This window comes from Eschrichtius robustus, chromosome 10 (genome assembly GCF_028021215.1).
Source record: "Eschrichtius robustus isolate mEscRob2 chromosome 10, mEscRob2.pri, whole genome shotgun sequence".
Classification (NCBI taxonomy): Eukaryota; Metazoa; Chordata; class Mammalia; order Artiodactyla; family Eschrichtiidae; genus Eschrichtius; species Eschrichtius robustus.
In genome coordinates, this window is record NC_090833.1 from 5,076,447 (window position 1) to 5,217,715 (window position 141,269).

General features: G+C 51.8%; 3 protein-coding genes, 2 non-coding genes and 1 pseudogene across 34 annotated transcripts; 2 read left to right on the top strand and 4 right to left on the bottom strand.

Annotated features, from left to right (window-relative positions):
- The first annotated feature begins 329 nt into the window (after positions 1 to 329).
- On the top strand, positions 330 to 6,141 carry UCK1 (uridine-cytidine kinase 1). The gene is made up of 7 exons (XM_068553175.1): positions 330 to 587; positions 959 to 1,118; positions 1,974 to 2,070; positions 2,222 to 2,364; positions 2,455 to 2,549; positions 4,311 to 4,359; positions 4,867 to 6,141. The coding sequence occupies exons 1-7, from the start codon at positions 480 to 482 to the stop codon at positions 5,046 to 5,048; spliced, it is 834 nt and encodes a 277-aa protein (XP_068409276.1). The 5' UTR covers positions 330 to 479; the 3' UTR covers positions 5,049 to 6,141.
- POMT1 (protein O-mannosyltransferase 1) lies at positions 6,132 to 22,326 on the bottom strand. 16 transcript variants are annotated; one of them, XM_068553171.1, is made up of 20 exons: positions 21,487 to 21,606; positions 20,535 to 20,686; positions 19,371 to 19,477; positions 19,147 to 19,197; positions 18,433 to 18,579; positions 17,538 to 17,649; positions 17,109 to 17,174; positions 16,930 to 17,023; positions 16,632 to 16,787; positions 15,702 to 15,832; positions 15,277 to 15,372; positions 14,085 to 14,177; positions 12,462 to 12,558; positions 10,952 to 11,044; positions 10,608 to 10,728; positions 10,184 to 10,281; positions 9,495 to 9,608; positions 8,643 to 8,769; positions 7,648 to 7,825; positions 6,132 to 6,967 (listed from the first exon to the last, which is right to left on the bottom strand). In XM_068553171.1, the coding sequence occupies exons 2-20, from the start codon at positions 20,654 to 20,656 to the stop codon at positions 6,793 to 6,795; spliced, it is 2,178 nt and encodes a 725-aa protein (XP_068409272.1). In that variant the 5' UTR covers positions 20,657 to 20,686; positions 21,487 to 21,606; the 3' UTR covers positions 6,132 to 6,792. The 16 variants fall into 16 exon arrangements, with proteins under 16 accessions (XP_068409272.1, XP_068409265.1, XP_068409274.1 ...); XM_068553164.1 differs by having other exon boundaries at positions 10,184 to 10,365; positions 20,326 to 20,686; positions 21,441 to 21,527; XM_068553173.1 differs by having other exon boundaries at positions 10,184 to 10,365; positions 20,535 to 20,638; positions 21,441 to 21,487.
- A 619-nt stretch (positions 22,327 to 22,945) lies between these two features.
- On the top strand, positions 22,946 to 25,954 carry LOC137770888 (uncharacterized; annotated as a pseudogene).
- Positions 25,126 to 111,125, bottom strand: PRRC2B (proline rich coiled-coil 2B). Of its 15 annotated transcripts, XM_068553538.1 has the most exons (33): positions 110,932 to 111,125; positions 83,225 to 83,394; positions 82,207 to 82,384; positions 79,262 to 79,364; positions 76,671 to 76,743; positions 72,670 to 72,813; positions 70,506 to 70,747; positions 69,925 to 70,046; positions 69,350 to 69,492; positions 63,971 to 64,061; positions 61,299 to 61,491; positions 57,460 to 57,763; positions 55,663 to 55,847; positions 52,993 to 53,188; positions 47,775 to 47,991; positions 45,061 to 47,148; positions 43,491 to 43,687; positions 42,788 to 42,933; positions 42,057 to 42,198; positions 40,433 to 40,518; positions 39,880 to 40,068; positions 39,537 to 39,734; positions 39,056 to 39,142; positions 38,226 to 38,330; positions 37,877 to 38,069; positions 36,994 to 37,091; positions 35,929 to 36,056; positions 35,195 to 35,435; positions 32,259 to 32,438; positions 31,565 to 31,656; positions 29,292 to 29,380; positions 28,924 to 29,005; positions 25,126 to 27,677 (listed from the first exon to the last, which is right to left on the bottom strand). In XM_068553538.1, the coding sequence occupies exons 2-33, from the start codon at positions 83,337 to 83,339 to the stop codon at positions 27,635 to 27,637; spliced, it is 6,690 nt and encodes a 2,229-aa protein (XP_068409639.1). In that variant the 5' UTR covers positions 83,340 to 83,394; positions 110,932 to 111,125; the 3' UTR covers positions 25,126 to 27,634. The 15 variants fall into 15 exon arrangements, with proteins under 15 accessions (XP_068409639.1, XP_068409635.1, XP_068409642.1 ...); XM_068553534.1 differs by lacking the exon at positions 29,292 to 29,380 and having other exon boundaries at positions 83,225 to 83,390; XM_068553541.1 differs by lacking the exon at positions 29,292 to 29,380 and having other exon boundaries at positions 32,259 to 32,435; positions 39,880 to 40,065; positions 40,433 to 40,515.
- LOC137771048 (small nucleolar RNA SNORD62) lies at positions 33,044 to 33,129 on the bottom strand. Its single transcript, XR_011075271.1, has one exon. It is a non-coding gene; the product is annotated as a small nucleolar RNA SNORD62 (small nucleolar RNA).
- LOC137771047 (small nucleolar RNA SNORD62) lies at positions 37,319 to 37,404 on the bottom strand. Its single transcript, XR_011075270.1, has one exon. It is a non-coding gene; the product is annotated as a small nucleolar RNA SNORD62 (small nucleolar RNA).
- Positions 111,126 to 141,269: the final 30,144 nt, after the last annotated feature.

Genomic DNA, 141,269 nt, shown 5'->3' on the forward strand with positions numbered 1-141,269 from the left:
TCGGGTCACAGGACTCAGTAGTCTGACTTGCCGGTGCGGGCGCTGGCCCACGTTCCCACCCCGGCCCTGCAGTCCCGGGGGATCATTCCGACGGCCCCAGGCAGCGGAGGTGTGGCTGGAGGGAACCTTCCCGGAGGCCGCCCGGCGTCTGGAGACTCCTGCAGCCAGTAGCCATATTGAGTTGCTTCTGTCCTTTGCAGCAAAAACAAAAACCGGGCGTCGCCGCAGCCGGTCCAGCTGCCTCCGCAAGCCTCCCGGAGCATCGGCCCCGCCCACGCATGCGCGGCGCCCTCGGACGCGAGGGACTACAACTCTCGCGGTGCCCCGCGCGCGCCCGCAGCCTCGCTCCCACCGCGCCGCGCGCCTCCCGGAAGTGGGGCTCCGTGGGGGGCGTCTCCGATCTTGGCGCGGGGGCGGGCTGGCAGGTTTGGGGGAGGCTGCGTGAGCTAGGAAGCCGATGCGGGCGAGCGGCGCTGGAGATGGCTTCGGCTGTAGGCGGCGACTGCGAGGGCGCCGCGCACGAGGCCGACCGTCCTCACCAGCGGCCCTTCTTGATCGGGGTGAGCGGCGGTACCGCGAGCGGCAAGGTAAGGGGCTGGGCGGCGCGGCGGGGCCTGAGTGTCAGCCCGGCCCCCTGGGCCTCCGGCCTCCGTCCAGAGAGAGACCCCGGCCTCTAGCTGCCGAGGTGCCCCCTCCCGGGCGTGGGCTGCGGCCACGGCTGGCCAAGCTTAGGCCGGGGCGCAGGCGGGGAGCGGGGCGCTGGACCTCGGGGGCCCCCCCGCAAGCCTCCCGCTGGCCTGGCCTCTCGTGGCCTCCAGGTCGGCGCTGCCCCTGCCAGTGCCCCGAGGTCTTCCCGCCAAGCGCAGCCCCACCCGTCACAGGCCGGCCTGGCAGCCCGTCGGAGCTCGTGGGTCAGGGTGAGCGTCTCCAGGCGGGGATCCTGTTTGTGTGTTTCCAGTCAACTGTGTGCGAGAAGATCATGGAGCTGCTGGGACAGAATGAAGTAGACCACCGGCAGCGGAAGTTGGTCATCCTGAGCCAGGACAGGTTCTATAAGGTTCTGACCACGGAACAGAAGGCCAAGGCCTTGAAGGGACAGTACAATTTCGACCATCCAGGTAGAGACCCTGAGGGTGGGGAGGGAGTGGGGGAGGAGGGCAGACCATGGAGACTGGGTCCAGGGTTGGACCTGGATAGGGAGAGACCTAAGCCGTTCCACGAAATCACGCAGATAACCCGCGGTGGAGCGTCTTTCTCGCGCTCTCTGGGCCCTGGGTGGCCCTGCCGGAGCTCCAGGCTCCCCTGGAGCCAGTCAGGGAGTCTGCGCCTCAGAAGGGCCTTCAGGACCACCGCTCTGCCACGACTATGGTCACGGAGAAAGCCATGCATCTTCCCACGTTAAGGGTCCTCTGCACAGACCGCATCCACTGTGGCCTTTCGTTCCGCCACCTGCCCTGGGGCAGAGTCCTCGAGAGGCCAGCAGTGGAAGCAGTGGGTAAACAAGAACCAGAGGCCTTGAAGCTCCGTTTCCTGGTCTGGTCGGGGGCCGGGGAACAGGTGGAGATGGGGTGGGTGAGGGGGAACAGCCAGGCTGCCCCTCCCTGCTGCTACGAGAAGATCCCACCCAGTGGCTGGCTCCCACCTTCATTCCTTTCCAGGGGACACATGGGAAAGGAAGAAGGTCCGAGAAGCGTCAGTCTGTGTTATTTCCCAGAAATAGAAGCAGACGCCTAGCCCACCTACCTCCCAGGGCTGGCCGATCCCTGGGTGGTGGCACTGCCCGAGGGCAGCGAGGACAGGTCCATTCTGTGGTTTGCAGAGGGCCCTGCAAACGTAAACTGTACAGCTGTTGCTTAGGGTCATTGGTAGCACCAGCACCCAGCTGTGCTGACCGCAAGGCAGAGCGAGTTCCCTGCGGTCCCCAGCACCAGGACACGCACGGGCTTGTCTTGCCTTTTGTTCCATCCCTGCAGATGCTTTTGATAACGATTTGATGCACAGGACTCTGAAAAACATTGTGGAGGGCAAAACAGTCGAGGTCCCAATCTATGATTTTGTGACCCACTCAAGGTGAGCAGGTGGCTCCTGGGAGGAGAGGGCTGTGCGCTGGGGGCTGGTGAGGACCCCCCTCCCCACCGCCGCCAGGATCTGTCCCCAGCACGGAGTCCACCCCCGGGGACTGAAGCTGACGGCAGGGCCCCTTCCTGGTCGCACCCTGCAGGTTAGCAGAGACCACGGTGGTCTACCCCGCAGATGTGGTCCTGTTCGAGGGCATCCTGGTCTTCTACAGCCAGGAGATCCGGGACATGTTCCATCTGCGACTCTTTGTGGACACCGACTCTGACGTCAGGCTGTCGCGAAGAGGTAAGGCGGACGCGGGCCTCGCTGCCCCTGGCCAGCCCGGCCCCGGGTCCCGGGGGTCTGAAGGTCCCCACCCTGCTCCTGTCGCCACAGTTCTCCGGGACGTGCACCGCGGCCGGGACCTGGAGCAGATCCTGACGCAGTACACCACCTTCGTCAAGCCGGCCTTCGAGGAGTTCTGCCTGCCGGTACCGCCTTCCGCTTGCTTGGGGACCTCCCTTTCTCCCTTTTCAGAAGGACCCCCGGTGCCCCGTTCTGTGAGAGCCAAGCCGTGGAGGGACGTGGTCTGCTGTATAAATGGAGAATTAGCTCCTTGTACCCACGTTCCCGAGGAGCCGTTCTCAGCTGTGAATGTGTCCTCTGTTCTTCCCGTCACCCCTTCCCCACTGCCTCCTCCTCCCCGGCCCCCCCCCCCCCCCCACCACCAGGCTTTTCACCCCTGGCACCGGCACCGCCTCCCTCCTGGCCTCTCTGTCTGCATTTCTCCAGGGCGCTGCTTCTCCCCTGACCCACACTGTTCATTTCCTTCCCCCGCCTTAGAACGGTGGGCTCCGCAGGGGCAGGGATTTTTGTCTGTTGGCTGCCAAAGTGGTGTCTGGCACACAGTAGGTGCTTAGAAACTTCATCCATGCCGTTGTGTTTCTCTGGGCTGCCTTTGGCTGGCACTGGAAGGTCCAGCTGGCCTATAGAGGGGGAATTCACTGTTTGTGGCCATCTGTCTCTTCCTCCATCTCACAGTCTTCACTGTCACTAGATAGGACTTGCGTAAGGATTTAAAGGGGAATTGAACAATATTTTGCTTCTTAAAGGGAAAAATAAGGCACAAAGGAATTAGAACCAGGATTCCTGCTTTAGATAAACAGGACGAAGGAGTTCTGTTTCTGCTATTTCAAGAAAACATTTTTTATTTTACATTCATGTTCTCTGAAGTCTCTGGAAAGTGATCAGAAAAGTAAATTGACTGCTTTGCAGTCTCTCTTATTTACAGAAAGACATTTGGCAAAGTAGGTCGTTTAACGGTAAAACTCTGGATTCCAAATGTGACCGGGTGCCCCTGGGTGGAAGCAGAACCGCCCTGGGCCGGAGCCTCCATCTCTCCCTCCCCTTTACCGGTAGCCACACAGCGAGTTGACTAAGCTGGCTGTGTCCCCCGCGTCCCCGAAGGGAAGACCTTTCTCAGCTCTTTGCTGGGCTCCACCCCTCCTGCCCCCCCCCCCCGTAGCCCACTGTCCACAGCCCCATGGGAGGCAGCCCTGGCCCTCTCACGCTCACGTCTCCCGTGGGTCTCCACTGCCTGCAGACACAGCTGCCCCAGGACTTGGTCCCGCCCGCCCCCGTGGCTAATCTGTGTGACAGGCCTCCTTGGCCCAAATCCACGTGCTGGCTACACTCAGCGGTCTGCAGGTCTGTCTCTCGGCCCAGACCGTTTCCTCCCTTGCCTCCCTCCGCTGCTTCGGACTCGGCCCCCTCAGCAGCATCTGGCTGGGGGTCCCTCCTCGGTGGTGCCACAGGGTGCCCCACAGGGAGTGAGTTCCTCGGCGTGGGAGCAGATGAGGGGCAGGGAAGGAAGGGGAGCAGGTCCTTGCGTGCAGCGCAGCCCTGCTGTCACTGGGTCAAGAACCCTGTGTGTAGTGGGAGGGTGCCCCACTTCACTCGGCCCAGAGAACCAGGCGGTCAGCACAGAGAACTGGCCCCTACGGCAGTGCTCATGAGAGACAAGCATCTCAGAGACGCCGGGAGACGAGCACTGTTTCTTCCTCGGCTGCCTCAGCTCACCTTCCCTCACTTCTGGGGTCACCGTCTCTCACCTGGTTTGACAAATACCTCGAATCCCTGCCCCCCCATCTTCCATGACGGGCCTGGGCTTGCTTCCCTGCATCTAGCCCCAAGCAAGCTGAAATCATCTGGGGGACAGATCCTTACGAGACGTTCCTTTTCTCGCCTTGCAGACAAAGAAGTATGCTGATGTGATAATCCCTCGAGGGGTTGACAATATGGGTAAGGACCAGGCCTGCCGGCTGACCCCACTCCTCCCAGGACCATGAAGCAGGCACTGCCCATCCTGTCGTGGTTACTGAGACACCCCCAGCGCGTGAGGCCTGTCTGTGTACATCTGTGGCACAGGTTTCAAATGCACTTAGAAAAACATTCAACACCTTGTACGCCTTAAACTGACACAATGCATTATGTCAATTATATCTCAGGGAAGCTGGTGGGAAAAAAAAAATATATGGAAAAGTGACAGGGAGTCAGTCGTTAGCAGAAGGCATCTTAACCAGGGTTAGTTAACAGAAACCCTCGCGACCGAGCCAGGTAGGTTTTACTGTGCTCAGGCCCCAGCGTGCACTTGTCTGTCTGCTGAGACTCAGCGCCACACAGATGCCTCAGGGAGGAAAACCGTGTGCTTCACCAGTAACGCCAGGTTGGCGCTGGGCGGGCAGCCCTCCCGGCGTGTTGCGATGGAGAGTGGGGCAGCTGACCCAGCTCTGTCTGTCTCTGCTGCAGTGGCCATCAACCTTATCGTGCAGCACATCCAGGACATCCTCAACGGCGACATCTGCAAGTGGCATCGCGGAGGGTCTAACGGGCGCAGCTACAAGAGGACGTTTCCTGAGCCGGGAGACCACCCCAGGGTGCTGACCTCTGGCAAACGGTCGCACCTGGAGTCCAGCAGCAGGCCCCACTGAGGAGTGGAGTGCTCAGCTCCCGGCGGGTCCGGAGATGCCCTCCCGCCCCTAAACACACAACCGTGGCCGGGGTGGTGCTGGAGTCCAGGCGTCCCTCGCTAATTCGGGAAACCTGGACGAGCTACTCAGACTGGGTCTGACAGGATGTCTGCAGGCAGCCCTGACCTTTCCACCCGCTTCCTCACATTACAGAGGCTTAAAGGTCTCTTTAGTTACTGAGAAACGCCACAGAACGTGTGGTGAGCAAGTCACGTATTTTGGGGAACGTTGAAGAAATAGCCCAGACGCTGTGATTTTGACGGTGAACCCACAGCAAGAGAGACTAGTATGATCTGGTTCACACACGTGTAACTGAGAAGTGTGAAGAGGTAACACTCTTCCTTTTTATGTGTTATAATATACAACCACGTGTTTTCTGTCGTAGTCTGTCTCCTGACACCATGCTCGTTGTGACCTAGTAACCCAATTTCATGACCCACCAGCAGGGTCGTGCTCCTGGTACACGCTGACCTGGTACACGAGGGGCCATAGAGAGGCTTCCTTCCTTCCGGCCTGTGCTCTGAAGGCAGAGCCAGGAGGGAGCCCTGGGGAGCAAGCTTTTCCGTAACCAGCACCAAACACACAGGCGGGGCCCCCACTTGCCCAGCCTGAGTCCGCCTGCTTGGGGGTCTGCCTTCTGGCGGGCACAGTGTCCTCATGCAGTCCTACTCTGGGCCCCTGAGCCCAGGCTGCTGTCTGGACAGGTCTTTCCTGGTGTCGCCCTCGGCCAGGTCAAGGGCACGTCACCTACAGTCAAGGCGTGTGTGGACCAGAGAGGCGTGAGCAGATGCCGCGGGCCAAGGGTGGCCAGTCCCCCGTGCTCAACGCAGCGTCCGCGCCTCACCAACAGTCATGGTCTTGTCCTCGTTTGTCCTCCCTCCCACGTGGCTGTTTCTGTAAAAGCCACCAGCTGTCGAGTTCTAACTGTAGTTACACAGAGACATCAGTTGAGCTCAGCTGAGCACGGTGGCTGGTTTCTGATGACTGTGAAAGTTTTGTCAAACTTACTGTGCCCTTTCAGAGAGATCCAATAAATACCAAATATGAATGTCAATTTGTCCCTTTTTAATTACATTAAGAAAAGGCAAAATCGGGACAAGGAGAGGTATGGATGACACAAACCTTGACGGTTGAAGAGGCTAGTCGCTCACGCACCTCTCAGCAGGCTCTCTGGGCAGCGGTTAAAGAGTCAGCGATGGTGAGGAGGAACGGCCAGCCTTCCACAACCTCCTCAGGCCGGCGTTCCAGTAGCTCGTGTGCCACTGAACCATGAGGGTGATTCCCCACGGCCTCGCTGGGTCAGCAGGTCAGCGGGCCGGTCAGCCAAAGCCCACCACCTGCCTCTGACAGCGAGATCGGGGCCTCGTCTGCTTCGACCCGAACCGGCCCCTCCCTGCCGTCATCCAGGCCAACGGGAGCCCCGTGCCAGCCACTGCACACTCAGCCAGCTCACGGGGCTCTCAGGAGTCAGCAGACATGGAGGGCGTTGTTCTTTACGGTCCGGGAAAGACAGACTTTGCTCAAAACGAGGTGCTCATCAGAGGACTGTTTCAACAACGAAACCAGAACAGAATCGCTGCCGAGCCTGAGTCTCCACCAAGCTCAGAGCCACTCTGCGTTGTCAGAAGTAAACATGCTCATGATAAAAGACGGTTCCACTTTGTCCTGACCCGGCCCTGCCGTCCGTCACTGTGTCCGTGTCCTGCTAGTATTTCCGGATCAGGATATCCCAGCTGTCTTTCCAGCGAAGGGCCTTGAGTTCGCTGGGTGAGAGTGACCTGTCCCCGTAGGTTAGCGGGCGCAGCGTGTTGGACACGTGACAGGCAGAGGCAAACCACGCCACGACCAGCGCGCCGAAGCAGCTCCTCTGGAGCTGGGACCTGCCGGCCCAGGGCAGAGCACGGGCGTGGGGAGGCCGGCCCCTCCCCACCACGATGTCCCCTGGGCATCCGTCGCCCACGTGGTCACCTACCCCGGCCCCTCCTTCCTCCGGGCACGCCCTGCCTGACCACCAGCCCTCACCACGTCCTGCCCGAGGCACTAAGCCCCGCCCTCCTCACTCGCTCTGCTTCCAGAATTCCACAGTTTCTGCTCCATCTAAGGTCGGGTGCCGGAGTACTGCCCCCAAGCCCCCCGTGAGCACAGTGCAGCCCTCCTGACGTACTACCAGGCTCCTGGGGACCAAAGAGAGAGGGCCGCCCTCTGCCCTGGCCTACAGAACTCGCTCCGGTTTACAAAGCTTCCTGGTTTATCTCTGCCGTGCACCACGCAATCCGCAATCCGGCCACTAACCACTGGCTGCTCCGGGACACGCCCCATGTTTCCCCTTCCTTTTCTTTGCTCCTGGTGTTCTCCAGGCCCAAAGGGCCTTCCCCATTTCCCACACACCTCAGCCACCTTCCTCTCCCACCAGCCTCAGTTAGCTTCATCCCCTGAACCCCTGTCGAGCCTCGCCTGTGCCTCTTTTGTGACCCTAACCCCATCTGCATCACACTGGAATCGCCATTCAAGACCCCCCTGGACCCGGACCCCAGGGGGCGTGGCTGCCCGGGCCCGGTACCTGCACAGGCGGCCGCTGACGTGCTCCAAGACCACAGGAAGCAGGAGGATCTGGAAGGCGAGCGCCGGCAAGTAGTGGTAGAGGAACAGCGTCTTCTCCATCAAGAAGAAGGGCACGTAGTTCACGGCCCAGCCCCCGGCGCACAGAGCCCCGGCCAGCGCCCAGCGCAGCCAGCAATCTGCGGGAAAAGGTCATCTCGAGCCAGCGCTGCCGACGGCTCCAGCTGGGAAGCTCCCAGCGGTCCCGCAGGCTGGCCTCCTCATCCGCAAAGTACACGCGAGCTCCAGCTCCTGATTTCTCTATGTCCCCTCCCAGCCTTCCCACATTTCTGGAGGAAGGACAGACCGTGTCCTAAGAACCTCCTGTAGCTTCCTGCTGGTACTACCGTCCCCCTCCTGAGAAATGCCAGCTTCCTGGGGGCCAGGCCCAGCTTATTCCCGACTCCCCGCTGGCCTTGGCTCACCCGGAGATTCCGAGCTGGGTCTCACTCCTCAGGGAGCAGTGGAGGGGCTGGACCCGTGCACCCACCCAGGAGAGCCGGGAGTCGGTGGAGAGAATGACCAGCTCGGAGCTGAGCCCAGAGAAGGCGCCTCCCTGCTCCTGATGGCCTTCGGGGCCCTGCCCTGCCCTGGGTGTTTGCTCCTTTCCTGTTTCAGGATGGTTTGAAGGGGGTCTCTGTCCTTGCAAACCACCACCCCTGACTAAGTGCCCGCTGGCGCCTCTGTCCCATCAGCCACTTCCAGAGCGTCCTGGGGTCAGGAAGCAATTCCTGCCTGACACCTGCACGTCCCCGGAGAAGCCTTGAAGGCGATGCGGGGACTGGACTGCAACATTCTGTCTCTGGGGAAGAGACAGAAGTTCCCTCGAGGCAGAAACAAAGAGGTGGCCTCAAGGCCCTGCTTGCTGGTGCGGCCGGGCTGACACCCGAAGCACAAGGAGCTCCCGTCAGAACCAGAAGGAGGGGGCGTGAGACACGTGTGGGCGGCTGCACAGACCCTCAGGGAGGTCGCAGACTCTTCTTCGGCGTCTGAGCAGGTACCAGACGAAGAGCAGGGCGTACACCAGGGTGGCAAGGCTGGCCGAGGCCCAGATCACGATGTTTCCGAGCAGGTGGATCTGTGCCTGCGGGCGCACAGAGAGACCCCGTCACCTCAGCCAAGACGCCACAGCCCAGAGCAGACACAGGCACCCACCACACCCTCCGCCCTCGCTGCCAGGACGGACGTGTGAAGGTTCTCAGCTCTGTAAGCTGAAACTGAGAACCGGGAGTAGACGGGACACTCTTCTGACAGCAGAGCTGCTCCCAGGGGGGCTGATGCAGAGTTGCAGGGCACTGAGGACCCGCTCATCTCAGACCCCGCTTCTCAGCGAGCCGTGGCCCCCCACTTCCGGGGGGGAGGAAGACGGCGAGCATCTTGAGCACATACCCGCCCCCCCCCCCCCTCAGCGGGTAATTACTGGGCACCCGCTACGTGCTGCGTTTGCTCTCCCAGGTGAAGAGAGACGATGTACAGGGAAACAGAGCACTGACCGGCCCAGACGCCAAGTGGCATGCGGGAAATCAAGCAGGGCTATTTTAAAAACCACGTCTGCCAGAGAAGGGGAGCCACGCGCTCCCACCACAGCCACCAAGCCTGGTTTCCCTCCACCTGTGGACAAGCTAGGACCCGACTCCTTGGCATCTCAGGGGAGCTCTGGCCTCGAGCTGCCAGAGCACTAAAAACAAGTCCCAGGCTTTCGTTAGGGAAGCGCAGGAAGGCTGGGACTTGGTCGGATGCAATGGCTGCTCTTAACATCACAGAACTCTCAGGCGCGGGGCAGCTCTGCCGCACAGACGCTCCGCTTACGCTGGTCCTGGGGTGCAGCCAGTAGGCGATGCTGGTGTCTAGCGTGACCCAGTCCAGCGGCGTGGAGCTGTATTTGTGTTCGGAATCATCGCTTCTCACCGTCAGCATCCGCCACTGCGGAAAGCAGAGGCCGCTGGGAGTCACACGGACAGCCAGCCGCCTTCATCGCTCAGGGATCTGCCAGGGGGCAGAGTAAACTGCTGCCCCTCTCACGTGGGCGTCCGACCTCAAGTTCATTTGGATCATGCCACAGAGGCAGCGCACCGGGCTGATGAGCCCAGGAGGCGCCTACCCCTGGGCTCCGGTCGCCTCGTCTGTTTAAGGGACGGGACTGGGCACTAAGGGTGCTTTTAGATTTGGGACCCTGAGTTCTCTGGGGCTGCACCGTGTTGACCGTGGCCTGTTCTGCCCTGACCTGTGTGCAGTGCCACTCTGCTGCGCAGTCTCCTTGGCTCCTGACTGTTCCTGCCGGCAAAGCCACAAGGCAGGACAGCCAGGAGGCAGGGGACCGACAGTGCCAGGCATGTCACTTAGAGTGGACAGAGGGAAATGCTCCCTCCCTGCCGAGTCAGGTCCCAGTTTAAAGGCCGACGGTGGGCAGGTGGGAGACCTACAGACTGCAGTGCCTTCCCTGGCGAGGAGCCAGCACCCGGTGCGCAAGGTCGCCCAGCCCTCCAGCCGCCCGTCACCTGCAGCTCTGAGAATCTGGCCATGAAGCTGAGGTTCCTGCTGGCGTCCATCTGTGCAGGGGAGCGCAGCTCCAGCTCCCTCTCCTTCTGCTCCTGGCCTGGCAGGCGTGGCAGGGTGGCCGGGCCGGAACCCAGAAGACACCAGGTCAGGGAGCTCCCAGTGGCAGCTGCCAGCTGCTTCTCTAACAACCCGCCGGGACTCAGTCAGACTGCGCCACTCCACGTGGTTTTCCCCACCGTACACGGTCCACCCACCCGCTCAGCATCTTTCGAGTCAGAAAGCTCGGCTTGCCCTGCCTTCCAGGGACACCCGGCCCCACCCCGAGTCCTATCACCGCTTCAGCTACAGGGGGAGGGGGAGGGAGAGGGTCTGCAGTGGAGCCTGGAGCGCATGCGGTCCCCTCCATCGGGGGCCGGGGCTCACTCCTGCCGTAGCGGTGCTCCTCCACGTTCCACACGGTGCTCCCGTGGTAGCCCCGGGACAGCTTCTCCCCGACCACCTCCAGCTGCCGAAAGCCCCAGTCTGGGAGGGGCGCCCCGCTCAGCTGGCGAAGCGAAGTGGGGAGGCTGTGAGGGAGGGATCAGCTCCGCCTGGCCCGGGGGGCCCCACCCCAGTCACTTGGCCAGCAGCTGACAAGGGCAGCCGGCTCTCCTCTGGGGAGCGTCACGATGGGGTTCGGTTCTGAGCGGTTACAGAGGGCCCTCACCACTCCCGCAACACTTCATCCTGTCCCACCTGGCAGGACCGTGTGAGGCGGCGTCACTGACCTTGAGGATGGCTGATGTGTTCACGTGCACGAACCGGACCTCCGACAAGATGGTCTTCCAGACGTCCGTGTCTGACTCTCTGTTCACGATGTCCTGTAAAAGCAGGTCTGGTCCGTTATTTCACTCTTTTTCAGATTTCCTTAAATGTAAAAATGAAGACCAGTCACCACGGTGAGACTGACTTGGTCTGATACGAGGGGACAGTCCCCCAAGGGGAGCCGCCGGCTGATCCCGGACGGTGCCATCAACTTTATTGCTGACGCCTGTGCAAGGTGCTGGAGGGGGGCGGTCAGGGGGAGGGGGACACTGCCCTCCTCCAGAGACTGCCCGGGGCAGCCTTCTCAGTGGGGACTTAAAGACAGATGCTCACCCTTGAGCTTCTGCAACGCCTGATGGCGCGCAAAGATGGTGCAAAGGAAGGTCAGAGACTGTCCCTGAACAGATGCCCTTAGACGGTACTCCTGACGCTGGGTAATAGAAAACTAACATCTGAAGAGCTTGGCGCTGCCGTACTTAACTTACTGGAGCCTGGCGACAACCCCGGGAGGTCACGTAGCTACTGACAAGAAAGAACCCGAGGGGCTAAGTGCGGACAGGACGAGGAGGCCGGGCCGGGCCGGGCCTCACCCTCCGGTCAGCCGCCCTCTCTGCCTGTTCCTGGAGCTTCAGTTCCTGGAAACGGGGGCGTGTGGGGCTCAAAGTGCCACCAGAGGGGCTGAGGAGCAGGAAAGGATCGGCAATGGGCCTTAGCAGCAAGGGGAGGGGGCGGGGCCTTCAGGAGAACCCTGGTGATAAGGAGCTGGTGCAACAACTCACGTCAGAGGAGCACTGGGGGAGGGGACAGAGGCAGCTGCACAGACAGCTGCGTGCAGCGCAGAGCGCCAGGCCCCGCCGTGCACAAAGACAGAGGCGGCCTCCCCGGCCCCTGGCTTCGCTGAGGGCCAGCAGCGCCTGGCCTCACACCATCGAGAACCCAGCGGGGGGGCCGGTGCTACAGGCGTGCAGCCCGTGGTGGCTGAAGGGGAGCCCGGCTCCCCCAGAGGTTAGCCCAGTGCAGCCACTGCACCGCCACTGCGCTTCTCACGCGTGTCCCTGACTTCAGACGGTCCAACGGCCCAGTGACAGAACCTTCCTCCTGCCACGTTGCCCAGGGCACTGCCTGACCACAGGCCCAGGGCCCAGGAGGGCAGTGCCAGGAATCAACCCCCAGATGGCCCTGCCTGTCCCAAGGGAAACCCTTCTTAATCCCGGGTGAGGGTTGACAAAAGAGGCTCCCAGTGTGCTCAGGGCGCTGGTTTGGAGGCCAAACAGTGGGAGGGACCTTCTGCCAGCAGTGCCACGTGAGCCCCATACGGAGTGCCCACCCATCCATCGTACCATAAGCTCCTTCCTCTGATAGAAGAACACTACCCAAGTCCCCCTTTCCGTAGAACAGGCAGTCGCTTGTCCTAAGGGGCGGCTTGGAACGGGCTGTGCTGCCGGCGCGCATGGTCGCTGGGGTTACGCTCACCAGCCTCCAGAGGTTCTGGGCGGGCATGGAGACGTTGTGGTCGATGTAGCAGGACACCTCCTGGGAGTGAGGGCTCAGGGGGGCCGCGACGTCGTGCCTGGAAAACCAAACAGCGCTGCCGAGGGGCTTCCCGAGCTCCTCTGAAAGGCGCTCACTGTGCTTTTACGGGAAAAAAACCGCTTTTCAGGAAACAAAGCCAGCTCAGCCTTCAAGCACCACGGTCGCCACTCCAAGGATGCAGCACCTAGGAGCTGGGCGGTAAATCAAAGACGACAGGGCAGAGACTCTGCAGTCATCACATCTCTGGGGGAATCTGGCAGACACCCATCTAAACCGTGGGGCCTGTCATCCCCCTTTCAGAGGACGAGCTGAGCCCGGGAGCTCACCCGGCCAGCCGGCAGCAACCTGAGGTCAGGGCTCGGAAATGGCTGGGAAATGGCGCCACGACTACTGTCGGAGGACAACACGCCCAGAAACCCCAGCTCCCCTCGCCCACGCACTAGGAAACTGCGCTTCACCAGACTCTGCGCGAGGCCCCGCAGAGGACCTGGGGACCCTGAAGCGAGCAGGAAGTCAGTCACGAGCGCAGGCCCTGTGAGTGCTACGAACGACACCCAACCAGGGCAGGCACAGCACACAGCAACGCTTTTGCTGCGGGGACATCTCAGCTGACACCTGAATAAAGTGAGTGACTGGGCCACGGGGTGGGGTGTGTGCGTGGGGGGGATCTGAGTTGAAGAACATTCCAGGCAGACGGAGCAAGTGAAGGCCTCAGGGGGGCGGCATGTGGTCATTCTGGGGGTAGTGGGGGGCCAGGGTGACTGGAGTCACGGGGCCAGGTCCCGGGGCGCCTGCAGCCAGGGGAGGGGTGGGGTGTGATTCTGAGTGTGACAGTCACACTGGGAGTCGCTGGAGGGACCTCCGCAGAGACGTGAGGTCAGTGAGTAGAGTGTGTGTTTTTCAGAGGGAGCCGTGGCCGCCGTGTGCAGAAGGGGGCAGGCAGGGGGGTTCCCAGCATCACAGGACAAAGGGAACGGGGCCTGGGCGGGGCTGGGAGTGCAGAGAGAAGGAAGCGACCTTCGTGGATTTCCCGACACAGCGACTACAGGGGTGGCGGAAGAGGATGAGGACTGAGCAACCGGCTCCTTCCCCGGGAAGCAGAAGGGGAGGCAGAGAGCCCAGGCACCCAGCGGGGAGGCCGGGGCTGGGGCGCGAGTGTGGGGTCACTGAGACCCACGAGAGGACCCGAGAGGCCGGGTGGAAGGAGAGCAGAGGCGGCCTGGGCCCGTCAATATGCGGAGGCTGCCCAGAGGTCAAGCCAGGGAGGGTTCCTGACTCCATCCCCCAGCTGAGATCCTTCCTGGACTCACTTCTCCTTTCCGCGGGTCCCCCATCTGCAAGGGCGCCCACACTTCATTCCAGGCAGGACTCTCCTCGTCACCCCGGCCCCCCCTGCAGGATGGGTGAGAGGCTGCCGTCCCACTCAGATCACTAAGGCTCTCCCCCTACCCTGCGACCACCACTAGGGGTCCCCTGCCCCCCAACATCGAGGGCAGAGCCAGGCCAGAGGCGGTGACGCACAGCAGCGGTCACGCTTTGCTCTGAACAGAGGAGGGGACTCACGTGTTGAGGAGGCGGGTGGTCATGCCGTGCACCAGCTGCACGATGTCGCCGTGCCGCACGGGCCTCGGGGGGTTGTTCACCACCAGCTGGTGCCTGGAAGAAAGCGCGGCTGCGCTCACGGGGCGGCAGGGGCCCCGGTCCTCGCTCGGGCAACGTGGAATCGCACAGCCGCCCGGTCACCGGGTTCCTTGTACGAGGTGAACGCGTGTGAAAACACAGCGCGTACGTTTTATTTAACTCTCTTCTGAGACCTCAGGTCACTTTCCAAGCTTCCTGGCGTGGCCCCACTAGTAGCCACCTTCACACTGACCGCAGCTGCGCCGTACTTGCTACGAATGCCCGCACCTGCCCCGAAATCCTTCTAACAGAGACTGTGGCTCCACGTTCGCTCAGTGAAAGTGGACCAAGGGCCTATCAGACCCTGCCCCGCGGCTGGGAGCTGAGCATCTGGCGGAGCCAGACGGACGTGGCCACCACCCTCAAGTTACTGCACTGAGTGGGAACCAGGGAGCAAACGTGTGGGCAGCCGGACAGCGGACACGCGGAAGCCAACGGGATGCTGACAGGGGGGAAGGCGGGGAGCCTGGGAGGCGGCCAGGCAGCGTCCCAGAGGAGCTGACTTTCAGGTGCTGAGTAAGAGGGGCCCGGTGGGACCCTTCCAGGCTGCGGGGACAGCGGTGCAGAGCCTGCGGCAGGAGCCTGCCTTCCTGCAGAAATGCGGGGCAGGGTGAGCGCTGCGAGGGGAGCGGGGCTGGAGCCGGAGGGCGCGGCCCTGCAGACCAGTCGGGGACTGGATCCGTTCTAAGGGCCGTGGAGCTCGGAGCTCAGGGAGGGGTTTGAGCAGGAGCCTGACCTGACACCTGGGGGGGCTGTGGGGTGTGGGGGAGGCAGGCGTGGAAAAAGACAGATGGGGGAGATGGACACCCTGACGGTAGAACCAACAGGACTGGCTGGGACTGGAGGCGGGGATGACGGCAGGGAGACGGGCGTCTGCAGGGCGGCGGCGAGTGGGGGCAGACCACGGGGTGGGGGAGAGTCGGGACACGCCTGGAAACACCCAGAGGAGATGCTGGGCCCCTAAGTCCTGGACCGCGGGCTGCCCGGCACAGAGCCGGTCCCAAGGCTTCGCGGACGGAGCATGGACAGAGAGGAGGCCGGGACCGAGGCGAGGCGTCCCCGGACCTGTACTCACCTCCCGGGGTCCTTTACAATCCACCAGTTGTTGACATCCTTGAAGGGGTAGCAGGTCACCTGCTGCTGGTGGGAGCTGCCACGGCCATTCTCGTATCTGCGAGAAGAGGGTGCGTCTGCGGGTGGGGCACCAAGGGGCCCGCGGCCTCCCCCTCCCCCCCACCAAGGTCCCTACAGATGCCAGCCAGCGAGCTGTCCAGATCCATTCGTGTCCCAGCGGGGCTGAAGATGTGAGCCCAGGCAGCACCAGTCCCTCTAGTGGTTTTACACACAGAAATAACGAGTCTCATCGATAATCAGGATCTGAGAGCTCAGTTTCTTTTTTGTCTCGCAAACTTACTCACATAAAGTGAGAGTTGGTAACAGCAAAAATGTGAAAAAACAAAACACGTCATAACCTTCGAATTAAAAAGTCACCTTCCTTACATCATGGGGTAGGTGCTCTGGTGGGAATGAAGCCAGCAGGGCACGGGTTGGCCAAAGACGTTCTTCAGAGTGACCTGGGAACCGTAGGCCACCTCCAGGGGCTGGCCTTGCGTGATCCGCGCCAGCCCCCCCTGAGACAGGAGCAAAGGGGTGGCCAGTGAGAGGGAGAGAGAAAGCGAGAGCGTGACACCTACGCCAGCCCCTCTGACAGCCCCTCCTCCAGCCGGGGTGTATTCCGGGTGGGGGCAGTTATCACTGTATCTCACAATTAGCTACGACTGCGTGTGATATAATCCTGACATGTTAACGCTGTATGACCACCGACTGGAGGCTGCCCTGGGCCAGGAGCTCACCTAGCCCCTCCCCGCTCGTCCTAGCGGCTTGCTGGATCTCGGCTCTCCGACTAGGGGTTGAACCCGGGCCCCAGCAGTGAAAGCGCCAAGTCCTAACCACTGGACCACCAGGGAATTCCCCCCATTCGTCCTTATTTATTTCTTACAGGCATCCCGTGATAAGAGCAATTATGTCCGTCTAACTCTGGGATGTGGGTGAGTGAAGAGATTTGCCCGAACACACAGAACTGGCTGTCGGCAGAGCCGGCCCTTACGAGCAGGTCTGTCCGACTTCAGGGTCTACATTGCTGACACCGCAACTGGAGCATTTTATTATTTTTGCAAAGTTACTTGAGCGAATGCCAGAGTCGCATTTGTCCTGTGCAGCCTGGCACCGGCCCAGCAGGTCACGCTGCAGACAGCGGACCCCTCGTTCCCTCCTACACCGTCAGCATGTTCAGAATTCGTGTAGTAGCAGTGAAGCGATGCCTCACGTCTCGATTTGGCTTTTCCTCTAAGGCCCACTTGGTGGTGTTTCGTAAGAAAACTCCGAGTCTAGTGTGGCCTTCTTTCTAGGATGGCTGGGCGTCACTTTTACCTCCAAGCTGGCCTGGAAAGCACTGGACATGATCTGGTCATGGGGCCCGGAGCGGCAGAGCAGCAGCAGGTGGACATAGAAGAACAGCAGGTACCCGAGGACCGGGACGACCAACAGGGCCACCGCTCGGGCGAGCAGGTGACAGAGCACGTGGACCTGCCAGAGACGGAGGGGACGTCACCCCCGCTTTGGGGAAGGCGGGCCCAGGCCTGTCCCCCTCCGAGGCCTGTCAGCAGGCGCTCCCTGCCCCCCGACCCCCCAGGGCCAGCCTCGCCCTGCCCAGGACGTCAGCACCTACGTTTGACAGCGTCTGGTCTCCTATCAGGTGCCAGGCGTGGGCAGCGGCAACCCCAAGCACCAGTAGGTACGTGAACACACCCACATACTTGGTGCTGAAGGGACACAATAGGGAGAAGGTTAAGACGAGACACACACGGAGGACATGGCTGCTGCCCCAGACCCGTGGAGCAAACACACCTGACGGCACAGGAGCAGGCCACACCCGTCAGCATCAACCAAAACCACCAGCTCGGAGAGAAGGGCCTGGAGCAAAGCACAGACAGACGCCCAGCTGGGAGATCAGAATGTCTCCCAAAGGCCAGAGAAGGTGCCCTCCTCAGAGATCTCGGGGTCAGCTCGCTGCACCGAGCTCCAGGTGCAAGGAAATGACTCCTCGTCTCCCCAGAGAGCAGCCAGTCCTGACAGAATTTTCCTTTTTAGTCAGAACATTTTTCCAGTTAGTTTGAGTTATAGAAAGGTGAGGATTATTTATAAAGTCAGCCAAGAGCCAGTCGAGGTGCCTGGGGCAGCTCCCCCGCGTGGAAAGGTATCAGACCTGCTCAGGTTGACCACCCCCCGGACGCCTCTTTCTTAGTAACGAGGAAGGGCACGTCCCATTTTCCATACCTGTGTTTCTGGGAGTTGGAGAACTTCAGGTAAGACAGCACGGCCAACAGATTGAAAAATATCAACACTGATTCCAAAAGCATCAGCCTTGACTGAGTGATCAGAGAGTTCTCTGTTGGGGAAATGACACGGGCGTCAGGTGTTGGGCAGCGAGGGCAAACGTCCACCAGAAAGGGCCCTTGTCAAACGTCCCAGAGCGTGAGGGTGGCAAGTTCGGGCTCGGGGTGGCTGGAAGGGGACACGTCCCGGAACCACGAAGGCCAACTCTGAGGTGTGAATCAAGCCTCCCGAGACCTGGGGGACTCTGGGGAAGTCACTGCCCTTCCTGAGCCTTCGTTTTCCTCGTCTGAGAAAAGAAATACAGATTCTGCAGGCCGCCTGGACGTTCTAACACTCTGTGGGCACAGGGGCCCAGTTAGGGTCGTCACTCGGCAGACGTGAATTCTTTTTATTTTCATCTGACTTAATGTCATTTGTTCATAGACCTGGGCCAAGAGATCCCTTCTGAGGAATACCCACTAATTCCTGAGTCCATCTCCACTGGTCAAGGCCTGGGAGGTGGGAGTACGGGGGAGCTTCTCATTCAAGGACAGACTTGGCTGCAGGGGGAGGTGCTCACGGCAGGCGCGCGTAGGAGTGTCGTTTGGGGCAGCCCCGCTACACACGGCGGCACCTCCATGACGTCACAGTCTGCACACACAGCTCCACAATCCCCCGGCCTGGGAGTGGGGTGACTCCCAGAGTCCAATCTGGACACACTGGATGTGTGTCCTTCCGTCCTGCGAGCAGCAGACACTGCAGGGGGCACGTCTACTAAACCCTGAGCCCTCCGGGGCCGCAGAGACACAAACAAGGGCCGGTGCTGGGATATTCCCTGCGCCCCACCAGGCCTTACCGATCAGAATCAGCAGAGCGGCCCCCACGGCGGCACAGTGAGAGAAGCCGAGCTCCCACACGATCTGGTAGGCCATGGGCACCGACAGGGCCCCTGCAAGGGCCGGCAGCAGGCGCAGGGACCACACGGGCACGTTGGTGCTGTATTCTGGAAGAGCAACCACAGCGGGGCTGAGAGCACTGTGCCCACACCATCTCCCTACACTGCAGTGTCTTTTCACACAGACTGCCGCGCTCACAGACTACAACGCAAGTCTGCAAGGCTGGGGGCCCCATCAGGGACGGAGTGTGCAGGCCACGGGCAGAGGCTTTGAAAGAAGCTCCGTGTGGTCAAGGGCCAGTTCTCAGTAAGTACGGGAGTGATGCCGAGGACTCTGAAATGAGCTAATCCTTATTTATAAGTTTACCCCATCTATGTCCAAAAACGTTGTTGTGGCAACACATAACATTTATACGTACAAAAGATAACGGCAATCAGATGCCACATGTGGCGAGCGTGCTATGCGACGCGTACCAAAAACCAGGGATAAAATGCTGACGGTAACTAAACACTAAGGAATTTACCGGACTTTTTGAAAACCTTTCCCTTGTACCCAAACACTTATCATACCTTGGATTCAGATGAATAAACCATAGTTGTTAATCCCTATGAAAGCTACGACCTCTCCATTCCAATATATGCAAGTTGACAAGGGAAACGAAAATGATATTTTACCTGCTCCAATTCTGTTCCACAAAAAGTTACCATCGAATCCTCCTAAATAACCTAAAACAGAAGATTAACCAGTAACTATCCTGTTCAGTAAATATTTCTGAAGCACCAAACCGCGGCAGTCAACAGGGGAACGACAATAAAGAAAGAATAAGACACCGCTTCTGCCCTGAAGGAATTTCACCTGTAAGTGTTAAAGGGCCACCTGTCTTACTAGTGAATCCTACCTCCCAAGGCCAGCAGCATGTGGCCAAACGGTGGTCCACTGCCATCCAAAAAGAAGATCCGCTTCATGTAAAAAGAGATGTACTGCCCATAATATACTTCATCAAAACTGCAAAGCAAACCCACGTTATAGTCAACTAGAAACCTTAACCGTACGCAAAAGGCATGAGGATAAACGTACACCTGTGTCTCCAAATGACTTTGGAGAGTGACCAGCAAAGGTCAGACTTTTGCCCCAACTACGCGGCGTCCCTGAACATGAAGACACACGTGCAGCATCACACATCCATGAGGACAGGAAGGGAAACGCCCCACGAGAGTTGGGCGTTCAGGAGGCTTTCCTGACACAGGTTCTATTTCTCTCCCTACGTTTGGGTTTAGGGTGTACCGTGAGCCAGTCTCCGAAAGGCCTCCTGAACGCAAAGCCAATCTGCCTGTCCACCAGCGTGCCTGCAGCTAAGAGTCGGAATCAGACCCGGTGACCCGACAAAACAGGTGTAAAAGGGAGGCACGCAGGCGCCGGCCGCAACAAACCTCTTTCAATCAGGGACTTTCGCTGACGTTAAGGAACCGCTGGCAACTTGTCAGGGGTGATGGTGCTACCGTGGTCACGTGATTTTTAAGAATCCTGATCGTTTAGAGATAGATACTGAATTGTTTATAAATGAGACGCAGTGTTTATGATGTGCTTCAAAAAAACCCACTGCAGGGAAGGGGTTGGCTATGAGCTGGGTGATGAATATACCATTCTCTGTATACTGGTATGTGTTTGACATTTGCCATAATAAAAAGTTAAGTGAAAAGGAACACGTGTGTTAATCAGACAATGAACAGCCCTTTAACAGTAACAGCAATCATTTCCCATTACGACAAAGAACACACTCTAGTATCAGGGAGGACTCACTTCCAAGTGCCTCAATCTTCCGCCCACCCAAGGCTACTGCACCCACTACTGACCTACGGGGCAAGACCAAACAGGTGGCCTCTGCAGGGGCTGTCCTGGGGACAAGCTGGTCTCTCCTCTAACTGCCAAAGACACCCATCACCAGGAAGCCCGGAATTTTACTCTCCCATTTACGCTGTTCAAAAAGGCACTTCCTGTCACCAACGCACGGAACAAATTACAGTTCCTTCCGATGCACCCAGAATGGAGTTGCTTGGCTTACACCACGGCCCTTGGATAGGAAAGCTGCCAGAGTCGGCTCAGCAACCCCACCGCGGTCAGAGCCACGACATTCAAGTTGATGTCAGCTGTCACCACCACAGGGCGCTGCAAAAATCCCAACATCTTGTAGAAAAGCGGGCCGGGGAGGATGCCCTGGAAACGCAGGGAAGAGTTGTCATCAGAACACAGGTGGCCCCCGACGGCTCGAAAGAGGCTGTGACGGGACCCTGCTTTCACCAGCGGTCAACCGAGGTGGGAAGCTGAGAACTGAATATTCACTCACTCCACCAACACCTGCTGGGCACTTCCGGTCAGTGAGACGGCCTCCTGGCCCCTCCCCACCTGGGCAGTGCGGCCAGCTCTCACAGCGCGGTGACCTCCACCCCTTGAGGCTCAGAGCCTCCACATCTGCGCCAAGATCCTCCCTCCCCTCCCCTCCCCTCCCCTCCCCTCCCGCCGCGAGCCAGCACCGTCCCCGGGGCGCCCGCTTTCTCACCCCGAGGGCGCATCTGCACTGGGCACCCCGTTTGCTCCCCGAAGCTCCACTTTTCTTAAGGTTGCATCTGCCCTGGGCACCGCCTTTCTCGCATCAAAGCTGCATCTGGCCTTCGGCGGTCCCCTTCTATCCTCAAGGCTACATCTACCGTGGAGGCCCGCTTCTCTCCCTGCAGCTACATCTGCCCTGAGCACCCCCTTCTCTCCAGAGACCCTGTCTGCCCTGGGAGGCCCCCACTCCTCTTCCCGGCACTCCCCTTTCTCTCCCGCAGGCCGCTATCTTTCCCGAAGGTTTCACCTGCTCCTGGGCGCCGCCCTTCTTTCCCCGGGCGCCCCCTTCCCCGGGTCAGGCAAGACCGGCCGCCCCCGGCCCCAGTGCCCCACAGACCGCGCACGCGCGTTCCACACTGACTCTCCCGCTTCCGCCTGGGCTCTGGTCCCCGGCGCCCCAAACGCACTCGCGTTTCTTCCAGTCCCCTCACAGCCGCTCCCCGTGCCGGGCCACGCCTCGGACGCCTGAGGGCCAGGGGCTGGGGCGCCGACCGTTGGGGACGAGGCCGCTCGGCACTCTTCGCCGCCCACTAGCCCGCTCGACGCTCGATTCGCCGCGCCTGCGAGGCCGCCGGGGGTGCAGCGTGCGTGCGCACTGGGCGAGAGCGGCGCGCTTGCGCACTGGGCGAGCCCAGACCCGGACGCGAAGGTTATGCAGGGGACCGTCTGCAGTCTGTGGTTCACGGCTGGGCAGTCCGGGGTTCCTGGGCACACTAGACGCACGGCTGCCTTTTTAAGACGACACAGTGGGACCGTATGGGCATTTCGCTCAGTGTGGCGCGGACCCGCGCGCAGGTGGAGGCGGGCAGGGTCCACCCCCCGCCCCGGCGGTGCCCCCCACTCTCCGGCCCGCGCGGCCCGGCCAAGCCTGCTCTGCAGCGGGACACGGCCCCCCAGGTCAAGGGAGTGACCCGGACGATTAACCGGCACGAAGGCACCTCTGCTGCCCAGCCCCACCCCTTCTTCCTCCCCTCGTCTATATGGGAGTCAATACTCCTGGACAGAAGGGTACTGCAGGTGTAATAACTGGAATTATGGTTCTTTCCTGTTTTCCCATGGCCGTCACCCAGCATTAGCGCAGTGCAGGTGACTCTGACTTACCCGGGTTGTGGAGAGGGAGGGAGCGCGGGCTCACCCGTGCCTGCGGCCGGAGGGCGTCCTGGGCCCGGGCTCTCAGCCTGTGGTCTTTCATACGAAAGCAGGGGCCGTCTGGTCTTGAGAATCCAGAGCCTCCATCCTGCGCGCCCTCGGGCTCCTTCGCGGTCAGGCCCCTGGAGGTCTGTGGATCGCCGGTCCCCGGGAGCAGGGAGTCCAGGGGGTGGGCGTGGCCCTGAGAGCTGTAGGCCGCGCCCTACCTGGGTCCCCTGCTTCCACAGTGGAGAGGCTCAGACGGAATCAGCCGGCGGGGTTTCCTTTCGGAAAGTGTTAAATTTACTCGGGCATAATTTATAAGTTTCCTACATTCTTACCTGGGACCAGGCACTGGGCTGGATGCTGCCCATGACCTCTGTGCATCCACACTACCCCACGACGTAGCTACTGTTTACAACCCACGTTTTACAATTATGGAAACTGTGACTCTGAGTGAAGTGTCCTTCCCAAGGTCACACAGCTAGTGAATTGCAGAACCGAGAACTACCGCTTGAACCCAAATCCAAGCCCTCCATGCTTCACTGCCCACGCCTGGCTTGCTCTTCTTTCCAAGCCCAAGTGCAGCAAAAGAAAAGGGACATTAGAAGTGGCAACAAAACACGACACATCAAACGCTTACCTTCTCTGACCCACCCACTTCTCATGGGGAGTTGGGGGGGCGCGGGGTGAGGGAGGGCAGGGGGCAGGCAGTGCTAACGCCCACCCACTGGGACGATGCACCTTAACCTCGGGTTTCACCCCCTCCTCGCCCTCACGTTGCCGTAGGGCACTTCAGCCCAGTCACTCCTATCTCCCACGTAAAAGGAAAACTCTTCCATCTCTAAGTCTCTGGTCAAATGACAAGAGTCGAGGGACACACAACCTGACAAAGCATGTTCAGTTTCAGTGGGTTTTGTTGTTGTTTTTTTTTTACTTTTTTTTTTTATTTAAATAAGGAGAATTCTTTCGTAAGGAAAGAGCTAGTACAATCACATATTTGAAAGGAGAAACAACAGGTACTGAACCGGAGGGAAGGGTGAAGGGTGAGTGTGCCACCACGGCCTGGTGAATCCACGGTTCCATTTCCCATCCAAGGTAAAAGCTCCCCCAAACAACGTAGAAACAAGCTGCACGTTACACCTTTAGCCATCGTCTGCCCTTTCAAATATCTGGTCTACATGAAAAGACAAAGAGAGGAAAGGCCAAAATAAGAACAAAAGGAAACAAAACACAACCCTCTCAGGAACAACAACAAAAAACCCGAACCCTTTTTACTACGCAAGGCATGAGGTCAAAAGCTTGGGAGTACAGTAACCCCTTTACACAATGGAAGAAAGTCATCCACAGAGAGCCTTAACAGAAAGTTCCACTCCGAGGCTTTGTAGCATGCTGAAGATGGGGCCCCAGGGACACTGTACCATCTTGGAGACCACCTAACTGGGATGGAGAAATGGTGAAGAGCAGGTTGTAATGTCACTAGCCAAATATGCGCTGGTGGTCCCGGTGGAGGGCACGGCTGGGGGACAGAGTGTCTGACCCCAACACTGAGCCATTCCCGTCCGGGTGATCTGTTTGTCTTAGGTCCAGTTCACTTTTCAAACAGGAAGAGCCGGCTTTCTGGAAGTCTGCATTTCCCAGTCATCACAGAACAGCACAAAGTACAAACAAGTACCCTAGTGTCCTTGGTTGCCGAAGGCCATTTCCAACAGACCTTCGAACCCAGGCTAGCTCTGCAGGAAGGGAGATGCGACAAATACAGGTTTGAGAGGCAACATGCAGCTCCTTGGCGGAGGGGAACCACACAGCAGGGAGGGGGCTTCAGCAGTTGGCCACACACTGCCTCGGCAGGCCAGTTCTGGGCGTGCCCGTGCCCTCGTGTGCACACCCTTGGCCTCCTCGGCCCTTGACCATCAGTCACCAACCTCATCAACCATCCAGAAGGCAGGTCCAGAAGACAGGAGGGCGAGAGCAGAGCTGGAGAGAACTGATGCCCGTTATTTAACGACAAGATGCCCCAATATCCCCTAGAAGTGGCTGGAATGACCACGGCTTTGGAACTGGACCGACCAGTTCTTCTGAATGTGCAATAGTCGTACTTTAGTTTTCCCCCTGAAGGAACCCAGAGCCGAAAAGTGTATGAATTCCAAGTTTGAAAACAATAATAATGTTGATTTAAAAGGGGAAGCAAAGAGAACCAGACCAAGTGCAGATGCCAAAGAAGTCTTCAGTGGGTGGACAAGGCCACAAGGATACATGAACCCATACTCTCCGATTTTACCCCACTGAGTAACCGATGTTGGACATACTGCAGGGTCACTGGTTGCTGAGCAACGGGCTGCACCATCAGTGGGCCAGGGCAGGGCAGCCAGCATGGGAAGGGAGGGTAATTTTAGCAGGCAGAGGCGCAGTGAGAAGACTCTTTGACACCCCACCCCCACCCCCAGCAGCAGAAAAGGTAAGTGCCAGTCTCCACCTGTTCCCGCCAAAGGCCCAAGGCATCCTGCCGGAGGCCTCTGCATGGACATGCGCTCTGAGGATGGGGATTTGAAGGCGAAATATGACCCTAAGTCCTATTACCTTGAGCTTGGCTCTAAAACCACATGAAAAGAGGAGAGATATTGCACCTTAAGACAACTCTGCACTAAAAACTGCATTTCATCAGACCAAGGAAGGGACGGGGGTGTTGGTTGGGCCCAAGGCCTGCCCTCTGCCTCCAGAGTTCAATTTAAAATCTGTTATCTCAGCGGGGAAGAGACTGCAGCTTGGGCACACGAAGGTGGTAAACGCACTGAACTTCACATGCAATTTCCTGGCCTTTCCTGCACAGAATAATTCAGACATTATATATAAATAGAGCAGTGAAACATTTACTTCTTTTTTCACCTAGACCTACAACATCAATACATATAAATAAATTCTAGTGTTTCCTGTTTTTATTGGGGGGTGGGGGTGGGGAAATACATGGGTAGAGAAAAGGGCTGGAGAACAGGTGACCCTTTCATTTTTATTTTTTCTCAAACAGGAAGTACCGTCACTCTGATGGCAGGTTCACCTGAAGGATACATCTTGAGAGTTTGTTAACAGCATCCAGGACTGTCCTGTTCAATTTCAAAATGAGAAAGCCTTTTTTCCTTTTGACAATGTGCACTGGAGTTAGGTGTGAGGGGTCTGGCCGTGTTTCTAAGTGTGAGTGTGTGGCCTCTGCAGGGGCGGCCGGAGCGGAGAGGAGCTCGGTCAGGGCGGCTGGGTGCGGGGACGGCAGCTAGGCACTCGCAGGGGAAGCGAGACAAGAGCAGGTGAGCCAGTGGGCAGCCCTTCAAGAAGGGCCTTCCGAGTAAAGATTCAGGGGATGAAGGAGAAAAACAACAACAAGCTAGTGAGAAGTAAGGCCTGAGGGTGGAGGCAAGGAGGGGAGTGCTGAACATTATCCATCAAGCGGTGAAGCATCCTTCAAGAAAACTGGCCTCCCCGGATGACACGGGGAGGAGCCCTGCACCCTTTGCCAGGAGGCTGTTTTGTTCCCCCACTTCCTTAAAGCAGTGAAGAGCAACAAGCGACTTCGGCGGTTCCTAAGGCGCGTCTTTCCTCGTGTTCCACACCGGACAGAGCTTAGAACCACTGCCCGAGTGACTGTCACACACCTGTGGCGACGCCGCGGGTAGACTCTGTGGGGCACGCCCCCGATCGCCTACTGCCCATTCTCCGAGCCAGGTCTTCCCTGGACCCGCCAGCAACGGCAGGTAGACGGCGGGTTAGTTACTCCCGAGAGCGTGAGCAAAACTTCAAATTTCCCCTCGCCTTTCCTTGGAATGACAGAATTTGGGATGATTTCCTTCTAATTCTTACCTTAAAAACAAACAAAAGCCTAGCATAAAACGCCTCACACAAAGACTTCGATAACGGCAGCTCTGCAGACTTACGAGGCTACCCAGGCTGTTCTGGGAATCACCATCAGCCCTGCAACCCACCCTCCCCTTGGACACTGCTCTGTCCTTGAAGAGACCCACTGCCCAGCTCGGGCCTCTCTGTCCCCACAGCCTGGGTCTGCTGATGGGAGAAAAGGAAGCCCTCCCAGAGCTCACGCCTCTGTCGCAGACCCAACCAAACCCCCGTCCACGCGCTCACTGCCACGCGGATGAACTGCACGGTCTCTAGTGACAACCGTCCACGCGTCCGTCACCACAGAGGAAGTGCGTGGCTTCCAGTGACGAGCTGTGGGAGAGGTGGAGGGACAGGAGGACCCAGAGAGACAAGAGGCAGCTCAGGAAGGACGAGGGAAAGCTCGGAGGAGAGGGAGCGCGTGGGAAAAACATCAGGCCCCGCGGGTGCTGGAGCCCCAGAAGCAGACACTGACGGGGGCTCGTGCTGCCAGTTCGCACCGTCCAGGCCAAACTGGAAAATGCCAGGGCCTTCTAGCTCCGTGATTCACCTCAGGTGCCCAGCGGTCAGTGTCCCCACCGGTTTTGAAGAGTTCAAGACAGAAATTCTGTGTAATTCTTACGCTAAAAACGTCGTCAGCTTCACTGGGCTGCCCGCTAAGTCCCTGTGGTCATCAGGCCAGGGGCTGGAAGCCGACTGAAACGCCATCCCACCTCCCCCCACCCCTCCCACCACCGCTTCCCAAGCTCAGGAGCGGTGTCTTAAGTCACCACTTCTTTTTGCAAGTAACCTCAAAGGTTAACCAACTGAGAGAGAGAGAGAGCAGGAGAGGGCACGTTCCCAAGAGTCATCTCTTAAGGTATCGCAGTGATGTATCAAATTAAACAGGAGAGACGTTAAAAGGAAACTACCGGACAGAAGAGGGGTCAGGAGAGGATGGCAAAGAACATATAAAAGTCCAGCTCTACAGACGAAGCTTGTGTTTTTCTTTTCCTTTCTCTTCTGTAAAAACCTTTAGCTGCTTTTTAAAACAAAAAGCCTCAACTAAAACGGCCCTGCTGCCAGACCACCGTGCCCGGGGACGGAAAGCGGGGAGGGAAGGAAGCTCGGTGGAGGGCGCCGTGGCTGCCAGGAGCAGGATGAGGAGGGGAGGGCGGGGTTAATCTGCACGGCATGACGGCTCGGTCACTCCACGGTCGTGGCGGAAAGGAGGCGGGGATGGAGTCATTTGCTTTTTCGTTTGTTTCGTATTGAAGCCAAGCAGGTCAATGCCACAGATCCACGGGTGCAAGCTGGTTGGACAACGGAGCTTTCAGGAGTGGAGGAGAGCAGGGAGATCTCGCAGTCCGGGCCAGGTCGGTGGACGGTGGATCCATCTGGGAGGCTCCCCAGCGTCCGGTGGCAGCGAGGTCGAGGGGCGGCAGTCCTTCCGGGCAGGCCAGGCCCAGCATCTTCAGGCCTTGCTCTCCTCCACCTTCACTGCCCGGGGCTTGATCGCTCCAGTTCGCTTCATCTGGGAAGCGGCTGAGGGGGCCTCCTGCAGCTTCACGGCTCCCAGGCTGGGCTTTTCATCCACTCGTTGTTTTGCCTTTGGACAGACGGATGGGGACAAAGAAAGTTACCCTTACGCAGACACACCTGCCGGGTTCCGCGGTCCCACCACCCGCTTCCTGCTCCTGAGTCAGAGGAAAGCCACCCTAAGAAGCCCATCCTTCGGTCGAAGGACCAAACTCAGAAGTGACTGTCCTGGGAAGGACGCTGGCATGAGGCTGCTCTGGTCCCTCCCACGGGCGCTGAGTGCAGTGATTCGGAGCGGCGGGAGGACCCCAGGTCCTCCAGGAAGCATTCTGCACTGCCCAGGGGTCTCTGCAGGCGGCACACCCAAGGCCGCTTGGAGGGACCTTTTCACATCAGTGCACCCCACGCCCCTCAGAGCTCCCGACTGTGCTGAGGGGGCGCGGGGCCTCTCGCCCAACTTGGTCTCCCAGACCTTCCACCCTCCCCGACTCCCACGGTGAGGAAACCTTTCCCCAAGCCCCTAGAGTTCGACCTCCAGAGTCGCGGTCAGGGTCCCGTTACTCTGCAGCTCTGCACAGTGAGGTGTGTCGCAGAGTGAGCAGCCTGCCTTCGGCCCCTCATACAGTGGGGGGAGCTCTGAAGAAAGCTCTAGAAGCTCAGTCCAAGCAACTCAAAGAGCGACCCTCGGTGAACCAAGTTAGGAGACGTGAAATGAACAATCAAGCTTCCACCTCCACCATCCAGGAGTGCTGTTTTACCAACATCCCCCGGCTGACGTGTCTGAGCTCTGGAGCCTGGTCACATTTTAGAGGAGTGAAGAGAATCACGCTGAAGGCAAAGACGCCGAGAGATCCGTCTCATTATAAAACGGGGAAACGTCATTCCGTCTGGATCCCACCCGGCCAAGACGAGGACGAGACACAGCACTTACGAGGCCAGCACGCGCAGGCACACACGCCAGGCACGCACGCGCACGCACGCACACCCCCGGCTTCTAGAGCTGACCCACGAGCCCCAGTGCCTTCACAGCCCAATGGCTGCGGAGGGAGAGTCCACCTTCCGGCATCACCTCCTCAGAGGAACCCGCACCCTCCCTTCTCTGCGGACAAGGAAGGACCCAGACGCCCGTCAAGAGCAGAAGTGCCTCCTCCAGGGGGGGACTCGGGCTCCCCGGCTCCCACGCCACGCTCTAAGCGCCAGGGCACGTCTCTCTCTCTAAGAGGAGCACGCAAACGGCTGGACAGTCCCTCCTCTTTTGGCACTTGGAGACGGGCCTAAGCGTCCGGGGCTGGAGGGTCTGGAAAGCCATCTTCTACCTGTTGAACGTAGTGTCCCTGCACAGAGCCCATGTTAACTGCTGATCCAGAGGGCTTCCCACTGGGGCTAGCAGAGCTAGGCCTGAAAAAACCAAAGGAGGGGGTGAGAACACACGCGTCACCACGGAAACGGAGTCAAGCCTCCAACAGAGGAAACAGACCCAGACAGCCAGAGCGCAGGGGGCGAGGGTGTCGCCACTGGGCCCTGGCACCTCCAACCCAGCTCATGGGGACACACCTGAGGGGCAGAGGCCAGGTCCCCACCACGGGCAGACACTGACCGGTCAAGACGACAGACGGACACCAACTGTCTCTCAGGTTTGGAGGGTCTAGACCAACATGATGCTCCAGACAAAAGGTCTGTTCACCTGACACATGAGGGAATTCCCTGGCGGTCCAGTGGTTACGACTTGGTGCTTTTGCTGCCGTGGACCCAGGTTCAATCCCTGGTAGGGGACTAAGATCCCGCAAGCCGTGTGGCACAGCAAAAAAAAAAAAAAAAATTAAGAAAGAAACAAAAATGAACTTTAACTCCAACAGGAGTTTAGACTTCAAAAAAAAAAAAAAAAAAGGGAATTCCCTAGCGGTCCAGAGGTTAGGTCTTGGCACTTCCACTGCGGGGGCCTAGGTTCGATCCCTGGTCGGGGAACTAAGATCCTGCAAGCCGCACAGCGCAGCCAAAAAAAAAAAAAAAAAAACCCAAACAAACAAACAAACCTGATACGTGAGTTATGCTGAGTATCTTTCCAGTCTTCACTTGCGGGGTGGAGGGTAGGGGTGGTAAAGAGAGATACCAAAAGTAACAAAAATGTAGAACATCTTTCTAAATGTGTTCCACTGACCAGACAACTAGCTCCCGGGGATGTTAATCAGGTGCTATGTGGAAAAAAGATTCTGGGGTCAAAAATCGTGAAGTAGTTATGTGTGCAAAGTTCAACAGGACTTCCCCCTGAGGGCCAGGGGGCTGCTCAGGCCCTATGCTGAGGTGCACCCCGACTCCCCAGCAAGCCCTCTTGGGCATGCACGCCCCCCAAGTATCTGACAGGGAACGCTTTTCTGACACGGCATGCCTCAGAAGCCCTGTTTCCAGAAAATTTAGGCAACACTGCACTGTAAAAATATACCAATTTTCCCAACCCCACAAAGACACCAACAATACAAAGGCTACTAATTAAGGCTTATATTTCCTAAATGCTCTCCAAAGAATAAAGCTGCTGCTGCCATTCCTACAGTGAATGGACACAGGCGACTCTTGTTATGTGAGCGTCCCTTTCTGGATTTGCCTCTGAGGAAGGCTCTGCAGCCAGATGAGGCTAAAACCTGCCTGGGGCAGCAGGGGAACGACAGCCTCTCTTTATGCTTGAAGCTTCCTTTTTCCTTCCAAATCACACTCATTGTTTGGTGCTGCTGTCCGTGTACATTTCTCACAGGTCTGTTATTTTGGCCTATGTGAAAAAAATGGTTGGAAAGCAAAACAAAAGTCAAGTCAAGCCAAGAGAGTGAAAATAAGAACAGGAAAGATAGTGACACGGGGGAAAATTCACAAAAAGCCCTCTCTCGGGAAATGCAGCTGGAGTGTGGCCTGACGTGACGGAGGAGGACTGGCCCTCAACACTCTGAGCGCGACGCGGCAGGGCGGGCGGCCGTGCGGGCGACCTTGCCCTCAGCCATGCCGGCAGCCTCACGCAGGGCACTGCGGGGCACGCACACCTGTTTCACTCGTGTGCAGACAGGAGGAATCTCCCACATGTAACAAGAGTCGACTGTGCCAACCCTCGGGCCCAGCGCCGTGTGCTGCCTCCCCAGCCGCACGCTTCTCCGCGGGTGAGAGAGCCATCAGAAGCCGACACTCCCTGGCTTTCTAACACGCTGAGTCCTGCTGACCCTTGAGCATGACGGGTTTGAACTGCATGGGTCCACTTACACGTGGATTCTTTTCAGTAAGCACGTACTACACAATCTGCAGTTGGTTGACTCCTCGGATATGGAACTGTGGACACGAAGGGCTAAATGTAAAGTTATACTTGAATTTTCAACTGCATGGAGGGTCAGCCCCCCTAACCCCTGCGTTGTTCAAGGGTCAACTGTAACTCAACATCAGGACTGATACAAAGCCCCCTCTGAATCCAGCCAAGGGACCCGGGACAGTTACTGGAGGCGGAGACAGATCCCGAGAAGGCAAAGAAGGTACAGCTCACGCCCTACGAGCCCAGCAGCAGCAAGCCCTGGTGGGGTCACAAGGCCATTCAAGGGACATGTGGCCCCAGGAAAGGAAACCCCGCCCCACCCCCCCCCCCCCAAGGGTATCTGCCCTCTCTGCCAGTGAATCTTTTTAAAAAAATCTGGTGAGAAAGCTGTCAGTAGCCAGGGTCTGTCCTGACGCTATTCATAACATTAGCCTTTCCTTTCCCTGCCTTTCCAGAAAGTTCTCCCATACCAGAACATTTTATGATGATGATTAAAAGCAAAACCACGCCCCAGAGTTCCTGAGTCTCCTGTGTCCCAGCACTGGAACTTCAGGATGACACACAGGCTGACAAAGGTGACCCAGCCTCAGTGCCCTCGCGCTGCTCTCCCTGGGCCCACGATTCCACAGCGAGGGCTGAGCTGTGAGCATCCGACCCCCAGGGCGTCTCTTTACCTGTAGGTCTGCGGTGATGGCATGGAGCCTCCTGAAGAAACATTCTGTTTACTGTCGGCAAAGTGGAAGCCCTTCATCTCCATCTGAGAAGACTAAAGACACCGGGGAGCGATGGGCTGTCACTGGAGCGCCCTGGGGACAGCTGCCCCCGCCACCAACCACCCTGGGCAGAGCCAGTGGGGGCCACGAGGGCTTCAGGACAGACAGGCATCTCGTCAAGGAGCGTGCACGCCTGGCCTTCCGGTGCAGGCTGGAGGCAGGAACGACCACGTGTGCTTGTTCCCTTTGTGCAGGTGGGAGGGCAGACTGTGCGCCACCCCTGAGCACTGGCCGCGGTGAACGTGCCCCTCTCTGCCCCGGAGGCCACCCTCTGCAGAACCCCGGGAGCTGGCAAGGACTTCGGCCCCCCAGACCTCAGCCGCAGGCACCTTCCTCCCCGCTCTGCTCACCCAGGCCTGCTCACGCTGCTAGTGACACGTGACCAGGGCTTCCTGCCACGGGACCGAGAGAACTCGGCAACGAGTGGGACACCAGTGGTCTGGCGAGGCCCGGGGCCTGCGTCCCAGACCGCCGGCACCCTCCCCCGCGATAGTGGCTCCTGACTGGCCAGAAAGGGTCCCCGAGACGGGAGCCCCGCCCCGGGAGCCCCACCCCACCCCGCCCCAGGGCCACAGCAGGACGGAGTCATCCTCACCTCTCTGCTGGTGTTAAGGACCGAAGGCTGGGACCCGGGTGGGAGCATTCTTCGGGGGGCCCCGACAGAGAGGCTCTGCCCCTGTGGCAGCTGGATGGACTGCGGCAGGAGCAGGGGCTGCTGCCCAGAGCCGTACCGAGGCAGAGGCAGCTGGGAGCCAGGCAGCGGCATCGTCAGCTGCTGGACAACAGGGACAGTCAGGGGAGGAGGCCACAAACCGCCGTTCACACACGCATCCGAGCGCAACCGCGCGCCACACTTCACGTTCTCATTCCAGATCGAAGGAAGCAAGGCCTTCACACAGTAGGACAGGTTCTGGATAGAACACAGCAGAGATCACCCTAGACTTCATACTCTCAGTGGTAGGCGGCAAGCCTTAGGTGGTGAGAAAATAACTCGGACGGCTAGAAAATGAGCAGGACAGCTACGGGTGTCAAGTGCAGAAGGCGGGCGGCAAACCCCGTGTGCGTGTTGGGGGGCGGGGGGCGGGGAGAAAGGTCAGGAAGGTCTAGAAGCCTTCTCAGGAAGCAGTGTCCAAGCGAGTCCCAAAAGATGGGAGCTAGACAAGAAGGGTATCCTTGTGCCCCTTTTTGCAGCACAAAAAGGCAAGACTACTTCATGCTCTGCCTCCGAAGGTGACAGAAAACAACTGGGGTCTGGGGTTTGGGGCTCCTGCAGTCTTGGAGCCTCCTGAAGCCTGTTACCCTGAAGTCCAGAGCGAGGTGCGAGAAGGGAAGGAGGTGGGCCAGGAGACCCTCGGGACGGGGCAGGTGGGCCACCTGTGGTCTCTCGGTCACCTTCCTCTTCATCTCCCTGCTAGTGAGTCCACAGTGGAGGATCAGAAGGACCTATTGGAAGTGCATCACTGAGACGTGGGGCAGCCAGACCTCAAGGCCCGGGCCCCTCCTTGCGCACAGCTGGGTGCGGGAAGAAGGTAAGGATGGCACAGCGTTTCTGGAGCGCCGGCTCGGGGTGCGGTGTGTGAGCTGACGTGAGTCTTAAAGAGGCACCCTCAGCTGCTGTGCTGAGAACAAACTGGCAGCCGAGAGCACGAGCTGGGCAGGGATGGGTGGAGGGGAAGGGAAAGGGCCAGAGACTCTGAATGCTTTTCAAAGGCAGGGCTGACGGGATGCGACGAATCAGCGGGGGTGTGGGGAAGCAGGGATCCAGGCATGACCCATGCCGGACATGAGCAGAGATGGCGGGCAGCCCACGGGGTCTGAGTTCAGGTCCAGGAGACAGAAATTCGGGAGAACTGGGAAGCGCTGGGTTTGGGTGAGGCTTAGAGCCGCAGGTCTAGAAAGAGGCCCGAAGACGGAGCGCCAGAAGGCACAGCGACTCACTGCCTGGGGAGGCAAGGGGGAAACAGCAAAGGAGACCGGGAAGAGGCCTCAGGGAGGTGGAAGAAAAACCAGGTGCAGTGTCCTCGGAACCCAGAGAGCGTGAGTCGGGGGAAGGAGTGACCACTGGGTCAAATGCTACTGACGGGTCAGCAGGAGGAGGGTTCAGTAACGTGGAACCTACCGGTGTCCCTAAAGAAGCGTCTGTTTCTTAAAAAACGAGGAAAGACCGGGCTGCCTGGGGATGTGGCGGAAGGGACCCTCACAGCCGGAGGGCAGCACTGCAGCACCTCTACGTGCTGATGGCGGGAAGAGGACGCTAGCTGGGGCAGCTCCCAGGTGGGTGGAGAGGACGGGCTGCCCGCTCTCACCCCAGGGCCCCTCGCAGGCTCACAGACGTGGCGCTGGGAGCTTGCAGATGTTCTCTTTTCCTTGTTACGACTCGTTTCTTTGGCGACACAGGACGCAAAATCACGGTGGGGGAGAAGGCAATGAGGAGGGTGGGGAGGTGCCCAAACGTTGGCTTTCCAGAGGGCGGCTGTATTTAACCTGAATCCAGTCTGACGGGGTCGGATTCCCCTCCAGTCTCAGGAAGCTGGGCTGAGGCGGGCCAGGGTTTAACCCAGGTCAGCACAGGGAGGGAGGGGTGGGGCGGAGCTGAGTGCAAATGACAAGGAGCGGGGGGACTTCCCTGGCGGTCCAGTGGTTAGGACTCCACGCTTCCACTGCAGGGGGCACGGGTTCAATCCCCGGTTGGGGAACTTAAGATCCTGCGTGCCACGGTGCGGTCAAAAAAACAAAAAAGACAAGGAGGGTGTCTGGGGCTCTGCTGAAGGGGGCGGGGGGCAGGGAGAATTAAAAGGTGGTTGAAGGTGGGTCACTAGAGGGAGGGAGTGAGAAAAGCCAGAGGTGTTGACCAGGTAGGACCCTTCAGCCCGAGACGACGGGAGAGGTACAGCTACTGGCAGTGACCAGTCCAGACTGGAGGCGAGCAGGCACTGGTGGTGAGGCCGTGGAACTGGGGGCAGAGACCTAGGGGTGAGAGGTCACCTACAGAGACAACAAAACCCCTGAGAACTACAACGGGAGACGTGCTGGAGACTGAGCCACGGGCCAAAGGAGGGGAGTGACCCTCAGAACCGTCTAATGCGCCCACGGGTCGGGGGGAGGAGGATGTGGAACCGGACACGGGTTCAGCAACGTGGCGCTCGCAGCACACAGGGGCCAGTGGAGGCACAGTCTACGGGGGGGGGGGGGGGGGGGGGGGGCTCCAAAGCCAGGGTGTGAGGAGCAGGCGGGGAGAGTGGCCTAGAAGCACGAGTGTGCACGCAGAGGAGACACGCAGCCACCCCCAAGGCCACAGCAGGACGGGGGGAGGCTGCAGGAGAAGCAGCGCCCTCGCTCTCGGGGAAAGCCAGGTCTCGGCACTGTTCACAAGAGGTGGAGGAGCTGGCCCTGGCCTGGCAGCCCAAGGACCAGTGGCAGTGGCTACAAGCAGCATGTAAGTCAGTGGGCATCACAGGGCAGGTAAAAGGGGAAACGATCATGAAGAAAAGAGACCTAGTGTTTTGAGGTGGGAGTGAGTGAATTCCTGACCTGTGGGAGCTGGGAGTCCAACATCTGGGAGGCGCCGAGCCCGGCGGCCTGGCCGAGCTGGCCCTCGTAGACCAGGGCTTGGTTTCCACTCATGGGCTGGTAGGGCGAGCCGGACTGGGGCTTCACCATCTCTAAGGGCTGCATGCCTGGGAACGCCGAGTAGGGGGGCTTCAAGGCTGTGCCTCCGGAGAGGATCATGGTGCTGGGCGGTGACAGGCTGGGGTGCATGTACACCTGAGATCTGCAAAAGCCAGACAGATGGTCGGGGCAGGTGCACGACTGCACCAGCTGATCTCACATGTGGGCACGCCTCAGAATCCCCCGAGGGCTCGCTCCAACACAGGCTATCGGCTCACCCCCAGGGATTCTGACTCAGAAGGTCTGGGATGGGCCCTGAGAACTTGCACTTAAACAAGCTCCTAGACGGTGCTGCTGGTCTAGGGACCACGGTTTGAGCGTCACTGGATTAAACAGACAGCACAGGACAGGAGACACTGAAAGAGTGGGCCAGAGGCAGCGAGATGCAGCGAGGAGGGAGAGCAGGCAGGGGGCCGGAGGACACGGAGAGAAAGGACAAGGCCGGGCCACAGCTCTGCCACAGCGCAGCTCACCCTCACACCCGCCCCAAAGCAGGGGAGCGCAGAGCAGCAGCCGGCAAAGGGAAAAGGCCCACAGGCTGGGAAGGCTGAAACCCCTGTTGCGAGATGCCAGCCCCCCAAGCCCTGGCATCTCACCTGAAGGGCTGTAAGGAGCTGAAGATCTCCTGAGACTGGGAGACGGGGAGCCCGCCCCTCAGTCCGAGCTGGGCTTGAGCTTGCAGAGACGTGTGAAGGGAAATTGGGATCTGCTGGGCAGCGGCAGCCTGTGGACGGGGAGCCAGGCCATCACCGCGCTGCCCTCCAGGCTGACGCTCACTCACCCCGGCCTCCCAGCCCCGCCCGCCCTTCTCCACGGGCAGCCAACACCGCCCACAATGCAAACTCATGTCCTGCCTGGGCTTCCTTCACTCTTGGGAGAAAGCAGAAAACTGGCAGCAATCCCAAACCAGGGCACATCCCTATACTGGATTCTGTACAGTGGTGGGAACACTAGCTACACGTTATCAACAGAGGTGGGTTTCAGAAACGCCAACGGTGGATGGAAAATGTGCATGAAGAATAATACGTGCAGTATGATCCAGTTACACGAAGAGCAAGATCTTGCAAAACCAAACAACATAATACTTAAGAATATGTTATGAACAGAGATCAGGACAGGCCAAGTCCTCCGTCCCCAGAACGGCACTTCGTCCTGGTCTGTGCGGGAACACAGGTCGGTGGGGCTGCAGGACGATTAGGAAGGCCCAGCACCAGCTTCAGGAGGAAGACTTCCAAAAAGCATCCCCTCGCGGCACAGAAATTATGCCAATTCTGCATAAAAACAAACACCTGCTCGCTTCTACAACTACCTCTTTCTAACGCATCCATGCCTGGGAGTCTAGGCCTTTCTTCTCTTCATCAGAAGGATACCTGATCACCAAAGAGAATTCCGTTTCAGTGAATTCCCCAGCTAGGGCACAGGAGAGCTTCGAGAAGGGAAAACTAAGCAGAGTCTGGAGCACTCAGCTCCATTCCTCCTCCTTGTCTCTCGTGTACTCATCCAATAAATACTGACTGGCTGCCATACGTGCCAGGTACTGAGCATTAACGTGAGGGGTACAAAAAATGAGACACACCACGAACAAATAATGAAGGTAATTAACGCCGTGTGCTGCACCCCTTCCCCCACCCCCGCGGGGCCACCTGGCTCGCCGTCATCACCTGTTGGTAACTCTGCTGCTGAGGTATCGTCTGAGGAACCAGCCGGGGCTGACTTGCAAACACATGGCCATCCAGGTAGAGAGGTGGCAGGTGGTTGCCTGGAAACAGAATCCGAGGGGGTGAAACGGGATCAAGTCTCACTGTTCCAGAAGGTCCTGGGAATCAGTGGGAGGGGGGGAGTGTGCACGGCTGAGCCTGTGCTCCTGCACGGCCCAGCGCCCAGGAGGAGGGGCTGGCTGCAGCCTGCCTTCCCCACCTCACCCATTCACCCACTGCCCCGCACATGGGGGCCGGGGGGGTTCATTATAAAGGAAGGCTGCCTTGGTCTCTCAGTCACCTTCCTCTTCATCTCCCTGCTATTGAGTCCACGGTGGAGGGTCAGAAGGATCTATTGGAATTACATCACTGAGACTCTGGCAGCCAGACCTCAAAATCCCCACAGGCTCCCTTGGGGCACCAACACAGTGACGAGGACGGTGACAGGACAAAATTGGGCTCAGCTGATACAAAGCACTTCCCAGACGTGAGCTCGTCTCATTGGCGTGGCGACCCCACCCAGGGCCACCATCACCCTGTGTTATGTCACGGAGGAGGGGGCACAGCTCAGAGAGCTTCTCACGCGACACGGTCTGACCCAAAGCCAAGTCTCTGATCAGTCCCCTCTCCAGGAGGCGGAAGAGCCTCACCAAAGTCGCACGGTCCTGCTTCCCAGCCTAGGAAGCAGGTGACCTGAGCACGTGGGAAGCTACGACCCCCAGCCTAGAACGCGCCCCCCTCTACACACTCCTTAAGTCAAGGCAGGGGTGGCGCTCAGGGCTGCGAATCCAGCCTTTCTCTCGAGTGAAGGGAGGAGGCTCCCCGAGCTGGCTCGCGGGGGAGGTACCTGGAAGAGACGCAGAAGGTGCGACCGAGGCCACGGGCATGGGGGGCATGGAGACCCCGCCGAAGGAGCTGTAGCTGACCCCGCTGGAGGCTGCCCCGGAGGACGGCGGCTGCAGGCCCGAGCCAGCGCCTGCTGGGGAGCTCTGCTCCGGCAAACTGGGCGAGTTTTCCCAGGCCTTGCGCGCAGACTCCATCTTCGGAAGCAAGGAGGTGGGGGAGACGAAAATCACCGTCCGGGAGGCAGCGGACGGCACAAGCTAAGCCCGGGGAGGGAGGGCGGGGCTGCCCGCTCCCGCCCCTTCACAAGCCAAGGCACCGGGCGGCCCCGCCTTGCTCGGGGCCAGTGTTACCTTCAGAGTGAGGTCGGCGGTGGGGAAGGACATCTGGGAGAGGCCGATGGCCCTCTGGATGTGATGATCGCGCCGGAGGATGGGAATACTCTGTGCCAACCCAGCCTGAAGGGGAAGGAGACCACGGAACACTGACAGGCCCAGAGAAAGCGAGACGACGTGTCCAAACACGCCTTCCGTTTTGGTCGTGTGCACTCGAGACCCCTGCAAATAGCTGCCTCCACCGATTCTCTCGAAAGAAGGCCGTGGAGAGCCACCCTCATCCCCGCACCCCGAGCCCTCCAGCGGGGCCGCCTTGTTTTGGCAACATAAACACGGCTGGCTGTCAGCACGCAGGCACCACTACACGGCATGGAGATACCAGGTCCTGTCTCAGCCCCCTCCCCCAAAACTGTGAAAAAGAGGTCCTGGTAACACATGTTCGGAAATGCAACCGCTAGGCCCTCCTCCTGCAGTGCCCAGCACCCATCAGCACGATACAGGGATTCTGAGAAACCGCAGAGTAAAGAAACCTGTTGAGCGCAGCATTCTCAAACATGTGCGACCACAGAACCTGGGAGGTTTTAAATCACAACGTGCCAAATAAACCAGACCTCAGGAGTTACACTATCCCATTTTAAGCTCACAAAACCAGAGCGTGGAACAACTTGCTCAAGGACGCGTTAAGTAGCCAGAGACAGCATCAGGACTCAAACCATGTCCGCCCAACCCCAGAGCCATGGCTGGTTCGCCCCCTCTGGTTTCGGAACACCTCACGAGGCTCTTGCTCTTTTTGCCCGGGGCCTGCTGGCACGGGGACGACAGAGCTGGAGGTGGAAGCACAGACTTACGTTACTGGCCAACGCGTCCTGAAGTTTGACAACTGGATTCCCCGCAGGACCAGAGGCAGAAGCGGGCTGCAAGCTGAAATCAGAGTCCTGGAAAAAAGGGAGCAAAGCCCACAGGAGTCACCATGGCTCACCTTCTGTCAGAGACACACGTTAACGTGATCTGCCATCTCAGCAACTCAAAAACCCACCAAGCAGCATTCACCACATGAGCAAGATGGCCAGATGTTTCCCGATGGCCCCCGAGAAAGGAGGCCCCCCGCTTCTCTCTGCCCGGCTCCCTGCTCGGCCTGAGAACCTGCCTGGTGTCAGCAGGGAGACCGAGAAAGCAGCTCACAGCACCTCTTCACCTGCAAAGCCACCCGCCACGCTCCCCTGGAGCACTGCCAGCGCCCATGTCCCCGCTCCTTCTAGGAGCCCACCCTAACAAGCATCAAAGGCGGGGGGCGGGCCACAGGTAGAAGAAAACAAATCAAAGCCTCACCTTTGGATTGACTCCAAATTCAATGGGTGGCACCGGCAGCACGGAGTCCACGTGAATCTCCACCCCATTAACAGGGGGGACCACAGCCCCTTGCAGCCGCTCAGCCCCCTCGGAGCCCTTCCTGTTTTTCAGAGACCGCTCATTGCCGATGGGTCCTGGTCTGTGCTCCTTGCTCTGTCCCGAGCCTTGTTCGGAATCCTTGATGGAAAAGCAGAGAGGCTGAGACGCACAGCCTGGAATGACCCTGATCTCCAGCTTCCAAGGCACCGGGAGTCGGGGAAGAAGACAAAAGACACCACCCTTCCGCCCAGCCCGGCCCCTGAGAGCCAGACTCCCAGGTTACCTTCGGCTCCGACTGCTTCTGAGTCTGCTCCTTGTGGCCATCGGCCTTGGGCTCCAGGCCGGGCCCGCTCACCTCCTCGGGTTTCAGAGTGCCGTACGGGGAGCTGCGCTGCGAGGAGGTCGCTGAGGACTCCCGAGACTCGGCGCTCAGGTCAACGCCGCTGTCTCCCTGGCTGCTCTTAAAGCCCTGCTGTGCAGGACACAGGAGGGTCAGAGCCCATCCCCTCTCCGCCTGCCTGCCTGCAGAGTGAGACTGGGCGGCACGACACGTCCCCGGCCCAAGCCCATCATCACAGGTACGCGTGGGCCCTGCACGGAGACCACAAACCCGCTGCGCTTGTGACCACCGCCCGATGCCGAGGAGAGGCCCTCACGCCGCCTACCCAGGGTGGGGGCTCCCTGGCCATCCCCGCTCTTCCTCCCTCCCACACACCCAAAAGCAAGACTGGAGACCAGTGACGAGCCAGGCTCGCTGCCCGGCCAGGGAGAGCACGGGCGAGCCTCTGGGACGGCGGCGGACGTGAGCACACGCCTGGCGCCCGGCGGCCACCCACCTCGGCAGAGCCGGGCTCGGTGCCGGCAAAGGCGGTGGCGGCTTTGGCCCAGGAGTCGCCGGTCGAGGCCTGAATGGGGAGGGCTGCTAGGGAGGAAGACAGAGAGTCAGGACGTCGAAGAGGACCCACCAAGCCAGGAAAGCACAGGCGCAGCTCACACAAACCCAAGTCTCTGAACCGCCCCCACTCCCACCGCAATCGACCCGTTAGCGAAAGAGGATCTGGTCTGATACCTTCACCCGACTTTTCAACATCCTCAGGCAGATCTCCGTGAACATGCTTCCCGTGATTGCACTGACTATGTGCTCTACTGAACACACCAGCAACTTTCCACTCACACCGGTTAGAGTGCTCTACCACTACACCTCTGCTGTGGTGAAGCTTTTTGCACATAAACCATTTATTTCTACAAGTTGGCACCTCTACAAGTCTCTGAAAAATTCAAGCTGATGTTAACTGAACTTTTATTAGCCCTCAGACCACCCTGAGAACCCAACAAAAGCCATGGACCCTGTGTGCGCACATGAAATCTCACATGCTCCTTTTAAGATCCAGGGGCCCTGTGAAGTCACCCACAGACCCCTGGCCTGAGCAGCCAACGAGATGCTGCAGAATCCTGGAGGGAGAGCGCGACTCCTGAGTTAGCCCACTCTGCTTGACCAATACGGTGGGTAAGTATTTTTGGACATTTGTACCATGACACCCGCCACTCTCACAACCAAACTGACTGATCAAAATTTTATTAAAAATTATCGTACTTTCAGTCAGAGTTGACTATTTCCCAATGTTATTTTGCAATGTGTTGGAACCAAGGTTTTAACCAGGAACGTGAAGATAGGCCATGAGGTAAAACTGAAAGAATCAGGTCCAGAACCTAGGCTCTTGGGTGTTTGTCACGTGGCTCTGGGGTTGTCACTTCACTCTGGAAGCCTCGGCTGCTTGGAATAAAAGAGTTGGAAATGGATGATTTCTCCAAGCTCCCCCAGTATACCCTGCAGGGCCCTGCCGAAAGCAGGCGTTCAAGAAGAATCTGCTCAATTAAAATGGTTTTGTATTTTAAAATGAAAAATTACCAGAAAAAAAGCACTGGGTAAGACATTTTTTCAGGGAAAACAAATTTTCTAAAAGGTAAGGGCCACCCTAGCCTGGTTTCAAACCTAAGACAGCATTTGGGGAGGAGCTGACAGAAACTTCCTTCCGTCGAGGAAAGAGCACACAGCACAGACAGGAAGGAAAGCTTCTGGACTCCTGCTCTCCTGAGCAGTCGTCTGCTGCTCTTCCTCAAGGGAAGAAGAAAGGATAACCGGTGTGGGCAGAGTCAAGCCAACTCCCCGAGTGACCTCAGCTGGGCGGGGGTGGGGGCCATCCTTTTCCATCACTGGATACGGAATGCTCTCCTCTCCACCAAATTTCAGGCAGGGAAAATCCGACATCTGTTCAGAGGCTGCAGCAGCACGTGGTGCTAACGTGGCATCCAACGCCCTGACCCAGCAGAGGAAGCCAGGGAACAGGTAACGCTCCGTCTGCGTTCACGGCCCCAAAGCAGGACGCTCCCTCATGAGAGGCCCCGAGCCCGTGAGGCGGCCGTGGGCCGCGCGGCTGAGCCCAGACCCCGAGCTCTTACCCTGGCCGCTGCTCTCCCAGATCTCGGTGCCCAGGCTACTGCCAGGCACAGTTCCATCACCTTGCTCCAGGCACAGGTGGTTCTGCTTTTTCGCAAACCGAGGAGGAATACGAGAGGAAAGACTTCGGCCTTTGACAGGTACCTAAAGGAGAAGAAAGGTGATGCGGTCCGGCCTTGACCTCAGACACGAAGGGTAACAAGCTCTCCCCAGGAAGACTATCCCAGGCGCCAGAACCACACCCCCGGAAACTGCTCCAGTGACGCTACAGCCAGCAGCGCTACAGCACTCGTCAGCCAAGACCTCAACCACGTAGGAACTGCAGTGCCGACCAAACCGCCCCCGGAAGCGACCAGTGGGCTGTGACCTGGGACTGCGGGGCAAGGGAGCAGTGCTCGGCCCCGACTCCGTTTCGAGTACAGAGTCGCCAACCCTCGTGACTCCCAGGGTGACGAGTCTCGTCCCACTCAGGCCGGAGCACAGTGGAAGGAGGGTGGACTTCGGGGCTGATGGGAGGCCTGCGTCCTGCTCGGCCCTGTTTCAGCGGGCGTCACCCTGGACCAGTCCCCCTCTCGGAGAGCAGGGATAACACCATCTACTGCCAGGGAGCCACAGGGATAGCGGGCCCTGGGACGCAGCGCATGTTTAATAAACACGCCTTCTTCCTCTCCTGCCTTGGGCCTAATTCAGAAGCCCCGTCTGCCCCGGCCCCGCCCACGCCTCGCGCCCCGACCTGCACGGCTGGCTCCTTCCTTCTCCTCTCTTCCTCCAGCACACGGCGCTGCTTCTTGGTCAGGACTTCGATGAAGCCTTCCCCCACCACAGAGCCCACCTCAGTCTCCTCTCCGGGGCTGGATCCGCAGTTTTCAACGATGGCATCTGAACCAAGATTCACAAGGGAAGACAGTGAGTGGTTCCATTTACTGGGAGCCAAGAATAACCCAACCCTACAGGCACCTGATATCTAAGGACCGGCTCAGCTCAGAGGCCAGGCTCTTAGCTGGCTTGGGCCCCAGCATACTCACCAGGGTCTAGGAAACCCAGCTATGATTTCTACACCCTTCTCAGAGCCCCTCTAACACAGTGTTTCCTCAAATCAAAGAGGCTACGGTTAAGAAAACAGTCTTCGGAGACAGACACACCTAAGTCCCAGCTCCACTCCTAACCAGCTGTGTGACCTTGCACAAACCACTCAACTTCTCTGGGCCTCAGCTTCCCCATCTTTAAAACTGGGACACCGCAGGGCTGTTACGCGGGTTCAGCAAGGTTGTGAGCGACACGAAGGCAGGAATCCTTTCTGTTTTGCTCTTAACCCAGTACGTGCCCAGAAGCTAAGATATTCAGTGAAAGGGCAAACTCAGCAACCCACAGAGGTGGCCACGGCTCCCCATTTTGCCCGGATTCTTCTCTCCCTGAAGATGTGAGGTGACACTCACTTCCATAGTTCAGGTCAAACGGTTTCATGGTCTCTCCCTGTTCGCCTGCCCTCTGGGCAGCCAGCTGGGCCTCCTTCTCTGCCTTCTCACAGGAGGCTTCGGGGATGTCAGAGGTGGCATGGGCTGCCCGCTCCAGCGTGTAGTGGCCGCTCCCACTGCTGCAGCCAAGACCTCCAGGCAAGGTGTCATCCGGGGACCTATAAAGGAAGGAGGACCTCGTTAGCTCAGAAGGAACCAGCGGCTGGGGAAGGAGAGAGAAGGAAAAACCGCACATGCACGCAGAGCACGCACACAAGCGCAGCGCCCTGATCTTTGTCACTTCCTCTCAGCGTCCCCTCCGTTCAGCAGAGGCCGCGTGCTGGCGGCAGCGCGCTCTGCAAGCCCGTGTGGAGGCTGCCCCAGCAGCACTGCTACGGCAGAGCCCACGGGAACACCGCTCTCTCTCCAACCCCTTCCCAGGGCTGACACTTCTGTTCTTTCCCACTGTGTGCCAAACCCAGTAGGGCTACAGAAAGGAGAGAGAGAAGGGGGAATGCTTAGAACGGGGCTGCAGAACTTTCTGCTCCTCTCGTAAGACTGACCAGAGAGGAGCCCAGGCCCCGCCCTACTGCCAGCCCAGTTACTGGGGTAGAAATCAGAAGCAAAGCCAAGTCTTGGCATCTGGGGCCTAGAAAGCTAGTCTAGATGGACACCTAAAAGAACCCGCATTCTTCTGTGGTTCCTTCTTCAGGGGTACGGATTAATTACAGGCCAGGCTTCGGTGCCCTGAATTCTAAGGAGGCTGGGAGGCGGGAAGCCGTCTTCCTCAGCACGCTGGGGCATGGCCTGTGCACGATGAGGAATGCAGGCTGCACAGCGTCTGCCCTTGCCCTGATTCCGGGCCAGGCTCGGGCACTGAGCCGACACTGAGCACCGATCATCCCCCCCGACCAAAGCCTCTAATTCCAAATGAGAGGTGCTCACCAGGCCTTGGGCAGCTCACTCCCTTTGCTTACTGCCTGGCTCTCACCAGGCCGAGGTGGCAATCCCAAGCGGCGCTGCTTCTCTTGACTGTCGAGAAGCAACGCCACTCAGGGAAGAGCCATCTCCGCGGGGCCAGGAGGCCAGCCGATGCCCCACGTGTTCCTGGAGGACGCAGCCCGGAGCCAAGGGGTCCGGTGGACTGACCGGTACTCACGAGGCGCCGTGAACAGGGAGCGCCCCTCTGTGGCGGGGGCCCCTCGGCTGGACTCCGAGGAGACACACGGGGGCTGAAGTCATGAGACAGGGACGGGGGCGGGCACCACAGGGGGGCCAGCGGGGCGGGGACTCTAGTCTTAGTTCTGAAGCCGCAACAGCAGCAGCAGCAACAGCACGCCACGAGAGAAGCAGACAGCAGCGCGAGAGCCAGCGACGGAGACGCTCACGTACAATGGCCTCGGCGGGCCGGCGCCCTCCTGGAGCGCAACGAGGGGGAAGGAGTCGGGGCCCTGACACACGGCGGGACACGCATGCATGAAGTGCCGCTGGGACAACCGGCTAACGGAACGACAGCAACAAAAAAGAACCCGGGACTCTGTTTCCGGTTTACCTTTTGGCTTTCAAAGGCGTCCCACTCTGATGGCTCTCATAACGGGGAGAAGTTTCACCGCCACCTGGCCTAACAGACTTCTCCCCAAACCCTCCCGGCTCCAGCTTCCGGCTCTGTCTGTCAACGAGGGGTCTCTGGCCGGAGAAGCTCCGCTTGGCCAGCTCCTTCTTCTCACCCGCGCTCGCCCCGGGCAGGCCGTCGGCCTGGGGCTCGGGCTCGGGCTCGGGCTCGGGCTCGGGCCCGGGCCCGTCCCGCCTCTCCCGCCTCTCGCTGAAGTCGCTGCTCTCGGAGGCCGTCTCCCACTCCTCGTTGGCGTGGTCCGAGGAGTTCTGGTAGGCGAGCTCGGGGGACCTGCGGCCCGTGGTGCCGCTCCTGTCCCCGGGACACGGTCTGGGCCGGCCCGGCCACTGGCCCGCCGGCAGGGGCTGCTCATCCTCCGGCCCCCACAGGCCCAGGGCCTCCCGCTCCTGCCGAAGGCGCCGGAAGCGGGGGGGCTTGTCCTGGCGCGGGGGCCGTCTTCTCCTGAAGGGCCGGTTCTCGGCATTTTCGGAATCTGCCGCGTGGTCATCTTGGAAGAAGGCCCTCTTGTCCTCCACGCGGCCATCCTCGAAGCCCCGGGTGCCCAAGGCGTCGGGGTGTCTGTAGGTGTCCGGGATGTAGTCTCTGTCTGAGGGCCGCCGGGCCCCGCACGTGTCGGGGGGGCCGGACTCCTGCCAGGAGGCGCCCAGACCCCGGCTCGGCCAGGGGGCCGCCTCCCTGGCCGCGAAGGTTCTCCGGCCATATGCGCAGTTGCTCAGCCGCGGGGGGAGGGCACGCCCGAAGGCCCGCGGGCCTCGGTTCTTGGCCTCTGGCCCGCCGTGGTCCTCGGGGTACATCCTGCCGGACCGCCAGGACTCCCTGAAGTCGCCCTTCCTCCCGGCGGCCTCCTCCCTCTCCGGGAGCGCGCCCTCGTCCCCGGTCTCGGCGCCCCGCTGCCGCCGCCGCTTGGGAAGCTCCTCGTACTCAGAGCCCTCGCTGTGGGTCTCGCTGGCGATCCTCCGCCGGGGCTTGGCCCGGGGGAAGTCGTCTGCCAGCCCGAACTCTCGCGGTCCCCGGCCGCGGCCGCTCCTCTGGCTGCCGCCGTAGAGGCCCCGCGCCCCAAGGACGCCCCCGCCACAGAGGCCGCCGCCCGCGGGCCGCCCGCGGAAAGTGAACTCTCGGAACCCGCGGCCACGGCCCCGGGCCTGCCCCCGGCCCCCAAAGGCCTGCTCCTCGTCAATAAAGATCCAGTTATTCCTCTTGGTAGGGGGTGTGTGGCTGGCCTCCCGGGAGGGGCTGGCCTCCCGGGCCCCGACGGGCTTGTCATCCTCCTCCGGCCGGCTGGCCCCGCGGCCCAAGGCAGCACGGGCCGAGCCCTGGTCCTCCGAGGCGGCCGGGGCCACGTTGGCCAGCGCGGGGTCGTTCTCTTGGTCCTGGTCCTCGGCCGCCTCACAAACGGGCCCCGTCTCCCGAGCCAGGCGGGCGCTCCCCTCTCCCAGCTCCGGCTTCATCTTGTCGAGCTCCTTCTCCTTGTCTTCCACCTTGAGGGCCTTCAGGACGGGCTTCTTGATGGGGCCGGACCTCCGGGTCCTGCTGGTCTGCTCCGGGTGCTGGCTCCCGGCGCCCCGGGCTTCTGGCGTCCACGCGGGCTCCAAGGCCGGCTGTCTGCCGGGGCTCCCTTCCTTCTCCCAGGAGGAGACACTGAAGGACAGTTCCTCCTGGGGCGCCTCCTTCTCGACCCTGGTGTCTGGGTCGGCGGCCTTTGGCTGGCGGCTCACGTCCCAATCGCTATACTCTGGTTTTTTCTCAGCCGGGGCAAAGTCGGGCTCCAGTGTGGAACACCTGAGGTTTGGGGTGTGACTCCCAGGTGCGCCTGCTTCCTGAACATTTTCTTGGGGTGGAAACAAAAGCTCCTGGCCTATTCTTTGAGAAGAGACACAGCTGTCAAAGTCTGCTGGGGCCTTCTTGTCAAAAGCACTCAAGTACTCCTCCCCTCTCTCCTCAGGGAGATTGCGCCGGGCACTTACGCCCCCTGACCTTCCAGGTGAGGCAGAGTAAGAGCTTTCATTCCTGAAAAGGAACCAGAAAAATCAGTCAATGTGATTGGAGCCTGGTTCCTGGGTTCCATGCTGAACACAGTTTAGTTTTAAAAAGAAAAATTAAAAAAAAAAAAAAAAGAAAAAAAGAAAAAAACATAGGCACCAACATTCGCTCTATCTTTAAACAGGTCTCAGAGATGCTGGGCCATGGGCTGGTGGCGGCCCCTGGAGTCCAGAGAGTGAAGAAGTCAGTGGCCGGTGGACTCAGCGAGCAGCCGGGGATCCTCTGGTTCACACAAGCTGGAGCCGGGGCGTCCGCGGAGAGTCTGGGGCGCTGGGCCAGCACAGCCAGCTCGCCTTTACTTTCACAGGAAGGAGCCACGACACACGCACTCAGCCCCGCCTGCCCTGTGAGGCCCCCACCCCTCGGCCCTGCCCAAGGTTCCGCGGGATTTGCCTCTGACGCCAGGATTTCTCCTGGGCCCTCAGCTGCCATCAGCGCCTCTCACACAAAAGCATCCGGCCATCCTTATCTCACTCTCCTTCCCCAGGGGGCACCATCTCCTGGGACAGGGCCTCTTCCCAGAGCCCTATCTCAATGAGGACCTGGAGACCCCTCCTTCAGTTGCAGGTCAGTAGGACCAAGTTTCGCCTCACCTGACATGCATGTCCATGGCCAAAGTGTCACTGGATTTCGGGTGGGGGAGCGAGTAGCCCTTGCTCTGCAACGCCATGTAACCCTCGGGGCTCCACACGGGGGCTGCATCGATGGCGGTCACTTTCCTTTCTGGCAGTGGGGGCACACAGCTCTGATCCTCAGAGCGACAGCCAGTTCCACTGAGAGAATCTTGGGCCATCATGGGTTTCATCAATCCTGAAGAAGGCAAAGAACCAATCAGTCACCTCGTTTAGCAAGCCATGGGTCAACCACAGGCCCAAAGGAGACAAGCTGCCCCAACTATCACATGGACACAGCACCCCACACCTGCTTAACATCACTGAGGTCCCATCTCTCTGATCACAGAACCTCTGAAGGCACGCACGCATGCGATCTGAAAGGCCCGTTTAAAGACCTCTGAGGTCCAATCCTAGTTCCCGGATGAAGAGCCCCTGTGTTGAAGGCTATAAAAAACTGGCAAATGGAAACTGGAACCATCAAACGGGAGAGCTCATGGGTGTCAGCGGAACGCTAGCGGGGCCAGTCAGTCAGCAACGCAAGATGCCTGAAGGTCTTCTGCACAGACACAAGGAAAGTGAGCTACGCTCCAGGGAGCCTACATGCAACACGGAGCCAGCGTCTCCCTGCTTCCAGTCCCCTGCAAGAAGTTCAGAAAAGGATTGCGGCTTTAGCTCCTTTTATTTCTACCCCTAAGCTCGACAGTAACACTCCACATTTTGTACGTGGAAGGGCAGTGGGGGATACACAAATGACACTAAACTGTCAGCTGGCCCGAGGAGACTGGGGCATGCTGACGTCTCGGTCCTACCAGACATAAACCAGTCGGGGAAACGGCACCCCCGCCCTCCCCGGGCCCCTCTGTGCACGTCTATCAAACAAGGGGGCTGGGCGGCTGCAGACGACATTAAAGGTCTCTCACGGGGCCAGCTTCTGTGGAGAAGAGAAGATCTGATTTTTCAAATACTTCACACACAGCTAATTATTGGCCCCCAGTGTTTTTGTGCCCATCTTTTGAGATAATCTGACCAGGAAAATGGCTCGGCATTAGGCCAATGGCTTTAAGTTTTCTTTTAGCTGTGGAGTGCTCTGTTCCAACGCTATCAATATATGACTCCAGCACAAAGTTAGTATGAGTCAGGTGGTGGTGGGGACCCTCTCTGGAATCCTAGAATTACACACCATTTATTAAGTACTGATTACAAGGTGTGCGGAACTGCTCCACACTGTACACGGACCTATTTTTGGCAATATGGCAGCTCATATTACCTGAAAAAACCTCCTGTCACAAAAATGCTGGACAAAACACATTAAACGTTTCACTCGCAGAGCTCCGTTCCCCCAAAACCGGGAAACCCCCAGGGAGCTGAAATCACAGCCACGGCCACAGCCACGAGCTGGTGCTCCCTAGAGGGGAGCCAGGGACACATCTATCAGATTTAGTAACCTACGGGCATGCTCCTAAATGCCCGCCCCCCCCCCAGGACAGGAGACGGGGCTTTTCCGCACAAGGCAGAGAGCTGCAGCTGAGATGCTGCTTAAACAAAGACCCTCAAAGGGCTATGCCCTCAATTAAAAGGTGGATCAGAAAAATATATGCTCTTTAGTACGGGGAGATGACTGAATTTGTGTCTTGGCCTGGGCTAGGGTAGGGAAAACAGTCCTCCATGAGGAGTTCATAGCCACATGCCAGCTTTCATGCAGGCTTGGGGGCAGGAGGGTGAAGTTCAGATTTATACCCCTAGAATGTTCCAGAAACTTCCTGAGTTAAAATAAAGGGTAGTTCTAGGCTGGCGGAAGAAAACATAAAACCACACTGGAGGGATATACCCTCAAACCAAGCTATACTAGATCCCCATGATAAATAAAGCTCTGCTGAAAATGAACTCACAATCCAAAATTACCACAACACTGTGTGGAAAACAATCCACTATGAGTCCATGGTAAGCCCACGGGATTATATACCTTCCTCAAGAACTTCAGGTAACAAATCAAAATGTGAAGCACTAGAAAATTATGTTTTAAATGATTACAAGCATAAAGGAAGGAATTAAAAACTTACGAAAAATATAAGACAAGAAAAAATAATAGATTTGAGGAAAAAAATTCTAGTAATAAAAATAGAATCACTGAAATTAAAAACTCACTGGACAGTAAAAAAAAAAAAAAAAAAAGAGCAGATCAGACACTGTTGGAGAGAAAAGAGAATAGGAAAATAGCTGAAGGATTTTCCCAGCAGGCCCCACAGAGGTTAGCTCTCTTATATATTTAAGAGACTTGGAAGGCAGAATGAGAAGGCACAAAATAATCTAAGTGGGCGACCTAGCAAGAAAGGATATAAAGAATGAGGAAAAAGCAACATCTGACATGATAATCAGAAGAGAATTTTCCAGAAGTGATGAAAGACATACATCCTTAGATTTGAGCACCGTGAGTTCTAAGCAGAATAAGGTACGGATAGATATAGATATATACCTAGACACAGCATACTGAGAAGGAACTACAGGAGACCAAAGACAAAGAGAAGATCTTAGAAGCAGCCAGGAAGAAAACAGTAGATTACCCAGACACGAATCAGACACACGAGCCAGAAAACAAGGAATACTATCTTCACAGTACTAAGAGAAAGTAACTGCCAACCTCGAGTTCTATACCCAGCTACACTATCATTCAAGAGGAAAGAGTGACATCAAGACCTTCTCAGGCGAAGACTATCTACTGCCAAAACAATTTTCCTGAAGACCTGGAGAGAATGTACTTCATGAAGAAATAAATGGAACCCAGATGGAAGGATAAGCAGCAAAGAAACTAGTAAACATACAGGCAAATCTGAACAAGAACAGGTCAAATAAAACAACAAATAATAGCTGATTTGGTGGGCATAAAACAAGGTGGAACTAAAATTCCAGGCAAAAATAACAAGACTGATGAGGAGGTAGTTAGAGCTCAGGTTCAGGGTAAAGATATTGAATAGCCTTTGCGAAGTCAAGGGTGCGTGTTAGAATTTAATGTAACCATTCACACAGCAGAAATAGAATGTAGAAGGAAAACAAACAAAAAGAATAGGAAAACTTGCCACCAAAAAAAGAAGAAAGAAAAAGAAAAGCATAGAAAAGAGGGATAAACAGAAAGCATAAAATAGGAGAGCAGGAAATCTGAATATAATAATCCCAATAAATCAAAAGGGAACAACTTCGGCAACTGAAGTCACAGAGCTTCAAAGTGGGTAAAACCATACACATCTTACACGTACAAAGATATTCTCCTCCAAAAAGGGCTCAGAGAGGAGGCCTGATGGTAAAAAGTTGGGGGAAAAAGATACCACATAAATACTAATCAAAAGAAAACTGGAATAAAATGATTACCAGGTAAAGTAGACATCAAAGGTAGAAAGCACAACTAATGATAACAAAGGTGCTGTAAGAAGATAAACGGAACAAGATGAAGTACGGCTTCCAGACAGATAAAGCAAAAACTGACAGGTTTACAAGATTTGCCAAAATCCACATCATGGTGGGAAATGTTCACACACCTCTTAGTAACTGAACAAGGGGATAAAACACTGTGATGATACAGATATTTGTAGAGCACACTTAGCAAGCACGATGTCATGGACCACGTCCAATTGCAGAATACATTCTTCTCAAGCCCTTGAGTGAAATTCCACCTGCCACTTCTTCTAAAAATAAAGTTCTACTGGAAAGCAACCACACCCATTCACTCACTATTGTCTACAGCTGCTTTTGCTCTACAACAGCAAAACTAAGTAGCAGTTCAAAGCCTAAAATAGTTATTACCTGGCATTAATAGAAAAAGTTTGTGACCGCTGGTCTATATCATACAGACCACGTTACCTGACCACGAGGCAGCCACGTTAGAAATTAACACCAGAAAGACGGTATTAAAACTCTACATTTGGAAGTTTTACAACATACCATAAAAAAATCACTCAAAAAGGATAAAATCAGACTAACATTTAGAACTGTACAATAATAAAAATGTATCTTAAAACTCATAGAGGCTCATAGCTCAGGTGAGACTTAAACACATGAGAAAAGTCAAACTAATGAGCTCATCAACATAAGCAGATAGAAAAAGAACAAAATACTTTCAATGGAAATAATGAGGGGGGAAAAAAAGCAGAAGTTAATGAAATAAAAACCAAATAAAATACAGGAATTAAGAAATCCAAAAGATGCTTTTTAAAAATAGCTTTAAAGGGACTTCCCTGGTGGCGCAGAGGTTAAGACTCCACATTCCCAATGCAGGGGACCTGGCTTCGATCCCTGGTCAGGGAACTAGATCCCACACGCATGCCGCAACTAAGAGCCTGCATGCCACAACTAAGGAGCCCGCATGCTACAACTAAGACCTGGTGCAACCAAAAACTAAGAATTAAAAAATTAAAAATAAATTCAGTTTATTAAAAAAAAAAAAAAAAAAAAAAAACAGCATTAAAAAAATGGCATTAGGACTTCACTGGTGGCGCAGTGGTTAAGAATACACCTGCCAATTCAGGGGACACGGGTTCGAGCCCTGGTCCGGGAAGATCCCACGCGCCACGGAGCAACTAAGCCTGTGCGCCACAACTAGTGAGCCCACACGCCACAACTACTGAAGCCCGTGCGCCACAACGACTGAGCCTGAGCTCTAGAGCCCGCAAACCACAACTACTTGAAGCCTGCGTGCCTAGAGCCCGCAACAAGAGAAGCCACCGCAGTGAGAAGCCTGCACATCACAACAAAGAGTACCCCTGCTCGCCGCCAACTAGAGAAACCCTGCACGCAGCAACGAAGACACAATGCAGCCAAAAATAAATACATAAATTTATTTAAAAAAAAAAAAAAAAAGGCATTAGACAAACCTTGGGAAAGACTAATCAAGGAAAAAAAGAGAGAGGAAACACAAAGAACATTAAAGAATGGAAAGACGGACAAAACAACATAGCAGAGATATAAAAATTAATTAAGGCGATTTACAATGCATAATCTTAAGGTCTCTTCCTGACAATTCTTTGTGCGAGGTACTATCATACCCTCATTTTGGGAAGTAAAACTCAGACTGGATATGGGACCTGCAAAGAGGTCAGACTGGAATCCAGGTGGGTCTGTCTACCCCCCCCCCCCCCCAAGGCAATACCCTTAAACACCACACTGTCCTGAGCTCCACAGGGATGGCCCACGGGACCACAGTGCTTACCCGAGGGATGCAGGGCTGAGGGATAGAAATCCACCGGGGTCCGCGTGGGCGGGATCCGTGGGTCCACGTAGGAAGGCATCACCATCCACCTGGGGTCGAAGCCCAGCACCTGAGGCTGGTGTGGGTAGAAGGTGCGCTGCGGGTGGGACGGCGGAGGGCACACCGGCTGCCAGTGCTGCATCTTGTACAGCTGCTCCTGACCAGGCGAGAGAGACCCGGTTGGACAGGCGCCGCGGGGCAGAGAGGCTGTGCGTGCGCGCGCGCACACACACTCTTCCAGCTTTCCGTCAGGCGGCAGAGACAACCCACCCAGAACAGAAGGCCACAGAGGGGAGGCCCCCGGGCACGACAGCCTTCAGGCTCTGGCTGTCTCCCAGGACTGACGGACAGGACAGTCACGCCATCGTCACAACTGGGCCCTGAGGCGCCTCTGCAGACGGGGCTTTCATTTAGATCAAACGCTCTCCTGGAGCTGACGCGTGACCAGCACAGCTCCCAGGGCGTATCTCCCCGTCCGCAACCGCCACCAGACGACACTCCTCCTCCTCCCCTCCTTCTGTCCCTTCAACCCACCCTCCTCACTCCGATGCCCTGACCACGACAGGAGCCTTCAAGGGTCCTCCACAGCTCTGCCTCTAGCAGCCCGAGCCCGACAGGGAGTCACAGGACCTACAGGGCCCTGCGGGTGCTGCCACATCCGCCTCCCCAGCATCGCCTCCCGCGACTGCCCCGGCCCTCCACTCCGCACGCCCGCCCGCCGCCGGCCTTGGAAACACGCTGGGCCCTCTCCTCTGTTCCCTCCAGCCCCAAACCCGCTCACCCCCACCCATCCTTCAGGCTGTGGCTTAAAGAGCACTGCGCCTCTGCGAACCCGCCACAGTTCCTGAGGTAAGATCAGGCCCCCTGCCCTCGGCTCCCACAGCACGGCGGCTTCTCCTGTGTAACTCTGTTGTTGGTTGCTCCCCTGCCTAAACCAAGAGACTACACGCCCAGTTCACTGCAGTATCCTCACCTCTACCACCAGACTGGGTAGGAAGAAAATTCACTGCACAGAAGGACACACGTGCAGCATCACCAGAGCATTAAACATCGAGAACCTGGACCCAGTGAGGCTTCATTTCACACACTGCTCCACGGCCCCAGTGACCTCCAGGGCCGCCCTCACAACTGCATCCCGAACCAGCATTCTGGCAGGATGCAGGTGCAGAGTCAGACAAGGACACACCCTTTCCTGCCAGCCGGCTGGCACCATCCCAGCCTGGGCTGGATTCCCTGGAAGGCTCGCCAGGGCTCAGGGCACTGCTTAGGAGCACTCAGAACTCAGTAAGCAGAACTCCCCTGGTCTCTGCCCGCAGCTCCTCCTCCCGTCTAGACCCCAGGTCCCCAGGGCAGCTGACCAGACAGCCTGTTTGCCAGACTCCTTCAGGCTGCTCTGACACGTCAGACTTCTTTCTAGTCTTAAGGACGGATTTACCTGTCACTGCCCCCCAGAAGAGTTATCCAGAGCAACTGTTACTACCGTGTCTGGCTCGCGTTACTCCAGAGATCTCTCCAGTCAGCAGTAATTCTTCACCAAGCCCGGGAGTAACTGCACAGTGCCTGCTCACAGCACAACGCTACAGAAGCGCGATGAATGTAACTTACTGTTTAGAGCACAGGACGTGGGGAGCTTCTGGAATGCTTCCTAGGAGCCCAAGGAAAGTAGGGTCTGGGGTGAACGTTTCAAAGGCAACTAAAAGAGATTCTGGGGAAAGGCGGGGACTTTGACCTGTGTCTCCAGGGTATCCACGTTCTGAAACTTTTTTGGTTATTAACAATAATTCACTGCACGCCTAGCCGCTGAACTAAGTTAACGTCCACGCATGATCTCAGTTTCCCACCAAAATGCACTGTTCATCAGTAATAAGCTTCACTGATCACGCCTGTAAGACAAACAACTGCCAATGAGTGGTTCCAGCTCAGCAAGATCGCCAGGCCTGCAAGAGACTGCTGGGATTACAACCATTACCCACATGATCTTCTTAAGAGCGAACAGTAGGTCTGTTTTAAGACTTATGGAGTGCCATTAAAGATGATATTGATCACACCGATAAACCAGTTTACAGGCATCACAGAACCCTCACCACCATGCCGAGGCAGGGACTCATTCCTTCCGCTTCACGCTGACCTGCCCAAGGCCACACACAGCTGAATAAGCTGCACCAGTAGCACCAGAACCCAAAGCTGTCTGATTCAAAACCCACGAACCCACGCTCCTAACTGAACGCTAACACGCCTCTCTCGGAAGCTCTCCAAGCAGCTCCCGGGCCCTTCCTTACTCCTTGGGAGGCTCCCAGGGTGGGGCTGCTGTCGGTGCAGGGAGTGGCCACGGTGTGCAGCTCTGGATGAAAAACCACTCAGACACCACTAACCAGTCCTTACCGGCATTAGACAACAGGGTCCATGAACTGCCAACAAGGGTTTTCATCCACAGGGTAAACCACCTGGAGGAACTGAAGGCAGGGCTGACGTCCCAAGGCCCTCACTCCCGGCATCCCTGCTGGTGACTGGCATACACGAGGGTGGGTTTCTATTGTTTGTTTTACTGGAAGGGGGCGTCGGGAAAAGGAGAGGGGACAGCCACTCCATGGGCAGGTCTGTTACGACACCTGCTAAGCGACCCCTGTTTACCTGCTGCTGCTGGCGCTGGAACCTGGGCGGAAGCGACTTCTGGTACTTGCTGAACTCCTGCGCAGGGGACCCAGGCTCCCTGGCCCCCTCCTCACTGCCGCCGCTCTGAGCCACAGCTGCAGGGGCTGTAGGGGCTTCCTCCGAAAACGTGTTGGGGGCTTCCTGGGCAGAGAACTCAGGGGAGCCTACGGAACAAAGAAGCAGAGAAGGGGCCAGGTGAGCTCACAGAAGCTCAGCCGAGCGATGTCTAGGGCAGGTGCTTTTTCTCGTTGGCAGTCCTCAAACCCCGGCACCGTGCTAAATGCTCCCCACGCACAAGCTCATGGACTCCCCCACACCGTCATCGCTCCAGAGGGGAGAAAACTAAGGGTCGAGAGATCAGAGGAACCGCCTGAGGTCACACAGTCAGCAGGAGAGCCGGGATGTGGTTCCGGGTGGGAGGGGCTCTGTTAAAACAGACCCCAGTAAATCAGAGCGGCCGGGGCTCAACGAGAGCCCCACATCCACCCTCCACCCAAGGCCGGGTGAGCCGGCCGGCTAGGCAGCCCCGCTGGCCCGTGTCCTCAGCTGTTCAATGAGGACGACAACTGCACCTACCCCACCGGGCCTCTGGAGAATTAATTCGCTGAGACGATCCCCGTGATGCACTTAAAATAGCGCCTGACAAGAAGTAAATGCTCAGCACAGTCTCCCATATCACTATTCTCCCTGAAATTCCCTTCTTTCTTGCCCCATCCCAGCTTTGCATTCGTTTTTTTGTCCAGCTTTATTGAGATATAATTGACATTTGTGCTCTTAAATCTACTGCAGGAGGCAAACAAACGCCAATGCAAAGCCTTGGGGACCCAGCGTCCCAGAGGAATACTGACAGGCAGGGCAGGCGCGGAGGGGCTCAGGGCACACCCCACACCCAGGCCCAAGCTCACTCCCCGCCATCTACTTCCTGGACTCTCCACTGCCCCCCCCCCCACCCCCAGTGAGTCCCTGACGCTGGGCCCAGGCTTCGCTCAGACTTCAGTGACAGGACATTGATTTACAGGAGGACAAGGGTCGATTTCTCTGAGTTCCTCGGCCAGAAGGGCACTGATGACCATCGTTATCACCAATAAGACCTCCATCTGAGAAGCTCTCAGCGACTGAAACTAACATCAGGCCCTTCTCTACTTAAGAGAGTTGGTTTTAGTTGATTCAAGAAAGTCACAAAAAACACAGCTGATCACATTCTTTAAAACTGCAGCAAGAGACACCCTCCACCTAACGCTGTTCAGCGTCTCTTGCGCAGCCGCGTGACCCACTCCTCTTAGAATAGCTGTCAGGGAAAAGGTATGCTAACAAGCAGGTGGGCTTCTTTCAACGTCCCGAGAGAGATCCCGGCTCCTGCTGAAGTCCTCCAGCACCTGCGTCTTCAGTCGAGCAGGGCGGTAACACCGGCAATGACAAAACCGGCGGCGTTGCCGTGAGTACGCGCGTGCTTTCTGCATCTAGAAACCGCTAAGTGCCTCGTGCACACGCTCCCCCGTGGCCCCTCAGCGTGCGGGGAGGTACAGGCTCCCATCAACCCACTTCACAGACGCGGGCCTGCGCGCCAGAGAGGTGAGGCGCCTGGACAGCTGGTTTAAGCGGCAGAAACGGGATGTGAACCCAGGCACCTGGCCCAGGCCGAGACGCCTAACGACCGGGACCCCCCACACACCAGCTGCGAGCCACGGTGGTGCTCAGAAGCCAGGGAGACGCAGACAACCAACCAGCGACACAGCGCAGGGTTTCCAGGTCATGGGACGGGGCCCTACAGCTCACCTCTGCGGACAGCTGGGCCATTCTCCTGCGGGGCGCCTGGAGAGCGGGCCGCCTCCTTCCCCGCCGGCTCCTGGGCCCCGCCCGCCTTCTGAGCCCGCCTGCACTTCTGGTCCAGCTGCTTGAGTTTGGCGGCACAGGCGGCCAACCTCTCCTCCCGGGCCCGGCGCTCCTCCTCTTCCCGGCGCTTTCGGGCTCGCTCCACGGCCTCGGACATCTCCGACTGGACGAACTTCTGCCTCGGGGGTGGCTTGTCCTCTTTGTCGTCGACAGACTGCTGCCGGAACACGCTGCCCGTGGAGGACTTCTGCCGGGAGAAGACGGTCTCAGATGAAACGCACATCACAACCCGGGCACAGGCGCCCCCAGGATGGGATGGGCTCTCCTTCCCAGGACCCTCACGCACCTTAGAGAGGCAGCGCGGCCCCGAGGCAGGCGGACCTGGGTTTCGATCCTGCTCTGCCCTTCACTATATTTGGAATGAGGCTTGGGTGAGCACCAACGTTCCACACCTTAGTTTCTTGTTTTGAACGATAATAAAGGAAGCCCTCGGGATTGTGAAGGTACATTGAATCGTTTGCAAAGCACTCAGCGCCGTGACTGACACGTGGGAAACACTGAGAAAACGGGACGCTCTCACCACCACTACTGAGCACACACGATTAGGGCCTCCACAGCTACATACCAAGAGCAGGAGAGCACACACTCACCATTTCTTAGCCACAGAACTGCTCTACTGCTTCTCCCACGACAATATATATAAACCTCTGGATATGAAGGGCCGCGAGAAATTGAAGTTCACACTCAGACATAAGGTTTCAAAGTGATTCTTTATATATAAAAATAAGTAAGCATCTCTAAAAACATCTCTTTTGGATATTTCATCCACTTTCGAATCTCTCGTTGGTTGTCAGTTACTGGACAAACAACCAGGGTGCCACCAATGCAGCGTGAAAAACTTTCAACACTGGGAAGGTTTCTCACTGATTGGCGGGAAGTGAAGCTGCAGGCAGAATACGCAATAATAGACGATGGGCATGTTTAAGTGGACCCCGGCCACTGGAATTCCAACGAGGTATGACTAGCAAAAAAAATATACAACGTCCTGTTCTGAGTGGTAGTTACACAGATGTATATAATTGTCAAAAGTCATCAAACGTAAAGAAACAAGATCTGTGTCTTTTTGTGTATGTTAATTATACCTCCATAAAAGCAATATGTCACACAGTGACTGTAGCCAAGGAGTTTTCTCCTCGAAACTAATCATAATCCAGAGACGATTGCTACACTCACAAGATTATAAAACTTCTAATTTAGAAGCACGAAGGTACTTTTTACCAAAGTGTGCACTCTTCTCCTTTGCCCTTGACCGCTGCCATCTGTCCATGCTCCATAATGGCTGTGCCCCGTCTCACCCCACGGCTTATCTATCTCATGACCTACCTTATCCCCTGGTGTTCAATACATCCTTGCAGATGATCCTTAAGGCATATCCCTGACTATTATTCCCTTCAGAATTTCCCAGAAATGAAACCGCAGAATCAAAGGGTATAGTCTTGAGGCACATCATCAAGACTACAGATGTGTCTTTCAAAGCTGCCCAAAGATGAGCTATCATTTTATAAACTAAGTGTTCTGCAAAATATTTAAACTGTGACAATCTTTTCAGAAGTTTGGACCCATAAAAGTTATAGAGATTTTATCTTTGTTGACTCTATTCAGATAATTCAGTGTTGTTACGAGCAGATGAAAGTGAAACCTGCTTTTGAATACTGAGCAACCCCAATATATGAATGAAATTTGGATTAATTGCAAGGTAATTTACAAGAGTCGTGTTGTGTCTATTTTCACTTGCGTCCCCTGTACCGAGCACAGTGCCTAGCATGATACGCACTCAATAAAAAAGACTGAAGACCGTTACTTTATACCGAGATGTGGAACAGGAGCCCTTTAAATAGCAAAGTGCATCGAAAATGGCAATTTTGCCAAGTGCATTTAAATTAACGCCTTCCCATCCCCAGCTCTGCCCCTCCTGCTCAATTTAGTCCGAAAGTCACGCGAGGCGGCAGAACAAGGCAGGCACCTGGTGCCCGGGAGTCAGAGAGCTCAGGGCAGGTGGTCAGAGCCCAGGGCAGGTGACGAGAGTGTGCACGTGGAGATGTGGCTGGTGTGGGAGCTGGGGCCCAACCAAGCAGGGTGAGGAAGGAACCCCTAGAAGAGATGGCCCAGCAGGGAAATTCAGGGCCGCGTGGAGGTGGGGTGCAGTGACATCTGAGTGGCTCAGGAGGGCACCTGTGCAAGGGAGAGAGGGTGGGGGCAGAAACAGGGAGCCTGACCGAATAGGTACAAATACCAGGGACAATGGCAAACCGCTAGAATGACTTCTGTGGAACTGGAGATATCCCTGTGCTTCATGCGTGTGTTATCACGTACCTACGCTTCCTGACTGTCCCCGGAGAAGGGCCAGGAGCAGTGGCGCTCTAACAGCAGTGAGTACTCCTGGTGCCCACATATTAGTTCCTAAATATCACTGAAGGCTGACTCCAGGGCCAAGGTAGGACTAAGGACAAAAGGAGCTTTAAAAAAGCTTGTTCTATCAGAAAGCAAGGAATTCCTCAAAAAAGAATGGAGACGTAAAAAGCACACGGCTGCCAGCTTGAAGAAGCTCCCAAATCAAAGACAATCTGAACATCAAAAGAAACAATGAGGGCAACAGACTATAACAGACTATAACTGATATTAATTAATTAAAAATTTGATGAGAAACAGGCTATTCGTAGTCTCAGAGTCACTCCCCACAGAACTGCTGCTACCCATTACAGATCTGGAAGAGTGTGTGCAAGTTCCATGGTGGGAAACATGGTAGCCACCACCTTAATCAAGAGATCCACGTGAAGGTTGTCAGAGCGGGCAGAGTGGAACCACGGTCACGCAGTAGGATGCAACGAGAAGAGTCAGTGACAGTTCTGAGAGATTCTAGCCAAAAAAATGGAAACCTTGAACCCAATCATGAGGAAGCACCAGACAAACCCGATTTGAAGTGCATTCCACAAAATAGCTGGCTTGTCATCTTCCCAGGTATCAGTGTCATGAAGGTTTAAGCAAAGGCTGACAAGCTGCTTCAGACTGAAGGGAACTCAGGAGCAGGACACCTGAGGCAGCGTGTGACTCTGAACTGGATCCTTCTGTATGAAGAACGTGAATGGGACCGTGGGTGAAAGTGGGATGGAGTCTAAGGATTAGACGGCAGTGATGTATCAATGCTAATTTCCTGGATTTGACTGTGGCTACCTAGAGCGAATGTCATTTTTTGGTAGGAAATAGATACCAAAGTGTTCTGTGGTGACAGGGGCTGATCAGGCTGGCGACTTACTCTTCAAATGGTTCAGAAAAAATATTCTTTGTAGAACACCAACTTTTCTGTAAGTTTGTGACTGTTTTCAAAATTTTAAAAGAAAAATTTTAAATTAAAAAAAAAAAAAAAAAAAAAAAAAGAATGTCCACCTAGGCTTTTTCAGAAGCCCGACCACTGAACTCAGTGAGACATAAACACACAGGACAGCCAACTAGATGACCTGCTGGAGTCTTTGCCTTGGATCTCCGGTCAAATGAACTTGAAAGGGCTCGTGTGTGTGTGTGTGTGTGTGTGTGTGTGTGTGTGTGTGTGTGTGTGTGTGTGTGTGTGTGTGTGTGTGTGTGTGTGTGTGTGTGTGTGTGTGTGTGTGTGTGTGTGTGTGTGTGTGTGTGTGTGTGTGTGTGTGTGTGTGTGTGTGTGTGTGTGTGTGTGTGTGTGTGTGTCCCAGCTAATCACAGGCAAAGAACCCCTGCAGTGCCCACGGTACCTGGTAGTCAGGGCCTGACACCCAGCTGTGAAGCTTCCTAGAAGGCGGCTGAGGTTCTGGCACCTTCCGGACGACACGGGTCCTGCCTCCTGTTTCGCCCCAGTCCTTTCCTTCCTCTTGGGTGCGCTTGGCATCAGCACTGTCTGCAGAGCTCACTGACAACTGCCGCTGCCTCCTGGGGTCCCAACTGTTCCTGCGACAAACCGCACAGAGTGTTAGTTCTCCCAGGCGGCCCAAGCATGGTCTGGCCTCACTGGTCAGGCCCTTAGGAATTCCAAAGTTGGCTGTCTACGTACCAATTTCCTTCATGAGAGCAGACCTACCCCGCACCCCCTCTACAGGTGAGAGGATATGCCCAGAGCACCAAAATCAGCACCAATGTTTACCAAGTCAGCCTTACACACACGGCTCCCGGCAGGATGCCTCACACCCATTACTTCATTTACTGCAAAAAAAAAAAAAAAAAGTCTCTACTTCCCCCACGTTAAAGAGTTGGTAACTGAGTCTCCGACAGGTTGGGGAGCTGTTTTCACAAGGAAGAGCTAACAGATTTGAACCTAGGACTCCCACTGAAGGCCCCTCTCTTTACGCCACAGCTCCCGCCCTGTGCTCTGCATAAAGGAGTTGCTTAATAAATGCTCCTCACAACAGCAAAAGAGGGCTCACTGGATGATTCATTATAAAGAGCAGGAGGAACAAAGCAAAGCGCACACAGCATGGAAAAGGAGGAGAGATGCCCAACGGAGGCGATGGGAAGGCTCGAAGCGAGGGGAGACCTGTGCAGTGCTCACCTTTACATGCGCCAGTGTAAACAAAGGCACTGGGGCAAAACACACATGTGCATCTACTCAGCACCTCTTCTTTAGTGGTGCCCACTAAACCCAGCAGGAGTGCAGAGAAAGGCAGGGAGTCGGACCTGGCTAATATACGTGTCTGCGCAGGTGCGCACGCACACACACACACACACACACACACACAAACACACACACACACAAAGCACGCACGCACGGGAGGTGGAAGGGAGATGAGGCGGGTGAGGATCAGGAGACCACAGACGGGGCGACAACTGCTAGCGACTCCTGACTGCAGTCAGAGGCGGGGTGCCCACACGAAGCCTCCTGACCCACCAGGAGAAATCAAGTCTGTAGAAGACAACTAAGGGACAGTGTGAGGGTGAGATGGAAGGAAGGACATGAGCTGGCCAGCCTCTCGATGGTGCAGCAAAGAAAGGATGTGGGTCCCAGTGGCCCCCAGAGACAATGAACAGGAAGGGATGGAACAGGAAAGTTTCAGGAACCCACTGTGGATGGGAAATAAGATGTCAAAGAAGACTGCGGAGCTTGTAGTAGGAGTCTCAACCAGCTCAGGGAACACTGAGGTCGTGGCTGGTGGACTCAATTTGATGTGTCCTTGGTCACAGCCAGTGGTGAACTGGGTCCAAAACCCAGGCCTAACTCTTTCAGATGAACATTCAATTCACATCAACTCAAACAGACAAGAAGACAGTGGCCTGCTGCTCCAATAAATCTGCAAAACTTTGCTTGCCATTGATTTAAATTCTTGATCACATCTCCTTCTGAGCTTAGTGTTCCAAAAACTGACCCATAGATATTTATTTCCCAAGTGCATCCAAAGCTTCAGTTGAAATCAAGCAGCATTAAAATAAATTACAGAAGCCTCAATTCGTTAATTGTTTGTGTATCATCTGAGAAAGAGCGGCAGAAGATCATCACCAGCTCCCTGCGGAAGAGGAGCTTTGAAGCGAAAGATGAAATAACAAAGACTTGCAGACCCAACTACATAAACATTCGATTACTGACAATAAAAGAGACAAAGAGAAACATATTAAAGCACTAACAACATCTAAGCAATATAAAACAGTAATCACATTTTAAAGGAAAGCAGAGTAAGTCCAACAGATAAATATACAAAGGAAACAGGCAATTTCACGCAAAAAGCAGCATTCTTATTTGCCAGTACTGGGGCGGGGGGGAGCAAATTAAAGCAACCATAGGTGCTCTCTTAAAAGTACTAGCCAATACTACTGGTATCATGCTAAAAACTAGAGGGACTAGACTACAATGAAGTATTTTCCAAAAGGTGTTGTGAGTAAAAATCAGTCCAATGGAATGATCCAAAAAAAAAAAAAAAAAAAAAAAAAAGAAGAAGAGATTAAAGTGATCAAATAAGTTTAGGAAACGTGGCATACCTGCCTCCCCCCAGATTCCCAGCGCACTGCAGTATGCATACCCTAGGCTCTGGATGACCTTGGAATAAATAGTTAAGTGGAACCCAGGTGGTTTCCCAAATTTGCTTGGCCAGAGAAGCCTTCTGGGGCACTACACCCAAAGCAATCTACGGAACAAGCAGTCTATAAGACACGCTTGGGAAAATACTGGCACGGTGGTTACATCACTAGGACTCAGCCAGCCAGCCAGCCACGCCTGGGTGCAAATCCTGGCTCCATCCCTAAACAGCTGTCCTCAATAGCTATGGCCCTCTCATCTGCAGATGGAAAGAGTATTTGCCCTTGTGAGGTTGCTGGGGTAACCAGGAAATGCACTTGGCATGGTGACGGGCACACGGCAGCACCAAGAACACTGGTGCATTTACATCCCGCTAAGGTCACGTTCCGTGGGAGCGGAGTTACCAGCGGGGACAGGGACACTTACCACTTTGGCCTGCCATCCTTCACAACTTCCTCCTCCTCCTCATCATCACTGAACTTCAACTTTTCCGAGTAGTCCACTTCTTCATGGAGGCCTGCAACAGGAGGACAGCCAGGGAAAGTGAGACAAAATGAGAATCTCAACAGTGCTAAGGTCGCCACTGGGGAGCTTCCTCCAGTCAGGAACTGCACCAACCCAGCTGGGTAAGGCACACCACCCAGCTGCCACCACCAGAACAAACACTGCAGATAAAAATGAAAGACAGGGCTTCCCTGGTGGCGCAGTGGTTGGGAGTCTGCCTGCCAAGCCAGGGGACATGGGTTCGAGCCCTGGTCCGGGAATATCCCACATGCCATGGAGCAACTAAGCCTGTGCTCTAGAGCCCGCAAGCCAAAACTACCTGAAGCCTGCGCGCCCAGAGCCCGTGCTCCGCAACAAGAGAAGCCACTGCAGTGAGAAGCCCGTGCACCGCAACAAAGAGCAGCAGCCCCCCCCTCGATGCAACTAGAGAAAGCCCGTGCACAGCAACGAAGACCCAACGCAGCCAAAAATAAGTAAATAAATAATCTTTTAAAAAAAAAAAAAAAAATGAAGGACAGTGCTGGCTCTGGTAACAGCAAAGTAGCCTAGTTAGACTAACACCCCCCTGGTTAGACTTAAGATAACAGCTCTTAAATCTAGACAAAATATTCTGCCAAGTGTATTAGGAGGTGAGGAGAGTGAGCAAAAGCAGGCAGCAACCAGCCACGAGGCCACCCTAGCAATACAGACGCCTGAACAGTGAGATTCGCGGGTGGCCGTTTCGCCCCAGGGCCCTCCGCTACCCGAGTGGCTCAGGTGGCAGAAAGTAACCATCAACTGATGAGTGGGTACACAAAACGTGGTAGAGCCATACAATGGAAGAGTATTTGGCCATTAAAAAAAAATTTAAAAAGAGTTCAGACACATGCTGCAACACGATGATCCTTGAAAACATTATGCTAAGTGACAGAGCCAGATATGAAAAGCCGCATATTCTATTGTGTGATTCCATGGATATGAAACATCTACAGCAAGCAAACCCACAGAGACAGAAATTAGATGAGCGTTTGCCGAAGGGTGTGCGTGGAGGGCAGGTGGTAACTGGGAGTGACTGCTAATGGGTATGGGCTTCTTCCGTGGGAGACAGAAATGTTCTGGAATCAGACAGGGAGGATGATTGCACAAACCTGTTAATACACGAAAAATCTCTGAATTTTAGACTTTAAGAGGGTAAATTTTACGTAATATGAAAATCTGTCATGTGAATTATATCGTTAAAAAAAGGAGACGACGACAAAAAGCCCAATCCAATTAAAAGGCGAGTTAGATTTGATGATAAAGCAAGTGCAATTACATGCTGTTTCCCAGAGCATCACTTTATATACAAACACAAGTGGGTTAAAGGGAATGGATGGAAAATATACATCATGACTACACAATAAATAATTTAAGTCAGAGCAATGATACCAACATAGGACAAAACAGACTCCAAGACAAGAAGCGTTACGAGAGATAAAAAAGGATATTTGAAAACAATATAAAGGGACAATATGTCAGAATCATAAAAATGATAAATGTGCATAACAACTTCAAAATAAATGAAGCAAAAACTGACAGAATTAAAGGGAGAAATAGATAAATCCACAATTATAGTAGACAGTTTAACACCTCACTTTCAGTAACTGGTAGAACTAGACAAAAATGTAAGCATATAAGATCTGAACAACACTACCAACCACCTTGACTAAACTGATATTTACAGAATGTGATATCCAACTTATAGAACACACATTCTTTTCAAATGCACTTGGAATATTCACCAAGACAGACCATATATCTTGGTCATAAAACAAGTCTTAATAAGTTGGAAAGAACTGTAGTCATACAGAATATGCTCTCTTGACTACAATGGAATTAAATGAGAACTCCAGAAAGCTCCAATTAAAACGACTGGTGAACTAGAAAGCAATCAAACAATGGAGAAAACTAAAGCCAAAAGCTGTCTCTTTGTAAAGATTAATTAAACTAATAAGCCCTTGGCAGAAGTGAACATGAAAAAGAGAAAAAATACAAATTACCTAATTATCAGGAATGAAAAAGGGTGATACCTGTATCACTACAGACCCTACAGACATCAGAAAAAAAAAAAAAAAAGAAAGGAATGTTATCAACAACTTTACACCACTAAGTTCAACTCAAAAGGAAGGAACAAATCCCTTGAAAAATCACAACTCAAATGAAAATCACAAATCAAATACTGACACAAAAACATCGGAAATCTGAGCAGCCCTATAACTAATCAAAGAAGTTAAATTTATTATCACAAACGTCTTTAGAAAGAAAATTCCAGGGCTAATCGGTTTCACTGGTGAATTTTATCAAGCATTTATGAAAAAAATAATACCAATCTAACAGAAACTCTTTCAGAAAGTAGAGAAGGAAGGAACATTTTCCAACACATCTTATGAGCCCAGCAAAATCTGATATCCAAAACCCAAGGACGATATTAAAAGAAAATTACAGACCAATATCCGCCATGAACACAGGCACCAAGAATCTTCACAAAATATCAGCAAATTGAATCTAGACGTAGGTGGAATTTATTCTAGGGATGCAAAGTTGGTTAGCATTAAAAAAGTAAATCAGGGGGACCTCCCTGGTAGTCCAGTGGTTAAGAATCCACCTTCCAATACAGGGGACGCGGGTCTGATCCCCGGTTGGGGAACTAAGATCCCACATGCCATGGGGCAACTAAGCCCGTGTGCCACAACTACTGAGCCTGTGCTCTAGAGCCCACGAGCCACAACTACTGAGCCCGCGTGCCACAACTACTGAAGCCCAGGAGCCTAGAGCCCGTGCTCTGCAACAAGAGAAGCCACCACAATGAGAAGCCCGCCCACCGCAACAAAGACTAGCCGCCACTCGCCGCCACTAGAGAAAGCCCGCGCACAGCAACGAAGACCCAACGCAGCCATAAATAAATAAATGTACTAAAAAAAAAAAAATCAGCAAACTAGAAGTAGAAGGGAATCTCCACAATCTGATAAAGAACATCTCCAAGAACCTTACAACTATCATCATACTTAATGGTGAAACACTAAACACTTTCTCCCTAGGATCAGGAATACAGAACTTGAATACAACATTGTACTGGAAGTACTACACTGCAATAAGGCAAGAAAAAGAAAAGGCACTTAATCTGTCCCTAGTTATAGGCAACATGATGGTTTATGCAGAAAATTCTAAGAAATCAACAAGAGCTAGTAAAACTAATGAATGCATTCAGCAAATCGTCTGGTACAAGATCCACACACAAAAATCAACTCTATGTATGTCTATATAATAACATCAAACACTAAAAAACAAAACTATTTTTTTTTAAAAAACCAGTACCATTTACGATAGCGTCAAGAAACATAAAATACTCAGGAATAAACATAACAAAGATGTTCAAGACCTCTATACTGAAAACTATAAAACACTGCTGAGAGGAATGAAAGCCCTAATAGAGAGAAAGTTTCACCAAGTTACTGGACAAGAGATTCAAAATTAAGATTTCATTTATCCAGAAATAAATTCAACACAATCTTAATCACAATGCCTGCAGGCTTTTAAAATACTGACCGGTTGATTCTAAATTTACATGAGAATGAAAAGAACTTAGAATAGTCAAATAATCTTAAAAATGAACAAAGCTGGAAAACTTACACCACTGAATTTAGAACTTACTATAAAGCTACAGTGTGGTATTGGCATAAGGATGAATAAACAGATCAACGGAACAAACAGGGTCCAGAAATAGACCCACACTTATACGATCAACTGATTGTTGGCAAAGGTGTCAAAGCAACTCAACAGGGAAAGAAAAGTCTTATCACAAATGGTGCAAAACAATCAGACAACCTAATGGATTAAAATGAACCCCGACCCCTATCTTACACCATATACAAATTAATACAACATGGATCACAGATCCAAAAATAAGCGTTAAAACTATAAAACATTAAGGGAGTATCTTTGCCACCAAGGAGAGACAAAGATTTTTTATAAAGGACACAAAAGTAAAAACCATAAAAAACACAAATTTGTAAGTTAAACTTCATCAAAGTTGAAAACTTCTGCTCATCAAAACGCAGTGCTAAAAAACGAACAGACAAGGCAGGCAGTTGGAGAAAATATCTGTGAAATGTTAAGTCTCCAAGGACTTGTATCCGAACACACACACACACACACACACACACACACACACACACACACACAAAGATACCAGGAGCCAAATCGACATGAAAACGTGTTTATCATCATTAGTCATCAGCAAGATGATGAAAGTTAAAAGCACAACGAGATACCACTACACACCCACTAGAATGGCTAAAAATAAAAAGACTCACATCAAAGTGCTGTGAGGCTGCAGAGCAACTAAATTCTCAAAATCGAGGCTGGGAATGGCATCACCAGCCACCATGGAAAAAGGTTTGGGTGCTTCTTATAAACCTAATCACACACCTACCCTTTAATTCAACGATTCCACTCCTAGATATTTACTCAAGAGAAATGAGCATATTATTCATAATGGAACTTTTTGAATGGGTAAACAAATTATAGTATTTGAACAAATTATAGTATTTGATACAATGAAATATACCTCAGTAATTAAAAGCAACTATCGATATACAGAACAACATGAATGAATCTCACAAACGTCACAGCAGAAGGAAAGCTGTAGGACTCCGTTCGTTTGCAGTTTGCAGTTAAGATTCATCGTAAGACAGGGAGGCCTTGGGCAGAGCCTCGGACACAGTCCGGGAGGGAGACTCGCTAGGGCGGGGCTGGGTGGTGAGGCAAGTGCTCTGTATCGTGACTCGGCTGTGCTACTCAAGCGTATGCATCTGTCAAAACTGTAAAATTAAACGTGTGCCTTTCAATGCCGTTAAATTTTACTTGAAAACAAACAATCTAAAAAGAATTTTAAAAGAAAATAATCAGGTTGGGGGGCGGGGTTGGGTGAAGATAAGAATGCAGAATGTCGGCACTCGGTGACAGGGAGCTACCTGGGGTTCATTACACTCGTTCGTTTTAACTTTTCCATTATAAAAAGTCTTTCTCCCTCTTAAGATCAAGACCAGAGACCAAAAGAAGACCTGGCTCAGTCAGGAAGCAACTGCTCGTCTGAGTGCCAACCAACAAGGATCTCTTCAGGGCACCGAGGCTGCTCCCTGCCCCATGTTTTCATTCCAACTTGCCGAGGAAAACAGTGGACTTGGTGTCAGAGGACTTCCAACCTTGGTAAGCAGAGACAGACCGCAGTCCTCCCTTCCTAAACCCTCAGCTGTGAGCCCACCAGCAAACACCGCCACCCACCTGCCCAGCCGTCATCAGCATCGGTGTCCAGATCGTCAAGGCCCCTCAGGTTCTCCGCGTTGACGATGGTGGGCCTCGGCGCCCGTTCCACCAGCTGCCTCAGTGGACGGATCGGGCGAGTCATTCCCGGCCTGTTTTCTTTTCTGATGAGAGAGAGAAGGGTAAAGATGCTGGACTCGTGTCAAGTATACATATGGAAGCAAACCCAAATACTTTTCCAAAACTAAGTCCTACACTGCAAAGGTTCATGTGTGCCCTTAATATTAAAACCGTCTCCTTTTTAAAGAACACACAGTGAACAAACATATCCTCGAGAGAAGTTCTGCTTCATTCTTCAGTTTTATATGCTCAGGCTAATGCCTAGGGTAGCAGCAATAAACACTGGCCACACCTTCACCTGCCAGGAACTTGAAATCTCTTGTCCTGCCCCAGCCTCCTCACACACCCTGGGTCTTGAGCTGGTTTCTCTGAGGTCTCCAGAAGACAAAGCACTTTCACACGTAAGCCCACTATCTTGTCCAGTATCACCAACCAGGCTAATTTCTACATACGGGACTATAATGCAATAGCCTTACCCGTCTTGGTCATTCATCTGGAACTGTCTAAAAGGAACACGGGGTTCAAGACGGAGCTGGGGAAGGGGAAAAGTTCCTCGTTCCACTGTACTCTGGTTCTCTGATGACTGTGGCGAACACATCTGAAACATAACATCAATGAACAGGGTTTTCTGGTAATGACCCAGATTCTGAGTTCCACTTGCATTAGAATTTGTTTTGGAAAATGGAAAATGGGAAAAAGAAACAGGAAAGTCTTGGGGTTTCCCAATTAATCCTATCACCATCTCCCCCATTTCTTTCCTGCTGTCAGTACGCAAATCTGGGGACCTGTGTCTTGGGGAACATACCTGCCTCTCCTTCTTCTAAAGAGCTAAGGCTAAGATAACACCCACATCACCAGGGAGAGAAGCCAGAGGCCCTTCAGATTTGAAAAGGAGGAGAGAAAATGCAAAAGTAATGGAAGCCTCCAAAGTAGGGTACCAGGGCAAAGAAACTGGGAGGGAGAACCCAAGGTGGACATTCAACCACGTGAAGTAGGTTCTGCTGGACATGAACAATCTGACCTCACGGGGAAAAAAATGCACACTCCGAAGACTTACAAAAGCAGGAAGCATGTCATGGTATGTAGGTGGGTGGTATACATTCCCCATGAACTGTGAAGCCCCTTTTCGGACAGGCTGAGCCGGGCGGAGAGAGGGGTCCTTAGAATCGCTGGTACATGACGAGGAGGGGGCTCCGTCTCCCGCACTCGAGTTCCTGCTGCCCAGCTCAGTTGGGGAGGCGCTCAGAGACGTGGCAGAAATTATGTTTCGCCCACCGCCCTCCCTCCAGCTTGTCACATCTGGAAATTGAAAGGGGGCAAAAGGGGAGAGGAAAGAGGAGGGGGAGGAGGGATTGTATGAGGTTCTGAAGGTCAAGGGACCCCCCTCACTCACCAAAAAATTTTTAAAAATTAAAAAATAAAAAAAAAACAAAAGTGAAGAATCAAGTCGACTGGTCAAGTCTGTCAGGGAAGGTGGGGGGCAGACGCCTGGGCAATGACTATGAACTTGCTGAGGGAGTCTGACTGTCAGAGAAACACAAAATAAGGTCCACTCAGAGAGGAGGCAAGTGGAAACGAGACGTGGTCTTCATCGACTCACAGAAACTACACAACCTCAGACCTAACACCCCAAAGAAACCAAGATGGCCCCAGTGAAAGCAGCCTCGGGTCATCTCTTCCACAAATACTGACCCCATTTCTTCCACAATCATGCTGGCCCCAACAGTGCTCAGCACTGGACTGGACTTTAGAACCAGAGAGAGTTCCTGACACGTGTTCAAGCTCCACTCAGCACTGGCACCTCTAGTCAGAGAGAGACCCCCCAACTGTGAAGTGAAGCAGAGCTGCTCTCCCCACCGAGAGGGGGGCTGGAAGGGTCTGGGGCCCTCCCCACCGGGCCTCGCCCCACCTGCTCTGGCAGCGGCCTGTGGGGCCCTCCCACAGGTCACAGATTGAAACCTGCCAACCCTCTCTGACCATCTTTTTAAGATGATGCTTTCCACTGCAAACGTAGCAAAGCCTGGCGGAATTAAGAGGCCAACGAGGAATCAGATGAGCCAAAAAGACTCCTCTTTTCAGTCAACTTGTAGTTAGGAGTTGAAACACGAAAGGTCCCTGAGTACCTGACCCCTAAGAGGATGGAACCCAGGACCGGAGCCACAAAGCCAGAGACTGCTCCCAGCTCTTCAGGTACCTCGTGCGTGATCTTGGCCAAGCCCCGGTCACCCCTCAGGCCACCTGCTTCTTCATCTTCTCAAACAAGGAGATGGAAGTGATCCCAGAAGCTTCTTCTAGTTCTAAACTGTTATAATCCTACAGCAGCTCATCTTAATTAATCCCAGAAAGTTAAAGTTCTTGGCCTAAGGAATTTGATTATATATTTGAAGCAGCCAAAATAACCCAGCATAGGCTGTTGAAAAGGCAGTATGTTTTATGAGAGTTGCACAGTGATCGTTTCATTTACAGGATATCTGTTCTCACTCTGGGATACCTTGGGGATTAACCAAAACAAGCAGATAAAAGTCTCTCATATTTCAAAACCTGATCAACCCCCCGCCCCAAGGGCTACTTCAGAATCCGTGATTAGAACAGATGGAAAATCCCATTCCTAAACAACACCTTAAATACTAACCACCCAAGGCCACGAAGAAAAAAATAGTACCAGTAAGAATTGCTACACAATCCTGCTGACCCCCTTGGCCAGACCCCAGGTGAGGGGTCGTGGAGACTAGTGCTGGGCCGGCTACTCAACCAGGGGAACGTGTTTAAAAAAAAACAGATTCTAATTTGGCTGGGGATGGGCGAGGGATGGAAATCAAGACTTTTTAACAAACGCCCCAAGTGATTCTGATAGGATTCGGCCAAGTTTGGGAACCACAGATTAGAAAACAAGCTCCTGAATCGGGAAAGCAAGTTAATTGACCCTTGGTCTGTCTGTCCTTGCCGTGACCACCCAGGTACAGCAGAACTGACATCTGATGACTGCTGGGAAGGCGGACAGGCCTGGCCTGACCCAAAGGACAAGAAAGGAGGAGTGACCTCCAGCCCAGCCCAGGGAATAAGTCCAGCAGATGCATGGATCAGGTACAGGATCAACGGTCGTGCTTTCCAGGCAGGGAACCTGGCTCCTCGAGAAACAGCAAGCTTCTAAGAGGGCAGAAAGACAAGGGGAAATTCTGCTGTTCCCATGGGTGCCCAGACAGGGGCTGCAGTTCACTTACTCTGAGGGCGGAGGCTTGGTCCTGGCCCATACGACAGATCTAAGACGCCCTTTTCTTTGCCAGCCTTGTCCTGCCCTCCAGCTGCTTTCAGCGTCGGAAATTCCTCGGGAGAGAAGGATAACAGTCGGCTTGAGGCCCTTAAACCTGCCAAGAGAATTGGAAAGACGTATGGAGCAAGTGAGACTGGCATCCACAGTTCTCTGCTTTAACAACGGCACACGCCGGCAGCCACGCTGCCCTGAAGGGAGCTCCTTCCTGGGGTGCTGTCTGCGCTGGCCTTCTGTGCCCGCAGAGTGGCACTAGGGTTCCCTGAGGGTGACAAAGGGAGGCTGCCCGCAGACCGCACCAGGCCCCTTGCCAGCCACCCTGCCGGAGCTGGTCACAAAGGGCAGGGGGTAAGGTATGGCAGCGGTTCCAGCCCAGATCCTTCCCTCCCACTCCTGGAAGAAGGCAGTAAGGTCCTTCCGGTGGCCCTGGGGGGCGGATAAGCACGGTCTTTGGTGAAATCAGCCCAGTGAAGCCAGCTGCTTTTGGGTGGAGGTAATGCCCTGCCCCCCCAACGCCTCCACCCTAGATTTACACCCTCACCCTAGATTTATGCCTCTTCGTTTGTCCACTCCAGTTTACTATTTTCCACAGAGATCCTCAAGCCCTACAAGACCAAACATTTCACTCTTGCAATCTGGGAACAACTTCTTTGTTCTTTCATTCATTCCCCTACACTATGAACTCCTGCAGAGAAGAAGCCTTTTCTTAACTTTGTTCCAATCACTCACAGCACTTAGCACCGGGAACCTGCAATCGTCTTTTCGATGAATAGATAATGATAAACGATGCATTTTAGGGTCTAGAGTGGGATTTGGTCCCTCTCCTGGAATACACAGCACATGTCCCACACCACACAAACTTAGTAACAGCAATATCGCACAGTAAAATGTCCAACTGTGACATGCCTTGATCCCTAGACAATACAGCCAAATCTGTCCCTAGGTATTACTGATTTGAGGACCTGCTAACTCAGGCAGACTTTGCCGGAAAGATGCAGCGGGGATTAGTGCAGATGCACAAGGCGGTGACTCATTCACCATCCCACTTAGTAAAAAGGTCCAGGGTCAAATGAACATGCCGGGGGGGGGATAACTGGACACATTATTAACCAATGATTAACCTGAGAGACAATCGCCAAGTGTCGCAAAGGAGCACGACTGCTCACATAGTGGCTTCATTGTGTTAAAAGGTCGTTGGCAAGAATGAAATACGAAAGTCACGCTTTAAAAATACGGTAGAGGGACTTCCCTGGCGGTTCAGTGGTTATGACTCCGTGCTTCCACTGCAGGGGGAGCGGGTTCCATCCCTGGTCGGGGAACTAAGATCCCGCATGCCGTGCAGCGCAGCCGAAAAGAAAAAAGAAAACAAAACAAACAACAGCAAGTGCCTAGTACTTTTTTTCTGCCTCAACAATCATGAAGGTATTATTCTAATCATGAACTAAACTTACCCTCCACAGATGAAAAAGATAAGGTGACGAACTCAAAATCTCAAACCAAAGTAGTAGTATTCCTAAGGTTTGAACACCCTGTAACGTTCACCCACCAATTCCTCCTACCATCTGTTCTCTGCCATGAGAAACTGAGGCAGTGAAATCAGGGGCTTCTTCTGAGGCCCCAGATGGAGCCGCCGGTGGTGCTCCGTCAGCACAGCCCACTAGCCACGTGCCTCTGGCCTCTGCCTGAACCACACAAGCAGGCCTCCCGGGCCTGATCCAGGTGAAACAGACCAAACGACCACCTTCTACATGGGGAGAGTCTGCCAACTCAGGAAGAACCCTTCTGAGTTCCGAAGAGTCATGAAAATGTTTGCGGGCCACACCCCCAAATCCCCACAGCCCTGGTGGCATCGCGGGCTTGTGACCCCGGCACAGGAGGGGAGCCAGAAGCCGGGTTCCCGCCCCGGCCCCACCTGGTCGGCACGTGTCTGTTCTCTCCTCTTGGGCTACTGGGCTCTGCCGTCTCCCAGGCGAGCTATCACACGTTTACAGAGTATTTTACTGTTTTAGGATTATTTTCTAAATCAAGTTTTCTTTTGATAGGTAATACAATCGAAAGGTTCAAAGGTAAAAAGCCTTAAAAGAGCGTAAACAGAAGCCTACCTCCTACCCTCGTGCCCCATCTGCCTACTTCAAACACCCTCACAAAACAGGTAGTCTTCTGTTTCGTTCCTTCTCTCCCTTCCTCTCATGTTTCCTTCCAGAGATTTTTTTTTTTAATGCGCATACAACATTTTTAGAAGCGTACTTTCCCTCTCCCCAGTTGTTTGCACAAACGGTAATATACTCTGCATACTATTCCACACTTTTTTTCACTTAAGACTATGTCCTGGAGATCTTGCCAGATCAGTAGAAAACTGCTTTTTTTCCTTACACCCAAGTAGTGTTTCATTAAAGTACCATCTTCTGATGGACATTTCAAGGGGCTGTGCCCAATCTTTTGCTATTACAATGTTGCAATGAATCATCTCGTGCGTGTCATTTCACACAGCTGTAAGTATCATCTACAGGGTGATTTCCTCCAAGTGGAACCGCCAGGTCAAAGGGTATCCGTGCTGGTGTGTGACGGGCAGTGCCAATTTACACTAGTTTTTTTTAATCTCTGTAAGTTCTTGTTAAATTAAAATGAGTATTCCATTTACTTAAGGAAAATTCCAACCTTATGGAAATGAAGGCTCTAGAAAGCAAAGAACCACTGTTAACAGTCCAAGTGAGTCGTCTTCATCACGCCTCCGTGAAGACCTTGCTTCCGGTCTGAAGTGCCTTGTTGCATCCCCGCCCCACCTGGCCCCCCTCACCCTCCAGGCTGGGGCAGCCGGCTGAGCTCCCCCTGACCTTTCTCCTCTAGGCAAGCTGCGGCTCCAAAGCCCCCAGCACACCTACGGGCTGAGGAAGGGGTGGCCTTCAACCGCACAGCGACCCGAGGCCAGAAGGGCCCGTCCTTGGGGCGTCGGAGTGGCAGGGGTGTGCGGGGAAGGCGGTGCACGGAGCTGGTTTTCTACTCTAAGCCATAAAACGTAAAGTCTGGCCAGGCCCTGGCTGACAGGGATACGCAGAGGACAGAGGGCAGTGCCGGGACAGGGGCCAAGGGTAAAAACGGCAGCCCGTGCTGGTTTACAGAAGAAAAAGCTACTGCGGCGTAACCACTCACACCACCGTCCCTCTCCATCCAGCTCGGGGCGCCGCCCAGCGTGCTAGAAATACGCACGCCAACACTGGAAAAATCAGGAGAGTTCATGTAGAAAAATCTGGATTTTGGGCTCCTCTCAAGAACACCCGCTGACCCTGGGCCCACATTCTCAGAGGGCTCCAGATGCTGGAGGGGAGGCAGATTTCCCTCTGCCCCAGCGCCCCTCAGACACGCCACTCGGGGGCCGCTCTGCTCTGGGCCTGCCTTGGAGCCATTTCAGTCTGTTGCTCGGCATTCACTTAAAACCCAGGGTGCTCTCCCCTCCCGTTCACCCCACATCGTCCCTGTGCTGCACCACTGCAGCCGTCGGAGTGCTTCCCCTGTGCCAGGCGGGACGCCAACGCTAACAAATACCACGCAACCTCCGCATGCTCTGGTGGCACTGCCCAAAAGCAAGCAGTTCCCAGGGCTGCTGCTGTACAAACCCAGGTCCAAAGCCAGCGCCCTGTAGGCAACACCTCCTCCCCGGGGGCCGGGGACTCGCTCCAATAGCGGCTCAGCCGACGAGGGAGCGCAGGGCCAGCGCCGCCGGGTCTCCTCCGCACACCTCGGGAGGGCTGTCCTTAGCAATAACATTCAATGAAACCAAAGAGCTGACGTGCTCTGCAGAATCAGCACTTCCACCGCCAGGGCAGAGGCAGTAACTCGCTCAGGGAGGAGAGTCCACAAAGCTGCAAGCCCAAGACTGCCTGGATAGAACTGAGCAGTCCAGAAAAGGCACACATCCCTCCCACCCGCCCAGCACAGCGCCACACACACACTTACCACCTTCGTGTCCTGCTGGCTTTCCATTCAGCTGTGCCCATGACTTTGGTCCACCTGGCGCTGAATTTGTATTCTGGAAGAAGGAAGACCATGAGAACAGGGCCAGCCCAGCGGTCTGCTGTCCACTCCCTGAGCGAGTCAGAACAAGGTGCCCGCCCTCGGGTCCTCACCTTAGGTCCAGACCCTACACCGATGTACCCACTACCACCAGCCGGGCAAGGTCCAACCACGCGGGCTTTCCACGCAGCCTTCCACTCGGGCAGCAGCCCAGGGTCAGGACCCACGGCCACATGACAGACGAGGAGCAGGCCGGAGGGCAAGCGGCCAGCTCAGAGTCACACGGCAGAGCCAGCGCTGCGCTCGGAACATGCTGCCAGGCCGCCTCTCATGCCCACACAGAGCCACTCTGTCTTGCTCCAGGGACAAGACCAAACCCCAATTCTAGTGTGTCTGAAAAACTGGGTGGCGCCGCTAACAGAACACGCGCGCGGGAAAGCTCACGTGCCTGACGAGTCGCTGGCCGGGCCACACCACTTTCCACAATCACTGCCGTGCCACAAGGCACCACTCCCCAGGTGCGAGGCCTTCCGCCTCCACTGATCTGGGCTTGCCCGGCTCGGCTCACCTCTGCTGAAAGCTCACCGCACGCCAGGCATGGTGCTAGGCACACCAGGGTCACCTGGGTTAGACACTCAGCTAGGGAGGCGGGACCAGGACTTGCCCCGCCCCAGGCTGTGCCCAAAGCCCCTTCAGGTCCCCAACCACTGAACTCAGCTACCTTCCCAACAACATGCTACTTCACGACTGAAGGTAAAGATACACAAATCCAAGCTGATGCAGCATGACGTTCCATCACGTACTGGACTAGATCCCGGGTAAACAGTTACCCCTTCTTCCCATCCTCCCCCTGCCGCTGCCACCACACACACGCAAGGCAGACGGCTGTCTCACCTGCCTTCGATGCAGAGCTAAGCAGGTGCAATAACCCATGTATTTATCACAGACTTGGCCTGAGTGCTTGACCTGAGTGGCCTGGAGTGCCCACGGTCCCCCGTGCAGACCACACAAGGGAAGTGCCAGCACCGTGACAGGGGCAGGGCAGCCCCTGTTGGGGTTGAACAGCCCCTGAGGGAAGGGCGAGGCTCCAGACCAGCAGGAAGCAGAGGGGCCCCGGGGCACTGCCATCCCACAGCCTACAGCTTGGGGTCTGCAGCCGCAGGGACGGCCCCCGCCCTCACCCACCGAAGGCACTAAACTGGAAGAGAAGGCCTAGGGGCCATGAAGGGGTTACTAACACTGTGGCAAATCTCACCCCACAGCTGGGAACCTCCGGGGGTCTCCTCCCCACACCGTCCCCGCACGAGAGGAGAGCTGGGGTAAGTGCCAGGCGGAGGGCCCGCGTGCCAGCTCCAGGACAGGGCCCGACCCGACCGCAGTCCCCGCGGCACCCGTGCTCCACAGGTGCCCAAGCCGCGCGCAGGCCCCGCCCGGGCCTGTTCGTCTCTAACAAGCTGGGAAGGTGAGTCTGACGTAGAGCCAGGGCTGTAGAAACAACCAGGGCTCCTTAATCGCACTCAGCTTCAAATTCTGGGAAACAGATACGAACTCCACACTACATGCTCTGACTGATCAGCAGGTCCCAGCGGATTTAGGCCAATGAACATGCAGTCTCGCATGAACGTGGATTTCTTCTTGCTTCTCCTTTAATTTCAAAGCACAGTTCAGTGTTGGGTAGGGAGGGTGTCCGTCTGGTAAAGCCATAAGCTTTCCCCGCAGATGGGGACGGCACCTCAGTCCTTCTACTGCCCAGGCAGCAATGCAGACTGAGTCGTTCTTTCAAGGGAGCCAGTGAATGCCAGGTATCTGCCTAGATTTTTTCTGGTCTTCTGAAAGATTCAGACATCTCGTCTAGATTTCTAGCTACCGGATACTGGCCTCTGTAACCCACAGACAGACACCAATGGACCAAGTACAACATGAGCTCTTGATTGAATCATGACTCTCTGTTTAGAGGCATATGAAGTGCATCGACAAATAAAGGATTATATAGCTCAGTATTTCCCAGAGGATGTTCTGAGAGACACTAGTCTCTAGAGACATTCAATGAAAGAGGTTTCCAAGGACAAATACATTTCGGGACCGCTGTCCATGATGTCCTTTTCTTGGAGACTCACAGGACACATTAGCATACTGAAGACCCCGAGAGAAAGTATGACATTAAGAAAACCAAGTGAAGGAGCTTGCTTCATTTTGTTTTCCAAACTCACCAGACCACTGAACCTTCTGTAGCCTAACACTTGCTGTCTCCTTATGGCACTTGCTTCTGGGGAGACACTGCGGGGGGCCCGATCTAGCCTGCAGCTGCCAGAGTGACTCACCTCAAGCTAAGGCAACTGGAATCAAATTAGGCGTCGATATTCTATTCTGCATCTGGGGTCTTTCCCAAGAGTCACTCGTCAGGTTTGCCTCTGGAATGAGCACGTCACGCAGAGCCACGCTTCTCAGCGACAGCTCCCACAGGTCCCCAGCGCCAGGGAGCTCAGAGGCGCCAACGCCTAGGCAACCATTGGGACCGGGTCCCCAGCACCTACCTCCTGACTGATGGACTGTGTCGGTTTCTGCAAATTGGAGACAGATTTCTGCAAACCCGGCTGCGGCAGCAACTCCGGCGGCTGAGAGGCCGTCGCACTGGAACTAGATAAAGGCAGGACACACACAGGAATTAGACAGGCACCGGCCATGCCCACAAGGTCCCTCCACATTCCCGAGAGACAGGGCTGCTCGCTGGCTGGGAGCAAGACCTCCTCTGGCCAATAAAAATACCTTCCCCGGCAGACTCCTAGGCTGGCCAAGACAACGAGAAACTGGACCACGTGTGAGGTCTGCTCACCGACACCTGATAGGACAGGCCAGCCCTCTGCCTTTCCGCAGAGCCTTCTGTCTGCAAAGACTGAAAGCTCACGGCAAACAACCAAGTGATGGAGGATTTGCCACGAGGGAGACTGCGTCGGGGCAGGGAATGGGCTCTGAGCTCCCGCCCCTCACTCCTGACCAAGAGCTCACAGCTCCTCAGGGGCTGATCTCTTTGAAGCATGAGCAGATTTTTTTTTTTTTAAAACCTTCTCTTGGCTTCTAAAAGAAACATATGCTCATGGTAAAAATAAATAAATACATATAACACAGAATTTGTCACGATCTCATCCTCCGGAGAGAAACTCAAGCAGATTTTTCTACGTATATTAGCATAACATTTTGTAACACAAGTAGGGTAACACCATACATACAGTCCGGTTAACTCGTGTTTTACTCAATGCCCTTGACATCTTTTCGTGACAACACATATGGATCTACTGCTTTCTTTTAATGACACACTACAGGTGGATGGGCCACAACGTGCCAACCTCCAATTTTTCTTCTATTACAGATAAAACTGCAACGAGCATTTTTGTGTACACATCTTGGCACACCTGTGTGTACGCAATTCAGTAGTCTTAAGTTCTTAGAAGTGGGACAGCTGGATCAAAAGACGTTTTAAAGTTTAAAAGGTACCGTGGAGCTACCCTCCAGCAAAGGTGCATCTGTGGATCTACACCCCACAGGTCATCTTCTGAGAGCAACAAGAAAAGGTTCTGAAGGAAGATTTCTGCCAACTCACAGCCTTCCAGTCACTTTCTGTTCAACCTTCCCCCCGACGAGCTTCACGGGGGACAGCAATCCCCTGGCCAGAATCCGCCCGATGCCGGTGGCTCAGCTGAAGCCAAACTCTACACACATCCAAGGCTTACTCAACCGAGCAACTCACCACCTGCGATTATCACACAATGAAGGCCACTGACCCTCCTCTCTCACATCACCTTCCACCTGAAATAGACGCTTCCAGGTGGTGCCACTTCTGTGGTCTCCAAACACTGAGTCCCAGCAGGTGTGGCCCCCCTACTCGGCCACCTCCCTGACAGCCTCGTGAGGATGTGGCCCAGGGGCAGCAGAGAAGCAGCGCCGGGGTCTGCTGCCCCCCCCCCCCCCCCGCCAACACTCACTCTTCACCTCCGGCTGGCAAACGTGTTGCAGCGCACTGGCCTCGTTGAAGATGCCTGATGCTTTCGATGCCACTGGTGCGTAAGACTGGATAGAAGGAGGGAGCAAGGCTGTGTCCTCTCTCTCTAGAACTTTCAGTAGCAGAGGCCTTTCAACGCTTGCGCTGAGCTGTCCGCAGCGTCTGCACTTGAGCAGAACGAGGACATCCGCCACGTGCCACCGCTGTGCCAGGCCCTGTGCTAAGTACGTGACCCGGGTCATCTCATCCCTTTCCTGTGGCCACCGCCGGAGCCAGGTGTGACTTGTACGTCACAGGAGGACAATGACGCTCAGAAGTCAAATAAACCAGGTCCCATAAACCAATAAACACCTGGCTGGAACTCACACACACCTGTCCAGTCCTAGAAGTCACACTATACCGTCAGTCAGGATGATCCCTCAGCCAACTGTTAGGAAATGTTTTAAAATTCAGTTACTACTGATCATCTGACCGAATTATTGGCTCACTCTCTACATCCTGTCTGAAGTAACTACAGAAGTTTTACAAAAGCTATTGGCCACTTCCAATTAGAGAAAAGGACCCTGGTTGGCAGGCTGTGCTCTGGGCCACTTTTACTTTCTGGGTCCTGGGTATCAGCAGCCAGACCACAAGGGAGACAGGGCAAGAAAGGGTATGAGGCTGGACTGTTCTGTGTTCATGGCAAACCCCAGCAGCAGGGCTCCGCCTGCCAGCCTCAGCGAGGCCCCGTCCTTCCCCAAGCCCCTCCCAGCGCAAACCCCAATCCTCTTTCCTGGACACCCTACCGCTGGCTGGAACGCAGCCGGGCCACGGGCCACGGAAGGAGGAACGAAGGCTCAGGCGGCACACGCGTGCTTTCAGCGCCACCACACAACAGCGGCTGCAACAGCCGCGCTGTCCCTCTAATGATGACTGCGGTGCCAGACCCCGGGCCTCCCAAGGCCCCCCGCAAGTGCTGTGCTGGCAGGGGGCGGGCCTGCAGGGAGGCTGCGGGCTGACCCCGAGTGCCTGGGTGGGGGGGGGGGGTGGGGGGGGGGGCGCGGGGGGCTGTCCTCGGTAACTGGGTCCTGCGGAGCACGTGCAGGCGCCTGTGTGGGGCACTGCTGCCCCACAGCTGGGACGGCTCCTCCTCCTCCACCTGGGGCCCGGCACCCAGGGACCCCAACCAGAGTGAAGCGCTCAGCTCTGCCCACCGCGGCTCCTCTGGGAGAGATGAGCCCTGCTTAACAAGGCACAGGGGACGCTGGTCACCAGGGAAAGGCAGCTCACAGCAACACCGTTGCATCGGCTCCCAGAGCCAGGAAAAATGAAGGCAGGGAGCAAGAGACCGCGAAGCAGCAGGAGCCGGGGTGAAAGAAGCTTCCTTTGGAACCTGCCCAGTTCTCCAGAGCTGCCCCTGCAGGAGGAGAGGGTGCCGGGCCATGGACGAAGCTCAGGCTCCCGGCCCACTGCCCGCCCCTCTGCCCGCCCCTCTGCTCTCACCTCTTTGGGTCTTGCTGATCCTGCTTGTTTCCCCATCCCGTTCCGTCCTTGGGTACTATAACGATGTTGGGGTCGTTTCCTTTGTTTTCAGACTTCAAGCTTGGCAGGTTTGCAGGCGGTGGCATACGCCGGGCTGTGGCAACTTTCCCGAGACTCTGTAAGCCATGTCTAGGAATAACTGCGTGGAGGGAGAGGTGGAAAGAGATGTTGCACAGAAAGTCATGGAAGGCAAGACGCCGGGTTCATTCAGCTGCTCTTCCAAACTCTAGGGGATAATGACAGAGGCAACCGAACAAAAACCAAGGGGCAGACCCGCCAAGGAAACACGCAGAAAGTGCCTGGAAGTCACTTGCAGTCAGTCCTTTTACAAGCTCCTCACGGAGGACTGCAGAGACACAGGAGCCGCTGAAGTCCGTGCGGAGGCTTCCAGCTCACTCGTGGGCATAAGGCTCAGGGCGTTTAGGACGTGGGGGAGGGGCCAGGCCTAGAAACCTCCATCCCACAGAATGACTAGCCCTGTGCAGAGGGGAGCCTGCTCTGGCCTCGTTACAGCAGGACTGAAGGGACAGCCTCGCAGAGACCCGAGCCAAGCCTGAGCAGGGCCCCCGGCATTCGTAAAACCCTCAAGGAGTGCGGACAGAATCAGTAGGAACTTTCCCCACCAAGCTCCGGAATACCAGGACCATGAGACCCAAAGGGGTAACTCTAATGCAACTTAAATTCCATTCTACCCATCGGGCTCAAAGTATCCATGGCTTCAATAAGATAAGACAGATGAGGAAATAATCCTAGTACAGCAGAGGCAGGGTATTCCAGGCTCTGAAGTCAGACATCAAATAGGAGCAGAGGGTGACATGTTTCCCCTGAACTACAGGATGACCACCACGTGCCCGGAAGACTGGTCTGCATGGACCACTCCTGTCTGACCAGACAGGGGACTCTAGGTTTTCCTGATCCTTGACCTGGAGCTTCTCACTTAAGGGAAAGCGTAAGGAACTGGCCCCCAACCCCCTCTTACCTGAGGATCTGATCGAGTCTACTGATTTTCCTTTATACTTATCAAACAGGCTGAGAGTCGAATACTTGCTTTTCCCATCCTTGCCCTTGGTTATTTGCCCCAAACGATCGGACATCGCGATGAAATGTCATCTAGTAAGGAAATTTTTCTCGGCACCGCTCCCGATCTGCCTTTGAAGTGGGGGAAGGAAAAAACAAACAGAGTGTTAATCCACCAGAAGCTCTGATCCAGTGGACGGAATCCTTTAGGGATCATGGATCTCCTTGAAGATCTGAAGAAAGCTTTGGACTCCGTCCCTAGAAAGATGCCCTTAGCACGACGCACAGGCGGTCTTGCTCACGTCTCAAGAGCAACGCTAAGAACTCTCCCTGCCTGAAAATCAGCTGACTCTACCACTCACCAACCCCACTGAGATGTAAACTGCTACACACTGCGTCCTCTCCCTGAGTCCAGGAAAGCTCCTCAAGGTGGAGACACAAATGCTCGCCCCTTGTAGCACATCCACATAACATCGAAAATAAGGTCGTCCTTATGGAAGGCTACTGTCCCATTTCAAGGATGAGCAAACCCAAACCAAAGGGAAGCACACAGTCAGGAAATCACCCAGGAACAGCCGGGTGCAGGTACCTTTCAAACTAAAGAACCAGCACCCAGAGGGAAACACCTGCTCGGGCAACAAGAGCAGGGCTCTCTTGAGGTGCAAGACGGGGCAAACAGAGAGCAGGCCTCCCGGGGCAGAGCCCACGCGGCTTCACCGCCCACTCCTGCCCTCCACTCGGAGAACATCTTGAAACGCCGGCCAAGGAAGAAGCTCCTCCCCTCTGCCGCCTCCTCCCTTTTCTACAGGCTCCTCAGGAGCAAGTTCCTCTCTCCCCTCCTCGCTCATCCACTTCAATACTCAGCGAGGCCACGTGCCAGCTCCAGTGCCTTTTATTCCACCCTCACTCTTGGCCTCGCTGGTTCTAAACTTGGCCGTGGAAAATTAAAACTTGTCCAAGTGACCATTACCTCCCATTAGAACTAATGTGTGGAAAAGAGAGCTGAAGCATCAATTTGGGCATGTCGGTGAAATGACAAGACCGGAGGTTAACTGTGAAAACATCCAAGACTCATAACAGGCACTTTGGTGTAGCTGCAGCAGGAAGGTCTGTCATCTCATCCCGTTCTGAAGCCACGCTGGCCAGAAGAGCACATCCAGTGAGCTGGGTACATCCATCCTTTTTCATTCACTTCACATGAAACCTGATACTCAAGACCCGCTGGTCGCTGTCCCAGGTACAGGAATAGATAAGCACGCAATCTGTATCCGGAAGCACTCACGCACCTCAATGGATGCCTAGGGGTGAGCGGCGTGAGCTGCATACGGTGGGCGGGGGTCACCTACCAGGTGCAGCTACAGCCAGCCAAGGGAGAGGCTCACGTGCAGCACCCAGTCCCCAGGAGGCGAAGCACGCTGCAGCGTCCAGGAGACAGGGCTCCATGAAGAAACAAACCAGCAGAAATGCTCAGGTGCTCACCAAGCTCACACGTCAGAGCACGCAACGCCAGCCACCCTCCCCAGTGCCTGCCCCACGTACCAGGAGCAAGGGACAGCGACGACAGGCAGGGAAACCAGCCACGAGGGTCCAAATTCGGGTTTTGATGCCAAGGGTTCCAGGACACACCCCTTTATCTTTAAATCTCCCTCCCCGAAGCTGGATCCAGTGAGTTTCTGCCAAAGTCAGAACTAGTAATAACCTCCCCCGGCTGCTTCCCCCAGACTAGGCTGTAAAGCCCCTCCTCCAGGAAAGGGACTGGATCGTGTTTGTATCAGACCAGTAATTAATAGGCTTTCAAATGGAAAACAACCTGAAATTCTCCATTAAGACAAGATGAGATCTAATTTTTAGACACTTGTCATATCAAACCAACAGAAAAGATCACTGGGGTAGGAACACGAATCCCTCCCAACACACAGGCGCACGCACACACTTCCACTATCAACAAAAGCCCTTGAGACTGCCACCAAGGTGACAGCCACACGTGGCCCCAGCCCGCACAGCTCAGTCTAAAACAGGGGTTGGCAAACACTAGTCAGGGCCCCAGCCAATGGCCTGTTTTGTAAGGCCCTCAAGCTAAAAATTATTTCTTTTTTTTTTTACAGTTTTCATACTTGTTTTAAAGAAACGAAAAATATGCAACAGGACAAGCGGCCTGCAAACTTTGCTGACTCTGGGTCTAAAAGGAAAAGGTTTAAACAAGCACTTTTGAAGGTCTCCAGGTGGAAAATGTATGGGTAGCCTGAGAGGGCAGCCCTGAAGAGGCCCTACGGCTCCAGCGGGGGTCCAAGGAGGGGCCCCGGCAGAGGCATGGAGTCTTTTATTCATCCGTAGGAGACCATTCCATGGGCTATAATTGGGATACTGAGGGACTCCTGGCACTCTTTACAAACTCGTGTGACCTGCTGAATAACAAAAACGTTGATGTCCCAATTCCCAGAACCCGTGAATATGTCCCCTTCTCAGGCAAAGGTGTGATTAAATTCAGGATACTGAGCTGGGGGGTTATCCTGGATTATCTGGGTGGGCTCAAGGTAGTGGACAAGGGTCCTTACAGGAGGGAGGCAGGAGGGTCAGACTCTAAGCGGCTGGCGACAGGAGCACAGGCTGGAGGGGTGCTCTTGAAAGTTGGAAGAGGGCCCCGAGCAGAGGGATGCAGGCCGCCTGGAGAAGCTGGAAAAGGCCAGGGAACGGATTCTCCCCCAGAGCGTCCCCCAGAAGGAGCACAGCCCAGCCGACACCGCGATTTCAGCCCAGCAAGATTCATTTCAGACTTCTGACCTCCAGAACTCAGAGAGAACACATCTGTGCTGTTTTCAGCCACTAGATTTGTGGTAATTTGTCACAGCGACAACAGGAAACTATTACAATCGTTTATTCAACACGTTTTTACTAGGCAGGCACTGCCACGTGCCCAAGCCCTGAGCTGGGACTGGGATACAGCAGAGGATAAAATGGACACAAGCTCCACCCCCACGTCCAGCCTACAGAGATGATGGGACTCACCCACGGTCACAAAGCCGATTAATAAGAAGCATGTTCCAGAATCTCTCACTGCAGCACAATGATGGAAAATGCTAACTCACAGCTACATCTCTGCTGTCCCTGACCACAACTTTCACCTGACCACTGAACCTACAAACACCTCTGAACAAAGCCAGTGATGCCTCCTTCCCAAGCCACACAACTTGCAGGACTACAGATGCCGCATCATTCATTTAAATCCAGATAACTAGTTCTTTACTAAATTAAAAACCAAACCAACAAAGAGAAATAAAAATTATTCACCAGACATTCTGGGCCATCAAATCGCTACATTAAATCTTAACATGCTTGATTTTTTTTAAAGATTTATTTATGGTATTTATTTATTTTTGGCTGCGTTGGGTCTCTGCTGCTACACGCGGGCTTTCTCTAGTTGCAGCGAGCAGGGGCTACTCTTCGTTGCGGTGCGCGGGCTTCTCACTGCGGTGGCTTCTTTTGTTGCAGAGCACGGGCTCTAGGTGCATGGGCTTCAGTAGTTGTGGCACACGGGCTTAGTTGCTCTGCGGCATGTGGGATCTTCCCGGACCAGGGCTCGAACCCATGTCCCCTGCACTGGCAGGCGGATTCTTAACCACTGAGCCACCAGGGAAGCCCAACATGCTTGATTTTTAAAAATCAAATGTCCTCTAATTCTGAAACTTGACCAGAAAAATTCTTGTTTCTACAGATACTACTAAAAAGTCTTCTTAAAATCTGTTAATCCATGGGAATGCAAATTGGTGTAGCCACTATGGAAGACTGTTATCGAGTTTCCTCAAAAATTAAGAACAGAACTACCATATGAGCTGGCAATCCCACTTCTGGAAATTTATGCAAAGAATATGAAAATACTAATTTGAAGAGCTACACGCACCCCTATGTTCATCGCAGCATTATTTACAATAGCCTAAATGGATGAATGAATAAAGAAGATGTGGTATATACACACAATGGAATACTATTCAGCCATAAAAAAAGATGAAACTTTGCCATTTGCGACAACATGGATGAACCTTGAAGGTATTATGCTAAGTGAAATAAGTCAGACGTAGAAAGACAAATACTGTATGATTTCAACTCATATGTGGAATATAAAAAACCAAACCAACAAACAAAAAAATAAACGAACAGACCAAAGCAAACAAAAACACATAGATACAGAGAACAGAGCAGTGGTTAGAAAGGAAGGGGTGGGGAGAGGGCGAAATGGGCAAAGGGGACCAGCGTATGGTGACAGACAGAGACTAAATTTTTGGTGGTTGAGCACACACCGGGGCATACAGAAGTAGAAATATAAGGTTGTACACATGAAACATATAATGTTATAAACCAGTGTTACCTCAATTAAAAAATAAATCTTAAAAAAAAAGCCTGTCAGTCCAAATTTCTGCCAGTTCACTGATACAAACCGATCTTTCTCTGATTCTGTACTTCCTGGGCCCATGGGCAGAGGTTAGAGTAGACACAGAGAGCTCTCAGTGGGTCTTCCTGGTGACACCACGCTTCTCCGAACTCACCAGTCCCCACACTCACCCTCAGGGAGCACTAGGAGACCAGAGCCTGACCGCACACCTGCTTCCGGCATCCCAGAAAAAAATAAAGAAAAACTCTGGCCAAGGGGAACTAAGAGGTATTAGTTGGTCAACACCTGTTGCTTGAACTATGTCCTCTAAATAAATTCAGCCATTCAGCAAACACTAATTGAGCACCTACTATGTTTAGGGAATATGCTTTCTATTCCTTTTGACAAGAGCCCCTCGGTGAAGCCAAAACCGGGAACACACTGGACTAAAGTCTGCAACTAAAACCCATACATGCACTTTTTGGAGGGACCCTTCTCCCACTTTTTAACCAAGTTTTGCACTTGCTGGGCACACTACTGGCCTCTCTACACCTCAGTTTCCCCACCTACAGAACTGAGGGCCCAAGACAAGATTTCACAAATGCCAGAGGGTTCTAAAATCAAACATGTCAACGCTAATAACCCACAGCCATGGAACTACACGATTTATTGTCAAAGCAGCCATGTCTCACCACACATCGGGACTGGATTCTGTATTTCTATAGAAATCTGGGGTGCTAACAGGCAACGCTACTTAGCCACCATTGCTACGGAGACAACACCTGTGGGGAGGGGGCCTGATACTTGTTCACTGTAGGGCTCCACAGTCAGACTGCACAGATGGACATCCTCCAGCCCCAATTCTCTCTTAGAGCAGGGTGGGCAAATTACAGTCAGCCTAAAGAATGTGCAAGAGGCCACGCATGTTCCACAAAGCAACAACTATTTACTACCTGGCCCTTTACAAAGCAAGATTACAGATACCAGCCTCAGGGCATGCAAGGGTTCATTTATTAAGCCAAATTTCACTGGACACAAATCCAAAATACAAATAAAAACACTCTGGTTTCCCCAACGGTATGCAGGTATGTATCTCCTCCAGCGAATCGGTGTCAAGTGTGGGGCCCAGCTCTGCCCCACACCCATCTGGCTACTCTGCTTGCCCCTCGCTTTTCACAAACATCACCAGCTTACAAATATCTGCTGCGTTTCTAACCGTCAAAACACACACACACACACACACACGCACACACACGCACACTCCACTAGCCTGTCAGATAACAGAGAGACTTGCAGACAAACACGTGGGTGTGACTCATGAAGCTGGGGAGGCGAGGGAACACGTTTCTGGGTGGGTCAGAGGCGTGTCCATTCCACCCTGCCTCGTGCCTGGATCCGGACAAACCGGCTGAGACACCGGGTTCTGCAGGCAGCACAGACCAAGCCTGGAGCACAGCCACGGCTTTCACGCTGCTTGCTCTTCCTTTTCTAGGCAACAGAATTCATTTCTGTTTTGTTTTGTTTTTTCCCTAAACAAGATCTAATTTGGAACCTCAGTATGACATATAAAACAGATACAAGCGGAGGGAGTGCCGTCCGCCCGTCCTGCCCCCACTGCTGGAAGCCTGCCTTCCCACGCGGCCACCTGAGGCCCCGCCTGGGCCCCGAGGCATGTGAAAATGGCTCACCTAAAAGAAACAGAGGAAAGAAGGACCCAAAATCCGTGTGAAGACAGCTTTGGGGAACGAAGAAAAGGACATTTTAACACAATTCCAGGTCTGCCCATTTTGGCAAGTTACCTAAAGAAGTGCTGAGAGGCCCAGGCTCTGCTGCAGCAATACAACCATTAAGATTCACCAACAAAGGCAACTTAGTCACCAGGCCCCAAGCCTACAGACGGTAGGCCCAGCCGTCCAGCAGGTCACCAGACGCCTGCACTCGGTCCACCAGAGGGAGGCCCTCCCGCCCTCCAGCTTATCAAAAGCCATTTCCGAGTAACAGGATTCACTTCACTCCCACTTGGGTACCAGCCAGCGGCAGCCAGCCAGCCGCCGGCCCAGCCGGGGCCTCCCCAGGCAAGCGCTCCAGGCAGGCCGGCATCCTGCTGACACTCACTGCCCTCCACCCTCGAGCAGACACTACTGTCATCCGCCTGCTTTACAGACGAGGACACTAGGGTGAGGTCAGGGCAGAGGAGTCCCTGCCCAGGGTCACAGGCTGGAGCCCGGGCAGGAACACCAGGCCACAGAGGGGCCCTGACGCCAGGTTGCTGAGGCTCCGTCTATGGGAGGGCGAGTGCACTGGTTCTGACACGGGGCAGCGCCAGCTCAAGGCTGCCTTCTGGGCGACTGCACGGATGACCGGACCGGACAAGCCGTTCAAAGATGAACGCTTTATACACGCCAGTGCTGCCCCCAGCCAGATTCACACCGGGGCAAACCCAGGCTTTCCACAGGTCTCCCTGAGTCCGGTAACATTCGGTCACGTCACCTGCTTTCCTAAGCAGTCCTCAATCCTCAGGACACCTGGAGCCATCACCACCGACAATGAAGTACCCAATGCGAGCTCCAGCCCGGACCCCACCTGCTCAGAGGGGAGGTGGTCGGTCACTGGGGAAGACCCACGAGCCACAGAAACAGCACGTGCAGCCTAAGTGCCACCAGTTCGAGACACAAGCAGAAGCCCCCAACCGGGGTGGGGGAAAAGGAAAGCATAATCCAACAGGAAGGGAAGCTGAGAGCAGCCCGGATAAACAGGTCAGGAAACAAGCACGTGGGTCAGTAAAGGACCTGGTCGTCAGACAGTACGCTTGTCCAGTCTCAGTCAGAACATAAAGAACCATCCCCCACAAAATCCTGGTACAAGATGAATAAACAATTCCATCCTTCTCCAACACGTCAATGTCTGCCAAAAAAAAAAAAAACTTCAACATGGGGGAGGCGCCACATCACCTGGTTCAAGTTATCAGATGTGTGCTGCCCGCTCTGTGTAGCAGACACGGGGCTACTAGCTGCTGGGGGTGTGGAGGCAACGAGACCCCAGCCCGCCCTCCAGAGCAGGCTCCAGACGACAGCATCTCCATCACCGCCACTCAACCGCCCAGCGCTGCTGCAACCACAGACAACATAAACAAAGCAGCAGAGCTGGGTTCCGATAAAACTTTATTTACAACAACAGGAGGGGGGGCTGGATTTGGAGCTGCAGTTGGCTGACTCCTAGTCTAAAGGGAGAGTCAGATGTGGAAAGGAATACATCACACTAAAATGCATTCAACAAAAAGGGGTTCACGTATCCCCCAGGACTACGCCCCAGGACGAGGTAGGAGTGGGGGGCGGGGATGGGGAATCCCACCTGGGTTTGCAGGGAAGCTTCTGCTCCCTCACTCAGCAACAGCATGACCAGCTCCACACCTCCAGCTTCCAGGGGCTCCCTACAGGGCCCCAGTCAGAAAACCAGGGCGGCCCGCCAGAAGCACAGGGCCCCGCACCTCTCCAGCCCCTAGGAGGCAGGAGCTAGCCCACCTGCAAAGCTGGAGCCTGGCTGGGCCCAGGCATCCCACCTGCAGGAGCCCAGGCAGGTGAGGTTTCTGTGGGACAGGCCAGCACAAACCTCTCCAAGAACAAGCTGCCTGCAAATAAAGGCCTGAGGGACCAACAAAGGGCTGGGGTTAAAGGAGATTCCAGCCACCACCCGAAGAGGTCCACACCCCTGAGGGAACAGCACACCTTAGGAAGCTACAGCAATTAAAAATAAGGACGAAGGCCTGAGCTGCAGGGACCAAAGCACTTCCCCGTCCCCAGCTCTCCTGAACACTTGAGGGGCTGCAAGCCCCATCCCTGCGTCCCTGAGCCCCAGAGTCAGCGCTCCCCATCCTGCCCTGAACCCTCCGCCAGAGCCAAACCAGGTCACAAGCACCTGCTCAGACACCTCCAGCCTCACCCCACTGCTCCGGGGTCAAATCCAAACCCTCTAGGCCAGGGGTCCCCAACCCCTGGGCCGTGGACCGGTACCAGACCGCACAGCAGGAGGTGAGCGAAGCTTCATCTGCCACGCCCCCAGCGCTGGCATCACTACCTGAGCCATCCCCCCCACTCCACCCCCCAGACCCCGTCCGTGGGAAAACTATCTTCCGTGAAACCGGTCCCTGGTGCCAGAAAGGTTGCGGACCGCTGCTCTAAGCCAACACACGGCCCCAAACCACCACCCAGTCTCATCCCACCCCATCCCCTGCCACTTTCATCTCTCCAAAACAGGGGTTTGCATCTTGCCTCCACACTCGCCTGTTTCCCTGTTGACTTAACGGAGATGAATATACTGTTACCCACCTCACAGGTCTGACACCAGGAATAAATGAAAGAACGAACACAACACGTGACCCAGTTCTCACTCGCCCTTAGAAGGCTCTCGACCGCAGGCAGCTACTACCCTGGCTCTGCCCGACCATCAGCCCTGCAACACTACTTCCCCCTTCCAGACTCCTATGCAACCAGCGAAGCCTCCAACTTCCCACCTACCTCTGGGCTCCTGGGCTCCTGGGGCTCCAGGGACCTGACCCCACTTTGCCGTCTCACAGCTTAAGGGCCCTGATGCAGAGAGCAGACCTTCAAAACCACGACTGAAAATTCACGGGTGTTTAGGATCTGCTTGTGGACCCCTTTAATTAATTCTCAGGAGACAGAGATGCACGCTAATGCTCAGAAAACCCTCGAGATCAACACTCCACTGCGACCACATTTTAAACAGCACTCAACTGCCCCAGTCTCAAGGTTTCCCATTCGAGGGCAACAAGCAGGGATATGCAACGCAACCACACGCTGGGGTTAGGACTGACTGCCTTATGGAGGTGGATAATCCCGGTCCTGCTCATTTGTTCACCCATAACATTATTTAGAACAAAAGGAATATACACTTGATATAGAAGAACTGTAAAGCCTTAAAAAAATAAGAAGTGATCACCGGTCAGCCAGCTCCCAGTTACATTGCTGGATGTCTCTTCACCAGCACAAGTCACTTAAATTCAGGGCCCACCATGCTGCAATGCTAATTATCCTGCCTCCTGCTACTCTATTCTACTGTGGTTTTGTTTCCTATTTCGAGTTCAGCAATGAAGGTCATAAAACACTATATAAATTCTAAACAGATTTGCTTTGTTTAAAAAAATTTTGAAACTGATTTTAAGGAAAGCTTGGAGAGTACTGCAGACAAGCCAAGCACAAGCACACGGAGGATGCCATCCCAGCCAGCGGGGGACTTTGTTTACACCCAAAACCTGTCCCTAGGAATGACGTCACCTGTAGCAGCTAGAATCTGGGCGCTAGAAGAGGGAGGACTACTTGGCAGAAAGTGCTTTTCTTTAACCCAGGAGAAAGCATTCCTTCCACCTTCCCAAACCCCAGGTCCTCACAGATTCATTCACTGCTGAAAAAACACAGGAGGGTAGAGAGAGAGAGACTGATTCCACCATCCACCAAGTAACAGCCACTGCTGCCTACATGAACTCCCCGGCACAAGCCCTCCCCACAAGGATGAATTCCCTCCTCCAGGCAGTAGCTCTCTCTCCACACACACTGCCAGGACGGAAGGAGCCTGTGAGTCCAAATGCCACAGTGGGGACAGAAGCTCTACTTTGAAGGCTGTTGCGGGAACTGGAGGTAACGGCCCCAAGGTGTGACGAGAATTCGGTGGCACAGACAAGGGATCCGTCAAACAGGCCCTGTCATCCCCCCCCCCCCACCCCGCCCCGCTACACTCTCTGCACCTTCAGGCTCCCTCCCTTCTCAAGAAAGCAGGGCCAGAGAGCTCACTTTCTGAAAGGAGGTAGTGACCAATGACCAGACATCCCAACCCACCCTTCCTTCAGGGCCTCACAATACTCTGCAGCCTCTACAGCAAACGGTAGCTCTGGATGTTCTGACACAAAAAGACAACCACCACTGATCACGTGGCAGCCGAGTGGTATAACCGACAAACACACACACAATTACGCAAACACGTACGTACATAAATGTGACTGTGTACTTATCTATATGTGCACACACCCCCCCAGAAATGACCCTAATTCAGTTCCACTTAATTCACAGAAACTATCTAGAAAACAGGGATGTTCTGTTTGAACATGGCAGAAGGACCACAGGCATTTATAGCTTACCTTTCCAAAACCCTCTAAAAGGACAACAAAGAGACCCCAAAGACAGGGACGATTTTGGCAGAGAACAGACGTAAGTAGTAATAGATTTAGGAGGTCATAGATCCTAGGAACTGAGGACCCCAGAGAGCTGGGAAGGTCCTAAGAGTAGCAGGTGCCCTGTAACACTGCGGGGGGGACGGGAGAGGGGGTAAAGCTGGGAGCACTTGCAGAAAGGCTGCATGTGCAAGAGCCAGCCTCCACATTGCCTCCCTGCCCGCCACCCCGCCCCGGATAAATTAAACAAGAGAAGTCTAGACTTGAGAACAGCAGGGTCAAAGGGGGTGGGGGTGAGGAAAGGAGCTAAAAAAAGAAGCTAAGTACAAACCTGAGGAGCAAACCAGAGGGGTCTGAGGCTCCCTCTGCTCTTGGCCTCACAGGAGAGTGGTAGACAAACCAATTACCTCCCTCCCTCCACACCCTTGGCAAAGAGGGAGTCTTCTCTTGAAAACCTACAGAGCAGACCTTGGGGCTGGAGAATAAAAGGTTGGCTTCTCACCCATCCACCCCACTCCCAAGAGCCCCCTCTGACCCACCCACCCAGTTTCCAATCAGCTGTGTCTGAGACCTCAACTAAAAGACAGAAACCAAATAAACAAACTAAAGAACCTGGAGGGGGGCTTCCCGGGCGGCACACGGGTTAAGAATCTGCCTGCCAATGCAGGGGACACGGGTTCGAGCACTGGCCCGGGAAGATCCCACACACCGCAGAGCAGCTAAGCCCATGCGTCACAACTACTGAGCCTGTGCTCTAGAGCCCGCGAGCCACAACTACTGAGCACACGCGCCTAGAGCCCGTGCTCCGCAACAAGAGAAGCCACCGCAACGAGAAGCCCGCGCACCACAACGAAGGGCAGCCCCCGCTCGCCGCAACTAGAGAAAGCCCGTGTGCAGCAACAAAGTCCCAACGCAGCCAAAAGTAAATAAATTAATTAATTAATTTTTTTAAAAAAAATTTAACTTCAACTTCAATAGAAGAAATGCAAGATAAAGTCAAGGATCTCTCAGAAAAATTAACAAGGAGATGAATTAGATTAATCCAGGAATCCAAATCTAACTAGGATTTCTAGAAACACAGAGGCAAAAGGAGGGAAATTATCAAATAAAAATTACAAGAGAAATTCCCAGAGCTGAAGTACCCAAGGCTGCAAGGGCCCACCGAGTGCTCAGAGTAAGGCCTGTAAAAGGAACACAAGGTACAACATGAAACTTCAGTGCTCCAGGGATAAAGACAAGAACCCAAAAGCTGCTGAAAGCCAACCTTCCCTCCACTCCAAAAAAAAGGTCCCAGGGAGGAACAAGGGGAACAGCAATGAGTCCTCAGGAGCCACTGTGACTCTCATCAGCATCATCCCCGCCTCCCCCCGCCCCCCCAAAACAATTTTCACTCGAAAATCCAGTACCCAGCTGACCAAGTCAAGTGCAGGGATAGAAAAAGACTTTTTCAGATGCACACAAGGACTCAAAACATTTATTTACCTTCTTAGAAAGTTGCAGAGAAAGATACTCTAATGAACAAGAGAGAAAACCAAGACAGAGGTAAATGCTGCAGTAGCCATTCCTGCCTGCCTTTCTGGAAGCTAGTTCTCCGTTCTTCCTTTCCAGAGGAAGTGACCTAGTCCTTTCCCAGGCAGACAGCAGCTGGGAGGCTGACCCACACCCAGCTTGGGGGAGGGGCATGCCTGTCTAAGGGAGAAACCCACCCCCCTTGCCAGTGACTCACCCAGACAAATAAGATACCTGGTTCCTTAGGGACAACACCTCACACAGGACCAACCAATCCGGAACCTGCCCACCTCTAGAGTTCTACTTACTTGAACCAATAAATTTCCTTATTCTTTAACACAGCTTAAGACAGTTGTTATTTGATGCTCACATTCCCCAACTGATATACATACACATAGGATCAAAGAAACAAGAGATCCAACACAGAGGGACAACACCAGAGTGACAACCACAGAAAGCCCAAGATGGCAGCTGCACTACAGCAAGACAGGAACGGTCCTGATGAGAGCAGGACAGAGGGTTCCAAGGCATAAACGGAACAGATTATCTAATGTATCTGGGCAATTATAAAACAGCATTTGTTGCATTTTATGGAAGCATCTGTAAAAAGTAGAAGATATAAGGTTTAAGATAGTTCAATTTGTCAATCTTTTCTATTTTGGTAGTGCCTTCTGTATCCTATTTAAAGAATTTTGTCCTCTCCAAGATCGTACTCTCCTGTTTTCTTCTAGAAGCTCTGTTTTCTCTTTCATGTTTAGCTCTATAATCTACCTAAAACTGATTCTGGATATGATCTGAGGTAGAAAATTCTTCCCCCCCCACCCCCATACAGAGAATCCAATTTTCCCAGTACCTTTGTTTTGAAACGGCCACCTTTTCCACCTGTCATGTGGCACCTTTGTCATAAATTAAGTGACTACTTATGTGCAGTCTGTTTCAAGATCTCTGTTCTATCAGTCTATTTGTCTATCCTTTTGCCAACATTGTGCTGCCTTACTTACGGTAGCTTTTACAAAGTCCTGACATCTAGTAATATGTCCTTTCAGCTTTGTTCTTCAAGGATGCTTTGACTATTCTTGGCCCTTTGCATTTTCATATACATTTCAGAATCAGTTTGTCAATTTCTGAACAACCAACAAGGAAAGAAAAGCCTGCTGGGATTTTGGTTGGAATTACATGGAATCTAGAGATCAGTGTGGGGAGAACTGACATCTTTACAACGCCAAGTGCAAGTGAGTGTGTGGAGGGAGGACACGGCTCCTGCACTGCTGGTGGGCGTGCCAACTGGTACCATCTCTGGACAACAGGCAGCCATCCACTAAAGCCAAACATATGCCTCCCCTGTGACCTGGCAATTCCATTCCTAGATATGAACCCAATAGAACACATACACACACGTGTTGAAAGACATGTGTGAGAATGTTAATGGCAGCAGTATTCAGAATAGCTCAAAATGGTAACAAGCTAAAAGTCTATCACGGCTAGAATGAATAAATATTATATTCACATAACAGAATACTACTTAACAATGAGAAGGAACAGACAGATGGTAGCTAGGCTTATCGTGGTGATCATTTCGAAATGCAAAGAAATACTGAATCACTGTACTGTGTACCAAGAACTAATACAGAGTTGTAGGTCAATTATACTCCAAAAACGAAGTAATTATGTAACTAAGTAACTAACTAACGCATAGAAAAAGAGATCAGATGTGTGGTTACCAGAGGTGGAGGGAAGGGGAAGGGGAATTGGATGAAGGTGGTCAAAAGGTACAAACTTCCAGTTATAAGATAAATAAGTACCAGAGACGTGACGTGCAACATGGAAATATACTTAACACACTGTATGTTATATATGAAAGCTGTTAGAGAGGAAATCTGAAGAGTTCTCATCACTAGGAAAAAATTTTTTTTCTATTCCTTTCATTTTGTATCCCTATATTCAATAAAATGATATTCACTAAAAAAAAAAAAAAATGATATTCACTAAACTTACTGTGGTAATTATTTCATAATGTATGTAAGTCAAACCATTATCCTGTACAGCCTGTCAACTGCATCTCAATAAAACTGGAAAAAAAAAAATAAATGAGAAGGAATAAACGCCACACAACTACATGGGTGAAACTCACAAGTATATAACACTGAACGAAAGAAGCCAGACACAAAAGAAGTAAGAAGCAGAACAAAGACATGGGTTGGGAGACAATCCATAATGAAAATATAACTAGCATGAACCTGTATTTGCAGAGCAATTTTAAAATGAAAAAAAAAAAAAAACAAAAAACATTTTAAGTGGAAAACACAGCAATCGCTACACATTGATAGATCAAAGCCCACTCAAAACAGTAACAGAGACAGTAATAGATGATCTGATCAAGGTAGATCAGCAAACATGTTCAAAAAGTGACTACAAATGAGACTTTAAGGAAAATCCCAAATTCTGAAAAGCAAAAATCTCTGACCACAGTGCAACAGAATAAGATATAATGAAAGCAGAAGAAAAAATAACCCTATCAGTTGGAAAACTTAAACCTCCATCTTAAAAAACTTTTGACTCAAAGGGGAATTCAAAACCATAGCTGCAGAATACCTAGAAAATAACACAGATGGAGAAAAGAACACTACACACCAAACTTTTGAAACAGAGACAAATTTGTTCTCAGGGGAAATTTAATCATCTAAAAACTTAAAATTCCTAACAGAAAAGAATGAAATTAAGCATCTGATATGAGGAGTTAGAAAAAAGGACACAACTGAACACGAAGGAAAGCAGAAACAATTCACAAAGAAAAAAGCCAAAAGTAATTTAATGAATACATCTGAATAAAGCTGAATTTTAAAACAGCAGTTCTCTGAAACAAGAAAAAAAATAGATAAACCACAATGAGAAAGGTATTTGTACCCTCAATTTACAGACAAGACACCAAGGCTCAGTGAGGTTAAATGACTGGCCCAAGGTCACTATCTTCAAGTTAGGGCATAGCAAAGACTGAACTTGAACCCAGGTCAGTCTGACATCCAGGCACTGCTCCAGAAGTGTTGGGACTCAGTGGGCACTACAGAAACACCTGCTACCGCGATTATGAGGTCCACAATAGCCACCAAGGGGCCCTGAGGCCCAGAATAAAATATCCACAGTACGCCCAGGCTCTGGGTGTACCCTTGGGCTGTGGTGAATGTGCAGGGCAAGTCTGGCCCGGGGTGCACCGCATCAGGCAGGAACTCTACTCTCAACACAGGGTCCGGTGGGCCCAGGGTGTACGCGGGCTCCGGGCTCCTCACCCACAGGGGTCTGTCTTGAGTCTCCCCAAGCACAGCACTTGCCCGATGGTTCCAGTGACCAACGTCATCACTAGTGACCAACTTAAACTGCTACGGCTCCTTCCTTCATGAGCAGTGGGGTCAGTCCCTACCCACCTAGCTCACAGGCACACAGGCTTGAGCTGAAGCCTGAGAGGACTCCCGCTAGAGATCTATTTGCAGTCTGCAAAGAGCTACTGGACTATCTCACCTTTTGAATATGCAGTTAACTTAGCAAGTAGAAAAAAATTTTAAATAAAAAACTCAAAAAGGCAATTTCAGTATACAGCCAGGGATGGACAGCTGGACAGACGTGCCACACACAGGCCTCCCTGCCCAGGGTCAAACTTTACCAAGGACGTGGCAAATCAAAGAAACACGTGACACACAGCTCTACTTCCGTTTTTCCCTCCTTTTCCACCTCCAAATAATGGTGAATTAGCAAGTGAGAAGCACTCTGCAAATGCCATCAAAATCTATGCTCTATATTGTAAAATCTGATTTAGGAGAGAACAGAAATTGGAGACAGGATTTGTATTGGATTGTTCCTTCTAAACCAGATCAACAGAGCAGTTTCCGAGGACCACTGACACACAAACAGACATGATTGAATTGGTTGGATTCCTGTGAACCATCAGGGTCCCAGCACCAGAAGCCAAGGCACTCGGGGTGGGTCTGAGTAAAACAAGGAGCCGGGAGGAAGCTCTTGCCAGGAAAAAGCCAATAATGCACCAGCCCCTGGGCCTGGCCCACAGGCATGTCTCTTTCTTTAAATTTATGAGTTACCTCTGTAATTAGTTATCTCTGTAAGTAATAAGTGTTTCTAATACACATTCACTGTAACAAATTCAAATGATATTAAAATATGCAAAAACAGTCAGTCCAACTCAAAAGGTAACCAATGTTAACTTGGTGGATATCCTCCACGCCTTTTTTCTCAGCCCACATAAAACTGTCAGCAATTTGTGGTCTTCAGTTTTTATTCTACAAATGTGGGTTGTTGCTACATTATGCTGCAACTTGCTTTCTTTTATTAATACACTGTGGTCATCTTTTCAAGAAAACACATACCAATCTGAGACTCTTTAATGCCTTCCTAGTATTTCACTGCATAGTTGTGCCACATTTTATTTACCCATGTTCTACAGACAGACGTGTAAATCATCTCCAACCGTGTACTGTGACAGACAATGCTGCCACCCAAGTCCCGGTACGTGTAACTTTACGCTTGGGCCAATACTCGTGTACCACCTGACATTTCTACGAAGCATATTTTTAGTTTGTGCCCAGAGAACTGAAGGGCAGGCAGAAAGGTAAGGAAGGAGATGAGAACTGCGAGCCTGCCCTGAGAAACCAGCAGTGCTCAGACCCCGACCTCTAACCAGGCACCCACCACAGGAGGCAGATGCCCTCCAGGAGCGAAAGCCCACAGGGGAGCAGGACCCAGTTCACTCAAAACAACAGGACCCTGGCGCCTTCCAGGAGCCCTCCTCCACCTGCGGCCTCCCACCTTCAGCCTGCACGAGGCAGAAGAGGTGCCCCAAAGGAGACTTCTTATCAACAAACCATTCCGCCTAGATGGTAATGCCTCCCGCTAATCCGAGTGAGGAAGTACTCCATCAGGCTGGGGGAACAGCGATTACAGCTGTGCAGAGCATCCTGCCAACGACCGCCGGGGTGGCTGTCCTCACTGTCGGCCCCACTTAGATGGGGAGACGGAGGCTGAGAGGTGAAGTACCAGGCCGAGGCGTCGCCCTGCGCCCTTTCCACTCTATCAGGCCATCTCAGAGCTGAGCCACGTGCAGGAGGTTGTCTGCTGACACAGAGATGGTTCTTCAACAACTAACCACCGCCCACCCCCCCCCCAAGCCACCTTCTCTTTGAAGAAAATAAAACCAAATATTTATTTTCTTCAGAAAATATACTGAAGGCGGGGGGGGGGGGGGGGGGCTAAAAGGGCTGGGTTGGTTTAAATGATCTCCAACAAGCCCAAAGGACTACGGCCCCGGAACCCATATGCTATTTATTCTCCAGGCCTCAGACTCTAGAGGAAACCCAGGATGGTGATGGTCCCTGGGCCACCAATCAGGCAAGAGCCGGTCTGAAGTTATGAAAAGGAAGAACCCAAAAATAAGGGCCAAGTGTTGCCCAGGGGCTTTCAGAGGGATGCCAACCTGTCATTTCAGCAAAAGAAAAGAGGAACATGTGCCTCCACCTAAACACACCGACTGTACTCATTGGTTACTTACGATAAACGGGCATTACAAGACCTTCCCCATCCTGATAGAACTCTGTTCCCACAGCCCCCAGTCCCGCCCCACTCCATCATCTCTCCCCAGTTCCTGAACTATCACAGACTCTGCTGCCCCTTCCCCTAACAAGTCCACATCACAGAGCACACGGCCCAGCCTGCCCCCGTACCCCAAACTCCCACATCAAAACCTCATCACATTGCCTTCAGATCTCTGGAGGGCAGCACTTGGTTAAAGCTACTCTCTGCCGCCGCTAGTATGACCAACACAGCGTTAGGATTCATCCAGGTGGACAAAGAATTACCATGGCCCTTTCTTTTTTCCTTAAGAAGACAGGAAAGGACTGAAGTGACAATGCTGGGGAACCACCAATGAAATGTCTTAAGTACACCTATAAACATTCATATCTCCTGTTTTCCGGTGGTCACTTCAGGGATGAAACTCACACGTTCAGTTAAAACATTCCCGTCACTGGAAAACGAAACTGTTTTCAAGACAGCACTCATCATCACTCCATCTGAAGGATAGCGGCAAGAAGAAATGACTTTTACTTCCTACTTTGTGTACTTCTGGCGTGTTTGGGTTTTTTGTAACAAGCCTGTATCGTTACTGTTACATCGTTTTAAGATCTAGGTAAACTGAGCAATATAGTAGCAACATTATCATGTTTCCGAGCTGACTACCTGCCATCGTCACAGCAACGCTGAGAGGCAGGTTCCAGCCCCACCCGGCAGATACAGAAACAGAGGCTCAAAGAGGTAAAGGAGGCCTGTTCAAGGTCCAGGAAGGTGTAAACAGCAGAAATGAACACTCCTGTCTGCCTGATGCCATGAACTGTAACAAACCTTATCTTCATTCCTCTCAAGACATTTACCTAAAACTCTCCAAGGACAGAACCAACTCAGGGAAGGGCAGCAGCCAGTGATCAAATGCTCCTGCTGGCGGTATTTACCTTAGAGAGAGGTGGACAGCAGAAAGAGCCCCGATGCCCCCGCCCCAAGGGGAGGCCCTTGGTAAGGTGTCTGAGCTCCTGGAGGTGAGGGCAGGGGCTGTTTGACTTGGGTCTAAATCTTCAGCATGTAGCACAGGGCTTAGCACACAATTAGAAATGCCGGCGTCTAGTAAACAAAAGAGCCCCAAGTGTATAAGCCTGCCTACTCCAACCCCCCAGGCCCTCAGCTAGTGCTGAATCCAGGAACCATTAATAGCTACTGTTTACTGAGAGCCTGCTCGCCTTGTGCCAGGCACCTTAGAAACACTTCAGCGTAGGACCCACTGAATCCTCCCCCAACTCTAGGAGGCAGGTGTTACTACGATATTTTGCAGAGAAAGAGAACAGAGACTCCAAAAGATTAAATAATCTTAATCACCCAGCTTGCAAGTGGAAGAACCTGGATCTGAAGGCAGCTGACCATCAAAGGCAAGGGCTACTCTCCCTCAGGAAAGGAGCAGAGGAGGGGGGCGAGGCATCCCCAACTCTCCCCGCGATTTCAGCCCGCAAGGGCCAGCGCTGCCAATCGGCACCTCCCCGGGGCACTCACCTCACCAGAGCCCCCAGCCTGATGAAACACCACCCAGGCGTTTCCAGGGGCTTCACTTCCGCAGTCACTTCGTCCACTAGGTGTGATTTCCTAGAATAACCAGGCTGGGAAAGTCGGGGCCGGAGGCCAAGTGGTTGAGTTGAGAACTGAACACAACAGGGCACAGGCCTCCAGATAAATTCCACAGTAAGATGCATTAACAACAACAAGACCACCAAGGGCTGTAATGCGAGCCTCAGAAATCTCCAGAAGGGCTATGTGAGAACTCCAAACGGAGGAGGTCTCTGAATTCTCTCTGCCAGGCTCTCTGTGCCAAGTACCATCATTTTAGTTGATAAGGAAAATCACACTAAGATCTGGCTACCTGTGCCCCTCCCCACAACCCCCCGCCGGTTCCCCCACTGGCCTTACCTAATGAGATGCCCAGGGCCACTTCCGCACTGGGAGTCCACAGCAAACACCATTTCTGATACACGTGTCCACACCCATCACAGCCTGAGATCCTACACCGACTACAGGAAGCCTGAAACAGTCACTGCTTTTAATTTGGGAAATGTGCATGCCCAAAATGACCCCAAAAAGCTGTTCATTTAGGAAAGCCCACAGTTCAGAAACACCCGCTCTCATATACTATTGTAAATAAACTGGCACAAAGTTTTTTGAAAAGGAGTTTAACAGAATTCTTACCAAAATGCTATTCAACAGGAAGAGTCCACACTACGGGAACACGCTCTCACATGCTATTATATACAAATTACATGTTTTTGAAGAGAAACTGACTGAATTTTACCAAAATTGTGTAATATCCCAAAATTAGAAACAGCCCAACTGTCCACCAATAGGAAACGGGATAAATCAAGTATATCCACAGACTATTCTCCGCAGTTGCTAAAATATATGATGTAATCCATCTATAAAGGCCCTCGAGGAGCACACCAAGACATTAAGTGAAAAGGGCAACCTGCTTTAAGAAGAATATACATATATATGGATGGATAATGTGAATAATTTTTTTTTTCTATTAGGAATCACAAAAAACTTCAAATAATGGTTTCCTTTCAGAGAGATTGGAGAGGAACCCTTACGCTTTTCAATACAGATTGAATTTTTCTAACTACTTTTTAACAAAAGTCAACTGGGAATATCTGGGCCAAGGGATTAAGAACTATTTTTGTTTTCCTCTTCCATACACTTGCACATTTTTAAAAAACCTCCTAAGTATTATTTTTAAAACATTAACAGTATGATAGATCTGTATATGTTAGTACGGAAAAATGCTCATGATAAGTTTAAAAATGAAGAAAGACTAGTATGATCCCACTTTTGCTCTTTAAAAAACCTGCTTACAAAGGGCCATATTCACATGAAGGACAAACACACCAAACCATAAATAGTGGCTACCGCCTGGGAAGACAGAAGGAAGAGCTTTCATTTTTCTATGTACCCTTGCTTTTTCTTTTCTTTTTATTTTCCAGTAAGTATACTTTTGTAATTAATTTTGTATCAGAAAGAATTCCACTTTATGCTTCAGGGCAACGTTCCACTCTCCCCAACTATTTCTGAACACTCAGTCCATTCAGTCCCATTGACAGGTCAGCCCTCCCAGACTGGCCTGCATGTTCTGCACGGCCTGGAACAGAGCAGTTCTCTAAGCTCTGAACTGGATGTAAACAACACCTGCCGAAAAAAGCTCTGAAGACACAAAGGAACCATGGAAAGAGCGCAGGAGATGACCTCCTTTTTCCAGTTGGTCCTGCAGTGAGAGTCACCCCCCATTTCACACGGAGATGAGCTCAAAGCAGGCTGGGAGAATCAACTCAATGTCTGGAGGTGAAGTCCTACCTGCCTCCTGGGTGGCCCCGGCCCCCGCCCCACCAGAGCACTCCCACCATGCCCACAGTCAAAGGGCCTGGGGCTCTGGAAAGCAAGCTGACCCACCAGCTTTCTTCTGTGGCCCATGCATTTCTGATTTCAACTTGGAAACACATTTTTAATACTCCAGGGCTCGCTTACTATTTGCGAGAGGTGCTTGCTTCAAGTCTGCTACGTTCTCCAGAAGGCCTTCCCTGACCACTGGAACCCAGGCTGAGCTGGGCTCGACTTCTCGGTGGGCTCCCACCAGGCCCCCTTAAGTAGCCCCATCGCTCATCCTACACGTGCTGATGGAGTGCCCTCTGTGCGAGACGCAGAGCACAGGGAGAAACGGAAGCGAAAGAATCTGCTTCATGTGACACTCATTCACTCCACCGGGGCAGAGGGACAATTCAATAAATTAAAAAAAAAAATCTATTTCCAAGTTGTCGCCCATCGATAGATGAATGGATAAACAAAATGTGGTGTGTGTGTAACCAAATATTATTCAGCCTTAAAAAGGAATGGAATCCAGACACATGCCACAACAACACAGATAGATGAACTTGAAAAATTATGCTAGATAAAAGAAGCCATTCACCAAAGGACAAACATTGGATAATTCCACTTATCTGAGGGACCCAGACTAATCGAACTCATAGAGACAGAAAGTGAAATGACACTTGCCAGGGCCTAGGGCAAGGGGAATGGGGGCTGGGGGGGGGGCGTTTAATAGGTGCAGAGTTTCAATTTACTGAGATGATAAAGTTCTGGAGATGGACAGTGGTTGCACAACGCTGTGAATGTACTTAATGCCACCGGACTGTACACTTAAAAATGGTTAAAGTGATAAATTTTATGTTATGCGTATTTTACCACAATAAAATAGTTGTTTAAAAAAACTGTAAAGTTGTGGAAAGAGTTGTAAAGAAAAGCAAGAGGGGGGACTTCCCTGGTGGTCCAGTGGTTAAGACTCCACGCTCCCAATACAGGGGGCCCAGGTTCGATCCCTGGTCAGGGAACTAGATTCCACACGCCGCAAGTAAGAGTTCGCATGCCGCAACTAAAGATCCTACACGCGGCAACTAAGACCCAGCGCGGCCAAATAAATAAATAAATATTTTTAAAAAGGAAAAAAAAAAGAAAAGCAACAGGGCTAGGAAAGATGATGCAACAGGCGGGTGATGATGGAGTTGGGCTGAGGAGCTCCCGAAGGCCTCTGTAAGCAGGTGCTTGCCTCCCCCCACTGGATCATGAGCTCCTGAGGAACACAAGTGGGGCATCCACAGCTGCGTCCCCAGAACAATAAACATGTAAGTCAAGACACTTGTCCAGGCTCATACCAGGAAACGGAGTAAGACCCCAAGCCCCATCCATCAAAAGGCTTTGCCAGGACTGAGGCACCCAGAACTCAGTGGTCCACAAAGGAGGCTGCCTTGTGCCCAAGGCTGAAGATGGAGTGACCAAGGAGGAAACTGGTGCCACTCCAGAGAGAGCCAAAGCAGGGGCCTGCACACCCTCCGACCGGGAAATTCCACTTGCGGGAAATAATCAGCAATGTGAACCCAAGGTTTACACGCGAGGATGCTCCCTAAAGTTACGTTTATAATAACAAAAAATGGGTAACAACCACCTCAATGTCTAATAACAGAGGAGTAAGCAGATCGTGGCATATCCATATAATAGCAATTACGCAATTATTAAAAAATCATATTTTCAGTAACTTAGAGAAACATACTATAACGTTAAGAGGAACTATGATCCGTGAATAGTGTATATAGTATATTTTTCTAATTTTGGAAAAAAAACCCATAAAATCAAAGGAAAGAAATAAACCAGTCTTAATGTAGGTATCTCTGGATGGTGAGGTTACAGGTGATTTTTGTTTTTATCTTTGTCTTTATACTTTTCAGTATTTTGCAAATTTTTTTCAGTGAAAATGTTCCTTTTATGAATGGGGAAAAACGCACTTAAAGGGCCTCGCACCATGCCTGGCCGATATTCGGCAGTGACTTCTAAAAGCAATACATACTGCTTCTGCACCACCACAAGGAGGAAAAGGCTGGTAGTTTTCTTGAAAGGAGGAAGAAAGGATACAGAGCAGAGCTACAAAACCAGCTGTAGAGGTGAGAGCGGAAAGAAGTCATCCGAAAAACAATGTGAAGGACCAGGACAGCAACTTTAGACTGCACTTTGCCCACAGACACGTCCTGCTGCATGCACAAGCTTTACAAGCCAACCACGCTGCTGGCACCTTACAGAGCAACCCAGCCCTCAGCTCAGGCCACACGGAGGCGGGGGGGGGGGGGGGGGGGGGGGAATCAACAAGTACAGTTAAGAACAAACTCGACCAAGACTTTTGGCTCAAGTCACGAGGGCACGCCTCCCTCCCAGAGCAGACTCCGACGTGCCACCCACAGAGACTCGGTGATATCACCAACAGCACAGCCCAGGTCTTCCGCGCTCCCAGGGGAGGAGGCCGGTCCAAATGGCACTTTGTACACCCAAAAGCTTGCCATAAACTATTTTATTTCACCGGAAGGCTCACCATCTCTCACTTCGCTCTCATCTCCAGCACCACAGGCCACGCCTTTCTTTCTTTTCTTTTTTTAATTGAAATATAGTTGGTTTAAAGTATGTGTTAGTTTAAGGGGTACAGCAAAGTAATCTACTTATATATATTTTTCTTTTTCAGATTATTTTCCATTATACATTATTACAAGATATTGAATGTAGCTCTCTGTGATATACAGTAAATCTTCGCTGTTTATCTATTTTTTTAATTGAAGTATAGTAGCTTTACAGTATTGTGTTAGTTTTAGGTGTACAGGAAAATGACTCAGTTATACATACATATATTTTTCAGATTACGCCTTTATTTATTTGTTCAAATGACAGACCCAAGGTTCCCAAGTCTGTACAAGCCCCAGAAAAGGATCTTCAGAAAGAAATCAAGTTATGATTGGAAAAGAAGAGAGTCTAGGGGCTTCCCTGGTGGCGCAGTGGCTGAGAGTCTGCCTGCCAATGCAGGGGATACAGGTTCGAGCCCTGGTCTGGGAAGATCCCACATGCCGCGGAGCAATTAAGCCCGTGAGCCACAATTACTGAGCCTGCGCGTCTGGAGCCTGTGCTCCGCAACGAGAGAGGCCGCGATAGTGAGAGGCCCGCGCACCGCGATGAAGAGTGGCCCCCACTTGCCGCAACTAGAGAAAGCCCTCGCGCAGAAACGAAGACCCAACACAGCCATGAATAAATAAATAAATTAATTAATTAAAAAAAAAAAAGAAGATAGTCTAGTTTGCCCTGACTAAAATATGAGATTTCAGGACACAAACCCCGACAGATCTCTGCTGGAAATTTTATTCTTCAGAGGGAAACGCATCACTTTAAAATCTAGTGTAGATGGGCCCTATTTAACACCTGCCCACCCATAACAAGATACGCACATTTGACAGTAGAGAAGCCTCATTATCAAATTTAGGAATACGTGTACTGGCCCAACTGGCCTGTTCTGGTTTGAAACAGAAACAAACATAGAAATGAACAATCCTAAACCGGCAGAATAATGAGACATACAACCAGCATACAGCCATTAGCAACATGAGTCAGTACTTTGTGCAAGGCAAAAAAAAAAAAAAAAATCTTGAAAGCACAATAAAATAATCCTTCAGGAAAAAAAGAACTGAAATTTAAAAGGGGGTGGGGGGAATGGACCAACCAAAAGGCATAACAAACATCCCTCGCCCGGCTCCAGGCAACTACACGGTGCAGGAACTGGTTCTGACTTGCCATTCCTGAAATTCCTCTCTCCCAAGGTTTTCCGGCTCTTCCTTCCCCAGGCTCTCCTTTTACCCGTTCGCGCTTGAAGGAGCCCGGAGAGGACCCAGAATGTTGTAGGGCATGACAGGCCCCTCACCATGCAAGCAGCATTAGGGAGCCAGTGGTAACTGAAATTCACAGGTAATCAAAAAGGCTTGTGGGAGAGGAGCTAATTCATCACCTCCCCTAACCAACCAGCTAACCAACAGTGCAGAGCCAGGCTGAAATCAAATAGAAAGGATGGGCCAAGAGGCAGGAAGCAGGAAAAGGAGGACTTGACCCGCTAAAATGTCTCAGTCACACAGCCAGGAGGAGGTTCCAAGGAGGTTTAACAAAAAAAACAAAACACAACACAACCAACATGTCTGTGGGAATGCCAAAATGAACCAAAACAAACTTCCCACTAAACTGCACAACCACCGTATGTCCAAGCAGAGTTGTCTCCAAGGCCCTTTACAAACAAGCTACAGGTTTGGCCCAGAGGTAACCTGGGTCTCAGCCCTCACCCGTGACCAAGACTGGGGTCAGTCTCCCGAGTATTAGCCTCAGTCCTTCCTATGGTCTCCCATAAACAGCACACACCCCAGATTTGGCTGAGTAGCCTAGCTCTTCTAGGCCATTCTGGTGCTTCCAGGCAAAATCAAAACATTAGCTGAGGATAGAATTTGGGGTGGTTCCACCAACCAAGGTAACAGGAGAAAAAGATCAGGAACTAGGAGAAACAAACCAGAAAACTAGGTAACCAAAAACATACATTTTCATCATCCTCCCGTGGACGGAAGTGCTTTGCTGCAAATAGTATGTGAGGCTCCCAAGGGACCCAACAGATGCCCAAGGCAAGACATAATTATTCCCATTTTACAGATGCAGGAGCTGAGGCTGAAACCTGCGTACGGTAACCCAGTGAGGACCAGAATCCAGGCTCCAAGAGACGCACTTGCCCAAACAAGCAAATGATTATCTGCCATTCCCAAAGGAAAACAGTTATCCTCAAGAGGCAGGACTCCCTGGGCCTCTGCTTGTTGTCCTTGGCATCTAGTATCTTGTACTGTTCTGCTGTGCCTTAACCCGAGCTGCAGGAACAGCCTCAGAAGAGGCAGGCACCTCGGATCCAAGGACAGAGACCTACCACCACACAGCCCAGGTCTATGTAGTCCTTGAGGGTTCCAAATGCTGCTCTTTCCCATCCTCGTCTCCCCACAGAGCCCCAGCACGGAATAAGCAAGAACCCGGTGATGTTTTGTGCCCTGAAGTCTTCCCCTGGCCATGCCTTAGCCCAGCACCTGTGGCATCCACCTGACGGCTCAGCACAACGGGTGGCACCACAAGCGGCTAACTTCCACCCTAGGACTTGATGGCAGGCATACGAACAGCCATAGGAGAAGCAACTATTAAGCACCAACTGTGTGGCAGGCCCTCTCCTAGGTCCTTCACCATCTTCAGGGGGAGGATGCAATGTCCCCACGTATGCCAATGAAGGCTCTGAGAATTCCAGATTTCTCCGACAGAAGCAGGATTTGCACCCCAAAGCCTGGGCCTCCCCAGTCCCACCTTCCACCACAGCACTGCGCACACAGGGCTAGATGGCTGCAATTGTATTCGGAGAAAGCACGCCAAGACTTCAAACGGATGATTACAAAAAGCAAACTAGATTAGGATATACAAAGCACTAAAAATGCATACCAAACCTTAAAGGAAAAAAAAAAAAATCTCAGGGGCAATTTAACAATCCTGTAAACCAAACCCTTCTAAAGGTTTCTCCCGGGCAGCCATTTAGCAAATGACACACTCCGGAGAGGCTCCCCCAGCCCCCCTTCTCCCACTTCCTTCAAGCGAACCATTCCCCTGAAAAACACCTCCTCGGCTTGCCAAAGGTGGCTCGGACCTCCCACGATATTTAGAAAGAGGGAGAAAAGAAAAGGAAAAAAACGCCTTCCAATTTTATGTAGGCAAATCCACTCTTCAGAGGCCCGCGATTTCAACAGTGCTAGGTTTTACTTAGGAGGCAGAGGTAGGGGGGGCGGGAAGAAAGAAAAAGGAAAGGAGGGAAAAAAACCCATCTGGCAGGCCCTGAGCAGCGACATCCTGTTTATTATTAAACATTTTCAGCAACAGCGCATTAAGTGTTTTGAAAATAATCCTCTTCTTCCCGCACTCAAACCGCGGCCGTATGGGCGGCTGTTAACCCCCTGTCCCTGGCACACAGGCCGGCAACCCCTGACCATCAACTTCGGGGACCCCCGGGGGAACCCGAAAAGGCTAGGCGACTCCACCCCCGACCGCCGGCCCCGAGGGTCGCCGCGACCCCGGCTCTGCACCCCGGAGCCGCTCTCGCTAGGAAGCAAGATGGGGCCGGGCGGCAGGAAACCAGCCCCGACGCCCCCGACCGCCGAGGCGCTCGCGCCCGCCGGAATGTGGGGCGGAAAGGCGACTCCGGGGGCTCCGGGGACCCGTCCGCCCCGACGGCCCCTCCCCCGGAGGCCCCCAGCCGCGCTGCGCCCAGGCCCGGCCCCGGGGTGCGGGGGCGCCAGGGGCTGCGGGCCCGGCGGGGGGAGCGGCCCGACCCCGCAGTCAGCCGAGCCCAAGCCGCGCGGCGCCGCCACAACAATGGCGAGCTGGCCGCCCGGCGGCCCCCGGCCCGGCCCCGCGGGCCAACGGCGGCGGCGCGGGGCGGGCCGAGCCCGGCGCTCGCGGACAAAGGTCGGCCGGGCCCGGGCGCCGCTGTCAGTCAGCCGCCGCCGAGACAAAGCCGGCCGGGCCGCGCCGCCTCCATCTTAGCGCCGCGCCCGCCGCCGCCGCCGCCGCCGCCGCCGCCCCGGCCCCGCGCCGCCCCGCGCCCCAGGCCCACCTGGTCTGATTCCGCGGGCGCGACTGGGCCGGGCGATGGCGGTCGGGCTGCGGTCGGGCGCGGAGGCGGCGGGATGGCGGCGGATTGCGAGGCGGCGGCGCGGCTGCTAGCTCGCTCCCTCCCTCCCGGGCTCGCTCGTCGCTCGCTCGCTGGAGCCTCGGAGCCTATGTCTAGCCGCTCGCCTCCCTCTCGCGCTCGGCTCCCCGCCCCCCGCCTGCCACCGCCCCCGCGTCCTCCCGCCTCCTCCTGGCGCCGCCGCCGCCGCCCGCAGCCGCGCCTCGGCCAGCGCAGCGCCCCCTGCCGCGCCTCCCGGGATCCGCGACGCCCGCCCCGCCCCCGGGCCTGAGAGGGGGCTGGGGTCCCGGGAGGGGGAGGGGTATGAGAGAAGGGGGGCCTGGGAGGGGGAGGGGTTCGCGGGAGGGGCCCGGAGGAGGGGCTGGAGGGCCTAGGGGACGGAGCCGGGAGAAGGGGCCTGGGAAGGGGACCCGGGGTGGGGGGGGTCCTAGAAGGGGACCCGGAGAGAAGGGGGAGGGGTCCGTCGGGGGGGAGGGCTGGGAAGGGGAGGAGGCCCAGAGGAGGGGGTTGGGGCGAGAGGCGGGGAGAGAGGTCCGGAAGAAGGGGGGCTGGGCTGGAGGGGGCCGGGGCGGGTGAGGCCCTGACGCAGGGAGGGTTGGGAAGGGAGGGGTGAGAGTCCGGATCTCCGCCCCCTCCCCTTGCAGAACCGCAGCGCCCGCTGCCAGACCGTGAGCCCGGATCTTGTTAAAGTACGTATTTGATGTAAGCACGGAAAGGAAACTGAAGTAATAGTACATTGTTACTTCAAAAGCAAGGTTGTTGCACAGTCTAGATACTTTATTCCATTTTCGTAAGATGAAACATAATAAACCAATTCTCTTGAGTGTTTGTGTATTTGTGTGAATGCAAGACAAAAGGTCAGGGAGAATGCGCTCTGTTCTCGGTTACCTCTGCGGTGTGAGGTCGCGAGGGCTGAAGGGGATACTCACTTTTAATTCTAGATGCTTTGGCAATTAGAAAAACAAACAATTTGAAAAAGCAACGACAAAAAGAAACGTATCTGGAGCCTGGAATCCAAATCATTTCTGGCAATTGTCCATATACACCGTAAACACCAACGGTGAACGCCAGCCGCAGGGGAGTGGTTGGTCTCATTTAAGTCCAACTCGGTGTTAGATATTATTGTTCTAGTTCACAGGTGAGGAATGGAGACTCTGAGAGGTTAAGTAACTTGCCTGAGGCCACACAGTCAGACCTGGAAGGAAAGTTAACCCATTTCAGCCTGAGTAGGATTAGGGTTAGGGTTATGGTGAGCACTGAGCAAGGTGCCGGGCACACAGTAGGCGCTCAATAAATGTTTGAATGTAGTTGGGGACTTCCCTGGTGGTTCAGTGGTTAAGAATCTGCCTTCTAATGCAGGGGACGCGGATTCCATCCCTGGTCTGGGAGCTAAGAGCCCACATGCAGTGGGGCAACTAGAGAAGATCCCGCATGCCGCAACTAAGACCCGACGCAGCCCAATAAATAAATATGAATAAATAATTTTTAAAAATATTTGAACATTGTTGAATGGAGGAATGAGTGTCTGGCCCTTGACCTTGTTGGCTGGGAGGTAAGGGGCTCTGGAACTCTCTAAGAACCAGGAGGTTACCTCTTTTTATTATCCGGTGAGAGAGAACAAAAAAAAAAAAGATGAAAAGTTTGGAGGGCTTTGAGTGCTCTGGAAGACAGGTGAGGAGATATCACAGATGGCAAGCAGAGAGAAAGTCAAGTGGGCAGGTGTTCTGCTCCGGTGGCAGATCTAGAAGGGGAGTGACGCCCTCTGGGGACAGCAGAGGCTGCTAAGTCCGTGGGATTTAAATGGCAGCGGGTGCTTCACTTGTATCACAAACCCCAGGTTTTGTCCCGGATTCAGGAAATCATTCTCATTCTGCACTTCTCTGGGGTGACAACAGCCACGATGATGCGTACTGTTTATTGAGCACTTTTCCCAGCTGGGCAGGCTGCTAAGCACTTTACAAGAGAAATTAATTCAATGCTTGGGAGACAGTTATTATTGTTCCCACTTTATGGATAAGGAAATCGAGGTCACTAATGGCATGGGTGGTGGAGCAAGGATTTGAACCCAGCAGTGCTACTCTTTGACGTTTGAGGGTTTCCTGGGGAAAACAAGGCTAAGATGCTGGGGCAGGTAGGGGGGCTGTTGTCTGTGATCTGATGCTGTCAACCGGGGCGGGCACCTGGGATTTCTCTAGGACTGTGAAGGTGCCCGTCCAAACTCTCCCAGAACTCAGGACCCAGAGAGGACAGAGGTAGGAAGGGGGAGGAAGAGAGCAGAGCATGAAGGCTGGACCAAGGCTGGACCTTGCGGTCATTTAGCTCCAAGAGACTGCCTGCGATGTAGAGAGGGACATTCAAGGAGACGGTTTCATTTCATTAAAGTTACTAAAAAGTAAACAGCAATACCCAGGGCTGGAACACTGAAAGGAGGTATGGAATGAGTGCACCGAACAGGGCAAAGCTGGGGAGAGCTGGCACGAACCAATGGGCAAGAGTTTGTTCCGTTTAGGCTCTTTTTTTCTTCTGCTGCTTTTAAATATCAGGAAACTTGCAACTCTGCATAGGAGTGGAGAAATCTCTTCGGACCCCCAAACTGAGCCCAAGGGAGAATTTCATCTACCTCTCACAGAGAATTACAGATTTCTTGAATACATAATTTTATTTGTCCCAAAATGTGATCACTGTTTTTTCTTACATTGAAATTTAATATTTTTGCATAATACTTGGGACTTCCCTGTTTGTGGCACAGTGGTTAAGAATCCTTCTGCCAATGCAGGGGACAAGGGTTTGAGCCCTGGTCCAGGAAGATTCCCACATGCCATGGAACAACTAAGCCCGTGTGCCACAACTACTGAGCCTGCGCTCTAGAGCCCGCGAGGTGCAACTACTGAGCCCGCGAGCCACAACTACTGAAGCCCGTGCGCCTGGAGCCCATGCTCCGCAACAAGAGAAGCCACCGCAATGAGAAGCCCTCATACTGCAACGAAGAGTAGCCCCTGCTCACCGCAACTAGAGAAAGCCTGCATGCAGCAACGAAGACCCAACGCAGCCAAAAATAAATTATTTAATTAAAAAAAAATACTTATAAATATATTTCTTTATTCATGATTTTCTTTTTTAAAACCACGTTATGGCTAGATATGGATCTCCTTTGCATTAATTTCACGTGGAATATGGGGAGCCCTGTCATTGGTCAGATTCAGGTCTTATTTTTCCTTTCACTCCTTTGGAAATTTGCCTCCCTTTATATGCTCCCCCCCTTCTCTCTCTCTCTTTCTCTTCCTCTGCTTTTTTCTTCTCTAACCCCCACTGGCACACTCCAACATTCCCTCTGTCCCAGTCCCAGGCTTGCTGATGGTCGTCATTTTCATAGATGTCTGTGTCCCCTACAAGACTAGGCGCTCATCCAAAGAGACTCACTGAATTATTCATTTTTTAATTCCCCAGCACCTGGACCACAATCTGTGACACTTTGTAGGTGCTTAATGAAAGATGATTGAATGAAACAAGAAAAAAATGAAGGGAGAGAGAATCTTGAGACTCTCAGAGCAAGAATTTGACCTCTGCTAGTGCTCTGTCCAGCCCTGGCCTCAAAAGAAAGCCAGGAAAGCTTCCCCTCATCAATCCACTGCCTGGAGAGTCTAAGACTTTGCTGGGTTTCTTTCATCCCTCCATCAAGAATACTCCCCTTTTGGGGCTTCCCTGGTGGCGCAGTGGTTGAGAATCTGCCTGCTAATGCAGGGGACACAGGTTCGAGCCCTGGTCTGGGAAGAGCCCACATGCCGCGGAGCAACTAGGCCCGTGAGCCACAACTACTGAGCCTGCGCGTCTGGAGCCTGTGCTCCACAACAAGAGAGGCCACAATAGTGAGAGGCCCGCGCACCGCGATGAAGAGTGGCCCCCACTTGCCGCAACTAGAGAAAGCCCTCGCACAGAAACGAAGACCCAACATAGCAATCAATCAATCAATCAATCAATCAATCTTTTACTGAGCATTTTCGGGTAAGGAAATTAAAACACAGATTCAGTGATTTGCCTGAGTTCCCACAGGGAGCTGGTGACAGAGTTGGGTAGGAAGGAGAATGCACATTTATTGAGGGTTTGTTGTGGCTGCACCCACTTTCTGTATATCCCAGCCTCTTCACCATGATTTTGTGAGTTAGGGTCTATCATCAACCCCATTTTACAGATCAATCGGTTGAGGCTACCGGATCTTCACCCACCACCGCCTGGCTGTCAGATGGATAGGAGAGCCTCTCTGGCCATCCAGACCTCAGAAAGCTCAGGAAAATCAGTGTCCAACTGAAGGGAAGGGAAGTGGAGGACCACTAGACACTGACCACAAACAGGGACCCAGCCTTAAAGCGCTGGCTCAGCCCAGAGCCTGGGGGCAGCCCCAGCAGCCTCTCCTGGGGGCCCCATCTAGCTTCAAGGCCAAGCCACCCTTCACCCTTCAGAGCCTGCATCTTGTCCACAGCATGGCCATGCACACCACCCACAGGCTCCAGAAAGCACAGAGGCCCAGCCAGCTCACCTCAGCTCACCTCCTCAGTGGGTGTCCAAGCTAAAGCCAGAAGCAGGCACTGGGTCTATGCCTTTCCCCTGGACTTGCCCCCAGCATGGAACCATGGTTAAAACAAAGTGCAGGAGTTGGAGTCAGACGGACCTGAGTTAGAGTCTGTCTCTATCCTCATTTACTGTGTCTTTAGACAAGTGCCTCTGATTTGTTGAGCCTCTGAAAATTGGGGAAGGGGTCTGTCGTGAGAAGTTGAATGAGATGATGTATATTGGCTGTTAGCACAAGCTGGCATCTAGCGGGCATTCAGCACATGTTGGTTATTACTGTTATTCCTTTTTCATCTCAGACACATTGGAGCTTCCCTTGTCAGTGATCACTTGCTGTGTAACAAACAGCCCCAAAACTTAGTAGCTTGAAACAACAAATTGTAATTTCTCACCACTTGGTGGTGTTTTGGAAGGGTCTTCTCTTCCACCTTGTATTGACAGGGGTCACTCATGCTGCTGCACTGTCTCTTCCACCATGAGGTGTCTCATGCTCCAGGATTCTCCTTGTGGCCCCTCTCTCCAGCAGAACAGTCTGGGCTTCCTTATAGCATGGCAACTGGCTTCCAAAGGAGTGTACGTGGAAGCTGACAGGCCTCTTAGGAGTGCATTCTGTCAGTCAAAGTGAGTCACAGGGCTACCTCAGAACTCCCCCCCGCCCCACCGCCGATGGAGGGAGCAGCATATGTGTACAGAGAGGGGACGATTGATGGCAGATTATTTGTAGATAATCTTCCTGGTTCTCAGGACCTCCTGTGCTTCCCCACCCCATGTCTTATCCAAACCTCCACTCATTCTGTGACATTCCATCTGACTGCAAAAAATATTTACTGAGATCTAGTATGGCAAGGCCAGTCAGAGTGCTGAGAAATGGCAAGATGAGAAATAAATCATCTGGGACATCCCTAGTGGTCCAGTGGTTAAAAATCCGCCTTCCAATGCAGGGGATGCAGGTTTGATCTCTGGTCAGGGAACTAAAATCACACATGCCGCAGGGCAACTAAGCCCGTGCACTCTAGAGCCCACACGCTGCAACGAAGATCTCAGTGCCACAACTAAGACCCCATGCAACCTCATTAATTAATTAATTAAAAATAAATTAATCATCCCTCTGTTCAAGAAACTCTCAAGTTAAGGGGTTTTCAAAAAAAAAAAAAAACCCAACAATAATAAAAACTGATTCATCAAGCTCTCACTACCTCCAGGTGTTACCAAGTCCAAGCTCCTACTGCTTGTGGCAAGACAGGCCAATAAATCAAGACATGAGTTGTTGGCCCAAGAAATAGCGACTTTATCAAGAAAGCCAGCAGACCGAGAAGATGGTGGACTCGTGTCCCAAAGAACCATCTTGCCTGACTTAGAATTCAGGCTTCTTTTATACTGAAAGGGGAGGGAGTAAAGTCAAATATTTCCTGGTTCAGGTCAGCCTCCAGGAGGGTTGTGTTAATTTCTTCCTTCCTGCAGTCATTCTCAGGTGGGCCTGATCAGGATGTTTCCTGTGAGCTAAATAAAGATATTTTAGCTTAATGCTCATTACCTGGGAGGCAGGGTCCCCAGAGATGGGCCATGATGTATAATTTAAGCTTATAGGCAACATCACTTTAGTGATCAACTTGTAATAGGATACAAAGTTTCTTCCCTATTACATAGGCATGGGCCTGAGCTGGGTCTGAATCATTGGAGCCTGGCTCTGGCCTGGTCTAGTGCACCCTCCTGGCCCAGAACTGCAGTAACTTGCGGTACAATCTAGGAACATGAGGCCTACAATTTGTGCAGTGATCGATCGTATGTGCCAGGATTCCTGGACGGGCCTGCTTTCATACTCTCTGCACCTGTTCTCCAAAAGGCAATTGTACTAATGACAGAGAGTGTGAGTCCCAATTACAGTTCAGAAAATGTAGTCATCTTAACTGGAGGGAAAAAAGAATCCTAGTCCGGGGAGAAATTGGTTCCACCTGGGGAGGCTGGGGGAGCCTTCTTGGTGCAGGTGCTTTTGACACCAGGCTTTGAAGGAAGACTGGAGTTTAATCAGAGGAGACTGGGGAAGAACATTCCAGATGGAGGGACCAGCTTGAACAAAGGCCCAGAGATGGGAGCATCTGGGCACTGGGAAGGGACCACGGGCTGGCTCGTAACCATCAGAAAAGCGGCCACATCCCAGGGAATGTGCATTCCAGTAGGAATGGGAGCCTTGAGGTAAAAATACGACACTTGGATCTGAACAGGCAGCAGGGGGCCCAGGACAGACCTTGGCACTCACATCAAGGTGGACAGCATCTGGGTCTCAGTACCTGACACAGGTGGGCTTAAAAGCAAGGTCTCCTCTGAGGGGCTCATGCCAAAGGGAGTTCAGGGCAGGGAATGCTGGCAATTTCTCTTCACATCACACCTGAGTCTTAGGAATTTGCCCTCCATTTTCATCTAAGGAGAAAGACCCAGGAGAAGGAAAGAACCAAGACTGGGTAATAAAAGAAGTGTGAGGATAAGATTTAAAACTTGGCAACTTCGGGCAAGTAAAAGAAATCACCACTTTACACAGTGGAAAATGTTGGGCACCTCATTCCATTCCTTTTGCTCAGCACTCGGTGCGATTGTTTTTCTGTATTATTTCATTTTGTATTGAAAATTTCAAATGTATATAAAAGTAGAAGGAATATTATTATGTCAGTGTATATCTCTAGAAAGGTAAAGATCTTTTAAAAAATATTCACAATACCATGATATCATAATCACACCTAAAAACCCCAGCATTTCTTTAACATTGTCATATATCTCATGAGAGTTCAAAGTTGCCTGATTATATTGTTTCATGAAAACAAAACTTGGCAACTTTGGCTGAGAAAAGGCAGTGAAAAATTATTGAGGGACATGGCTTGGGAAGGGAAAGGAAAGAAGAAACTCACTAAGGAGGCTCCTAAATAAAGGATGGGATGGCGAGTACCAGAAGGGCATCCTACCTGCTCCCCTTCTGTACCAATGGCAGAATTCCTGAATTGTGGTCCTCCTTCCCAAGGAACCATGTCAGAATCTTCCTCAACATGGAGCCCCGGGAAGCCATACCAACTGAGGGATCTGACACGTGATGGGGAGGTGAGGATAAAGGTAGAATAAAGGAAGGTCATTGGCAGAAGAATTTAGGAATCAGGTCTTGCCCTCTGTGTCAGGATCCCAGAAATGTAGGTAATGGAGAAATAATAGATTTCAAAATATAACTTTCTATCGTGAAAGGGAGAAGAAAACCCAAAATGGGAAAAAAAAATTTGCAAACTATATATCTGAAAAGGGTCTAACATCCAGAATATCTAAAGAACACAACTCAACAACAAAAAGACAAACAACCCCATGAAAAAGCGGATAAAGGACTTGAATAGACATTTCTCCAAAGAAGATAAGCAAATGGCCAATAAGCATATGAAAAGATGCTCAACATCATTAGCCATCAGGGAAATGCAAGTAAAAAACACAGTGACATACAACTTCATACCCACTAGGATGGCTATATGGAAAATAACAAGTGTTGGTGAGGATGGAGAGATACTGGAACCCTCATATATTGCTGGTGGGAATGTAAACTGGTGTACCTGCTGTGTAAAACAGTATGGTGGTTCCTCAAAAAGTTAAACATAGAATTATCATATAACCCAGCAATTCTACTCCTAGGTGTATACCTAAAGGAGTAGAAAACAGAGGTTCAAACAAAAACGTATACAGGAATGTTCATAGCAGCATTATTCACAATAGCCAAAAGACAGAAAGAACCCAAATGTCTGTCAACCGATGAGTGGATAAACAAAATGTGGTAGATTCATACTGAAATATTATTTAACCATTAAAAGGAAAGAAGTACTAGGACTTCCCTTGTGGCACAGTGGTTAAGAATCCACCTGCCAATGCAGGGGACACGGGTTCGAGCCCTGGTCCGGGAAGATCCCACATGCCGTGGAGCAGCTAAGCCCGTGGGCCACAACTACTGAGCCTGTGACCTACGGCCCATGAGTCACAGCTACTGAGCCCGCGTGCCACAACTAATGAAGCCGCGCTCCTAGAGCCCATGTTCCGCAACAAGAGAAGCCACCGCAATGAGAAGCCCGCGCACCACAACGAAGAGTAGCCCCCGCTCGCCGCAACTAGAGAAAGCCCGCGCGCAGCAACGAAGGCCCAACGCAGCCAAAGATTAATTAATTAATTAATTAATTAATTTTAAAATAAACTTTAAAAAATAAAAAAAAGGAAAGAAGTTCTGTTACATGCTATGACATGGACGAACCTTGAAAACTTTACGCTAAGAGAAAGAAGCCATATACAAAAGGCCATATATTATATAATTCCATTTATATGAAATACCCAAAATAGGCAAATCCATAGAGACAGAAAGCAGATTAGTGTTTGCCAGGGGCTGGGAGGAGGGGGGATGGGGACTGACTACTTAATGGCTGTGGGATTTCCTTTTGGGGTGATGAAACAGTTCTGGAGCTAGAGGTGATGGTTGTACAACATGGCAAGCGTACTAAATGTCACTAAATCGCACACTTTAAAGTAGTTAAAATGGTCAATTTTATGTTATGTGTGTTTTACCACAATAAAAGTAATCTAATTGAAATGGCACTTTTGCTGGTATCCTGGTCAGTTAAGTTACCGTCATTTGTTCACATGCGTTATCATTTAGATTTCCAACCTTCCTGGTGATATTTAAGTTTTAAGGGAGATACACATTTTCTGTTGTTTGTTTGTTTTTTTTTTTTTTTTTTTGGCCACGCTGCAGCTTATGGGATTTTAGTCCCCCAACCAGGGATTGAACCCAGGCCCTCAGCAGTGAGAGCATGGAGTCCTAACCAGTGGACCACCAGGGAGTTCCTTCTGTCTATTTCTAAAATGCTCACTTGTCTGGATCCAAGGGGAAGTGGGGTTTGTGGAGCCAGCGACCCTTCATCCTGTGGCATCTGAGGAGCCTCCTGGGTCCCCATGTGGGTTTAGATGCCCCAATGATGACAAGGTTGCCAGGTTGAGGGGCAGTCAAGTGGATGGCAGATCTATTTTATACCTCAGTCTGAGTAGCCATAGTTTGTCTTTCAGCTAAAAATGGTGGTCCTGGAGAAAAGCAGCTAGTTCAGCGGGCAACTGAGTCATACAAGCCCTTTTCTTGGAGACAACCATCGTACCTTGGTACACCTCAGAAAAGTGCCTTTTGTGTACTTCCCATTTTGTCGGACAAGATACTAAAAAGGTATGTCCTCAAGGGTTAAGCTTTAATAAAATCATTTTTACTACTTCATCAGGGACATTCTAAAGTAGAACTGGCCTTCCTTTTTCTATGCAAGAGCATGGCGATGAAGAATGTAATGGCTAATAGTACCATTTAGAGCCACTGCTTTGATTCATGCTAAGGGGCCAGCAGTTTTACCCACCAACCGTACAAGTGTCTACACAGTGAAAAAGGCAAATAATGTCTTAGTATTATTATGAAAATGGTTTTGACCCTTGCAGTTCCCTGAGAGGACCCCCCAGGGGTCTGTAGACCACAATTTGGAAATTATCTGCCTAAGCATGTTTCTCTCCTGGTAATTTTTTTTTTAATATTTATTTATTTGGCTGTGCCGTGTCTTAGCTGCCGCACTCGGGATCTTCAGTTGCAGCGTGTGGGATCTTTTAGTTGCAGCATGCGGGATCTAGTTCCCTAAGGATCGAACCCAGGCCCCCTCCATTGGGAGCATGGAGTCTTAACCATTGGACCACCAGGGAAGTCCTTCTCCTGGTAATTTAAAAGCAGAACAGATAAATCTACCCAGAAGAAGCAGGCTCACGTAGAGTTACTTTTTGAGCACATGATTCTTAATAGGTGCTCAATAAACATTTTCTGAATCTTGAGTAGTGGCTGCCACCTACAGGGCTTACCACATGCGAGGTGTTGTGCTAAACATTCTACAAACATTGTCTCATTGAGTCTAGCACCCCCATTTGACAGATGCGAAAAGCGAGGCTCAGAGAGGGTAAGGAACTAGCCAACACAGCTTATGATGACCAGATCCAGGAGTCAAACCCAGTTTTGTCTGACTTCAAACCATTGTGCCATACTAAATCTGTCTGGCAGAAAAATCTTTGGTCAAGAGTTAGATTGAGAAAAAGAGAGGAAAATAATTAGAGGAAAATTTAAGAAAGTTTTGGAAATAAGTTTGAATAACTAGGCTGCCTACATAAATCTATTGTTTACTTCCTAGTCAACAAACTCAATGAAGACATATCTGTCCCATTCGCCTGGGCCGGTGGGTTAGCAGCTAATTGCAAGGCTGGTCTAAAGAGGGTATATTAAGAATGATGGGGTACTTCCCTGGTGGTCCAGTGGTAAAGAATCTGCCTTACGGTGCAGGGGACTTGGGTTCGATCCCTGGTCAGGGAACTAAGATCCCACTTGCCGTGGGGCAACTAAGCCTGCATGCCTCAACTAGAGAAGAGAAAACCCGAACGCCACAACTAGAGAGAAGCCCGAGCGCCGCAATGAAGAGCCCTCGCGCTGCAACGAAAAATCCCACGTGCCTCAATGAAGATCCTGTGTGCCGCAACTAAGACCCAACGCAGCCAAAAATAAATTAAATAGATAAATAAATAAATAAATCTTAAAAAAAAAAAAAAAGAATGATGGGGAATTCCCTGGCGGCCCAGGGGTTAGGATTTGGTGCTTTCAGTGCCGTGGCCCGGGTTCAATCCCTGGTTGGGGAACCAAGATCCCGCACAAGGGCTGGGTGTACAGGCCTTTTTCACGCCAGTGGAGGACTAGACACAAACAATAGCCAGAGGCAGAAAGACATGTCAGTTGGGCCCAGGTGTAGCATCCAAAATGCAGCGAAAATAATGGGACAGTTGGAATGCCCTGGGCTGGGTCCCCACAGGTCAGGGGCCACACCTGCCAAAGTTCTTCTAGAGCAGCTAGGCTGCTCTCAGGCTTTTCCCTGAGAAGCTAAGCTGAATCACTCCTGAGGTTACGTCTATTCTTTTCACCAGTGAAACACCAGCTGATAGTCTTGCCAGGTGTTCGTTAATGCCTTGGGCCAAACTCCTTGGCCTTCTGGAATATGATCTGGCCCCTACTGACCTCTCCAGGCTCACCTCTCACCTCCTCACTTTCCAGAGTCATAGCCTGCAGACTTGGTACCAACGGTTCCCTCTGCCTGGAAAAAACTGTCCCCAGCCCCACACAACCTCCTTTGCTTGGGGGAATCCTACTCACACCTCAGGACTCAGGTTGGACTTCACCTCTCTCTTTTTTTTTTTTAATGTTCCCTGTTAATTAATTAATTAATTAATTATTTTAAAATTTATTTTGTTTCGGCTGTGCTGTGCAGCATGCAGGATCTTAGTTCCCTGACCAGGATTGATCCCATGCCCCCTGCAGTGGAAGAGCGGAGTCCTAACCACCAGACCGCCAGAGAATTCCCATGGACATCACCTTCTTTAAGAACCCTGTCCTGTTGATACCCACCTCCAAACACCACATCTCCATCGCTTGTTAGGCACCATTACCAGGGATGGCAAGGCTCACAAGAAAGATATGATGCTCACAGAGCTTATGGGCCAGTGTTTTACATTCAAAATACTGCTTGTTGTCTTACTTGCCCACTAGGCTGTAAGCTCCTCTGGAATAGGATGGCGTTTGCATGTTCACTTCTATATCCCTGAATCTCACACTGGCACAGAGTACGAAGGAGCTCAATCAACATTTGCTAACTCAATGAGCAAATGAAAAAGGAATCCATAGAGGGTGTGGAGAAAAGGGAACCCTCGTACACTGATGGTAGGGATATAAATTGGTACAGCCACTATATAGAACAGTATGGAGGTTCCTCAAGAAACTAAAAATAGAGTTGCCATATGATGCAGCAATCCCATTCCTGGGCATGTATCTGGAAAAAACTATTAATTTGAAAAGATACGTGCACCCCAATGGTCACTGCAGCACTATTTACAATAGCCAAGACATGGAAGCAACCTAAGGGTCCACTGACAGATGAATCGATAAAGAAGATGTGGTACTTACATACAATGGAATATTACTCAGCTGTAAACAAGAATGAAATAATGTTATTTGCAGCAAGACAAATGGACCTAGAGATGATCATACTAAGTGAAGTAAGTCAGACAGAGAAAGACAAATATCATATGATATCACTTATATGTGGAATCTAAAAAAGTGATGCAAATGAACTTATTTACAAAACAGAAAGAGACTCCCAGACTTCGAAAACAAATTTATGGTTACCAAAGGGGAAAGGTAGGGGGGGAGAAGGGATAAATTCGGAGTTTGGGATTAGCATATACACACTACTATATATAAAATAGATAACCAACAAGGACCTACCATATAGCACAGGGAACTCTACTCAATATTCTGTAATAACCTAAATGGGAAAAGAATTTGAAAAGGAATAGATATATGTGTATGTATAACTGAATCGCTTTGCTGTACACCGGAAGCTAACACAACATTGTAAATCAACTCTACTCCAATATAAAATAAAAATTAAAAAAAGAAAAAAGAAAAAGGAACCCATGAAAAGAGAGGAGAGGAGAGGAGAAAAATAGGTGAAATAGGAATGTGATGAAGTAGGGAACAACATTTGCACCCACCTATGGATACTTACACTCTCATCATTCCCCAGGCGGTGCTGGAGGAACTGGGCTCTGTGGATATAGGGCATAGGGCTGGGGGGAGGGTGCATAAAAGAAACAGCTCAAAGAGGGGTTTACAATCCTGTTGAGGAGCAGCGTGCACACATTTAAAATGCCATCACCAAACAGCATACCTTCGAAAGGTACAACGAATCTTGTGCCAAGTGAGGTCAGAAGTATTGAGAGATAAAAAAAAAAAAAAAAGTACAATAATAAGAGAAATGGCTATGCGTCAGGTTGGCTAATGGCTGTGACAAGCAACCCCCGCATTTTAGCGGTGCACCTCAATTCAAGTTTATTTTTTATTTCTCCCACGTGTGTTTTCTTGATTGAGGCATTCTGTTCCAAATGGTGCTGTGGGGATTCAGGAACCTTCCATCCGCTATCACTATCACCAGTTCCGCTATCACTGGTTCCACTCTCACTCCGGAGAAAGGCAGACCTGGAAGTGTGCGCATCAGTTCTACCCACTGTGCGCATCTAGTTCCATTGGCTAGAACTCCGTCTTGTGGCCCCACCTACCGGGAGGGGCGGTTGGGGATTGTAGTCTAGCGGAGTGCCCTGGAGGAAAAGGAAGTTGGAGGAAAAGGAAGTGGGAACTGCTAAACACATTAGTCTCTGCCACAGCTCTTTTTTTTTTTTTTTTTAACTGAGCATCTACTACATGTCAGGCACCGTGATAAATAAGTTACATTCATGTTGTCATTTTATCCTTACATCACCTCTCATTTACAGAGAAGGAAACAGAGGCTCATAAAGTTTAAGTACATTTTATGAGGCGAAAGGCTCATGCTTGGAGAATCAATGTGGAACCAGATCATTCTGACTCCAAAGGCTGTAACTGAAAAGAAGTAAGGACAGGTTAACACTAGGGAGCTGCTCTGAGACTGCACCTACTCATTCAACATCATCATCATTTAAGAGCTTATTAGTGTGCTGGTTAGGCATTGATCGAAGCACTTTAATATTATTAACTCACTGAATTCTCCCCAAACGCCTATGAGATAAATACTGTTAATCCCCCTATTTTATTTATTTATTTATTTTTAATTTTTTTTTTTTTTTTTTTTTTTTGGCTGCGTTGGGTCTTCGTTGCTGCGCTCGGGCTTTCTCTAGTTGCAGTGAGCGGGGGCTACTCTTCGTTGCGGTGCGCAGGCTTCTCACTGTGGTGGCTTCTCTTGTGGCAGAGCATGGGCTCTAGGCGTCCGGGCTTCATTAGTTGTGGCACGAGGGCTCAGTAGTTGTGGCTGGCGGGCTCTAGAGTGCAGGCTCAGTAGTTGTGGCGCACGGGCTTAGTTGCTCCACAGCATGTGGGATCTTCCCCGCCCAGGGCTGGAACCCGTGTCGCCTGCACTGGCAGGCAGATTCTTAACCACTGCACCACCAGGGAAGTCCCAATCCCCCTATTTTAAAGATGATGAAATTGCACAGAGAAGTTAAGTGATTTGCCTGAGGTCATTCTAGGCAGTCTTTCTCCAGAGCCTCCAGCTTTGCCCCGCTCCTGCCTCCGCAAACAAAAGGAATTGTTGTAGGGCACAGTCTCCAAAGTGAGGCGCTAGTACCCTGGGGAGGAGTCCAGCTGGTCCACTGGGGTGCGAGAGGGAATTATGATCCTTCTAGGCATCTTTGTCTTTATTCTTTAAAACAAAAATCGCACAGGGAACTATATTCAACATCCTGTGATAAACCATAATGGAAAAGAATATGAAAAAGAATATATATGTATAACTGAATCAATTTGCTGTATAGCAGAAATTAAACACAACATTGTAAATCAACTATACTTCAATAAAATTAAAAAAAAAATCAGTGATATTAAACTTTGCTATTATGTATTATACAGCTTGACCCTGTCGCCCTCTCTCAGCTGAGGATCAATCTGCATAATACATACTAGTAAAATTTAATATCACTGATTTTTTTTTTTTTTTTTTTTTTTTACAATAAACAGAAACAGAAAGTGTCACCTACACACCTTCAGTGTTTGGATAAATGGATCAGTGTGGTATGTTTAGTTTTAGTTGAGGTAGCTCTCACTGTGTGGACCAACGGTTTTAAAAGATTCCTGTAAAGAATTAACGATGACTTGACGCCCACCTCAGGTACCGCCTCCACCCTACACACCCCAGGCTCCCTCGAGCATGCCCAGAACCCCTACATCGCAGAGTGAGAGGCGGGGCCTGTGGCCACACCCCTTCTCTTTCCCCCGCCTTCCTTGTTTCTTCCGGAGGCGTCATTGGGTGCTTCCCGTTGCGATTGGGCGAGCCGCGGGTTGTCGGAGGGACACAATTGGACAGAGTCGCCGCCTCTCCACCGGTGGCCAGCCTCGATTGGCCGAGGTGCTGTGAGGGGTTGGCCGAACTTACTCGTCAGCCAGGCTGAGACGCTAGGAGTGGCCCTGCGCCGCTCTGGGCGCTCGCTTCCGGGTACCTTGATTTGGGAGGCGCACGGCGAGCCCAGGGCCCAGGGGGTCGGGGGACCGGTTAGGAGGTGCGGCCAGAGGGCGGAGGGGCCGGGAGAACCCGGGGCTGCAGGCGAGGCGGGATGGCGGCCGTTGTCCCGGGAAGGACCTGCGTGGATGCCAGTGGGCACCTTGGTGGAGGAGATGGCGATTAAACTAGACGTCGTGGTCTGACACGAGACCCCTAGCAAGACCACCACCTTGCCACCCAGCCCGGGAAGCCCTAAATGGATTGGAACCCAGGATTGGAGGCTTCTGCTCAAGCAGATGGCCACAACCCTTCAGGAGCAGTTACAGGAAAGTGAGTCTGACTGAGCTGGTGGAGCTTCTACGGCGGAAGAATGACCTGCGTGACAGAGGTTTATGAGCAAGGGAATTGGAAGAAACAAATCAAAAAGCTAATTGCTAACAGCGAGGCCTCAGCCTACAAACTCATCTCCAGAGCCAAGTGGGGGAATTGAAGACATTTGGCTAAGGGAGAAGGATCCAGGAGAAATATGACCAGAACTCTGTGCACAGCTTCTCCTGTCTGAAGCTCTGTGACCTGGGGGCAAATAAACCCTGTCCTGGACATAATTCTTGCAGAAGAACAAACATCTGGGGGGAATGAGCTTATCTGCAAAGGTCATAATAAAGTTGTTGAAGAAGTTAAATGGAAGACTCCATACATCAGTACAAAAAGCCAAATGTTTTTCTGGATCAAGCTTTTTATCTGTGAGATGTCTGAGGCTCGAGAGAGATCCGATTGACTTTCTGAGAGAAGTGTTTTTGCAAACTTACTCCAAGTTCTCAGTGACTCACAGTGTACTTGCCTGTGTGATTAAAGTGGTAAGAATGGCAACGGCCACGGCCTGAATATAGGACAAAATTTCCATGTTATCAGAGGTAACAGAAAGCAATAATGATAGATCTTGTGATGCCACTTGATTACATTTAATAAGCTGAAGCTGACTTTCCCATGAAAGTGAAAATCCCTGCAAAGGGTGCTCCCTGGCCTTGAACCAGCATAACATACCATCAGAAGGACATAATGATACTAAAAGGTGAGGTCCACTAAGCCAGTCACCTTCATGATAGTATCTCCAAGAGACCCGTGGAAACAGTGAGACTGATGCACATAATGGGGTGCCATATAAGATAGAACTAAGACAACTTGAGCATTCTGCTTTACAGTTGTTTTGAAAAGGCTCACAAATCAGGTCATTAAGAGCATTCCAGAGCATTAAGTTTTTCTAGGAAGATTAAAAACACTTGAGGACTTCCCTGGTGGCACAGTGGTTAAGAGTCCGCCTGCCAACGCAGGGGACACGGGTTCGAGCCCTTGTCCGGGAAGATCCCACATGCCACAGAGCAACTAAGAGCCTGCACTCTAGAGCCCGTGAGCCACAACTATTGAGCCCGAGTGCCACAACTACTGAAGCCCACATGCCTAGAGCCCGTGCTCTGTAACAAGAGAAGCCACCACAATGAGAAGCCCATGTACCGCAACAAAGAGTAGCCTCCGTTCGCCACAAGTAGAGAAAGCCCCACGCGCAGCAGAAGACCCAGTGCAGCCATAAATAAATAAATAAATAAATTTAAATTAAAAAAAATAAAAACACTTGAGATTATTCTGTGAGTACTGTATAGGACTACTCATATTTTTACTTTTGTCAGATAACCAAAGTTGACAAATCTGTGTGTTCTTCAGAACCAGCAGGGGGCGTATATGATGAAACATCAATAATAATAACTAATACTACACAAATAGCCAAGGCTCTCTGTTTGCATCCAGGCACTGGGCAAGTGCTGTACATGCATTAGTCCATTAGATCCGTACAACAACCCTATGAAGCAGGTACCTCCACTTTAGAAATGAGGAAACTGAGGGCTAGAGAAGTTAGGCAATTACTGTGCTACACCACCTCCCCAAGATGGCACACAGGGACATGCTCTGGCAAAGAATGGAGGCCAAATTTGGACCAAAGGTTGTAGTTTGCCCAATCCCGCTCTAGCATTTGATAATCTGAAATCTTTTGCAATCAGAAATTTGCAAATTACTTCACATAGTTATGATAAATGCCTTCAGATGGGAAAGAACCAACTCTTGGGTAAATTACATGAATACACTGCCAGGGGAAAGAAAAAACTCTGTCCCAGGCCAGACAACAATGGGGGCCCCATCCGCCCTGGGCTAGGTAAAAGGTCATTTCTGAAATCCACTCATGAGGTAAAAAAAACTTTAGTAGAAAATGAAGTTGAAGTTCAGCATTTAATTCCCTAATGTTGTAGAATAGGCCAAAGCACAGGGATTGGTTCTTATACGTTTCATTTTCAATGCAGAGGAATTCTTCCTTTTGTTAAAAATGTAAAGGTTTAAAAATGCACCCTTTGCATGAGTATAGCCGATGACTGGCAAATTTCCACTGGGTATTAGTATGTTTATTTTGTTAGTTTATGCATAAGTACTCCATGTTTTTGGTGCTGTTGTACACAATACTTTTTTATTTTTATTATTTATTTATTTATTTGGCCGTGCCATGTGGCTTGTGGGATGTTAGTTCCCCAACCAGGGATCGAACCCAGGCCCTCGGCAGTGAGAGACAGAGTCCTAACCACTGGACCACCAGGGAATTCCCCTACACAGTACTTTTTATTTTATTATTATTTTTTTCCTTTAAAAATTTTTTTATTATAGTTGATATACAGCGTTGCATTAGTTTCTGCTGTACAGCAAAGTGTATCAGTTATACATACACACGTACCCACTCTTTTTTAGATTCTTTTCCCATGTAGTTTATTACATTAAAAAATTTTTTTTATTGTGGTAAAAGTCATAATATAAAACATGCTATTTTAACCCCATTTAACTGTACAGTTCAGTGGCACTAAGTACATTCAGATTGTTGTGCAACTCTCACCATCATCCATCTCCTGACTTTCTCACCTTCCTAAACTGAAACTCTGTCCTTGTTAAACACTAATTAACCATTCCTCCCCCACTACGCCTGACATCTACCAATGTTGGCCCCTGACATCTACCAGTGTACTTTGACTCTATGAATTTGACTATTCTAGGTCACAGTACTTTTTAAAATGTCGGTGTCCAGTTGCTCAGTTCTAGCCTAGTAACAAGCCTCTATGATGGCCCTCAGTGATTCTCTCCCCCCGGGGCCATTCCCTTGTGCAATTCCCTTACATGCTAAGTAGGACCGATCTATGCAACCAATAGGATAATATAGGAATGACAGATTGTGGTTTCGAGGTTAGATCATAAAACAGAAAACATTTCAGCTTCTACCTTGCTGTCTCTTGGTTGTGAGGATGCTCAAGCAGCCTTTGGGAGTGGTCCACATGGCAGGGAACTGAGGCCTCCTGCCAACAGCCAGCACCAACTTGCCAGCTCCATGGAAGCATATCCTTCAGCCCCAGTCAAACTGTCAGATGTTTGCAGCCCAGCCAACATCCCGACAGCAGCCTCTTGAGAGCACCTGAGTCCCATTTCAGCTACTTCCCAATTCCTGACCCATAGAAACTGTGTGAGATAATGAAAGTTGACTATTTTAGGAAGCGGAATTTTGGAGTAATTATGTAGCAAGAGATAACTGATAAGGGCAATATACAGAAATACAATTGACTTTTATATACTGACCTTATTTTTTTTATTTTTTAATTTTTTGGCTGCGTTGGGTCTTCATTGCCACACGCGGGCTTTCTCTAGTTGTAGCAAGCGGGGTATACTCCTCGTTGCAGTGTGTGGGCTTCTTATTGCGGTGGCTTCTCTTGTTGAAGAGCATGGGCTCTAGGTGCATGGGCTTCAGTAGTTGTGGCTCACGGGCTCTAGAGCGCGGGCTAAGTAGTTGTGGTGCACAGGCTTAGTTGCTCCGTGGCGTGTGGGATCTTCCCGGACCAGGGATCAAACCCGTGTCCCCTGCATTGGCAGGTGGATTCTTAACCACTGTGCCACCAGGGAAGTCCCTGACCCTATATTTTGTGACCTTGCTAAGCACACTTATCAGTTCTAGTACCTTCCTCGTATATCTTTGGGATTTTCTATGTAGACAATCATGCAGTCTGCCGAGAGAGAGTTTTATTTTTTCCTTTCCAATATGCAGGACTTTTATTTGTTTACATTATTGCATTAGTAAGAGCAGATATCCTTGCCTTCTTTTTTATTTATTTATTTATTTTTGGCTGCGTTGGGTCTTCTTTGCTGCACACGGGCTTTCTCTAGTTGCGGTGAGCGAGGGCTACTCTTCGTTGTGTGCGGGCTTCTCATTGCGGTGGCTTCTCTTGTTGTGGAGCATGGGCTCTAGGCGCGTGGGCTTCAGGAGTTGTGGCTTGCGGGCTTCAGTAGTTGTGGCTCGCGGGCTTCAGTAGCTGTGGCTCTCCGGCTCGGTAGTTGTGGTGCACGGGCTTAGCTGTTCCACGACATGTGGGATCTTCCCGGACCAGGGCTCGAACCTGTGTCCCCTGCATTGGCAGGCGGATTCTTAACCACTGTGCCACCAGGGAAGCCCCCCTTGCCTTGTTTTTGATTTTAGGGGAAAACGTTCAATGTTTCAACATTAAGTATGACGTTAGCTGAGAGGTATTTGTAGATGCTCTTTATTCAGGTTGAGGAAGTTCCCTTCTATTCCTAGTTTACTGAGAATTGTTTTTGTTTTTTTAAAAATTATGAATAAATGTTGAATTTTTTCCAATGAAAAAGCACAGACTGGGAGAGAATATTTTCAAAACATATATCCAACAAAGAACTCATATCTAAATATATATAAAGGACACAATTCAGTAATAAGACAATTCAGTTTTTTAAATGATAAAAGATTTTGATAGACAATTCATCAAAGAAGATATATGGATGGCAAATAAGCCCATGAAAAGATGCCCAACACTATTAGTCACTAGGGAAATGCAAATTAAACCCCTGTGAATTACTACTTCACGCTTACTAAAATGGCTAGAATTATACAACAGAACAAAACAAAAGAAGCTGACCATTCCAAGGATGTGGAGCACCTGATCTCTCATCCACTGCTGGTGGGAATGTGAAATGGTACAACCACTCTGGAAACCAGTCTCGCAGTTTCTTTCTTTTTTTTTTTAATGTTTGTTTGTTTATTTATTTATTTATTTATTTATTTATTTTTGGCTGCGTTGGTTCTTTGTTGCCGTGCGCGGGCTTTCTCTAGTTGCGGTGAGCCGGGGCTGCTCTTCATTGCAGTGTGTGGGCTTCTCATTGCAGTAGCTTCTCTTGTTGCAGAGCCCAGGCTCTAGGCATGCGGGCTTCAGTAGCTGTGGCTCACAAGCTTAGTTGCTCCACAGCATGTGGGATTTTCCCAGCCCAGGGCTTGAACCCGTGTCCCCTGCATTGGCAGGCGGATTCTTAACCACTGCGCCACCAGGGTAGCCCTTGCAGTTTCTTAAAATGTTAAACATACACTTATCTACGGCCCAACTATTCTATTCATAGATAAATGCAAGCATATGTTTACACAAATACTTGTACACAAATGTCCATAGCAGCTGTGACAGAATGGCCCCTAAAGATGTCTATGTCCTGATCCCCAGAACTTACGAATATGTCACCTCACATGATAAAAGAGACTTTGAAGATATGATTAAATTAAGAATCTTGAGACACAGAGATGATCCTGGATGATCAGGTGAGCCCAAATGTAATCACAAGGGTCCTTGGAGGAGGGTGGCAGGAGGGCCAGGGTTGGAGAGGTGTCACAACGGGAGCAGAGGTTGGACGGATGCTCTCTGAAGATGGAGGAAGGGGTCACAAGTCAAGGAACCATAGACACACTCAGCGTTTCTGAATCTCTAAGTAGGCTGAATGAAAGAAGTAAGACAAAGAGCCCATACTGTATAATTCAATTTATATAAAATTCTAGAAAGTGCAAACAGATCTATAGTGACAAATGAGTGGTTGCCTGGGGGTGAGGTGGGGAGGAGGGAAGGATGGATTACAAAGGGACACGAGGAAACTTGTGAGGGAGGTGGAAATATTATATCGGTGTGGCAGTGGTTTCATGGGTGTCTACCTATGCCAAAACTCATCAAATTGTATTCTTTAAATATGTATAGTTTACTGTATATTAATTACACCTCAGTAAAGCTGTGAAAGAATCATGATCCCATCTAGGAAAAAGAAAGGAACAGGTGAGGATAGTACTGATGATACAAGCAGGAGATACAGGGACTTCCCTGGTGGCGCAGTGGTTAAGAATCCGACTGCCAGTGCAGGGGAGATGGGTTCAAGCCCTGGCCTGGGAAGATCCCACATGCCGCGGAGCAAGTAAGCCCGTGTGCCACAACTACTGAGCCCGTGTGCCACAACTACTGAGCCTGCGTGCCACAACTACTGAAGCCTGCGAACCTAGAGCCCATGCTCCGCAACAAGAGAAACCACCACAATCAATAAGAAGCCCGTGCACCGCAATGAACAGTAGCCCCCGCTCACCACAACTAGAGAAAGCCCGCGCACAGCAACAAAGACCCAACACAGCCAAAAAAAAAAAAAAAAAAAAAAAGCAGGAGATACAATTTAAAAATGTCAGAGCAGACCCTTCTGCCAGTTCCAGGGTTGGAATTAATCCAGAAGACTATTTGAAATGTGGATCGATAGCCAGTTTCTTTATCTTAATTTTTTTTGGCCACGCTGTATGGTTTGCAGGATCTTAGTTCCCCGACCAGGGATCAAACCCTGGCCCTGACTGTGAGAGTGCAGAGTCCTAACCACTGGACCGCCAGGGAATTCCTGATAGCAATCTCTTTAAATGAAGAACCTCACATGTAAAAGTCAAACGTTCAGACAGACCTCAGGTTTTTCCAGTGATGTTTAAAGTTGTGTCATACTCAATCCAGTAATTTCCAAAATTTCTTTAAACTTAATAAGTGTTTCGAAGCCTTTGTTGAGGTTTCTTAATAGCCAAAGCAGACACTTCAGAACCATTGGAAATCATTTGTTCTTCCTGCTGTGGTAAAAATGTCTGCAGTAAAAACTGTAACAAAAATAAAAAACAATCTGGCAAAGAACTAAAATGTATTTCTCCAGCAAATATTATTGGAAGGAAGATGGCAGAAAGCATGGCTGAGGGAACACATATCGGGACAAAGTATGCAGGGTACCATACAGTCAGATGGATGTTACAGATGTTTTTAGGGTGTCTCTGCGGGTGGCATTTGCTAGATTCTGCTTCTATAATGAAAGATCAAAGCAGTACTTAATTTTTGTGAGTCCCCAAAACAAAGATGAACTAGAGGAGATATAGCCTCAGCAGTAAGTGACTCATTTAATAAAAACTATGCTTCACGGGAAAAGTATAATTATTGACGGAGCAGCTGCTTTGGACTAGAGTAAAGCAAGGATACTGGGGTGTGGTTACTGAGGTAGCAGCAACATGCAAGTCACTCAATGTCTCATTCCTGGGGAAGAAATGAAGCCAGGAGGGCACAAAGTACACTTGAAATGGTAGACTCTTTCAATACTTTTCAAAGAAGAGGGGAGTGACCATGGCAATTTTTGCACCACAGAAAAGCTCATTGGTCATCTCAAGGTAAAGACTCTACAAGGACTCTCTAACTTCGACATGAGTTTTGCATTTTTCTTTTACAAAAAATTGTGTGTTTCAAGTTTACTGGTCTTTTCAATGATGACATGTAGATATCAGGAGTGTGCTATTCAACAGAAACTTCACAATAAACATATAGACAAACAAATATGCTGTCTGAAATTTAATGGGCCATTTTAGCACAGAATGGTACAAAAATTGCTGTTTGACAGAAATTTTTGCTATACAGAGGGCATGGTGAAAAATGGATGTTTGGGAATGTTTCTGTTATTATATGATTTGGTCACATATAAAAGTTCTTTTATCTGCAAGCTTAAAGAACTCGAAAATGGAATTTCCTAATTTGTTTAAAAACCTTCCAAACAATTTAAGGGGATTTTCAATCCATTTATTAATAACATCGAAATGTGACACCTTTTCAGTTTGTCAGGACAACTAGTTGACATCATGGAAGATGAATCTTTATTAGTCAAAACTAGGTATTCAACATCAACATCTGCTAATCTCACAAAAAGAAAGACAAACCAGACATCATGTGCCTTTTGACGCAATAAAACAACATCTCCTAGTAAATAGTTTCACAAGCAGAAAAATCAAACCTGAATCTCAGGACTTCCCTGGTGGTCCAGTTGTTAAGACTCCGTGCTTCCACAGCAGGGGGCATGGGTTCAAGCCCCTGTCAGGGAACTAAGATCCTGAACCTGAATCTCATCGACGCCTCTACATGCAGCTCTCAAGTTATAGGAGTGGTAGAGGACAAAGGAACACACTAAAGTTTCAAGGGGATGAAGTCAGCATAATCCAAAGTGTGGGAAACTCTCCAGGACAAATGACCACATTTCTCTAACAAATTGCAAAGACGGGTTGGGGGTGTGTGTGTGTGTTATGAACTGAATTGTGTCCCTCAGCAATTCATATGTAGAAGCCCTAACCCCCAATGTGACTATATTTGGATATGGGGCCTTTTAAAAGAGGTGATTAAGGTTAAATGAAGTCATAGGTTAGGGCCCTAATCTGATAGTGAGAAGGGGCTGTCTGACAGCCAGGAAGTGAGGCCTCACCTGAAACCAACCATGCTGGCCCTTGATCTTGGACTTCCAACATCCAGAACGGTCAGAAAATACATTTCTGTGGTTTAAGCCATTCGATCTGTGGTATTCTGTTATGGCAGCCTGAGCCGACTAATACAGGAGGGGACAGAGGGGAAGAGGGAGGGAGGGAATATGAACGGGAAACCTATAGACTAAAAGTCACTTAAAACCATATCAGTCAGTTATGTATATTTTACCACCCACAAAAAAGTAAAACAACCACCAAATCAATCAACCACATTGTGGCCTTATTTGGATCCTTATTAATAATAACCATCATCTTATACAATTATGATATTTGTGAGACGACAAGGAATTTGAACAGACTGGATATTGGCTAATATTAAGGAATTATTATTTTAAGTGTGATATTGGTGGTGGTGTGTTTTTTTAAAACATTTTTGAGAGCTACATATAGAATTATTTGTGGATGAAATGATACAATGTTTGGCTTTTAAACAAAATAACGTGGGAGCCAGGGAGTGGATGGGGCAGGCTTGATTGAGGATGGATGGGGTTGGGTATTAGGTTAGATGGAGGTTTACTATACTACTGTGTCTACTTTTGAATATATTCACAACTCTGCATAATGCAGAGTTTAAAAAAAAGAAAGTTAACAAGCTGAGGTTAGCAACCAAGAACTTTTGTGTAATTGGTAGATGGAAGTGAAAAAAAAATAGTGGCATGATTTGCTGGGCATGGCAAGGGTGCTCTTCTTCCTTTCAGACCTAGTATGTGTCCTGATGGGTGTCTTTTCCAGCTGTCATGGACATTAGGGCCAAGTGTTGAACTGAATTTTGGGGGCTAGCTCTATGAAAGCATTAAACCAAGACTTAAAAAAATAAAGTATATTATTATAGCTATCTTATTAAATATTATAAGTCCTATTTAAATGTGAGAGCTGAACTGCTTTTGTATGTCAAAAAGAAAATAAAGTACAAATCCTTTAAAAATACTATTTATTTTATTCCACCCTTTAAATTTCATTTTCTTGTGGGCTGTTCAATATATTATATTAATATGGTCAAGGGTTTCCTCCAAGATATGCCCCAGGAAGTGCAGGAGCTCACAGCGCCACTGCACCATCATAGCTCCCCTGGGCTCATCAGGCTGCCAGGCTGTCCTCCATCAGTGACTCAGCCTTCAAGGGCAAAGGCTTTGGGGCACTTGTCCAAAATCTGACTTCATTCCACAGCTGAGACCGGCGCTGGCTCTCACCCCTCCATTAGGGCATTTGGGTGGGACATAAATACCACAAGCCTACACAGCTGGTTAATGGACTGGCTTCTTCCCCTTCCACCTGTTCCTTTAGCATTAGAAGCACACACTTTAATCTCCTGCCTGAACCAAGAATCAGGTTGAACTAGAAGAGAGAGTCTGGCATAGGTTTAAGGCTCAGGTTCTGCAGAAACAAGGCAAGGATGCTGCTTTTGCCATTTCTACTCAACATTGTACTGGAAATTCTAGCCAGAGCAGTCAGGCAAGCACAAAAAGTAAAAGGCATCCCAATTGGAAAAGAAGAAGTGAAATTACCTCTATTCGCAGATGACATGATCTTATACCTAGAAAATCCTAGAAGAGTCTACAATAAACCTATTAGAGCTAATAAATGAATTCAGCAAAGTTGTAGGATATAAAATCATCATTCAGACATCAGTTGTATTTCTGTATGCTGAAATGATCAATCCGAAAATGAAATGAAGAGAACAATTATGAATTTATAATCACATAAAAAAAGAATAAAATACTTAGGAATAAATTCAGTGAAGGAAGTGTAAGCCTTGTACACTGAAAACTGCAAAATATTGCTGAAAGAAATGAAAGGAGATCTACATAAATGGAAGGACATGCCGTGTGACTGGACTGGAAGACAATATTGTTAAGATGACAACACTACCCAAAGAAATGTACAGATTCAATGCAATCTCTACCAAAATTTCAATGGTGCTTCTGCAGAAATGGAAAAATCCACCCTAAAATTCATATTTAATTTTAAGGGACCCAGAATGGCCGAAACAATCTTGAAAAAGAAGAACAAATTTGGAGGACTCACACTTTCCGATTTCAAAACTTACTACAAAGCGACAGTAATCAAATAGGTGGTACTGGTATAAGGCTGGGCATACAGATCAAGGGAACAGAGAGAACCCAGAGATAAACAGTCACATCGATGGTCAACTGATTTTCAACAAGGATGCTGAGACCCTTTGTTGGCAAAGAACAGTCTCTCCAATAAAAGGTGCTGGGAAAACTGAATATCCACATGTAAAAGACTGAAGTTGGCCATTTATCTTACACTATCTACAAAAATTAACTCAAAATGGATCAAAGACCTAAATTTAAGAGGAAAAACTATAAAAGTCATAGAAGAAAACACAAGAGAAAATCTGCATGACTTTGGATTTGGCAATGATTTCTTGGATTTGGCAGTGACACCAAAAGCACAGGCAACAAAACAAAAAATAGATAAATTGGACTTCATTAAAATTAAAAACTTTTGTGCATCACATATGGTCACCTTATTTTTGATAAAGGAGGCAAGAATATACAATGGAGAAAAGACAGCCTCTTCAGTAAGTGGTGCTGGGAAAACTGGACAGCTACATGTAAAAGAATGAAATTAGAACACTCCCTAACACCATACACAAAAATAAACTCGAAATGGATTAAAGACCTAAATGTAAGGCCAGACACTATAAAACCCTTAGAGGAAAACATAGGCAGAACACTCTATGACATACATCACAGCAAGATCCTTTTTGACCCACTTCCTAGAGAAATGGAAATAAAAACAAAAATAAACAAATGGGACCTAATGAAACTTAAAAGCTTTTGCACAGCAAAGGAAACCATAAACAAGATGAAAAGACAACCCTCAGAATGGGAGAAAATATTTGCTAATGAAGCAACTGACAAAGGATTAATTTCCAAAATTTATAAGCAGCTCATGCAGCTCAATATCAAAAAAACAAACAACCCAATCCAAAAATGGGCAGAAGAACTAAATAGACATTTCTCCAAAGAAGATATACAGACTGCCAACAAACACATGAAAGGATGCTCAACATCGCTAATCATTAGAGAAATGCAAATCAAAACTACAATGAGGTATCACCTCACACCAGTCAGAATGGCCATCATCAAAAAATCTACAAACAATAAATGCTAGAGAGGGTGTGGAGAAAAGGGAACCCTCTTGCACTGTTGGTGGGAATGTAAATTGATACAGCCACTATGGAGAACAGTATGGAGGTTCCTTAAAGAACTAAAAATAGAATTACATATGACCCAGCAATCCCACTACTGGGCATATACCCTGAGAAAACCATAATTCAAAAAGAGTCATGTACCACAATGTTCATTGCAGCACTATTTACAATAGCCAGGACATGGAAGCAACCTAAGTGTCCATCGAGAGATGAATGGATAAAGAAGATGTGGCACATATATACAATGGAATATTACTCAGCCATAGAAAGGAACGAAAATGAGTTATTTGTAGTGAGGTGGGTGGACCTAGAATCTGTCATACGGAGCGAAGTAAGTCAGAAAGAGAAAAATACCGTATGCAAACACATATATATGGAATCTAAAAAAAATGGTTCTGATGAACCTAGGGGCATGACAGGAATAAAGACGCAGACGTAGAGAATGGACTCGAGGACAAGGGGAGGGGTAAGGGGAAGCTGGAACGAAGTGAGAGAGTGTCATGGACATATATACACTACCAAAGGTAAAATAGACAGCTAGTGGGAAGCAGCCACATAGCACAGGGAGATCAGCTCAGTGCTTTGTGACCCACTAGAGGGGTGGGATAGGGAGGGTGGGAGGGAGACGCAAGAGAGAGGAGATATGGGGATATACGTATATGTATAGCTGATTCACTTTGCTATAAAGCTGAAACTAACACACCATTGTAAAGCAATTATACTCCAATAAAGATGTTAAAAAAAAAACAAAAAAAACGTTTGTGCATCAAAAGATACTATCGAGAGAGTGAAAAGATAACTCATAGAAGAAAATATTTGTAAATCATATCTGATGAGGGTTTAATATCCAGAATATATAAAGAATGCTTACGACTCAACAACAAAAAGATAACCCAATGAAAAAGTGGGCAAAGGACTTGAATAGACATTTCTCCAAAAAAGATATACAATAGTACTATAGTATGTATTTATTGAAAAAAATCTGCATATAAATGGATGTGCTCAGTTCAAATCTTTGTTGTTCAAGGGTCAGCTGTAGTTGACAAAATCAGAATGAAGTCATTACAGCAATCAATTACTACTGCTTCAGTTACTCTTGATCTGTGACAATACTGTTCTTCCTAACTATACAAACTAACAACGTTTAAGTGACTATAATAAAAATCACTCAATTGCTAAAAAAAATTTAAAAAAGATACACAAATAGCCAACAAGTACATGAAAAGATGCTCAACATCATTCGTCATTAGAGAAATGCCAATCGAAACCATAATGAGAATCATCATCTGACAATGCAGGGTTGCCAAAGACCTTCAACTGGCAAAAAGTGGAACATCCAAGAAGCTTAATAAAGCAAAATTCAATAAAATGAGGGATGCCTGTATACTTAAAGTCATTGAGATGTACACTTAAAAATGGTTAAAATGGGGACTTCCCTGGCAGTCCACTGGTTAAGACTTTGTGCTCCCAATGCAGGGGCCGTGGATTTGATCCCTGGTGGGGGAAATAAGATCCCACAGGCTGCGCCTTGTGACCCAAAAAAAAAAAAAGGTTAAAATGGCACATTTTATGTTACATCTATTTTAATACACACAAACACACACACACACACACACACACCCAGGCTCTGAGGTCAGAAAGACCTGGGTCCTAAGGATGGCTTGTGATCTCGGGCAAGTGACTTACCCTCTCTGAGCTCCAAAGTCTCATTTATAAAATCAGGACATTGTTAAGACTCAGGTCCCACGAGCAAGTAAGTGCTATAGGAAAAGATAGGCACAAGGAGTCGACTCAGTGCCCGGGGCCTGGGAGGCCCTCACAGGTGGCAGCCATTGTTTATCTCAGTACATAGCCCTTCCCACCAGGGCTGGGGTATGTTATGAACTTGTTTCCCTAGTAGTCAAGACTCTTGACCACCTGAGAACCATGATAACCACTTTCTTCAGGTGAGAAAGCAGGATATCTCTGGTCACAAGGGATGCTGGGCTCTGCCTACCCAAGTTCTCTCAGGCTGCTGAGGACCAGCCCTGCTCCAAGCCCAAGTCATAGGGTCCTTTGTGGGCATTTCCACAAAAGTTTCCACCTTAGCCAAGTTTTGCTCGTGCTCTGGGCTCTTTCCTGGCTTCTGGCAGCCTCAGGCAGCCTCAGGCTTTCCTTGGCTTGTGGACGCATCACTTTGATCCTTCAATCCTGTCTTACATGGCATTTTCCCTGTCTCTTCACATCGTCTTCCCTTTGTGCATGTTTGATTCCTTGTCCAAATTTCTCCTTTTTGTCAGAGCACCGGTCTCATTGGATTAGGGCCCACCCTAATGACCCCATCTTAACTTGAATACCTCTGTAAAGACCCTCTCTCAGAATGAGGTCACATTCTCTGGTACTGGGGGGTCTGGACTGCAACATACCTTTTCAGGGGGGCACAATTCAACCCTTAACAGCCATAAGCAAAGACACCTCAGCAGCAATGGGCGCACCAAGCACTCAGAATCTAGGGCTCTGCCTTTGTAGCACACTTTCCTCGGCACAAGCGACCAGACGCCACTCCATTTAAGCACCCACCTGAGGCCCATATGGATGCAAAATAGGGCTGGAGGGTGCGAGGGCCTTTCATGAGTCCCCCACTTGGGCTAGCTGGGGGTCCCTGTGCATCATGCAGTCAGGCCAGGGACCTAGGCACGGCTGTCAGAGCAGAGAAAGACAGGCTGCAGTTCGGCCAGCT

Bases quoted from the DNA above. Each gene is read 5' to 3' on its own strand.
- UCK1 (XM_068553175.1), top strand. From the start codon at position 480: ATGGCTTCGGCTGTAGGCGGCGACTGCGAGGGCGCCGCGCACGAGGCC. The intron at 1,119-1,973 runs GTAGAGACCCTG...CCATCCCTGCAG, and splicing joins GTACAATTTCGACCATCCAG to ATGCTTTTGATAACGATTTG. The intron at 4,360-4,866 runs GTAAGGACCAGG...TCTCTGCTGCAG, and splicing joins TCGAGGGGTTGACAATATGG to TGGCCATCAACCTTATCGTG.
- POMT1 (XM_068553158.1), bottom strand. From the start codon at position 20,656: ATGTTGGGATTTTTGCAGCGCCCTGTGGTGGTGACAGCTGACATCAAC. The intron at 8,770-9,494 runs GTAAGCGGAGCG...GTGCGCCCGCAG, and splicing joins GGCTGCACCCCAGGACCAGC to GCACAGATCCACCTGCTCGG. The intron at 6,968-7,647 runs GTACCGGGCCCG...CTGGGCCGGCAG, and splicing joins GTCAGCGGCCGCCTGTGCAG to GTCCCAGCTCCAGAGGAGCT.
- PRRC2B (XM_068553534.1), bottom strand. From the start codon at position 83,339: ATGTCCGATCGTTTGGGGCAAATAACCAAGGGCAAGGATGGGAAAAGC. The intron at 82,385-83,224 runs GTAAGAGGGGGT...CCCTCCACGCAG, and splicing joins AGACTCGATCAGATCCTCAG to TTATTCCTAGACATGGCTTA. The intron at 32,439-35,194 runs GTCAGGAATTCA...CCTGTTGTCCAG, and splicing joins TGGACTCCCAGCTCCCACAG to CAGCTGACGATGCCGCTGCC.